We start from the raw sequence: 144,179 nt of genomic DNA, 5'->3' as shown, positions 1-144,179 counted from the left end.
GCACACCAAAGCCTTACTCTATTTCTGCGGAAGGACCCGTTTGCAAGCAGTAAGGAAGTCCTTTAGGGCCAAGTGCAGCATTTTGTACGGTCTGGTGAGAGTTGCAAAATCCTTTCTGCCACCCTCCCTCCTTCCAGGAAGGGGCTCTCAATCTCTGCTTGGGCCTCCTGATGGCATTAGAGAGCCAGGGGTACGGGGCCAGAGGTCACACTGCTGCTGCCCTCAGCAAAGGTGTCCCCCTCTTAGTCCAAAAGTAGAAAAATACAGGTAGACACCGGGTAGTGATCACCGAGATGGTGCTAAAACCTCTGAATGCTTTCAGATCTCATAAGTCCCCCATATTTGCCTCTGAACAAAGGCAAATTTGATCAGTGTTCAAAGCACCCGGTCCAAATATGCAACAGCTCCAATAAAATATAAGCACGCACCACCGTGTCCTTAGCGTACGTATCTAGCTGCATATCCATATCTACACGTACTACATAGAATACTTAATCTTCAAGTAAATTTATCAATGTAGACTCACATTCTGTGTAATATCACCGAGCAATTCTCTAGACGCTGAGAGCCAAAAAACTCAGGGAGACAGGAGTTGTTTAACTTGTACAGAAAAAGGCGTGAATGAGCCCACCTTCGCTAGTTCCAGTGGAGATGCTCTAATTTAGTAGCTGAAGCTCTGGCCTAACACAGGAAACGTCGCCATGAAGTCCAAGTTCACCTTACTGAACGTTACCTTACTAGTAACTTTCTTCATCGTCAAATGTCTTGATTTGTGTGCAGCACATATAAACTAAACACACCGCCGAGGTATTTGGAGCACGGGATACGACATCACCGAGGACAGTACCTAGCTCATGGTACGCTTCAATCGCTTCTGTGCTATGAGCTAACGCTTAGTAATAACAATACTAACAACAAAATAACTTCAGGGCAAAATCCTCTGTGCGGAAGTGAAAAGGAGGACTACTGCTGTGGGGGTGAAATCTTGGCCTCAGTCAAGGATTCCACTAGCCTACCAGAGAAACAAGGTGAGAATTCTAATAAGCATTAAACTCCTCTTCGATATTTCACTCTTCACACTAGATAAATTAATGTGGTTCAATAAATTCCGTTTAGAAACTGGTGAACACCCCACAGAACACACATATACTGTAAACACAACAGAAAATATTTTTTGGTCCCCACATATAACTTACCTTCACTGTTCTGCATCTGAGGTTCTTCCCTAAGCAGCACAACCACCACTCAAACGATACCTGGTCCAGCAGCGTCTCTGCTGTAGCTGTCATCATCGCATCTCCTCCATATTATCTTAAGCTCGCCTTATATTAGAATATAATAATCTATATTAAAAGCCTCAATACTATTAGCACTTACCATGGCTCATATGCACGATACTGCTACTATTCCACGTTACAAAGCAGTACTGAAGGAATTCAAAATCTCAGTATAGTTAGTATTAGTAGATGACTTTTCCATAGCAGCTACTTCAAGTTACGTCTCCATGAATTGCAAGGGAGCTATCAATAATTTCCAGCTAAACAAACACATTTTGCCTCAGAAGTAGAGTTCTTCCATGTGTTAGAATGAGAAAATGCAAAGCAGATAGTCTGTTTTGGTATCTTACGGGCTACTCCGTTATTCTAATTAATAAACGGAGCAGACAGCCTACATCTCCTTATAGTTTAGTTTACATTTCTTTTAATTTATCAATGCAAAATAATGTAGCAGAGAGTCATTAATCGAATTTCTTCTGAGAGAGAAGCATTATTAGATATGTTAAATCTCAACAACATCGCTTCAAAACAGCTGTAGCCATGGATTTTTTAAGCTTTAATTGAACATCTGTGCACTTTAATTAATTTGAACAAAATGCAAAAGAAAAAATAAAAGCAACAGTAGGTACCATGAATTTAAGAAACCAATTTGAGTTTTCCAAACCCCCTCAAATAATGACTGTTCTGCATACAAATCAGGTGGCAAACAGCAGCATTAAGTAGCACAAGTTCACTATACATTTCCAAATATGATGCAATTTGATTTCCTAAGATAGGTGCGATGTATGAAAACCAATATTTGCACGTGTATTCTACAGCGTTCTGTTCGCCTCCTCAGCCAAGGCCAGCTTTACCAGATGTTATTTATCATATGGCTACGCTGCACTGGGGGAAGCTGATGTACCTCGGTCACACTTGCAGCGGTCAGGTAAGCCGCCTAAAGCATCCGAGAAAAGCGATGAAGAAAGTATTGCCTTAACTCCTGTGCCCATCGGGAGATGAAGCACCCAGTTCACGGCTGCAGGAAGGCCTCCAGCCTGGACCAGAAGTTTTTCAGAACCCAATTCCTAGCCCCAGTATCCCAGTCAGCCTCTTGAAAGCTGAACGTGATTTTCTCCTTTAAAGTTTAAGAGAAGAAAGTGATGTTTCTTTTTCCCCAAAAGCTTGAGTGCCAAGAACACTCCTGTCATGGTTTCGGCTGGGATGGGGTTGACTTTCTTATTAGCAGCTGGTATAGTGCCATTTTGGTGTTTGGGTTGGGAATACTGTTGATAGCGTACTAATGCTTTTGGGTTTTGCTAAGCAGTCAAGGCCTTTTCTACTCCTCACACCACCCCACCAGCGGGTAGGCTGGGAGTGAACAAAAAATTGGGAGGAGACACAACCGGGACAGCTGACCCCAACTGACCAAAGGAATACTCCACACCGTATGACGTCATGCTCAGTATATAAAAAGCTGGGGGAAGGAGGAAGAGGAGGGATATCCAGAGTTATGGCATTTGTCTTCCCAAGTAATGGTTACGTGTGATGGAGCCCTGCTTTCCTGGAGATGGCTGGACACCTGCCTGCCGATGGGGAGCAGCGAATGAATCCCTTGTTTTGCTTTGCTTGCACATGCAGCTTTTGCTTTACTTATTAAGCTGCCTTTATCTCTTTATCTCCACCCACAAGTTTTCTCACTTTTACTCTTCTGATTCTCTTCCCCATCCCATGGTATGGGGTGAATGAGTGAGCAGCTGCATGATCCTAGTTGCTGGTTGGGGTTAAACCATGACATCTCCACAAAGATGTTCTCCTCAGTAGGAAGGCATTCACTCTAACCTTGAGCACCCTTGAACCAGCTTTTACAGCAGGGTAGAGAAACACCCTGCGCATCCTGCCTGGAGGAATGCTTTGAGCATGGGACCAGTACACAGAAAGTGCGCAACACAGCCCCTCCACAGGCACTTTTAGACTGAGCCCTGTTGATGTAGATCCCGTATACTAGAAGAGGACCTCAGGCACAGGCTACCAAACAAGCAGGTATATATCGCAGCTACGCAATATATGTACATGAATCTAGCATTTTTGTTCTGTCTTTCAGACATTACTGTACTCAACCCTTTCTGTTAACCACTTGATGACCGCCCTTGTTCTAGATGCAGTTTCTAAGAATCAATGACTTTACCAGCTCTGAGTCATGGCTTTGGAAGCCTCTCTTATTTGTAGAGCTACTAACTGCTGTTCTCCGAACCATGACCGTGTGAAAAAAGGTCTAACTGACCAGAATTTTATTCACTGACATTTCTACATTCAAGGTGGCTATTACCTTAGAGCTAATGATCCACCAAAATACACACAGACAACTACCACAATGGAGCTTGTACTCTGTAAACCACAAAAACTAGACCTCAAGTCTATACTGTCAGAAGTACTGCAGCTATAAGCCACAAGTGATATGGTGCAAGACATACTTGCCCTGATATAACTACCATCCACTAGTGGGATCATACCATTTAAATCTATCCCGAGAAAAAAAACAGGATCGTTTTCTGACCGAATGATATGAACTGGGTGACGATGAGGCTTCTGACTCTTTACAGATTTCTTGTAACAGCTCCTTGTCCAAGGGATGACACTCACTACACAGCTTTAAAACTGAAGCTGTGAAGAACCTTGTGTCCCATACCTAGAGCAAATGTGTAAGTAACATGTAGGAAGCAAATAACATTTCATAGTATTCTTATTTACATTTTTTCCCCCACAAAGGTATGTCACCGTTCATACTTCACTAAAGCATTATTGTTTGTTTCTCTGTAAAACCTTCCAGCTACTACTCCAAATTAAAGAAAAAAAGCTGCCAAGAAAAAACACATTTTAAGATGGATTCAAGGATGGAATACCATAATTCAAAAGGTCTCTTGTTGAATCAGACAATTATAACTAATAGAGACTATTTTGAAATACTTTTTACAGTCTTAGGGCTATTAATGTCATGTTCAAATCACTCTGAGGCCGTTTCGGTTTTTTGTTGTTGTTGTTGTACCGTTCATGGGGATACAATGACTCATTGGCACATTTCCAGCGCAAGATGCATTTGAATAATACATGGCATGCCCTTTAGCTAGCATCATAATGCCAGATTTAAAACAAGGTAAGAAGTTTCTCCATATACGCTCCCAGTGTTCAGCTGCTCATAATCTATAGCGTCAACAATTTATCATCAAACCCAGAGACTTGCTGCCAACTTATCAAAGTGGCCACTGGATGCATATGATCTAGTCTGAGCATCTGGCTCTTCACTGTTCCTGACATTAGCACAGACAACAGAATCAGTGGACTATTGAATGCAATTACAGTAAGCGAGACAGACAATAAAGATTGATAGCGCCTTCTCTTTTTATCACATACAAAACTAGTGGGGGTTAAAGCTTTGCCTTGAGCTGCCTTCATTTAACAATGATTGAAAATATGCAATTGTGATGGTAAAACACTGCAGCCTGTACCACTTCATTTACTGGACACATTATCAAATTAAATGAAAAGTGAACTGCCAAAAGCAACAGTTATTATATATTAATGATGAATATTTACTTAGCATTGTTCACAAATCATACAGAGAACAGAATCCTTCTTGTTACCTTTTTTGCAGGCTACAGATGAGTAGTTTAACATTTCTATGTTTACGTTGAATCTTCTGTCTACAAATCTCTAAACACAGACATGTGCGATTGGTTTTGTGACTATCCGTGTGGTTACAAATGCGTAATTAATAAAATGCTCCAGTAGTAAGTGAATCCTAATTGCTGCAGGGATTCGTTACCTCAAATCACAGTTGGTATTCTTGAAAGTCCTTAACTAACCAAAGAAACTAAAGAAAATTAGTATTTTCTTTCCAGCAGGCTTTACATCATGGGTCACATGGTGCGCAACAACTTCTAACAAATGGAACCCGCAGAAGCAGCCGACACAGTGGATTTCTCGCACTACATCTGTTGTACAGAATTTCAGACCCGTTACTGGTCTTTGGTTACTGCATACTGGATGAGCTATAAGTACGTGGCACTATGCAAGTAATTGATTGTTTTGCTTAAAACTTTAACTCCTCCTTTTACAGAAGCCATGCTGACAACAACATTTTTCCTCAAATTACAGCCAAATCATCCTCCAACGTATGGTGACAATCTAACTACTGAATGACAGAGCTGATAACTTTTTGGTGGTTGTGGCCTAGTTTGTACTGATTATTTTAATAGATAAAACAAGGAATTTCTTTATCTGCGTGTCATGTAAGAACTGATACCACAGAAAAATTAAATTAAGAAAAAACTGTCTTTTCCACGGGCTCAAAATTAAACAACACAATAACTACACTGTGAATTTCAGATCAACTGCCATAAAGTAGTAGTTGGACAACACGTGGTCCTGGTACTGCCTGGTTTGGGGTTACATATACAACAAATGCAACCACATGGTCCTTGTCATGCAATGACATCCACGCAGGCACATTTTGGCCTGCGTGAAGAGCTCCGCTCGCTTCACAAAAGCTCTTGATGCAGGTACTAGTCTGCGTGCAAGTGGCATGCTGAGGTACCTGAGACCAAATGACTAAACTGAGAAGTTTAAACAAAAACCGGCATTTGCTTTTTTCCCCTCTGCACAACCTTGGGTAGTAAAATAAAGTCATTCACAGGACACTCACTAGTCCACATGAAGTGTACCCTCCAAACTTTTCTTCTTTTTTTAAGCAAACTGCTTATAATCCAGGAATTTGATTTCTACAAATTGTTGGTGTAAAGGCACTGTGGACTAAACTATACAAAAGAAGAAAATCGAGGGGAAAAGTTTGGCTTTCTGGCTATAGGCTAGCATATAAACCATACAAGTGACAACCACACAAATATGCCACAATGGAAAACTATGTGCTGATCCCACGCAATAAATTGCAAAAGCAACACGCTGTATGGTACTGTTTAACAATAGTGCAAAAATAACTGTAGGAAACTCTGGCTAAGATGGCCCGCGGACGGTTTTGGAAGGGATGATGCATCCATAGAAAAACTACAAGTAGAACAAATGAATTATCTTAAGCCTACTGAAAACAGGAAACCAAGAACACTTCTATTTTCAAGTGACATTTATTATCACTCTCCCCCCTTTTTAAGCAGACAACATAGCTAAATTTAACCAAATATTTTTCAAGAAACTCATCCATTTTATTATATTCACATTTACTTGCTGGAAATACCAAGAGAAACACTAAGTAGATTTTTTTTTTCCATCTAAGCCACTTTTTCCACTTGAATTTCCATAGAAAGAAACATCAATCTGTTCCACAAAGCAACAGAACTATTGAAGCTTGGTTTTCTATGATAACTTTTTGTCCTCCCATGCCACCTCATTACCTTTATGGTGTAAAGGACAGCAACGAGTGCTGTGCTTTGTCCTGAGCTTTGCACACATTGACTGGGCAGCAGGTTGCTGCCAACAGAGAAAAGGTACCAAACGAGTCCCGTCCAACTTTTCTCAGTGAGGTACCTGTGGGGTATCTGTCCCCGTATCCAGACACCAGTAATTATGCAACTCATAAAAAATATTTACTTTGAAACCTCGATCTCCTTTGCAAACAGGTTTACAAGTTCTGAAGTCACTGCAGGGAGAAGATGTGCAGACCAACAGGGTGAACCTCACGTCCTTAGAAAACCAGCCTAGGTGTGAAGTGCAATCAGGAAAGGAGTAAACTGAATGCCTTCACATGAGGCTAGAACATTCCCCTTGAATTTTATTTCAGAAATGAGGAAAAAATTACAGTGAACTGACAGTCACAGGAAAAAAACACCACCAAACAAAAGAAAAGAAAAAGTTAAAAATCCCATCCTTGATATGACTCAAGTCTGAGATGAGTCAACAGCTCTGCTCATCTGTTAGGGAAAGGCAGAGTACCAGCCCCGCACCATGAATGTATAGCACAGAGAATCATTTTTGGAAATGAGCAATTGCATCGCAGTTACAGGAACCAAGAAATGTAGATATAGATAGATAAGGTGAATATAGATTCTGACTTTCAAACACTTTAGTTTGCAGTGTATTTCAGTGAAGGTGTTGTCCAGCTGCATCGTATTTCAAGAGGAGAGGAAGAATCGAGTCAGACATATATCAGAGTGACTGGAGGGGAGAGATTCTGTTGTTTAAGATCTTCTCCGAACAGGAGAGTAATCAAGCTTATTTTTTTCTCTCTCATTTTGCCGTTTCTATTGTGTCAAACAAAAATAAAAAGACAGCCACCAAACCCAAGAATAAAGTCTCACTCGGCTTCCTCAAAGACTGCCAAGAGAAGTGCCAATTCCCAAGCCACCCTTCTGCACACAAGTGTTCCCAGGAACTTAGTGTGTGCTCTTTTCTCCAGAAAAGGGAGGCACCTTACAGCCAAAATCTAAGAGCGTGGAGTGACACACTGCCACCACACGCTTCCCCACATTAGAGCTTGGGAACATCAGCAAGTATATGTGAACGTTAGTACCTCTATCACTAAGCAAATTTGCTAATTAATTTTAAAATATTGCCATACGACACATGGAATAAGTCACGCAGCCAAAATACTAACTGAAAAATGGAACAAGAAAATATTCGAGTATATATTCCAGACCACTCCAGATCTACTGATCTAAGCCCCAAAAGGCAGAACTCAATGCTCGTGAATCCCCTTCTGAACTCTGACATAGACCTTTGCTGTGGCATCAGACAAGAAACCAAGCACCTCGTCTGCACCTGCAAGCCTGCCTAAACAATGCTGTAATTTATTCATCCTTTAAAATAAATCACAGATAATAATCCTTTATCCACAAATATCTCAAGTTTGGGGAAAAGAGCTTGTTTCAGCCAGTTTGTCAGAGGCATGAAATAGGCAATATCATGCAAGATGAGAAATCTGAAAATAATATTTAGTGCAGAATGGAAAAACTGCTGTTATATAACATAAAAAGCCCAATGTAGTCATGCCTTAATATTTGCCAAAAAGCTAAATCATGTTATTCTGAGAATACCTTTAGCATCATACCCTCTTGATCAAAGACTGATTTAGTTTCTTGTGATGTCACAGTAAGAAAAATCGCCCTGATACGGAATATGCAAAATACAAACTTCTTAAATTCTGAAACAGATTTTTCTCATCACCTACTTCATTTAAAACCAGTTTATTTAAAAGCAGTTAACTAAGCCTTTTACACACACTTTTATAAAATGAAGCCTCAACCATGCTATCACTTTTAGTGCCATTACATGTTACGTATTAGTTCTTTTTATTTCAGAGGCATAATCCGTACACATAAAGCTAAACACGTGTCCAGCTATTTTGCAGGGTTACAGCCCACGTTAAACAAGTCCTAGAGAAAAGGACACAGATAAGGTTTGGGGTGTCCTGACAGTACACCTCCGAGACCAAAAGGGAGAATTGTTCATAGTGGTAAGAACTTGATGGCTATATAGAGGGTGACTTGATCACAACAAAATCCAGTGGAGGACATCTGTTCACTTAACCTCACACCTCATCAAGGGACTTTTTTATTTGCTTGTTTCTGCTATGACTGTCAGGTGCCCATTGATCTAAGTTATGGTCACACGTGTTATTTTGCAAGCGTGCTGAAGTATCTTCAAAAGTTAATTACAGCTGCCCTGGGCTTCTTCAGCAGAGGCAAAAATGTAAACGTTCTGTTTCAGGGTGGTAGCGAATCGCATCACGCCCGTAGTGCGGGTCCAGAGCGGAGGCATGCAAAATTCTCTCTTAAGGTACTTTGAGAGGAGCGTGGTTTTGTAGACCTCCTCCAAATCCCTTTGGGAAAGACTGAAAACGCCCAGAGATCAGAGTTTTCCTCTCTTTACTGACTGCAGAGGAGGGCCAGCACAACTTATCTCCTACCTTAGGCGCCTTGAACAAGGACCTAAAGGCAAGAAGATGCGTCAAGACCCTACAAGAGAACCTAGCAAACAGGAACAGGTCTTTGGCAGCCTTCCCACACGAGCTGGAATAAAGTACTTGGGCTGCCTGTGTTTCAGTTTCATGTGTGTGAAAAAAGGATAGCATTACTGCCCCAACCCACAAGGGCACAATAAACACATTAATGATTATTATGCCCCCTGAAAATATGGTAATGAAGGTTGTAAGTATAAGCGCCATCATTAGAAATGTTTCTATGCATTTATTTTCTCTTAACAGCTTTCTCTGTTTTGCAGAGCTTTCCGACGCAGTGATCTTGCAGCAGAACTTGGAGGGACCCTCAACCCATGCCCACCAGAAGCTTTAGAGCATTTGTGAGAAAGGGCTCAGCTGATGCACCTCCACAGTAACACAGATGTGATTCTGCTTGGCTGGAGCAATCCCCACTTGGTTGATGTCCGCAGAGGATGACGACAGATGCTTCTGGTTTTATTTCTTTAATTATGTTTCACATGCACCGTTATTTCTTAGAGTCTCCTCAACTGCTACATTCCATTATCACCTCCATTCCCTGACAGCTCCCCTTGGCACAACAAATACAACTTTAAGAGAAGACACAAGAGACACCAACCCCAGTGTGCAAAAGCCTTCTGTAACGACCCTGTAGCGTTCCCCGCTCAGCTTCAGCAGACGAGTGTGCCAAGCAGGAAGGCAGAGTCTGCCCTCCAGCCCCAGAAAACAATTCCGTAAAAGCCTTACAACCGTGCCATTTTCCACCTCACTTTTCCTGCACCATTTCACATGAGGGAGAATGCTGTACCACAGTGACATGGCTTTTTCTCATTAGGCATTTAAAAGCAAAAAGATTACAAGTAACATCCTCTAAAAAGGATATATTTTTAGTTAACTCTGAGATAGAGCAGGGAGCTAAAAATGCACACACCCCCCCCCCCCCCGAGAACTCCTCCTCTGACTTCACCTTAGAGCTGAAAATCGCAGTGTTTGACACAGGGTGCATAAAGAGCTTCAAGTTGTAGAAGACATTGACGAGGAAGTGGGAAAGGCAAGGAAAATGGCAAATATTGGACTAGTCAGGACTACAAGATCAGGCATATAAAACCCGTGAAAAATAATTGGTTTACAGCTAAAGGCGCAAACAGAGGAAACCTTGACTGGGGGCAAAACAATAACGCGAACATTACCTTAGAAATTCACAGCGTAGTCATTCATTCGAACGATCTCTTCAAAGCAGCTGGTTCAGACTCTGGAAATCAAAATAATAATAAAAATAGAATTAGGACAAATACACTTATTATGATGATAATTCTGGAACATCTTATAATAAGAGTCAGTAAAAAGATAATCTTCCACTTCCTGTAGCCCCATGACTGCCCATGAAAACACGACAGAGCTGCAGTAAGGACACATGGGCATTTGGGGAACCCTAACTTGTTTAGCAAATACATTAGCAGAGGTGCACGGTTACTTTACCAGGAGATAATTGCTTCCCTCCCCCCCCATTCCCTAAATATGATAAAAAATAAATTATTTAAAAATTAAAGGCATTTAGAGTAACAGACCTCTAAATGCAGAGTATTTATTTATTCTTTTATCATCCATAGTTTATGGCATTGTTTGGGTTTTGGCGTGCCTTTTTTTTTTTTCTCCTGCAGTTTACATAGTATTAGGCTTACACTGATCTTATCAATAAGAAATGAATTTTGGTAACTTTCAAAACCAATATATTATTTTTCCTTTTATTTGTAGTGAGTTTTTCTTCTCTCAGTGGTATTACTGCAATAAGTCAGTCATTATTTCTTTATGTTTTCCCTCCTTTCTTTAGTATTTCATTTCCCTTTACAGCACATCTCGTGATCACAAAGAAAACAGAGACACTTATTTCTTTTAACAGTTGAAATTGCTGCAAGTGATTTAACTGTCATTTAATCTGATTCCTCTCTTCTGTCTGTGGAGAAATATGTTTAATGTACTGGAAATTATGTTAATAAGAAAAAGCATTATCTCATTTAATGAAATAAATATACAAATATTTCAAAATAAAATAAAGAGGCAATCTTCACTGAGGAAAAAATGTCTCTTATGGTTTGCATAAAATAAACAAATGAGAAAAATTAATGAATACATTGAAATATACTGACAAAAATTATGCCTAAACTCAAAAGGGAAAAAATAAAAGAGAAGGTGACTGAATTGCATCTCACCTAATCAAATGCTTTTTGAGAAAACACAGAAGCAAGCTTAAAGGATCAGAGCACAAATTATTTTTTTAATTATTTTATTACCCTAGGCTAAACCTTTTTCCCCTCCTTTAAAAAGCCGTCAGTTTTCCTGCATTTTGGGGGGTTTGTTTTCTTCAATCGGCGTTGAAATAATATTTATTGTTTAATGACTGCAATTGCTTCATCCTTTAATTATCTTTGATCCTTTGCCACAAAACATATTTAATTTATGGCAAAGAACTTTGAACCCCTCTGATTTAGTTAATCGTAACAGTCAATAACTCTATTTCTAAGCGTTTACATTATGAAGTACATAACTAGCATGCACTAAGGTTAAACAAATATTGTTAGTGGTGAGAGAAAAACTTGTAGCAATTATGTAATAAAAGCATGACCACTGCAACAGAAACACATAATTAGCGATTTAATTACAGACATCAAAACAAACTAAAGATGTCAATAAAAAAAAATCTTCTGTGACAAACTGATTTCATTTCCCTGTTCTGCAATTCTAGATCTGAATGTATTTCTTTATGTTTTCTTGCTTTCCAGAAATAAACAGTGCAAAACAAAAACAAAACCAAAAAGATACTCAGTGTCATCTGTTCGGGTGCGACCGTGGCAGAAATTTGATTAAATCCCGGGTTTACTTTCTCACTGGAAGGAATTAGTGCCTTGAATCTGTCCAACAGTGGATTTTTTTAAACTCCCCTTCAAAAAGAGCCAGCAGCGATGAGTATGCTGTGTTGCAAATTCATTTGGGGGGGTTCAGTCGTTTGTGTCATACCTTCTCAAGGCATTTTCCAAGTGCACTCGTTTCTCTTTGATTCCCCTCTCCTTACAAAGTGCTATGGATCATAACAACTCCAGCTCAGTCGCTTCTGCTCCCAAGGAAAACTACCAAGAGCAAGATGTGTAAAGAGCTCAAGTTCCTTTCTTACTTGAAATACATAGTTTTACTTTCCTACAGTTCTTTCAGTTTAGAGACTTGCGAATCCGAATTTGAGCAGAACAGAAGCTATGCCGTGAATGTTTTGGGTTAGTATTAAATCAGACGCCTTTTTATTTTAAAAAGCGTCTAAAAATCCTTACAGTGAAATTTAAATCCACTGAAGTCAGTAATAGAACTCCCACCAGCTTCAACGGGGACTTCAACCTGTGTTTCCAGAGGCTCTCTTATTCCCAGTCAACTTCTGGTAGAGTTTTAAGACATGCTTTTCCTCCTGATATATGCGTGGGGCAAAACACAAACCTAGGTACACCACTCCTTACAGACACCTTCCATCTTGAGGTCCTACACCCGATTCACCTTGCTTGGATGCTTAAGCCGCTTGTAATCATTACGTTATACACAAAGCAAATCATACAGAAGGCGGTTGCTCTGAAGTGTACATTATAACTCGCATAAAACGTAACCCATTTAAACAAATATAGAATCAGTATTTTTTTTAATATATATACAAATCCAGAGACTGTACAAATACCTGGATTTGGTTTTAATGATGTACTTTCTTTTTTCTGTTAAATTTCAATTCTTCAGAAAATATTCCCTACAGCTCTTGGGATCAGGGTTTACAGAAATATTCAGGAGAGGACAACCCTATATATTCACCGCTTTATTTTTCTAATTCAAGGTTTACAGGGCATTTAAAAACAAAACCCTAAACCCCATTGTATTTCTTTTATAACTAGAGTGAAGAACTATCGGCAGTAGAAACGAATTAGGAAATTACTCTCCTGCCGTGAAAAAGCATTACACTGTTAACATGCAGATATGCACTCAAAAAACCCCCACTAATTCAATAAGATGAGAAAGAAGGAGGTTTAGTATAAAACCCTCTCCACTTCAGTCATGTGAAAGTCAATAACTGACAGCAACAACTCGCCTCACGAAGACGCAATGCACCTTGAGAACCCAAACACAAGATGCAGAGATGATCTTGGATTTGCAGTGTGTCTCCCCATGCCCTGATTTAATAGCGCTCAATCACCCCACTTCACTGACACAAGGGTTGGAAGTATCCGCGAACCTGTTCTAGAGGGGCTTCCCGAGTTCAACCTTCAAAACGAGACGGAGTCCCCACCCTGAAAGTGCCCATTCACAGAGTTTGCCCCGTGTTGGAAAGAGCAGGTCAGTACATGGCGCTTTGCAGGCGGGGGGCAGCCCAGCGAGGGAGTGTTTCAGACGGCCTCCAGGTCCCGCCCGCACCATGCCAAAAGGGCCTCCACTCTCCAAAGCGCTCTGGATGACACCGACAAACTTGTCTAGTTAAAAAGATATAACAACCCCGTATATTCCTGCTGTAACAATACCTAAGGGAGCTGGATCAAGACTGGAAGTACTGACATTTTTTATTCCAACGTCATTTGAGTGATCAAAAGACTATTGACACGAGCAAACTGTCTTGTCAAGTTACAAAGAAAGAAACCCCAAAATCTCTTTTAAAAAAGGCATCTGTTTTTGAGCAGAACGATTTAAACTTGCATCTAAAAATATCTGTAAGCTCTGCCTGACATAAACCTGAATTTTTTCCCATTCAAGACTTTGAAAGACATCCTTTTTACAAAAGGACACTTCTAATGCAAAAGCATCATTTTTAAAGCAAAATCAAGTAAATCAAAGTTCCTAAAATCAACACCTCTTTTCTGTTTTTTTTTTTGTCTTTTTTTTTTATTATTATTATTTACAGCTTTGTCTCTTTTCCAATTTCTGCTTCTATTCTTAATAGGAAAAAAAAAAAAACCAAAAAAGTGGTGGAAAGAAACAGCCAACCTGCTTAAGGTGGTATTCAGCAATAAACTGGAGTACAAGGAAATTTTTTCACTGAACACACTTAATATACTGAATTTCAGCCATCTTGCACGTTAAGCTTTTCTCAGTTTAAGGCTAAATACGGATGAAATCAAGCCCAGGACTTATCCCTTACATCTGCAGAGGAAATCTACAAATATAGCCCTTCTCAGCCCGTGCTGTGAATGAAAATAACATCTCTCCTTGATGGGTACAGCTTCCACTGGCTTTTAGGTTCCATAAACTTGTCAAGAAAAAGGGTGGCACAGACAGGTCTTCACGACCACATCTCCAACTCCACTCATCTTTCAGCCCATCACGCTCCCCTTGCAGTCTAGAAGACGGCGATGCCACGAAAGCAGATGTCTATACGCGGTCTGAAAGCCTTCCTACGCAAAGAAAAGAGCTCCTACCCCTCTGCGGACAGCCCAGCTGGAGTCACCAGGGAGCATCTGCCACTACACCACTTCTGCAGCAAGTCACTAATCACACCCGCGATGTAGGGATATTTCCTTTAACACCGGTGGCAATACGGACCACGAGCATGCAGATTTAATGCTCTGTGCCTGTTGCCAGACCTGAAGATGAACCCGCCGGTTTGTCTTGCAGTGTGTGTAAGCACAGTTAGTTGCTTCAGTTACTCTTTCAGACCTTTTGGCTCCTGTAGATTGAACACACCACTGCAACACAGTCTGCGACATCAATACAGAGACTGAAAGCTAAAAGTAAAAAGCTAATAGTATCTTATGCACTTCTGAAGTTTCTCCTGCCTCTTTCATGTAATTCCTTTAGCCTTTTATCAGTCTTTTAAAACATATTTGAATTTATTTGATTTTCACATTTTCTCCCTCTGTTCCTCTAATGAAAAGAATTAATTTATATACCTTTGAAGAGAGAGCTCTCTGCTTTCCCACAATGCAATAGGCCATTTTTTCCTCAAAATGGGAGTCATAATTTTCAAGCCTGAACCTCGGTAACGTGCACAAATACTGAATCTGGAAAATCAAGTAGGTGCTTGAAACCAGAAAATGGAAATGCATCTGTTTGAGCAGAAATGCAGAATTTGAATAGCAAACTGTGAACGCTGTACTTCCTCACCCAATGTTGTTATTATTTTTATTTTTATTTTTTTTTTAGTATTCGTATTTCTTGAAGTACACATTTTTGCAAACCACATTGTATTGCTTCCTTCTACTCTACAGAAATACATCGTTAACCCAGCAGTACTGAAATTTCGCTAGAACAAGAGAACAGAGAATTTCGGAGCAGGAGGAAGAGTAAACATCCATGGCGCCTAAGCTTTGCAGACCTCTTTCAGTTATGTTATGCAGACTGCAAATATTGCTTCATTTGATTCACATCAAAGACAGCATTTTTAATCAACTCAAGAGAACACACAGTTAAGGTGTGCCAAGTACATTTTTTTTAAATCCCTCTCCTTGTTTGTCAAAAGTGACGATTGATAGCAGATGTCTCAAAGCCTCCAGCATCCTCGGTACCTATTTCAAAGAGATATCGATAGCTGAAGATCAAACTTCTACAAACACCCTCTTTCCACAAAGCATTCTCAAAGATGCTTGAGAGTGAAAGTAAATGCAAGACACAGCCTTCGTCTAGTTGAGACCATTTAAAAAGCACAGTATGTCCTCTCTGAGAGAGATCTTTTTTCTTTCCTCTAGAATTCCACACCAATTGATTAAATTGTAACAAACAACTTTGGGTCAAAACACAAGTTACAATATACCTCTGTAAGTAAATAAGTAATATTGTTTTTTCCTATAGAGCCAGGCTTTTTGCTTTCTTGTTCTTCACAGAAGGCCCTTGCGGTCACATTGGCCAGGATGGAAATTAACTGGGAACTTGACACTTCAGCCTTCAAGACTTCTCTTCTCTGTTTCTCTTGCAGCAATTGCAAGGGCGGCAAGCGTGTATGTATTATTCAGCACTGACAATTCAAGCTGTAGACACCTCATCATCCCACAAGAGCGTCCCCCATAACTGAAACCAGAAGAAACTATCGGACTAGTCGGTGCTCAAACACAGAGTAGATGAGCAAAAGCAAGACAGATGCTCTTAAAATGAGTAATGACAGAGTTCCTCTTCTGCCAAATGAGCTTTTGTCCTTCCTTATCATTTTAACAAGTCAACCTGGGAAACCATCTGCAAAACTGCGAACGAGTAGCAATTTTTTTTGTGAAATATGTTAAAAATCACTTCCTTGCAACTTTGGTTGTAACTAGACATATTTATCCCAGTGTTTCCCAGGTAGCCCTTTCTAAGAATCTACATTGTACAGAAGACTTTTCACGTTATGAAAACAGCCATACCATCTAAATTTAGGTAAGTTGTCAGACGTGTAAGTCTGGAGGCTTGTGAGCGTCCCTTATTTCCAGTTTTTCATGAAACTCGAAGCATCCCCTGCTTCTCATCTACGCTGAAACTCCCATCAGATGTGCTATCTCTATGCTATCTATGCACATCTATACCTGAGCCTTCCTTGCTCGAATCCAGTGAAAAGGTGCTTACAAATACACTTAAATGTTTTCAGACTTCAAACACTGACCAGCATTAGTCCCAGTGAAGTACTAGAGAAAGGTTAAGGCAGATTTTCCCCTTAGCGTTTTTTTTTTTTCTTCTTCAGTTGACTTCCGTATGGGTAGCAACAGTCCCTTGTTGGGCGATAAAATTAGAACATGGGAGATAGCCTAACTAGAATGTAATTTATCACTGTAGTATTCCACTACATAGAATTTCTATTCCTTAAATGAACATATTTCTTTAAAGTGTCAACATAACCAAGAAATCTGATCTTCTAGACAATATTCCAGGCTTGATGCATTTTTATTGCTCTCCAGTAATGAAGTTTTAACTCTTGATATATTCCCCCTATTTAACTGCCATTTCGACAAAACTAAAATGATCAATTCCCAAAGTTGGTTCAGGCAGAGCCGTGACATTCTGCAAAAGAATGCGCCCAGGTGTTCGCTCTGAAAGCGCCCACCATTATGCTTCAACAACAGGGGAGAGGAGGTGGAAGAATAAACAACATATTTAAATGCATAACAGAATTGAGGCTATAAATTCGATTCGCACTAGTTGCACATGTAAATAAGGCGTACCGAGAAACTTTTTTTTCCTACATTTGCAGTTTGCAAAGTGCTAGTGTTACGTAACGCTCCCAACGCGGTGTAAATGGCAGTGCTCTATTAACTTGAGTGAGTCGCCCTTATATACACTCTAGATTTAATGATGATAACGTCTATTCAAAGTTATGACTACAGAAAGAGATTTGAATGAACAACTTCTACCACATTTATACTTGTCATTTGGGATTAGCTAATCCCAGATCAACTCTGTACATAATATATAATTGCGTATCAACAATATCAGCCTGAAAATGTGTCTCACTTCTTCTAGCAGTTTCCCAAGTTAAGCATTTTTGTCCTGCTAATGAACCTTTTGTTACAGTGAGTATGATTCTGCCAGGAATTTAATGCGTGTAAACGTAATGACATAAGACCATTACATAACCACTCTCCTACAGGAGTTTATACAGCACAGAATATAACGAAGCCAGACTATAAATGATGCATATACCTGCAAGGGAAAAGTAGCATTTTTTTAATTTAGTGAATCCCTATAAATAAAAATGCGGCAAGAAATGGTTTCAAGTGCTTCAAAAGTGTTTAGAGAAGAGATCAATAGAAATGCTGCCGAATCATTAAATATAAAGGAAAAAGACAACTAAAAGATGAGAAGGTACTTCCTACTTTCTAAGAAATTTTAAGATAAAAGCTGTAATAAAAATCTAGAGAACCCTCCAAACACACCCACCCCATCCTGCATTAGAGAATGTGCTCACTGATTTTATTTTCCTCAAATTTTGGAATCAAAGGCACCCGCAACAGGAATCTGAACATTCAGGACCAGATTCTGAAGCTGACTGTTCACATCAGAACACGTTTCATTTTACATCAGCGGGCTCAGTGGACTTACACCTACCAAATATTAACTTCCACAGTGAAGGAAACAAGCGACTGCTGCAACTTTACCAATGCTGTGTTTAGCCTCCGTGTACCTGCTCAAAACATAAGAAACTCGGTAATATTTATACAATAATATCGGCATTAAAATCGTCCATATTTGTCCTCTTCCCTCCCTTCCTTTCGACCGTTCGGACACCTTTAAAAGAGCAAGAAAAGGTAATACATATACCTGACGTTTGGCTGCAGTAACAGCTTGGGAAATACAACTATGACCCTAAAACAAATAGCCTATTTGTTTACATTTAGAAAACTGAAAAGAATGACTGATCATCTTGCATAATTCCTGAATTTACCTAAAACACCACTGTAATTTCAACTATACTTCCTAAAACATTTTCTGCTATGGTTGTTTACGTTATCCTGAGTAAGAAGTATTCCTCTTGTCGTATGTATAAATAAATCAGCGTATGAGCAGACGTTAAAGTGTCTCTATTTTGCATACAACCACCTCCCTATTTCCCACCCCCCCATCGACTTTGTGTTTGACAGAATGAATTTCACTTCTGCCCACACATTCTCATTCTGGTACCAGTGAACTCAAGGCAAAGAACTCGCTACTTCTTCCTGAAATGAAATTATACTATAGAAATTCTTTCTGAATTTTGAAGATCTCATAATTTATTGCAGAAAAATGAAAATCAGATATTTCTGAGTATCATCAAAATCCAATATTAAAGACAGTTAACTTTTTTATTATTATTATGTAGCCAAACTTAAAGACCATCATTTTAAAGCAAATTTTTAATACAATAAGACAAAACTCTGGAAATAAGGTCTGTTGAAATAATCCAGCTGTATCACAAATTAAGCCACACTAAAGTAACATCAAGTTATAATTTAAGATGCTCAAAATGAGACAGCTCAGAGCAAAGGCTCAGTACTTTTGCCGTGTGAAAAAGCTACTATCCTATAATTAATTTTTTTTTCCCTCCGAAAACATTTAAATAAAGAAGCAAATAACTTCATAGAAGTTCTGTTTGGAATACAGAAGCAGATAGCATAAAATAATTTATCATATGAACTGATAATGTTTGCACAGCATTTAAAAAGGAAGCAAAGAGTACAAGTTGCCAAACCCTTGGGATCCATGTATAAACGGGACTTTTTATCACGCATATTTGATTGCCATGTAATTCTTCATTACCAGTTCATACATTACAATATGCTGCTAAAAAGTGCAGTATAGATTTTCAGATCCACGGTACTATACGTGTCAATCTGAGAAGCATTTTTATGCAGGTACCCACTTGCACATTTTAGAAGCTGATGACAGGTCCCTACATCTGCACATTTCGGGCACCAGGAATGATCCCTTCAAGTCCATTCACACAACAGATCAACAAGCTTCTTCCAGAGTAACTTTTTTCAGATTATGCACGAGTAAGATAGCATTTCATTAGCCCCAAGGGCAGATCTGCCCTTGGACTGCAGGCATTTACAGCTTGTAGAGGTAATGAATACCGTATCAAAACCAGTTCACACCATGTTGTAAGGTTGTATAGTTCTGATTCCAATAAAATATATACCATCTGGTATAAATAATTATTTTGGTGATTTTATAGCCTTATCCCATTTTGCCTCTATATCCAGTGTTAAAAGCTAATAAATTATTCAGTAGCTATCAAGGGTCTTTCCTGGTCTTTTCTGTGGTGTTTCTGTCTTTCACATCCTGTCAAAGCATTAAGATGTCATATAACTTTGCAACAATTTACTGCACAAACCAATGTGCACTTCACTAATATTCTATGGATGACTAACTATGCTGCCATCACTTTATTAAAATACACGTTTTAACAGTCTACCCAAAGTGTGGGCTAAAACAACTGCAACTACAGTAGGAAGAAAAGAAAGGAAGCATATTGCTTTTGAAAAATGATTGCTCAGTCCAGCCTCTCCAGTCGTATGCAAAAATCAGCTTCTCCTGCCATCCCAAAACTGACGTGCAGGAGACAGGGTGCTTGCCTCCATGCACAGCGATCCGGTTTCCACTTGGTAGTGCAGCACAACCAGACCAGACAAAGCTACAGGTTCTCCCTAAATGCATGCACCATAAATGTTGCAAAACACCAGCATCAGTTAACAAAAAGATGATTCCCAGCTATTTACTATTTGCGAGAGACCTCTTCTGTATTTGCATAGAGCATACAAGGGTGCAAAATTGCCAGTTTTATTATTTTGAGAGTAAGAAACAGTCAGTAAACTGTCACAGTAAAAATACAGATTTTTAAACTGCCATGTGTACCGTCTAGCCAAATGAACTGTTTAAAAAAAATAAAAATCACTTTTTACAGATGGTTTTGGACACCCTTCTAACCAGGTAACACGAGGGAGACAAACCGCGGCGCAACAGCACAGGTTGGGGGGGACCGTGATTGGCAATCCTTGATGCTTCTCCAATAAAAATAGCAAATAATAACACCACAATGATAGGCTTCCCTTTAAGAAAATGACAAGAATATTTTCTATCCTACAGAATGTTTGCATCAATCACGTTCCTGTGGCTCTCACAGTGAGCCGGACTATTACAAGATTGATGATAAGCTCAAACACAATACTTGACCTAAATACATTATGTAGCAGTGGATGCCTGTTAAGTAGGTCAGCATGGGCTCTTAAAAGTTATGCAAAACTTATTGCTGCCAGACAGCCGGCATGTCACTAGTCGAGAAGTATGAGAATCAATTTTATAGGCTGGAGGAAATCTCTTCTCATCATATGAAAATCTGTTTCGCCATACTTAAAATGTTTTAAATACTGGAATATGCTGCTTGTCATATGTCTTCAGGCCTCCAAATGAAATAAAAGTGAGGTGGGCAGCCGATGAAAAGCCTAAAAATCCTGAGGATGATCCTGAGGTTCACATACGTGGAAGATTTCTCTTTGAAAATAATTGTTCAAATAAGTATTTTCCATTCTTGCAGTCAAACAAATTGAGATTTATGGGATGCATCAGACAAGCCTGCCAAGCTAAGGAAGTCTGTATTTAGTTGGGATTAATCAGGGATAGCTACATTACCCCACCTTGATCTTGGAAGCTCTTAAGCAGCATGGTGTAGAGAGGGCAACTGTACAGAGATTTATCTGTTGCAGTACCCGCGTGTGAGGCCGCATAGCCACACGGCGTGACAGAGAGAATATTGTACTTGCCAAAACAGTCTGGTAACCGCTTACCCATCCCTTTCTAAACTTGCCTGTGCACTAGAGAGCAAAGACTGGACGTGCCTTGCAGAATGAGAGTCTGCTGACAGAAGAAGGAAACATCGTGGTGGGAGGTTGTAATCTTACATTACAAACAAAAGTATCCTTTTAGCATCTTTTGGCTTAAAAGCCGGTAAGGTCCCCTCTGCACTAAGCAATCAGCCAGCTGTATGGTCATGCACGACTGAGCCTCTAGAGGAGGCCAAGTCCAGCCAGATTCTAGGGGCTCGTGCTATCTAACTCCAAACTTTTATAATCTGCAGACCGAGTTGAATGTATAGCTTTCATCCGCGGGGTATCCTCCCTATATCAGTCCATGATGGCAAAACAGCGAGCTAGCCATTAATGCCTCAAAAGAGACTATACTGGGCCTGCCCTTCAAACATTGCGTAATAAGAGCCCAGGACACCAGGATTTCAAACCCTGCCTCTGTCTTTCATCAGTTTCAAAGACTTGCCACCGTTCTCACCACGTCGCACTTTCATATGCGCCTATCCCGAGCAGGCAAATAGGCAGGGCCATGAAGTTTTGGTCACATTGCTGAGCACTACGTATAATCTTCTTCCTATGAAGAAGCCTCTTCTAGACAAGTACGCGTTAGTAGGTGAGTACTTACACACTCGCTCTTTGCGTTTCCTCTAACTACACTGAGCAACTTACTGACAGGTGTCAATTAAAAAATAAAATAGGCTGTTTACTAGTAACAAGGATGTTCTGAGAAAACATAAAAATCCGTGAGACAACCAACTTGTTTTTCGGGAGCGAGAGTAAATAGGCTGCAGAAGTCTGTCTTGAAAACGCAAGTTTCATGAAGGCTTTCCACCAGCCTCTAAGCAATGTGGTTCCTGTATGCAAGTTGCGTATTTTAGTTAGCGTTTAACTCGGAAGCTTTTCCTTTGAGACAAGTGATTATTTTCTTTTTCTGTCCGACCTAGTGAATACTGCAATGCTCCACTATACTGTATTTGTGCCCTGCAGGCAGTGATGTCCCACCAACTTTCCACCGAATGCTCGTAACACAAGGCAAAACGACAAAAAAAATAAGGAGTATTATTTTGCATGTTGAAAACAAAACCATGCTATTGTGTTTCTCCTTTTATTGTTTTGTTATTTCATCATTATTCACCACAGTTCTTCCCTTCATTTGCAGAGTTTGGGATTTAATGTAATGGCCATTCAATAAAAATGTTGCTTTTAAGGGTTTGCATATCATCCCATTTTCTCTTCAACCCTTCAGCAACCATATGGCAAGCAATCAGGTCTGCAATCACTAGGTCCATATTATGTAGAGCATGATTTCAGCATTATGCTATTACCCATCTGTTTCTGTAGAAAAAGACATGAACCCTTGTATAAGAGGTCAGTGGTTTCATTGCACACCGTATTCCAGAAATCTATCTCTGTTCACTTGAGATCACTTTCGTGATTTACTGTAGTCTTTTAGGCCAGGCTTTTTTTCCTTTCTTGCTTTCTTATTCTTTTTTAAATACAGACAATCAGCACAATTTGTCTGTCTGTTGTATAAAGTTATTTGTAACTGTCATTCTGCGCACTTATGGTCTCTCAGTTAAAGATGTTCTCCTGAGATCATGCCATTTTCTTAAGTAAGAGACAAAGAGAGGAAGGCTCGCCTATTTTCATTTGTTTAACAGATCTGTCCAGGAATAATGAGGTTTGCTATTCAGCACCAATTCATTTATGAACTAGTAAAAATTGTCTCCTTTGCTTTGTTTCTTTGGTTGCAGTAATCCAAAATATGCAAATAGGTATTTGGCTTTCTGTAGAATAGGAATGCACTATAAAAGTACAGACATAATGGTAATGTCAGTTTTTAATTTGACCTAGTGCTTGAATTCTGCCCACAACAAAGACAAGTCAATGAACTTCAACTGCAGCCTATCAAGCTTATAAAGGGGGGGGGGGGGGGGGGAAGAAAGGGAAAAGGAGCCTAATACCAAGGAACTTAACTGTAGGCCACTCTGTTAACCATAGCACGTAACTGGACACTTTAGTTCCCTACTGCCCTACACCATAAAGTCTCTGCCATGATAAAGAAATAGAAAAACACGTCCAAATTAAAATTCAACATCCCTTAAGCATTACACTATTCAGTGCCCATACAACATATTTAACTGGATAGCTATGCTTCACTAGAGAAACACAATGGAATTCTCTTTAACAAGCTCTTTTAAGCAAACCACAAGCTTGAGCTAAAAAAAAAAAATTAGAAAATAAAGAAATATTTCAACATACAAGCCGTTCAACAACACAAAACTAGCCTTTTTACCCAGAATATTTTGTAACAGCAGATTTGTCGGGCATTTCCCAGTCTCAGAGGGCTCATAGCAAAAAAAAAAAAAAAAGTTAAAATTGAAAAATTGAAACATTTTGAAAACATACACAGATTAAAGACACAGAGAGGTATGATGGAGAAATATGAAATCATATGAGAAAACATTGAGGTAGCCTGATACAGAGACATAGCATCATCACATCATGACTTGTCTCGACAGAAACTGCAAGCGCTGCAGTAAAGAACAGTTATACCACATCAGATGCATGACTATATGGTGAGATGAAGATGAATAGGAAGAAGAGGAAAAGAAATGGAGCAAATCCATGCTATCTTACAGGAATTTTAATAGAAATTCTAGAAAACAAGGGTGGAAACCTTTGCTAGATCCTAAGGAAACAAGGGAGTCTGGAGGAATAGGGATGAAGCAGCCAGGTCCTAGAAAACGCTGCCACTACTGGTTTCTAGAGAGGACAGTAACAGGGGCTAGGTATGAGAAGAGCTCAAAGTCAAAGATCAGGCACACTGTTACAGGCATGTTAAATACCTGGAAAAGCTCAAAAAAGAGGAGGGTAAGAACGGATGTAATTTGCGAGATGTTCTTGTTAGCTATGTATTTCTCAGAAGTCAATTATTTTGTTGAAGGAAGCTGAAACAAAGAGAAGTTAATTCGGTAAAGTTGGATATAAAATGGATAGAGAAAAGCCATAGAAGCTTCTAAAACGTCTGCAGTTCATTATGGATGGCAGAAGAGGCCGAAAAGTTTAATTTCTAAGTTTCTTTTGCAGAAGCAAGGCCTTAAAGATAAAATTCAAGATAAACAGTGAAAGGAAATCTTGCACCTTCACCAGCCAGAGGCTCTAGTCAATGCCAGAGTACAATGAGTGACCCAGATATGCACGATGGCTTCCACTTACTAATACAGATTAAAAAAAAAATAAAATAATAATCTCCACTACAGGACTCGGACAACATTCAACAAGGCTTGTTTAACTCATGAAGCAGTCTGAATGCAGGAGAAGTATGGAAGTTTGGTCCGCTAATGGGAGAATTCAGCTTTTGTAATGCATGCTTAAGTATCAAATGCTAAGTGTCGTTTCAATAATGAAATCATTAAAGAAATGATACATGGATATATTAGGCCGATTAGGTAGACACAGACAGACAGATTAGATGGGATGACCATAGAGAATAAAGTAAATATGAAATGGAGAAAAGTAAAGGGCAGCAAATTGAATCTAAAAGAATATTACAGATATATGAACTTGGCAAATAACTGAAGTGATTCCACTGAAGAAAGAAATATTAATCTGGTCAAATAAAAATTGGTAATCCATTTTTCTATTTTTCTTTGATCTTTGACTATATATGGTGCAAACAGTACAAAAATTAGGGAAAACTTGAAGTGTTCAGGACGTAACTATGGAAATTACAGGCTGACAACCATCAATTACAGAATAAATGCTATTCAAAAGCGGATGTAATAATAGCTGGCAAGAAACATTAATACAGTTTGACCTACAGTTTTATTTACTTCTTTCAGGCAACCTGAATGTCATGGTGCTTACATAAACAACGCTTAATGCTTTGAACTTCAGTAAAACACAAGAAGAGTTAATTAAAATGATATAATCAAGGCATATCTCTTTCAATATAATAGAACAATAGAGTCTAAGTGTTTATTAAAGATTCTAATAATTATTCACAAAAAGTATACAGTGAAAGACTAATCTTCAATTTTAAAGATAACTTGTTGAGCTGAAAAATCTCCTTGCTTTGATGTTTGCTAGCTGCTGAAATTCACGCATTTGGGAGCAGAGACTTCGGCAAACAAACCCTTAATACACACGGATAAAAAGCTATTTTCAATAACATTAATGTTTAAACGCAAACTGCTAAAAGCAAGAAAATTCAAAGTTAAGGCTGACAATTCTATCTTTAGCTTAGAGAATAGAGTTAAAAAAACCACAGCATCTTATGCCAGAAATGTTGTCAATTGCATTCTGAATATCCTAGCTTTTGTTTCTTTTTCCATTCTCTGATTCTTTCCATTAATGTGTAGACTTGGAGTTCTTTGGTCTGTTTTAGTTTGTTGTTGTTACGATGGGATCGCCTTTGTTCCTTTAATCAGCAAATAGCCATCAACATTGAGTAACAGAAGGTCGTGTTACGAAACCTCGTGTTGTAACAGTCAGCCATCTACCTTTCCCTGTGGCCGTTGCATCAGGCTCTCCCTTTAGCTAGGTAGTAAAACAAAACCCACTCCAGAGATACTAAAACTCACAGAAAGCCTCTCGTCTCCTTAACTTTCCTACAAGCATTTGTGCCTCTCTCTTTCCATCTCACAAAGATTATGTAGTCCCAAGGAAAACCAAACTTCAGTTCAGCACCTCAAATTACCACCAGTCCAGAGATCGTGCAAGCTTTGCACGCAGCAAATGTTCAAATTTTGGTACCTACTGAAAACACAGAGAGAGTTTCTTCCAGGTTTGCACCTCCCTCCCAGCAGGCCAGGGAGGGTTTAGGAGGCAAGCAGCACTGCAGGGAGGTGGTGTGCAGGTGCTAATGATGCACAGGATTTTCTCATTAGGATAATTGGAAGAGGTAAGATAGAAGAGGGAGGCAGATATAGTTCTGGCCCACATAAGGTTTTAGTCCATAGAGTCAGGAAACTCAAGTACCTTCAGATAATCCTGCCTGTTGTGAGAAGGGAAATGAAATGGAGGATCTCTAGGAGATAGCCTCTTGGAAGAAGGCGGGTTTATGCCCAGCTATAAGGTTTACTGCTGAATGAAAGCTAAATCCCACATTTGCTTGTCAACAAAGGTGGCCAAGCAAGGGCAATGACCTTCCAAATAAATAAGTTGCTTTTCGGAAAGTTTGAACTTTTTCATATGCACAGGAATATGGGTTTGGTTAGTTGGTTGTTGGTTTTTTTATTCCTTGGGAGGGGTAGATATTATCTTTCCATGAATTCACGTGAAAAAAAGAAAGCTGCCTTCATCAACTAAGATATATTGGATCTACCACTTCCTGTCCCGCAATTGCCCTTTTTCTTCACTGTCACACTTGTCTAACATGGGGGGGGGGGGAAGACAGACAGATAAGAAAATAATAAAACCAAACAGTAATTTTAATTTCGTTTTTTAAAAGATATTAAATTATTTAGAATCTAGAATACTTATTAAAACTAAGTTTCTAAAAATACCGAAGAACTGTTTATAATGCAAAAATACTAACTGAAGAAGCCTGGTTGCCAGTGAGCTGGTTACTCTACCTTCAATGTTTTCTCACAAACTTCTTTCCACGTTGCAAATCTTACAATTATCAGTCTCACAATATCTGGATAGCTATTAATACCCAGTTTTTTCAAAATCTTTGTTTAAAAATAAAAAAATCTACATTTTCATGTAAGAATTGAGTTTTTAGCCTTCACAGTTCCAGACAAAGATTGGGAAATGTGATCTCTACACAATCTTCTGGTTTGGCCAACAGAAAACAAATAAGAACCCTCAATATAATTTATCTAATGTTCGTGACAGGTTTAGTCCATGAGATTCACAGGAGTTTCCTATGAGTTTTAGTTCATGAGATTTGGAGTCCGCTTCTCTAAAAAAACACATATCCTAAAAGTTGTCACATAAAGCAGCCTTGGTGAGCAAATCAGAAAACCATTAATATAAATTTACCGTTTGATATTTTTAATTTCATGAAGGCAGACATACGTCAGTCCACACACTCAGCTACCTAAAGCAACTCAAAACGTAGTATTGCGTTTGCACATGTATTTCTTGCCAGTTGGCTCTGAACTTCGGACAGACCTTTTTCAAGAAACACTAGTGGCTTGTCTTGGATGTCATCTGAACGGCACCTGAGCCTCAATTCACGAAAGGAACATTGAGCCTATACCTCAAAGCAATTCAACCCAAAGTGAACGAGGAAACACAGGTCCCTAGCCAGCAAATACTTGCTGGGCGCTTTGCAGAGGTTAGGTGAAACCTCACACTGCAGCAAATCAGTTGAGAATAATTTTTGCTTTTTTGCTGGTTGTCTTGGGATGTGTTTTGTGTGGCTGTGATTCTGCACAGCCATATATGATGTTCTGCCCAGTTTCATGATTTATGTATGGTTCTGCCCAGCTCATACCGAAAGCAGCAAGTTCTGAAGGATCATGTGCCATGTGTTCGTATATACTTATATAGATAAAATTTAATTTAACTTTACCAAACTAGACTAAACTTGCCAATAGAGTTCTACAAGTAGCGGGAAACACTCCTTAAGGAGACAAAACCATTGCTGGTGGGCTGCTTGCTCTCATTGATTTCAGAAATCAGCAGAAGGTTCTCCCTTGTATATCTTCTAAAACGCTGTGGCTCCCAGCTCTGTTACATGTAAATCAAAATCCACCCGCTTCCATCTTTAGCAGCAAGCTCCAGATCACCAGTTTCTGCTGTAATACTCTTACCCCTTTTAAGGCGGAAGTAACAACGTTAATAACACATTTGTATCAATTGCATGTACCCTAAAATAACACTGGAGCACTACAGCTAATATATCTTTTTGTTGTTGTTATTGTTTTGTTTGTTTGGAGGTTTTATTGTTTCGTTTTTAAAGGGGGCAATATGGCATAGTCCAGCTCTAAATTTCACCCCCTTAAATTTCATTCTGTTGAAGATGGACCAAATGCCTACAAGTCCTAGTTGCACAAACCAGCACAGTTGCTGTTAGCATGGACACAAAGTAAAGCCCGATGTTTATGTATGGCACATAGAACACCAGTTTAGCTGATTCTTTTGATGTATATTCACAAACGCAGCAAAATGGCAGGGGGGTTGATATGCAAAGACATGATTGGGTGTTATTCCCTACTAAAACAATTATCTGCTGGCTAATTGGGATCACTACACTTGTGTTAGCACTGGAAATAATTTTAATCGACTGTGATAATATGGTACCAACTCATGGAGAATTTAAAGAAAAAAATGAAATTCCAGGAGGTGAAACATTACCGAATTACAGAGCAATCTTTAGTGTTTTAATTGAGCAGTTTTCTTGGAATATGGGGGGAATGATTCATGCAGTTCCCCACCTCCACAGGCAATTTTTGCCAACCCATCTGCCACCCCAAATGTTTCGTCCAAAGCAACCCCATCGGTGGACTTCTGCTCCCTCTGCTGGATCTGCAAAAATAGGTATTAATAGACCCAAACCTGTTTCCTCAGGAGGCAAAAACACAACTTCATCTGGTTTCACCAGGAGAAAGACTGTGCCCTAGCACTGGCTCCAAAATGGTGTTGACATCACTGCTGAGATTGACTTGCGGATAAGTAGCAAATAAACAGCTGTAATACTTCTAAACAAACCAACAACCCCCCCCTAAAAACACTGGGGAACGTCAGTTAAAAACAAAAGTGACAGAAGTAAAAGATTACCATTTTTTTAAAATATTCTCTGAAAAGAGGTGGAATCATAGGAAATGACAACACCCACTTATGCTTTCAGTGTCTCCTTCCAGCTTTACCAGTTTCTTCTTCCTAACACGTGAACATGCTGCAACACGACATGATGGCTCATTGCCACATGTGATGGGAGAGAAAAATATTGTCCTTACAATGGACAATAAACTCTTGCTTCTGCATTCCAAGTCAGAAACAAATAAATACTGAATTCCAATAAAACCTCTGTTCATGTAAGCTTTCCTGTAGTCTTCCCTATAGATGCTTTTAGTGTCTGACTACTTAGAAATCACAAGAGTGTTGAACTGTTTAGTGACTCTGACCCTCCCATCAGTAAACTGATCCGGTGATAAAATGTAAAGGCCTTGTGCTATTTGCATTTTTACTCAGTTTAGTCACAGATCACAAAATAAATTAGTAAATTGAGCTACACGGCTTCCAATTTGCAGCAACCAAAGCTTCTAAATAATCATCTATGCTTAAATACACAAATCCCTTAAAATGTAATAATTTCTTCGTCAACTAAAACAGATACAAAAATTCCATCCCCCAAATGCTTCCACATAATGATCGCTTTAAAGAAATCATAGAAATAGAAGTGCACAATTTCTCCTTAATATATTCCAGAGCACTAAAAATATCCAACGAACTGAAATGCTAAATTCACCCATGGTATTCCTTCAGAGCCATCAAATGCTGTTCCTCCAGTTTCATAAAAGAGAATCGAGAGCTGTTTTCTTGTTTAAAAGATCAGAAATCCTGACACAGTACAGGTGTCTGTATCACAAAACCGACCGCCACAAATGCCAGCAATTAGCATCATTACTGGCAGCCTCTGAAAAGCAGCCAAATTCACGGAGACTGAACAAATCTCCCACTGCTCAGGTCGCTCCTTCCAGGTCAGGGCTAAAGCACATTCGTGGACTTTCCAGGGGAATCTGTAGCGCCCCCGTGACCCCATTTATCATGCTTCTGTGGCTAGCCACTTACACAAATGGCTCTGAAAAATTATAACTCCATGAAAATATGGGGACTTGGCACGTTAAATATCAGGTCTCTGATTAACATAAACTATTTTGTTAGATACGTCCAGGATAACAACTTAAGCACAACACAACTATGGTTGTGTCAGAATTAGGTCACTCAGATGCTTAAGTTCTTATTGATGTGGCCCTGAATTGCCTCTTTCACGGTAACTTTAGTATATACAGTCAAACCTTTTTTTGGTAAACACAGATGTAAATCAACAGACATTTCAGGCATGTTCCTGTGATGTCTTAGTTGGAATTCGCAACGTGTTAGGACAAATGTTACACTTTCCCTTGACCTATATTAAAAATATTTAAGTGCTTAAAATATTATTCCTTTCATTCGCATGCTAATGACTATAAACAGTGCTCCAGTCAACACATTACAAAAGCCTTTATATCTTCTTAGTAAATTAGGTATAACAGTTAGTAAATGGATGTACTGAGGGCACTGTAAAGTTGCCACTCAGCTATACAATAATAAAGGGACTACACAGTTCTAAAAAAAAAAAATAATAAAAAAAAATAAAAGACAAATGTGCCATGGGAGTTTAAAAAAAAATTAAAAAATAAAAAATCACAGGAACTACGTATTCCAGTGAGTATAGAAATACTTTAGCGGTGCTATATATTCTTCACGTATCACAGAAATATTAAAGATGAAAAAGTGTGTGGTTTCAGTTTGCAATGCTTTGTTTCTGAACGTGTGATTTGTTCATTGTCGCTGCTAAAGGGGTGCAGGCACACACTTGATTCATCACTACACATTCCTTCCTGATGCTAATCTCATCTCTCCACTCTGATATTTCCCAACAACAGTGGTCATCTGAATACTGTTAATCCTTTTAGCAAGCACTAATAATTATGCATTAGCACAAATAACATTAAAGCTTTTTTCAAATAATTACATATATAATGGATGTGTCTTTAAAAAGTTGTTTACAGCTAATTAACCAATGAATAATTGTTTTCTCTTCCTGAAACAGGAGAAAGCTTATCTCGGAGTCACAGTTAAAAATGCTTTCTCTCTCCCTTTTTTTAAAAGGGTTTTGCAGATGTTGTTTGCAATTAAAACTGTTAAAACACTATGAAACCAAAATTTCTTTATGAAAGGGATTACTCAAGCCAGTTGAATTGTTTTTTAAAGTATTGGATCATTTCGATTAATTTCCAATTTGGATGATCAGTGAATGGTCTGAGCATACCAAGACCCTATTCTAAACAGTTCAGATCTTTTACTACCACAACACGGGCTGCTTGTTGCTATATGACTAGTTTAATTGTGGGCTGTAATAAAGGTCATAATTAATATCCCAACACAGACACTAACAAACAATTTTAAATTGCCAGCATAATCAAATGATGCAAACATCTATGAGCTACAAAAGTTCATTGCCGCAACTGACAATTTCTTAATTGTATTCAGTCATTCATGGAAATTTTATTAACATCGAACTGATGTATCCTGCCCTTACTCTGTCACAACACCAGGGATCTAATTTCATTATTTTCCACAAGATTTGCTTGACTACTGCCATGATTCTAATATTGCTTTAGTCCAGATGTTTATGCTATTTAAATTAGGAAGAAAAGGCTTTTGGGTAAACACAATTAAAGAAGGGGGTTTTTTCATGTTTTTTTTTTTTTTCCTGTTTTTTTTTTTCTTTCCAAATTTAGTTTAACAAACTTCTTTTAATTAATGAATATAGCTGCAAAGTGGATGGGTTTTCCCCCCTCATTTTTAATGCTCATTCCCCACTGTGCGCAACATACATCGAGTGTATGGCTCCAGCTATTTCTAAATATAACAACCTTTAATTTTTCACTTACGTTTAAGTACTCATTAAAGTGAAAGATAGCAGTGCATGACAACTGCACTTTTCCTCCTTTTACTCTTAAATCAACCCCCAGTGTATTTTGAGCATAACGGGAACAGTTTAAACCTTCCTCCCTCCTCCCATGGTGTTACACCCCTGAAGTGGATCTGTGACTGAAGGATAACCCATATTCCTAATGTCTTAAGTCTTCAAAATTAATCTATAGCATCAACTCTCTGTGACTGCAAGGAAATCTCTACAGCTGGAACACTGGCACCTGAAGGAGAATTTTGCTTCTGCTTTCTGATATCACTTGAATACATTCATTTTCTTCTCCTGTTGGGCAACAGCATTTCATTCACATCCAATCTCTTTCCGAGGAAACAATGCTGTGATGTCTAAAGTAGGAGTCCCCTCCTTTTATCTGCCTTAGAGAAAGCTGTTTTCATGTAAAAATATGAGATTTTGCATGAAAGAGCTAATAAACATAAGCACACATTTTTGTACCACGCAGTACTATTTTAGTAAGGTCAAAACGTGACCGAACAGTGAGCGCACACTTCTACACCGGAGCACATATACTTGAATGTCATTCCTAACTAAGTGCAAAATTTGCTAACTTCGGTATGCACAACACAGCCTTTCAAAAAGAAACTGTCTCGAGACAGGATTTTTAAAGGATCCGAACTAGGTTTTCAAACCAGCATTTTGTCAACATTTGTAAAAAGACTGAATAATTTGTGTGATTTCAGCCGACTGAAGATTCACACCACACTGTGCCAGACAGTCATCAGATGCACCGAAAACTTACTGCTGTAATTAGTTAGCAACTGCTTTTATAATTAACAAGCACAATGATATTTATAAATAACCTCAGTATTTGCTGTTCTTACAAAATGGTGTCTTTAGTCTGTGTGCGGAAGAGGTCATTAGCACCTTTTCACTCTGCAAATTCCTTTCCTCCCCAAAACCCTGGTCAAAGGATGAAACAACTTGATTGATTTACACTATTATTCTTTTTGTATGTCTTACAGTTCTCCGAAGAATGCGACTCTCATTCCGTCACCCACAAAATTTTAATGTGGGGGAGCACTCAGGGAGCCAAAAGTTAGACTGGGTTGCTGTTGACGCTGTTTTGTTTTGCTAAATTGCAGGAAGACAGTTCTCGGAGCTCTCCGAGCCCTCTGGGAGCCATACAGCGACGCAGCGTGTGTAACAGTACGGCTAGCTTCCCATGCTAATGCTGTTCAACACTAACGCTGTGCTTCTGGTTTCCACTGTTATTCTTTTGTATGCCACCATGAAGGAAATCTAGACACCGACTTGTACTTCCACATGCAGAGGACGTGATGCAAAACTTTCTTTTTTAAAAGTACGTCTTCGCATTAAAGACACTAACGCACCTACTAAAACTTATCAAAACATTTCACGTGCGCAATTCGTACGCATTTTCCGTAAAATACTTCAAAACCCCGGTACTACACCTCTAAGTGTTGCTCTAGTTCCATCATGTGCTAATATGGAGATCTGTGTTTGGCAATCTTTCCAAGTATACCATGTCAATTTTACAAAAACTAAAAATATTGTTGAAAAAATATTATCCCAAGAACATACGTAAAATTATAAATATTCAGCACATCAAGCTTTTGATATACTTTAGTGCACATGAACTGAGTAGCTGTCAAAATTACAACAGGCAACTCAAGTAATTATGCAGATTTATGCAAAACATTAACAAGAAGAATTAAATGCACAAATGAGGTGGCTACACTTGAATTGTTAAGATTATGAATAATTACCATGAATCTTTTTGCTCTTAATATAACTTGTTTTTGATAAACAAAGCCTTAATTATCAGAATACTTTTGAGAATTTTGGTGACCTTCATTAATCTTACAAAACAAGTCTCTTGTGTTCTGCATTGTAAAAGGCACATGCTTAGAATAAGTACACAAACCATGGGAAAAGCATATGTTAATGGCTACTACAAACCAGTGAATGATACCTCAGGTTTGAAGTAGACCGCATTCTGCACACGTAGGTGAAATAATATTGAGTATTTGGAAGTACTCTAGGCTGAATAATATCTGACAAAGGGTAGGAGAAGGCTGCTATATGAGAAATTATTTCATTTTGCAAAATAACAGGTTATTTTAAGAGCAGAAGTGAAATATCAGCCTACTAATTTCTCATCTCTAAGATACAGGAGGTGCAATAAATCATGTATAAAAGCCACGGAGAACCCAAAACATCCCCGCCCCCACCCTGCCACTCGTATTAGTCGTCTCCTCCAAGGCTCGGCTTTCGCTAGGTGAACGCGGATGCCAGACGACCGCATTTTACGCGCTCGCATCCAGCTGCCAGGCGGAACTCGGAGAGCAATTTTTACTCTGCTTCACTGGTAATTTCGACGCTGCCCTCTTCCTTTCAGAGGAACAGTGGGACCTCTGCATGTCCCCTCAGTTAATTTCAGAATTAATTTGCAACGCTGTCATCGACAGTGTAACAATCCACTGATCAACAGTTGCAATTCTTCATAACACTGTCAAACTCCCAGCTGCCACCGTGGCAGCCGGCTTCGCCCAGGCCCAGACACTCTGCCTTGGGACTGGTAGTGAAGAAGAACTTTGGAAGCATTAAGTCTTTAATGCCAGCCACACTATTTCTTCCCCAGAGAGCAAGCTGTCAGATCAATGGTGGTTTTGTCATAAAATCTCTCCTAGGGACTTGAATTTGTTTTGACAAATGTCAAATAGCTTTGATGCATAAAAATTAACTTAAGGAGGTCATAATTAGACAAAATACCAACTTGCATTTCGCTGGTACTCGCATCGCTATACTGTTGCATAACAAGAGCAACCCAAATGCCGTCCAGACAACTGAAGCCCTGTACAGTGTGAGCCTCCGCTTAGAATTAATACAGCTACAAAATTCCTGTTCTCCAGGAGAAAGTGCAGGAGCTGGGTCACACTTCCAGAAAGGCTTTGCCCGGCAAGTCTCTACGTAGCACAGCCAAGCCCGGCGTCACCACCACCAGCCCATTCCCGACTCTGAACTCCAGTAAGGAAGACATCCCTTCTCTGGGAGACTGACCGCTCCTGCTCCCCGTGCCATGTGGCCGTGCCGGCCCCCAGAGAACAGGCTACAAGGCTACACGTGCCCTGCACAGCCCTAGGCAGGAGGGAAGCACGGGCTCGTCTCCCCGCCATGCCAATACCCGCTATTTGGGCAGGCAGCACTAAGCACGAAGGAGATGAATTATGGCCTTTGCTTCCCATGAGCTTAAACCTCTCCTTGAGCAGGCGCCCAGGCACGTGCCCGCGGTTCGGTGCTTTGCTCCCGAGCGCTGCTCCCTCCCAGCGCGAGGCAGCGCTGCAGATCCCTCCTCAGCCCCTGTGAAAAATTCAGTCAGGAAATATTTGGAACAGGACTGTTTTACTATAAAAGCATTCACCTACTTGGCTAGTAGTTGGAAGGAGAGCTTTTCAGCTACAGAAAGCAAGAGGCTCAGAAAGTGACCCATCACAAATTCAGGTTTCGTAAAGATATCGAGCTAACAGGCACACTGATGGTGCCGCGCTTGCTGCCTGTCCACAGAGCGTCAGTGTGTCTTCCCGCCCCCATTCCTCTCCTCTCAATGCTCCTCTTCCTTGGAGGGGTCACTTTTATAGCCGCAAGGGTAGATCAGTTTTCAGATCCGTTCAATCCTTGGTTCTTTTTACAAAAACATTAATTAGAATATCAATGACAAGGCCTTTTTTCACCCAACAAAACTGACATTCAACAAGTGAGTATTGCACGCCGAGGCCTCCACGTTATTTCACACCAGCCAGGGAGGAGCCAACAAACAGCAAACACTTTCCTTGCACAAACAGCACTTGTGCATATACAGCAAGATGACGGGCACGTGTTTTGCTGATCTCCCTGCGTTGCAACTCCGGACTCCCAAGAGGTCTTTGTCAGTTTCAAAGGATATAGCTACCATTTCACTACTGTTACCAAATAGGGTAAATATTTTAATCAGCATAGTAAGAAACACTGTAACTAATTCCAGCTGACCTGCATAAATAAATAATCCAGGAGACTTTTGCTGTGTATTTCGTTTGCTTTATGAGTTGCTTGTGAGCTTGAAAACTTTAGTTATTCAAAATCATATCAAACACTACCCTTCATTAGCAGAGTGAAATCCTGACGTCCGGTGATGACAACAGTCAACTCCAGTTGATGTCAGCATTTTTACCAACCTGCCTATGCCACTGCCTTGCACATATACACTAACAGAATCCCAGCTTGTGAGAGGAAGATGAGGACAGGCAGAGATCAAACAGAGATGAAAATTATAAAATGGGTAGATTTAGTGTACCATAAGCACCTTCTGTTTCATAAAAGAAAAACCAGGTAGCTCAAGACTCCTGCCTTAACATGATCGTGGGAATCAAAGAACATCTACTTTTGTGGTATCGAGTTATTTTTCAAGACCCGTTCAAAGCAAGCACGCTGCCAGCCTCAGACCTTACATGCAAGTTTCCTATACAGTCCCAGTTTTTATAGTCATGTAAAAATAAAAACGATCGGAAAAGAGGAGCCTTCCCATGACAATTCTGACAGAACCTTAATGGTAGCAGCACTACTGGGAGCTGCTATAATAATAATATTCTTACTGCTACTTGTGCCTATTTTCTTCAGATACTCTAGTAGCAGCAGTCATTTCCTAGATAATGAGCCTGTTTTGGAGAAGGGCTAATTTAGAAAATCAGAACAGGGTTACCACCAGCAGACATTGTTTTCTTAATAAATGATCATTTTATTTTGAATAAATGTGCAGTTATACCCTGTCAAGATGTTCTTGCTTTACATGAAATTTCCCAGTATTCAAAAGGTTACAGTGTAACGTTTCTCTTTAAACAGGCAGTGTTGACACAATTTTTACTAGTTCCTTATGTAAAAGCATGAGAAGTAATCAAGTTTACTAAGGAGACAACATTTATTTAGAGACGCAAGAAATTGCTAAGTAGTTACTGCACCTTTTTTTCCCACTGGAGTTTGTGTATGGTGACCACAAAATACCAAGGAGCATTTTCAGGGAACAAAAAAAAAAATCACATAGATCATGACCAGACAAGAACGTTGCTAATCTGAAGTTGACTCGTTGAGTTTTTTTAATCTACAGCAGAATAGAATCTGCAGCCCGATTCATACTGGATTAATTGGGTTGGACTAGAGCAAGCTTGTATTAGTGACTATACGTGACACAAAACCTGAGTCAAGCTGTTGGGCCAGATATTGATGGAGGTGGCTTGTATTACCTAAGTCAAAATTCCCAGCACTGCATGCACTGGAATAGTCCATTCTCTACTATGGAAGATTCCTGAAATAATGCAAGTGTAAGGCGAGGAACAGGCACCACCAGGAGAAGAATGGAAGTTATTTCCTAAGATTTGTTGGGATAGCTTCCTCAGAGACATCAGCAATATGATCTGCACGCTGTGCTGATTTCAAACCAGCAAGTTTGGCATAAGCTAGAGTGATCCAGAACTGCAGTAACAGCTGCGATGCTGATCAAGCTCCAGAACAAGCTACGCAAATCATTTGTTGTTGGCACCTGGCTCTATCATTAAGAACAAAACCCACAGCAAACAAGAAAAAAGAAATAATGACAGTCTCACTAAAAAAAAAAAAAAAAAAAAAAAACCCAAAAAAAAAACCACACACCCAAACAAAAAAAACCCAAACAACCAACCATTTGACTCATTCTGATCTCTTATATTTTCTAGAGAACTTAATCTTCCTCAAAGTCAACCTTTTCTTGAACAATTAGCTTTTATCCCAGAAAGCTAGTACATGTCTTCTTTAGATAGACCAGGTCTACTTTAGACCTGGTGGGTGAGTGAATTCAAAACCTGAGATGCCACCACACTTTTGATCGATGTTGTCTTGAGCTTGGCCATTTTGCCGTGCAATAAATCACACCAGGAACAGCGTTTGCTCGCAAAGAATTTTTGTCTCAGACAGGGTAGGCATACCATAATCCAGACAGGTGTTCGAAGCACAAATCCAACACATTTAGCCTTATCTAGAAGCTAGTCAGAGACTAATCCCAGGCCAGTGCACAGAAACCTGGTCAGACCCTCACACCACGAGATTCAACCTGACAACTGGCCGCCTTCTTTACCTCAGGTTACTGAGTGACTTTTGAGAGTAGCTACAGGTACCTGACCCGAGATCAAGCTGAAAAAACTGAGCCAGCAATCATAAGTTCAATACAAAGGTCAGGAGGAACTGAAAGGAGGAGGGGGCACTTGTGCTACTGTCTTCCAATGCAGCCAGGAGGCCCCTGTTACCAGACTCGCTTCTAATCGCAGCACAGAAACACAAGTGACAGAAAGGGGACAGGTACCCTGGGAACAGCTGTGACATTCCCACAAGCCTTCAGAATTGCACGTCTTTCCTTTCTTTTCGCTTATCACCCGCAACAGCGGTGTCAGCCCTCTGACTAGTTTACACCAGTCGGCAACAGGAACGCGTAGGAAGCCTGCTTCTCCAGCATGACTGCACAGACCCAGTTCCGCCCGCAGAGACCCAGGTGTAGGAGATGCAAGATGTTTCCAAGCACGCTGATGGAAGGCAAAATATACAACATAGACGATCAACTGTTTTCTGAAGCTTCTATCATCTTCAGAGGCTTTGTCTGGTGAAACGATCTCTAATTTACTACTCCAAACAACCATACTTGCATTCTGCAGCTGTCAGTTGCACATTAAAGGTTCTTCAAAACACCCTAAGAAGCCTGCCAGATATTGGAAGATGGAAAAAAGTGTCTCCCGTCGTCAAGCCTTTCCAAAAATACAGATATATTAAGTTCCGAGAAAACCAAAATGTCAAGAGCAACTTAGCTTTCAAGTTCCCTTTAAAGCCCTTCATCAAATCCTAAAGCCGCTAACAAGTGGACTAAATGCTCTCCCTTCCTTTGGCAGACGTGTAATTGAGGTTTGCTCTTAAAATAAGGTAAAAATAAACAAACATTATTAGACGGAATTCATTCCTGGAGAGCTTTTACAGCTGAACATTTATCAGTGTATGGAAGATGTTACATAAAGTGCTTTTTAATCAAAATCCTCTTGATCACCAGCCACAATTTTCCAACCCTCTGAGCACTTCTCTCCGGATCTCTGTGGTTACACTTTCAACTTCAGCCTTTTTGAGCATTAGTCTTTTGGTCTTGGTACAAGTTAGAAGAACAGTGATAGGGACTTCATATAGATTCATGCCAGGCTCTGCTCCCACTCCAGATATAAAAATACATGAGATGAACTGAAAACCTGATGCACTCTGGGTCAAAATAGAACAAATTCACTGCTGTAAAGACATTTACAGAAAAAATACTCCACACAGCTCTAGTCTGAAAACATTAACAGTTCTGGTACACACTTATTTTTCCTTGACTGTTAATGGGTGAAAATATACAGCGTGCACATCACAGACCTTCCTGCTGTTACTGACAATAATACATAAACTAATTGCTGTTTGCTAATGCCTTCTACTTCTTTAATCTGGTCATACATTTTGTTTTAGGGTAATACAAAAATCCCACTTCTGACATTAAAGAGATTAAAATATAAAGTGTCGGTTATCCAAACCAGTGACAACAATGACTTAAATATCTAATCCCATTAATTACTAACAACGACCACAGTTTAGTACTGCTATTGCACTGAAGTGTCAAACAAACAAATACGAGGGTTGTCGATCCTATGCATATGCATTCACACAATGTACGCTTCTGTTTCTAGATGAAGGGGAATGCTGCAAAAAGGTCTGAAAATGTTCTTTAAACAATTTAATGCTTGTTTTGGTCCTGGATGCATCTCGCTATACCAAAAGCTGTGCACGTACATTAACGGCGCATTGTTGCACGTTCAAAAATCTTTAAGAGCAGAAGCAGCATCAGCTTCTGTTTATGATATCTGTATGCCATGAGCCACAAAACCTCACTCTTTTGCAACTAAAGCCTCTATTTGAGGCAGAGCAAGTCATTTTAGACAGCTATTTCTTCTTAATTCATTCCAGTGAAGGAAAATAATTCAATCCCTGCTAAATGGTTTTAGGAATTCTCTTTAAAACTTGCTATTTATTTCTGGCTGGAGTTTATCTAGTTTCAGCTTCCGTTCCTTTGACTCTCATTACACCTTTGTCTTCTATGTGTCATCTGTCATGGCAGTACAGATTCACCATGTTAATTAAAGCACTATAATTCAATATAATGAATCTGTATCAGAATGCCATCAGAGCTGTATCAAAATGTTATCACATGCAGATAATGCTGCGACACAGTGAGGTTTCTTGGGCACACCAAGAGTTTTCAAGAAAGAAAGAAAAAAAAAAAATAACAAGTTCCGCAAGGGGAACAAGTTTGATCAGAAACAAAGTTTTCCATACCCTGGGACTCACCCCTATTTTAGTGTGTCCTGTACAGAATGAATATCCAGTACAGATATTTATATTTTTTTAAATGTAAGGTAAAACAAAAAGAGCTGCTCTAAAACTTGCAGCCTGTATTCTGTACATTGTTGTGTCCCATTTGGTTTGCAGAGCTACTCAATATGTAGGGAAATAAGCAATTAAGAGCTTTAAAAAAATTATTTGTTAGAAAACATGTCTATTAAATCCATTGTGCTAAGCAGAAGGCTTTTTTTCATAAGCATTTGATGAAAGAGGAGAGAGAGACAGAGAGGCAGAACTTTATCCTCCTTTGGTAAAACTGGCACATACAGGTCACTCTTTCCAGTCTAAAATACAGTAGGCGGGTTCAATATTTTCAGGATGTCCTTCATGCAGAAGGAATTAGTGAATGCCCTAGATTGGGGAGCACGCTTTAATCTTTCTTTAAGAAGCAATTTGAGGACTCAAAACTCTACAGAGACTTTTGTAGCATCAGTCTCTATTGGAAGTTGACACCTCTTTGACAGGCAGAAAGGGGAGTGTGAAATGGAGTCTAATTCAGAAAAATCACACTGTACTAGTGGGTTGTTAGCCACACTGTGGAAAAGATGTGGAAAAGTGCTTGTATTTATTCATCTACAAAGATCCAACGGCTTCTGCTTAAGAGAGAACATTTTTTTTTTTTTTTCCCCCCACAGTGGCGCTCTCCCACACTTCTGGATCTATGGATCCACACCATTTAAGGATATAATTCCCAGTCCCATGAATACTCCATATGAAGAAACTGATGGAAGTTTGAATATCTGAAAGTCCTAAGTGCCTGAGAGAGAACGCATACTAGCAAACATAGAAATAGGACAGAACCTTGAAATGCATCATTTTACTTAATAGAATTTTTCAAAGCACAGAATAGCACATGTAAACGTAAAGAAATCAGTGACACTGAAATAGGTGTTCAATTCCTCAGTCTTTTTGTTTTCAAATTTAACAGTTAATTTTTTACATCAGTCATTTGAGCAGATGATAAGTGGGAAGGGATTTTAGTCATAAAAACTATCATTTGTAAAGGCCTCATTTAAATATGCCTTAATTAGCATTTTCATAACTGAGTTATCAGGTTTCCATTAAACTCTGAAATTCTCACTTCTGTTCCCACTGGACAGATGTCCACATTGCAAAAATAAAAACTGTACAAAAATCTTACAACACTATAGTTGGCAGTAGTCGGAGAAGAGAAAACGAACGGAAAGAGCCAATCTTTTACCACCGTTTTCTGCATTGAATCCAACCATTAAGATGGTGTGAGAAAGTTTGTAGTATTGGTAAATACATTTTCTTGAGCTAGTAGAAGACAGAACTCCTGTCCTTTTCTCAAGTCAATGTGACATCTTCGACTTGTACTATGTTAAAGAAAGGAAATAAACAGGAACTCTAAGAAGTTCCAGAATTTCCTGAACTTTTTTTTTTCATTCAGTTTATATCACATTTAAGAAATGAAGATGACATTCCTGGGCAGTATTGGAATGATACAGATCTGGCACGCCTTATGGAACTTCTCTTTCCCAAGACAGAAAAGTACCGAACTTGCTTCCTTCACTGGAAGCAAAATGTTTAGAAAAAATTCCAAAAACATAAAATCCAAACCCTTTCTAGTCCAAAATTCAAAAAGAATAATTTACAGTCAACCTAAAATCAAAAGTCTAAATACATATAACAATACTTAACAAGTACATAAACAACCTTTTTCTTCTTTTGAGCTACAGTATAGAGAATAATCAGCTATAATCATTGCTTTTGAAAACGCAAGATTCATACTGCACAAAATCTTAAAAAAAAAATAAATACGAGAAGCCCTCAAAATACATTTTCTCCACTCAACAAAGAAAAAACATCAAGCTAAGTCAGGACATTGCAGTATTATTTGCAGCAATCATGATAAGTCAATTTTGGCTTAAACCGTGATTGTTATAAACACTCACAAACATATTATTTACCAGATGGCAATCTTACTCAAGCAAATACATCAAACTTATGTTTCATTATTATCAAATAAGGATGAACTTGCCACTGGGATAACCTCCAGTAGTTAAACAAACACTCCTCTGTAAAATGAAAGCTATGGTTTCCGTTCTTTGAGAAGCACGCAGTGTAATGCACTTCACTGATACCTGGCACTCCCGTGCCAAAACTTTTTTTTTTTTTTTTTTTTTTAACATAAAGACCTTAGTTTCCTCATAAAGTTGAATACTTCACAAATGGAGGCAAGAGCTGCAGAAAATGGCAGATGTTGTTTTGTAAGTGGACTTCGGATCAAATTCGACTCTCAGCTATAATGTTGTGACCTGACGGAAGCCAGCAGCTGGGCTGCAGAGGTTTTAATGAAAATGCAATGTTGCCTTCAGCCATGACACAGTACCGAAGACGTAAGCGCTGAGACACCATGGACTGAATTAATTATGTACATTGAGGCATATACAGACATATTTATGGGTTGGCTAAGCATAGTAAACTGTGCCTGACTGTGAGAAGATTTGGCTGCTAATGCTGACTCTGCCATTGATTTGCTCTGTGACCTGAGGCAATTCACTAAAGCCAAAATCTTCGACCTTAGGCATCTTATTCATATTTAAGCCCTTAAAGTGACCTGATTTCCAAGGTGTTGAACGTACACCACCCCCACTGTAGTTACAGGTAACTACGTATTAATACAGAAATCTAAAATTAGGTTTCTTTTTGAAAAGTTCAGCCATGACCACTCTTGTCTGAACCAAGAACGTTCACCGGTGAATCCAATTTACTAGTGCTTCAGAAGAGAAAAGCTCATGTCAAGAAATGCAGAGAGATAACAGAAAAGGTAAAGGGTCTGCATTTCTTTTTACTGAATATACATGTGCACACAAACATAGCTATATAAACACACAGATATACTCACACGTCTGTATCTAAATACGAAGACAGGCTTAAGGAACCTTTTTTCTTTAAAAAAAATAGATTCTTTATTGGTTAAAAAATAATTAAGAAAAAGGTAACAAAATAAAGTAGACTTAAATGCTCGCTGTACTATAGAACACATTAAATGCCATGAGCAAAGCATATTCCTGCAGTGCAACATTTTACATGCTGTGCTGATAACTACAACATTTCATGCCTGACCATTGTCAGTATTGATATAGTGTGCTGCAAAGCTTTATCATTAGGTGTAGGAAAACCTGAGAAAACTGAAGAAGTCACACATGCATTAGTGTAGTGCAGTGAGCTACTTAGCTTGGAATCAGGCCTGTACTGAAATCCAAGCACGGGACTACATTCGACTCAAAAAAGTCAATACCAGAACTCCCACTGACTTCGCTGGTAACAAAACAAATAAATAAATAAATAAATTGTGCTGGTGTTTCTGCCAAGCCACGAGTAAGAGCGATTCTACAGAGCCAAAGTATGAAATAGGGTTTTTTCTGGTTTTCATGTACAGAGGAAAATGTCCACTCTCTTGGTTTTCAGAAAGCACCTACCATTTACTATACTGCAGTAAGTTACTGCCAGCCTGCAGTTAGTTTCTGCAAAAAATACCTATTTTGAAGAAATTATGAGAAGTAGGAGTAACATTCAACATAACACGTAGGACAGAGAAAAGTGCAGTGAAAATCCTACTGGGAGTCACAAGAAGGGTACAGCAATGCTGTAGCTTCCCTTCATTTTCCCTTGCATTTCTTCCAAGGCTCTCTTGGTATCTGACTAATAACAGGGATGAAGACAAAACCAGGAGGTAGTGACTTAACTCTCTTCTCAGCTGGATGAAATTCTTTCAGCAAATTATTACCTCTGGGCTCCACGTTGCCCCTTTTTGCAGCATGACATGGAAATAAGGAATGTCTTCTCAGGAAGCTATAGCTCACTTGCTGGGAAGCAGAGTGTAGAAGACGTCTTAACAAGGAGGTGGACATGAGTTTCCCTACAAGTTGTAGGGATAAGACGGCTTAAGGGAACATGCTATGCCTCCTCCACAGCTCGTCAAACCTCTCGCTTTCCTTTGGGCCCGTCTTTCTCTTATGAGCATTACCATGTACGCATAAACCAGGCTGTAGATAAAATGTGTATTTTAAGATCAATTAATTCTTATCATCTACCGTGTGTTTTAAAAAAGCGTTTTACCACAGTCCCATACTTAATACAGAAATATCATCAAGTAATGAAGACTCCAGTTCAGGGATTCCATGCTTTTAATAACATTTGTCAAGCAACTATCCAGACACTTTGGCTTCCATTTTAAGATGTGCCAGTGCCTCTTGAGAGATCAGGCAATCACGGAGTTATAAAGACACCCTAAGGACATTGTCTAAAATAGTCATTACATATAATTTTTAATCCAAGTATTCACAGTTATAAGTTTAATAGGCATTAAAGAAAAAATAAAAGTGAAATATTTTTACTCCTACAGAGAATTAAAATGTGAACTCCTCGTTTCCTCTTATTTCCATTTCCCCCCTCCTCTTCAGACTCAGTCCTGAGCCTGAAGTACTACAGTCCTAGTAGGTACGAAAATTAACTCCGCATCAGTGTTTCTAGCAGACCTTTGGGAACATACCACCAGTTTCCATCCACTTTCCACAGTGTTTCCAAATAACAGAAGTACTTATGGCCAAAAAAAAAAAATTGAATCTTTAAAAGGAAGGACAACGCGATAGTCTCATGTCTGCTCTGCCATATGGTTGGCAGTCTCCTGAAGTAAGTGGGACTGTGCAGCTGGACTCCGTATACACTAAGCAGTGGCACTATGTAAATACTAAGCAAGCGGGACAATGTATATTTATTTCTGGTTGAAAGGAAAAATAGCAAGGCCACCATCTTAGTTCAGTCTCTCTAACGTTATCCCGTTACCTTTAAGGTCTTTCCATGGCCTAGATGTACTTCTGAATGAACTGTATCTTTAAAATCTAAATATCCGTTTGAGCACCGAAACTGTCATCACATCACTATTCAAACTCCATTGTGAAACGAACTCACAACTTTGATTTCGCTATGTTATGCTCATCTTTGATTAAGAGTTGCTCATGCTGAAGATATGCTCAGCAAGAAAAATTAACTAAAGTGACTTGCATTATTTATTAGCACTAATTCAGATGTACATTAATCATATGCCATCAGTGGCACCACTACAGAGAAAACAAAATTAAAAATAAGACTTTCCTTCTTAGAAGAAAAAAGTTTACTTGGTGTTGTCACCTGTGTATGATATTTACCTTCTGCAGTTAATCGGCTTGTATTACATTCTATCACACAATAAGACTGATTTCTACAGAGCTATAGCTCCTTTGTATGTGTGTGTATGTCAAACGAGTACCACATCTTAAGTTTGGGGTCAGCTTCCACTATATTCAATGACACAGAAACCAGATTTAACATTAATAACTTTGTGGCCCTTGTCAAATTTCAAAGGGCTTTATTTACCTTTAATTTGAGGTATTACCATAGAGATATATATTCACATCATCTACCTTAGCAGGAGTAGGTCTTCTATGCACTCAATAAAAATAAGTAGGGTCCCAGCTGGGCACTCTAAAGACTCCTGTGGATGTTATATTGGCTTTTATAAACAGCTCAGATGCCGACTTTATAGACTCAAGTTCATTGCCTACAATGAGACAGCGTGAACAAGCCATATTGTGCAGGAATCTTCTCCAGTAATTTCCAAACTCTCCAAAAATGCATATTTCTTTTAGGATTTAAGAAAGCAACTTTGTTATCACAACATAATAAATAATTAATGGTAATGGAAAGTCTCTCAGTAGCAGCATTCACTTATTTCACACAAGATGCAACACCAACAATAGAAATATCACATAGTAATTCACAATGGCCCTTTGCCATTTTGTAGCTGGAGTTTAGTGAGAAACAGTGCAAAAACCAACCCATTAAAATAAAAAGACAAGACTGACAAGTTCGAGTCAAAACAACCTTATTCTGACAAATATAGGAGTACGTGATTTTTTTTATTTCTTATTTTTAACTTTTGAACTGATGTGATAGTCAAGGTCATATGGAGCAATGTGGGAAAAATCTCAGATGTTCCTACAAGCTAACAACATGTAAACAGCAAAAATTTAGAGAAGATTAAAGACTACTAGGAAAAAAAAAAAAAAAACGAACAAAACCACAAACAAAAAGCCCTCCAAACCAAACCTATTTTTACCTTTGAGAAGATTTTACACAGTGGGACAGTAACATTAACTACTCAAAATTCAGTAGCATGAAAAACAAAAATACGTATATTCTAGTGCCAGAATGCAGGTGGCAGCTTAATCAACCATATGCGTATTAACAGATTTCACTGTCAAGATTATGAACATTTAAAGGCACTCGCAACCCCTAACATCCACTGCTTCACGCAACATTTCAAGATAAAGAGTTGGATTCCTGTCACCATGGAGTACAGACTGGCCGGTCTCACAGTAGAATGGAGCCTGCCTTTAAGTATTCTGTCCTAGAATAAACAATTCCTTCAGTGCCATGGCTGATGCTTAAAAAGTCTTGCTTCTCCACTGAAGCAGGGATCATCTTTTGGAGTGGTTATAAACCCTTTTTCTTGAAATGAATTCTCTCCTTTTTTAGCTGCCATTTTCTTGCATGACCCAGGGATTTGGCTAGCGGATTTTTCTATGGCTGAAAACACGCAAGCTCAAGAGACAATGATTGCTCGCCGTGTATGCACATCAAAAACTGCAATGTCCCCACAACCACAGTGGACAGTTTGGATACTCTTCTTGATCTGCACGTGAAATATCAATCACCTATCTCATCATATATTTTCACCATATGTCATCATACTTTGTCATCATGTATCCCCACATATGATACATAATCATATATTTCACAAATATGACATATAAAAATGACATAGTCTTTTTCACCAGGTTCAACTACAGTCATTTCAGGAAAATAAAAAATAACGCTTGTCTGTAGCAGAGATAAGTCACATATAAAGAATAAACTCTACCAGAACTTGTTTGATGCAGCAGAAGTTGGGTTTTGTCCAGATTTTTACATATGCTTACTGGTATCTACCTAGGTGCTTTATATTTTAGGTCGTGTCAGTTTGGAGAGAAACCAATAGCCTCGGCGATTTGCATTTAGAAGAGGCAAAAAGTGTTCTAGACACTAAAACTGCACGCTAGAAGAAAAGAACGATCTTATTTCTCAGCACCAGTACAAGTTTCTGATTTGAGCAGGTGTTCAGTATTAGTGTGTCCCCTAAAACAAGGGGCAAGGCAGATGAATCCTGTGAATTAAAAAGTAAAACTATGCGGCATCTTTTATAGCAGACGGGAAACTCTTAAGGGGAAAGAAATATTATCAGGTAGCACTGCTCAGGAGAAATGTAGTGACCTCTCTGCATAAATACATTTCAGGTCATGCCAGCTTCTTGCTTCTGTCATATTCTCTATCTTTCCACACCTTCTGTTGGATAGCAAGTAGTGTCTTCACTCTAAACTTCCCGAGGTCTCTTTTTCTGTCAGAAAAATAGTGCCAAGTTCTACCTTGAGCACAGTGCTGAAACAACGCGTGGCAGCTGGAGCTGCAGCCAAGAAGCTGGCACATGGCTTTAAATCCTACTCGCTCCAGTCCCGCTATATAATCTCCGAATACAATGAACCTGTTCACAAACTTCACTGCAATAAAAGATGCTCCTTCCTCTCCAATGTGCCTTGCATAGGCTAAGATTAGAGTGCAGACGTGAAAAAGAAAGGTGCTGTGCATTTTCTACTGCACAGCTCTCCTCCTAGGGTAAAGGAAAAAAAAGTAGTGGAATTAGGCTACCTGTGGGTGCTGCTAATTGCCAGTTACTCTCCCCGCCACAGCCAGCTCGCTGCCTTTTCTACATGTGTTCTGGAAAATCATAGTAATTGTCTTCTGAATCGTCGCTGTATCTTTGAAACAGCTTAGCCTGTAAGGCCACCGCAATCTGTCACAAATTCAAGATAAAACATTCTAACAACAAAATTCTTTGTCTCCAGCTTTTGCCAACATGAACAAATGGCATTACTTAATTTATCAGGTATTCTTATAAATGGCCTCCTGTTATGGATTCGTGCAGAAGCTCGTGTGGTTTTGAGCTTAAGTGATAAATTGGAGTGAAAGTATGTCTTTATTAAAATAAACTTAATAATCCTAAAATGATTAGCGGTTTCTTCATGCTTATGATGGAGAATATTCTTCTCACCAAAAAATGGGAAAGCGTTGATGAATATTTCCAAAGACAGCAGCTGTTTTGTTGCATGATTTTGGTTTAGTTTATATCAGCAAACAATTACTATTTAGCAAAATAAACAACTGAAGACAAAAGTGAAATATTTCACATTACATTAATGGTAGAAAAGGGGCATTTCTGCAAGGTTTCTAGATTGTTGGAAAGAAGAAAGTAAAAAAGAATATTCTCACCAACATTCTGAAAAGGCTGACACTATCTTACACATAGACAATTAAGTATTTATAATTTTTTGCAGTATTAAGTATTTATATTTTTTCTTCCACCACCCAAACACCACTACTACACCATTCAGAAAAACACTGGCACTAAAAATAGAACCACCACTTTGGCTTCCTGAATTTTTTTGTTAATATTTGTTGGTGTAGATATATAGTATTAAGCTAGCTCAGCAAATGAAGACTTACAGTCTAGAAGTCTGAGGTGTCAGAATTTCTACAAAAATGTGCAAGGACAATGTTTTTAATATATGAGAAAGTTAAATAAAATATATCATCATTCTCTATCGCTATCTCAACCACGATTGCACTGAAATTCTTATCACCTCAATAACAAACAGGATCTTATCATGCAAATGGTTCTACATGACAATTAAGATCTCTGTTTGCCTTCAGGTAAATTTAAAGAGTTGCCTTTAATAAAACAGAATAACGCTAAGAGATGTCAAGTATCATCTCTTAACTACCAAGCACCCCCATGCTTACACAAAATTATACAGGATTAGCTTGCCTGGCAGTTTTAGAGCTACAATCTGGACTTTGTCAACTTTTTGGCACTAAAATTAAATGAAAACCAAGAAGATTACAGCTGGCAGTGTCATTTTAATAGCAAGTTTGCTGAATAGCATTCCAGAGAGTTCAGCTTCACCTGATATAAACCCCTGGATCGGAAAGTCTGCTAACTGTGCCTGAGGACTGCCAAGGACCAGGAGGCCACCTACTGCAACGAACGACAGCATTTCAACACCCTGCTTGGCTCCTGAAAACAAGTGCCAACTGCAGCAGGCATCGGAATAACGGGCAAGCTCTCTCCTGGTGCCGGAGCTCACTTGGGAAGGGGGTGGGATGGAAAGCCTGTGACCTGACTCTGCTGCTCAGAGACCTCTGCCTTACCTACTGCCTTGTTACTGCTGTGAGAAGTGCCTGAAGCAGCTTTTCTTCTTGAGCAAATTCCAACAGATTCACCTCAGCACGCTGTAAGCATAGGGAAACCCATTTTTCTGCTCAGGGCGGAAAGCACCACAAATTAGACGGGTAGACATATCAAGGAGGCAAAGGTAGAGGACAGAAGGGACGACTGCTGCATCTTCCGGTGGCACACAGTGCAGACCATTCTCCTAAATTGCATCAGAAAGCTCTGGCAAAACTTCTACTCCCTTGAATTCTGCCTCTATTTTGGACTTGTGCTTTAAAAGTAAAATTCAGCACTGACAGCACATTGCTGGCTGATTTATAGAACAGTTGGTATCACTTACCAAACAGGGTTACAGTGCTTTAGATTTAGGGCCAAATTTTGTTCTTATAAAACTATTCATCATATCCCCAAACACTCTCAGAAAGGAACTCCAGCAGTGTCCAAAAGTGGAACGATGGCAGCAGCTTCCAGGCTTGCCTAGCAGTAGGCTTTACAAAGTAGAAGGGTGGGGAAGAAACATAACTTTATATACATTCCCCTACCCACAGCTCTGAATTGAAACTCTCTGCCCAAATCACGGCTTTCTAGAATATCTCCCCGATCCTTAACACATACAGGCAGCAGGGCAAGAAATAACAAACAATATACATAGTGATAGAAGAATTTAAAAAAGAACACAGTGTAACTGGGACGGAAGGAAATAGTCCTCCCAGCCTACTGCTTGGCCTTAGAACAAGTATAAAGATGGACTTCTTATAAGAATCTATGTTGGATGAAGAGAATTAAACAATTTTTTAAAAGGCAAGTCTACACAAGCTTATAAAATGCTTTCTTAGAATGAGTTACAGGAGCAATAGATCTAAGAAATCTGAATTTCCACATCTCAATAACTATACATTTTCATCACTATCCCCAAGAAGTGCAAGAGAAACAGTTTCCAAAGGGGAAAAAAAAAAAAAAAAGCAGCAAAGGATAATGCATAATTCAGAGTCAGAAGTATTAGCCCTCGCCAACTGGACAGCTACAGGAATCTCTCCAGTGACTTATTCAGAATTTCCTCAAGTGAAAGAAGACGGTTTGTTAAAAATGACACCTTAGGGATGCATACATAATCCCTCTCTGACTTCCATGTCATGTTTCCTCAGTTTACTTCAAGTCAAAATACATTTTTTCCCTTGCTCCTAACCCTGCAGGGTCAACCCTGCTAATGAAAATCAAGCTGTCTTTTTTTCTGCTATCAACAATAGTCAGATAACAAAATACAGGTTCTGAACTTGGCATGTTTATTGTTGGTGATGATGTATAAGCCGATAGCAGACAGCTTCGTTTTCTTTAAGCTGGCCTGACCCTACAGAGAGAGAACTGGAAAAAAAACTTTTAGTTTTGACTAGTAGTAAAACATTTGAGCAAACATGACATGACATGGATGTCAGAGTGCATAATATAACTGCATGAACTACAGTAATATCAGGAGAATATACAGAAATGTTAAAATTTATGTAACTAACCTTTGGAATACAGTTTCTGATCTTTCATGTTTTAATTACAGATAGTAATATGCTGATTGGAGACAAATAAAACCTGAAAGACAACTAGAAAAGATGCCTACACCAAATCCAATGTTTGTTTGGGTTTTTTCTCATTTATGTAACTTCCAAAGTATGCTTTTAAAGCTTTATAGCACATGGCGCAAACTACATGACAATCAGAATAAAATAACATGCAACTGCTGTAATTTGCATGGACCAGGATATGTAGAATAGCATCAGGGTTATTGTAGGTGACCCATAAAACGGCAGCACATCCGTAACATTTTTAGAACCTCACTGAAACAACTGTGCAATTACAGAACTTTCAACAGCAAGCAGGGTTTAAAGTTATCATGTAGCAGCATGAAATTACACAGAAATTACAGTTTAGCGTTGTTGCTAGTTTGCAACCGATCAGGAGGCCTGTACCATGCCCTCCGGTGGGAAAAACTGGTGCTATGGCTAATTATAAAAGAAGAAATTGGCAGTGCCCTGAGGTAGCGCTCCACTGCCGCTTTCCTTCCCAACTCAGAGCAGCCAGGAACAGCAACACACCACCTTTGCATATATACGGAGAGCCACAGAGAGACCTCAGCCACCACCAAGTAGACAGCAGGTCTGAGCTTATTTGGGCTGCAGTAACTTTGCTCTTTTGGGCTAAAAGGGCAAACTCCAAACTTCCTACCCGTGTTCAAAGAAGTCTGAGAGCGTGGGAAAGGGACTGAAGGAAAACAACAAGAAACATCTTCCCGCCCATATTCATGTGACTGCAAAAAATAAAGATCAAAGTAGAAATATAAATGTCCAGTTCCAACAAGTCAACCTAGGAAAGGATCATGCGTTACAGACTTATATCTATGTTAATTTGAAAGTACTGCCTCTAACAAATACTACCACTCTACATTACTGCCTTTCATTGATACTTCCTCTGCTAAGAACTGGACAATAAGGTGCCATAATCTTTAGGAAGAATTTACTTTGACTACATACATATGCGCTAGGATCAACAGTTTCACAAAAAAGAAGCTACTCCACAAAGACATCTCAAGAAAATACGCAATTAGAGCTTAGAAAGTATATTAAACTGCTGTGTGTGTACATTGGAATAAGGAGAGGAGCTTATTAGAAGAGATGGACGTACATTGGTGTGAACCTATGCATACGTAAGTCTTCTAGGAAGATAAGGTTTGTAGGGTGAGGTAATACCTTTTTTTAGACATACAAAATTGATTTTACATGGATAAGAATATGATTTTTTTATTTGAACAATTCAATTTCCTTTCTCTTAAATTTTAGAATTCCTCATACAAAACAAAAAACTCCTCCAAAAAGCCTGAAACATTATGGTTCTTTGGAGTATATCCCTTCATAAACATCCACTAAAATCAATAGAAATTTGTGTTACTGAGGCACTCCAGCACAAGATTTTAAACAGATGCTGCCTTGTACACACTGACTACACAGAAGGTGCACCAGTATGGGGAAAAGAAATACTTATCTGTGAAGTACTGTTACAATTCAGCTACTTAGCTCTTCTAAATATAGAGTTCCAAAGAACTGGTGGGGTTATTTATTGATGCTACCCATTTAATTTTAAAATAACTGATATTTATTTTTATTATTTTTATGATAGTCTTGGACTTCCTCCAAGTGTGACATGGCTTTTTTTTTTTTTTTAAGTAGAAAGATTTGCAGGGAATTGTAAGACACTCTTAAATAAGGGGCAAAGAGAGGCCCTGTACTTATAATAAATGGGGGGGGACCTCTTAAAACCAGTTTGTTTGTGAGCGATTTGTATATATGATGAATTAAGACAGGAATAACAAAAGAAACGTGGATTGTACGCTACAGTTGTCAAATTATGATGAACTGTCTCTTGCTTTCTATGACTGCCAAAAATAATTTATTTTTGATTTTGTTCACAGACAGAACTGAGAGCCCATGACTCACCCATATAAGGTGGCAACCTTTTAAACTTTATTGGTGATGTTTTCTCAAACAACAAAATCATTCTGGGGGCTCAGACTCTCCACTTTAAGCATATGCTGGCTTCTTGTTTTCTTCTACCCATTAAGGAAAAAAAAATGAAAACTCTGCCTTCTCTTGCTCAGAAGGTCCTTGTTCTTCAGGTCTCCTCTCTCCTGACCCAAGCCACCCCTGCTGTGGAAGCTCTCAGAGGGTGTGCTGATGCCATCTGACAAGCTTTATGCGTATCAACAAGATGCGGCGACCTTGACTAGCGAGGCCAGAGCTTCAGTGCCTTTCCCACAAAGTGTCCCCATATGCCTCAGGAAAGAGTCTCTTCCCTTCTGCCCCTTCCCTGGCACTGCACGAGGACTCCCTTTAGAGTACTGACATGGCTTGATCTGAGCCCAGACAGACGTTCACTTGGTCAAGACTGGTTGAGTCAACCCTTGGGTTGTTAAATTTGAAGCAAACTGATATCCGTACATGTTGGAATATGCATTAGAGAGACTGGGATTTCAGTACTAGGTCAGAGTAAGTCATTATCAGCCCCGAAAGGCTCATTAGCAACTGTTCTGAAGACAGATTTTTCCTGGATTATTCCTGTTCATTTTTCCACCTTTAACACAAGATTCTCTACTAAGAGAAGCGAGCAGAGCTTTTTGACTCTTTAAATTAGCTTGACTTAGGGGAAACCTCTTGTAAACTTACCTCAAACTTAAAGCAAAGACATACTAATTGTATTACCTGTTGGTTTTTTTTTTTTCTCTCCCCAAACTGAGCACCAGAAATACTCAGCAACAGCGCTCAATGGAAACAACATCCCTACTATGCTTTGAATACCAAATTCAACTATTTTTCATGTTGTGCTATTTAAAAAATATAAAGCAAAATTTTCTTCACCCTCTTTAATTCTCTTCCCCCCCCAAAAAAAAAGTTTCTACACTGCTTGCTTTTCTATTACAGTTTGGCTAAGCATGCAATACAGGAATTCTGCCTCTAGGAAAAAAGTTGTAACAAGTTCTGCATGAGAAAACTGGAGTTATAATGTAAACACTTTGTAAAACAAAACTGTAAACTTCATAAACATGCGATATAAACATTACACATGTGATGATATATGTAACACACTTGCCAAAAAAAACCCCCACACCTTTGCAGTTCTGGAGGCAGATTGACTATGATCTATCTTACTTCTACAAAGCCACATTTTCTTGTATAAAATGACTTTTCTTATAAAAACAAGCCCTCTTCAAAAGTCTTTTGTGGGATAGGAGTAGTGTATGTAGAAGGACCTGACACACACAAACATGTTCCACCCCCAGATAATCAAATATAATTATCAACCAGCCAGCCTCTTCAGTTCTTGCAGTCCACCATATCAGTTTAAAATGCCTCAACGGGCAGAGTTGCAAGTAAGCGTGAAGCAACACACATGAAGAAACAAACGAAAAACTGGCAACAAACACTTCACTGGAACACCTGCAATGAAGTACAAATGACACAGCTAATTCAGTCACCATAAAACAACCACTAGCTACGTTATAATGAGAATGGCAAATATGTAAATAAAGAAGAGAAGAAACAAGGAGAAACTCAGGAAAACTCGTCAGGCTGCAGCTATAAGAGGACTGCTGTAACCTCTTTATACTTCGGTGAGGATTTTATTGTCACTTCATTCAGACTCGGTGAACACTCAGGATACACATTACAGCACTATCTATCTGCTGAAGTGTTAGCATTGCTTTAAAAGCACAAATGGCAGGGATTTGCTGTTTTTCAGCAAGTATCACCATGGTGAAACTCTGTCTAGGAATGACACTAACGCAGGCAGGGCTGGCATAACGTTTTACCTTGTGTTATCACCGGGATCCTGTAGTTAGGTCAGGATCACACAGAATTGCCGTGAGGAGGTCAAAGTGGTGCGTCTTGCAATACTAAGCCTACGCCAACGTGTACAAAACGGGGATGGAGCTCGGCAGCCATACAACAGGCTGGTACTCCTCAGTGGCTGGGAGAAAAACAACAGAATTCGCGCGGGTGCGAATACTGAAGCAGGGGAATATATTTCTACCCTTATGAAATGAGTCAGTCTTCCCTCCAGTTGAGTTGCAAGGAGTCCAAGTCAGAAAGCTGAACTTCATAAGTTGCCCTTCACTGATCTAATCTCCTCAATCTAAATTTGGCAGATGAACTGACCTGGTCAATACCCTGACACGCACACAGTACTTGATATCTATTTCTAGTAAACATACATCTTTGCAGAGTCTATTTAGAAGGGAAAGAACCCATCCATTTCTGTCATACAGAGAAAGTGTTAAAAAATAAAAAGGAGCAACAGACATTCCTTCATCCTGCTTTGCAACTGTGCTGCTTCACCTTACTGTTTTGATTGTGTAATGATTTCATGTTTCTAAGATTTATAAATGTGCCGCAAATGGAGTAAATTACATTGCTACAAACACAGAGGCATGCAGCACACTTATAAAACTGGATCAGACTACCACTTCGCTCAATTCCACCCCCAGTCTTCATCGCTGGCCAAATGCTTATCAAATGCTTCAGAAGAAAAATCACACAGTGGGCGATTATGGCTCTCAGGGAGAGCTTCTTTTCAACTTTTAGAAGTCATAGATTTTAACTAAGCGCTAATTCTCCAAGTGTGCTGCCAATACTGCTACACATACCTCTTTTCCCCTCGCTCCATATCCTTTTTTCCAAGCTCATTTGGAAAGGCGTCTTTTAAGTCTCCAAAACGTACCACCTTTTCTTAGCTGTTTTTCACCCTCATTACATGTGCATACCTCCACTGAAGTCAGTGGGCTTCTTGTGTATAAAGGAGTTTGTTGCACTTTAAGAGAATCAAAGTGAAGAGTCAAAAATTTTAAATCTTGCACTTTTGCAGATACTGTTTTAAAACATTACATGTCCTTATTATGATTCAGTGAGCTTTAAATTGTTGTTCTTTACAAAAAAAAAAAAAAAAAAGATAGCTGCCTATCTCAAGTCAATATACGATTCTTTTAAATAGGAGAGGAAAAATACACTTTCAGACAACACAACAAAACACATCTTTTAAACATCCACTAATTCAAACTGCATGTTACATCATACTGCACGTTACATCTAATGTGGCAGTTGTTATGGAAACTACGCGTTTTGATTGAGTAGCAGAATAAATACCCACCTAAAACCAGCATGATGGGCCAGTGCATAAATTAAGCACTCCGGACTAAAATTACCTGTATTTTTACAGTATTAACTTTTTTTACTCTAACATTGCATGATGAAATATGATTTTCCAGCTAAAAATTTCCTCAATGTTTTCTCTCCATCCTAGTTTTTTTAGTTACGCTACAAGATTTAAAAGATACATCCTGCTCCAAAAATCTAAGTCAATTTTTATCAGTGTGGTGCTTCTAATTGATATTAAGGGACTGAAGTTACCACTAAAAAACACAACGAAAGTAAACGCAGAATTTAATCTCACCTGCATTTTACTATTCCAGCTTTATATCTGGAATGGAGAGTAAAATAAAAATTGCCACCGCCCTCCCTTCCCAAAAGCCCTGCACAACTGCTAGATTATTTCCCTTCACACGCACCACAGCTTTGTATGAAAATGAGGCTTCGGGGTTTTTTCTATCTTTTATCATCTGGGTTTAATAAGCATGAAAGTTCAGAAGGCAGGAAGAAAGAGATCCTTAATTGTTTTCATCACAGAAAATATTCTGGTGTAAGGCAGTTGCTGATTCCTGCAGATAATACCATAACTGTACATCTTAATATAAACATTTCGATCCTTCCCCACTTTCCAACATAATTAAGAGGCAGGTTGCATAATTTTTGAAATAAAACATATTGACTTCTCTTTTCCCCGTACACATTTCTACACGGAACGATATGCCAAACCAGAAAGTACAAGCGCAACAGGCACACATATCACAAACTTCACCATAATGGGCACGCATTCACCCATTGGATCAACATCTTTCAATTTATTAGCATGACAAAGGACACAATTATTTTGGATATGCCTGAATGCAATTTTCATTAACTTTGCAATGATTTATTAACAAAAGTGTCAGGAATGTAATAAAAGCAGCAGGACTCCTCAAAATGCCAAAATAAAAAAAAAAAAATTAAATAATAATAATAAAAAAAGAAGAAGAATACAGCAGAATTTCCAAACATGCCTTGCAGCATCAGGTCAATAAGGTTGCTTGATTCTATCAAAAGCATCACCATGGAGAGTGAACTCTGCAATTAACAAAGAGTAAGCACAAAAAATGCTAATATCTCATTTGAATGTAATTATGCACAGATTACTGTTCACTGGAACAAGAAAAGGGATTTTAATTGTCACCCGAAGTTACGTGTAAACCCAGGATTCTAGTTAACTTTTTTTTTTGGTCAGGAGAGTTTATACAACACTAAAAATGAAGAGTTCACAAATCCTTGTATTCGGTGACTTTGTAAAATGAGTGTACTGACTTTCTATCAAGTCTGCAACTTCCTAGAGTCCTTTCTGTAACATCCCTCCATGTATGTTGGCAAGGTTAGTTTGTAATAAGTTTCACCATCGTTTGCATTTTAATACTATTTGATCTCATTTACATGTTTAAATTTGTTCCTGTAATAAAATTCATTAGTATGTTTATCATAACCACATAATGAATATAGCCCTTATGTAAAATAAAAAATTGAAAGTACATTAGAGACATTACAAGCTGTTTGAAATTACTGTGCTTTGCATATTATACCTTATTAATTAAATTATAAATTATTTATTTATGTATTTCTTTAATCAGGGGCAAGCACTAGAACAATATTATATTAGTATAAGAAACACAATACAACTCAAAGCTAATTCACACACGGACCAGTTTTACATACACAGGAGTACAGATTCATTTTGCCACGGGATGGCGGGATGGCAAATGCCATTCCCCCTGCTGTGCATCAGGGGATATGAAATAGCTATTTAAAGGGCAGTGAGGGGAAAATGTTTCTTGTGCAAGTTAAAACTTAACTTGTTAAGATAATATCTCCTTTGCTTTCTCTTCTTAGGAGAATAATTAAATCAGATATGCAGATGGAACCAAAGAATAAATCATTATTCAGGCTAATGCCACATTCTCATTATTAGAGTCCACTGATTTAAAAAAATAAATGAAAAAAAAAAAAAGAATTAGAATTTTTCTTTCAGTGTTTTGCAGTGATTTCTGAAGTTCAGCAGACAAAATTTAGCATTTTATAATCATGGAGAACGTTAGGGAAATATCACAAGAGCAAGACGGTTATTTGAGTTCATATTCTTTTTAACTAAGCTGTTATAAAGAAAAATTAATCCACTGATGTGCAACATTATTACTTTAAGAAAAATAGAGTTTATCAAAAAGAATTAATAGTTGGAAGAAAACTATTAGGTATGAAAAACAAAACACAAGATTACAGAAAAATGAGTTTGGTATATTTAAAAGGTGGGTAGAATCTGTAGAAAATATTAGGGTATGAAGAAAGTGAAAGAAATTAAAAAAGAAACCAAGAATAAGATTACCAAATGCATAATTGAGATGGAAGATGGGTACACAACTTGTTCCGATTCTGATATGAAGAACTGTGGTTCGGTTCTAATTTCAGACCTACCAACAACTCTGAGCATCTCATGTTGTGTAACATACCAGTGAAACAGTCTGAATGGGCCACTAACAGATGTGCATCTTTGTCATGGGTTTTGCTTGTTTGTTTATTTCAGTCTGAATCTTGAAGCGCATCTGGTACCAAGAGTAAAAAAGCCTTAAAAATGTGTATGTGCGTGCACACACCCACATTGACACAGTAGAACGGAACAGTTGCAAAAGCTGAAATTTTCAAGAAATGGTGCAAATTCTGGAAGAAAATTGGAACATTCTGTAGCTGCAAGCAGTGGTGCTTAATAAAAAGAAAGGAGACATTCAGGGAAAAAAACATCTTTTTAAAACAAATTCTGAAGCACAATTTTTTTTTAATCTTTTTCAGTGAGATAGGAAAGGCCAAGGCTATGAAACGGTACTACCAAACCTGAAGACATATTGCACTCCCAGCAGAAAAAAAAAAAAAAAAAAAAAAAAAAAAAAAAAAAAAGGAAATCAAACAGAAAAAAAGGGCATGTGTCAAAATGTGAGAGGGGTGGGGTGTAACTCAAAATCAAGCAAGAGGAGCACAAAGCTCAGCCTGTGGTCTGATATATACAACTGAGACAAAGACTAAACTTTAGAGGCAATGGATTAGTTCAGTAGACAACAGTTTAAAACAACCCATTGAGTGAACAAAACATAGGCTTAGGACACTAAGTCTATACCACTAGCTCAGATGAGGCTATGAATAATGAATACTGCTGGAGCGTAATTTATACCCCTGGGGAAGTTCCTCTTCTCCAACAGAAGCTGCAAATTGCTCTGGGATCAGAAAGATGAGAAGGACCAACAGCAGAGCTGCACTTATTTTTACCCCATCATGACCAAACAGAACTCTTCATTTCTGCTGCACCAGAGGAAATTCAAATATTTATTAGCATATGTGTGTGTACATGAGTAAAAAAGAAAGTTACTTTCATCCACCAACAAGAGGAGGAATACTGCTGATGTGGCGAATGCCATCTGTGTCTACACTAAAAAACTGCCCCAACAAGTTTCTAAGAAGTGGCCTCAGGAAAAGCACAGATCCATGTCTGTACGTTCAGTATTCTCTCAGGAGATGCTTTTCTTCACAGACCACTATCTTAAGTCACATTCTATATCTACATTTCATCAGGAAATACGCTTTTAATGAAGAATAGAAATTACGGTCTACCTGAAAGATGTTTTTATTTTGAGTCACACAGTAGAAGACAAGGGACCCTAGGAAGCTTTAGAAAGTGAAAGTTTTGCTGGTCTAAAAGTAATCAGACACAAATATAAATTCCACTTAAAGAAAGGGTCTCACCAAAAAAAAACCCTCCAAACAACCACGCCCCCCAACACCAACCAACCAACCAACCAAAAGAAAAAAAACAAACCAAAAACCAGACAACCAACCACAGAGAAGTTGCCTGTAGTGAGGCTGTGGTCATATCACCATTCCAAGAAGCATGCTGAGATTCTTGGTAAACCCAAACTAGGTTGGGAAATTAATTTCTGTTTGAGGGGTCTGGAAGCATTATTTGCGCAAAGAATATTGTCACAGATTTGGACTTCCACAAGATATCCTTGGACAGCACCAGGACTTGGCTGATCAGCTGGTGCATCAGTTCCAAACTCTCAGCCCTTCCACCATGTCTAAGATTTATAGTCTATCCCAGAGGACACAGGGAGAAAAGAGCCAAAGTAGTGGGCTGCTGGCTGAGGGTGCTGCTCCCTTCCTCTCATGGCATTGCCTTGCCACCATGCCCGTCCCCGCTCTCCTTTCTTCCCCATGTAGGCTCCTATAGCCTGTCACAGACGGCTAGTAAAGAATTTTCTATACACCCACAAGTCCACAAGTTGGGGGGGGGGGGGGGGGAGATATTCAAGAACCTGTCTTGGGTCACTGTAACAGAAGTGTAAAATTTACAGTACATCTACTTCTGTGGCTGGACTGCAGTGAAGAGCTCTAACAAATGAATAAGAACTATCTAATCAGAGCAGCGTGGAGCTGGGCATAGGCTTTTCTACCGTGCTTTGAAAAGATGTTAACTCAGGTAGACAAATACTGAGGAACAATAGATGAAATCTTCCACTTCTAAATGTGAAGGACAGAAGGGACATCTCACCTGCCCTTTTGCCCAAGAGGCTTCATTATATACCAGTCTCAATGGATTAAGACAGTGCTGAATCCAAGGGTTTGGAGTTATCAGAATAAATGAATTTATCACCTATTCTCAGTATTACTGAGAATTCAGAGTTCAACAGCAAATCTAGGCAAAAAGGCAGGGTACTTCAAACGCTGGCTGAAAGTTGCTGGCAAACTTTATAGGTTGATTCAAATGTTTATTTGTTTTGGATTGGTTGGGGTTTTGTGTTTTGTTTTGTTTGTTTGTTTTATTTGATGGGGAAAAAGAGGTGGGGGAAACATATCTTAAAGACAATATCCTTAAAGACCAGGCAACTGGTGCAGGATTTTGGAAAAGCTGTCCTTTTAAGTGAAAACCTGAACAAAAACCATAGAGACGTCAGAATTTGACATAGGTCACATGGTCTGAGGAAAGTAATGGAAATCAGTTTGACCCACTTCATTTCGGCTCTAAGTTAAAAGACCCATTTCTCTTCAGCAATAACCTACCGAACAATCCAAAGACATACAGACATTCCTCTCAAATTTAGCCAAACAGAACAATGTACATTTAAATAATACTTTTATTAGCATTTCATCATAACCACATGCAAAACTATAGTATGATATACCATACTATGCAGAAGTGGTTTGAAAAAGGAAAAGTCCCAGGCATAGAATTAAAGCCAAAAACCATCGTAACATATCTAAGAATTTGGGGATTTGACTAACATTTCCAGGAATTTCCCAATAACCCAGATAACATGAACTCAGGATGGACAGAACACTAGCAGGCCTTTCACAAGCAACAGGCAGGGTGCAAGCGCCCAATGCGAGCTTGACACTGCAATTTAACTCTAACTTTTGCAAAGACATTCAACAAGGGATTTTATTTTCCTACCACTGAAAGCATTTGGCCTTGTCTCACAAAGTTATAACAGCATTCTCAAGGCCAAATTTTGTATCGGATACATATTTCCCCTAAACAAGCCAGTTCGATTCATTGGCCTGCTTTCCTTCTCCTTCTTCTGATCCATCATACTTTATAAAATTCATTTTAAAATATGATTCCTCTAGACATTAGATAAGAGCTTATTAGTACCTTAAGCCACATAAGGATTAAAAAGACAAAAGATAGATAAGCATTGATAAAATTACTCTATTTCAGTCAGGAAAAACATGCTTCACATAAGAAAATCTACTCATTAATTATCCTGAAGATGATGGAGTAGGGAGGATACATCTGGAAAAGATATTATTTGCATAGTTAAAACAGTATACAGATATAGAATGGCCCAAAGTTGAGACTTTTCCCTAAAAATTATTGTACAAAACTAGTGAAATGTTTTAAAGTATTAAAAATAGAGGGGAAAAAACCCAAAGATATTTGTTCCTAATTAACTTCCTCTACTTTAGCCAGGATACAACTATTTAAATAGGCTACTTCAGACTATCCTGACCTAAGTATTCTATCAAGAGAAAGAACAATACAATTTTCTAGCACTGCATATGGAAAAAAATACATAATTATTTTCTTCAAAGTCTATGGCCAAAGTCATAAAGTGGTTTTCTTTCCCAAAGTACAAACAATTTAAATTCATTAACTATTTCCTGAAAAATTATATCATGGAAAAATATGGAAAGAGACACCCAAAATGAACATTATTCCAAATTTTGCATCTTTTCTAACATGAAAGATATTCTTCATCCAAAAAAGACTGTGATGCTACAGACACATCCTTTGAAATCATGATACAATATTCACGTTCGTTTCCTATGATTGGAAACTTGTCTAGTTCTAAAAGCATTTTCATTTTAAGAAACTCGAGGCACTGTTTTCACAAGGTCCTAGCAGCCTTACTAGTATAACCTATAAACATTAATTCCCCTAAGTATTTCAGAAGGTTTTTTAGCGAGCCTCTGTTAAGGCAAAACGTCAGAAGACGAAACGGCATCCTGTCTTTTGCACCAACCTAAACTCTCAAGAGGAGTCACAGTCTGCATCTCACACACATATCTGAACCCTGTGTTTCCCTGCATGGCACCAGTGATACTTGCAAACATGCAGCAAGTATACAATACATCCACATCAGCAGAAAGAAGAAAAAAAAAAAAAAAAAAGACACACCACACACACCACCTAGGTGTGTTTACCTTAGGGTAAAACCCTAAGCCAGACACTGCCTTTCCGTTCTGCAGTCCCCAGGATGGCAACGTTGTGCTTGTGTGCCAGCAAGTCTGTGCTGCCAATGGACTCACCTCTGTTTACTTCAAACTCAGAACAATGAGAAAATGGAAAAACCTAAAGTTCTTTTCTACTTTCCAGCGATTCAGGTTTGGCATTTGTGCCTACACCTGCTTGCATGCATGCATTTCTGCGCAAACAGAACCCGTTGACTTCTCAAAGGGGGTGCTCATACTGACAAATTCAGAATACAGGATATTTGAAAATTTTGTCCGGTCTGAACATTAAGGGAACCATTACTCAATTTCATCAGACTAAGTTCCCAACAGTAAACAGTAAAACTGCATCATAAGCTTCTTTAAACTGAATAACTATTCCCTCTTGTTATAATTGGCAGGGAGCGTTGAGTTCAAGGAGTATTGGTTTTGTGGGGTTTGGTTTTTTTTAAGAGCTTAGAAAATTTCAACTCAAGAGGTGAAGTTATGAGTATGATAGCAAACAGGAGTTAGGACAAAAAATATCCCTACTTCTATCACAGGAGGTAGCCGTGTCCGCTATAATAAATCCTTTACTGTACTAAGTACTAAAAATCTATTCAACTGTCCTTAAAGTATTAATTTTAGTGCCATGATTACAAGACTGTTATTACCTTAATAAAATTCATTCCGTTTACAAGCTAAAAGGTCTATGGTTTGAATATTGGAATAATCCAATTTAATTAGGATAACAATGTGAAAAACGCTCACATAACAATTGTGAACAATTTTCTAATGGACTTAAATTATGTGCTTGTAAAGGACATTGACAGATGATATATTTACTTTTCCTGGGAGCATACTGGAGATCTTTAAAGGAGAAATGCCTAAACCAGAGCAAATTTAGATATCTCAACTTGTCTTTAAATTGTGGGTACAAACCAAGGGCATTATCCAGCTCCCCTCTACCTTTCTTTGGTGACTCAATAAAAACAAAGACCGCCCAACTTTCTCCATCTCCCTTGAAAATAAAGAACAACAATTATGTCTCAGACAACAACAGTAATTACTGTCTCTATATCCATTTACATCTGAAAAGTGGTATCCAGGTAATTAAAGATAACAATCAGCTGGATACCACCGTAGGGTTGGTTAGTTGGATAACCCCCCTTTTAAAAAGTTTGAACAAACAGTTACAGATATTAATGAGCTCAGTGTTAGTTAAGAAGCATCCTTTCAATGACAGCAGAGAGGGTCTGAATTTCAGCAAACCCAGCTTACAATAGTCTTCACATATTGCTCTCAAGGGCCACGAGACTCTACACTAAATTGTGGCCAGAGTGCTATTTAGGATCAGAAATAATATTACTTTCTGATCTTAGAGGCCTTGTGCTTGGCTCGGTCTGGAGCAACACATGTTCTGAACATACTGAGCACACTGTCAACGCTTCAAAAATTAGTAATAATTGTTGAAATCTTTGCAGGACTTTTTCCTGTGCCATAGAAGAGAGTTACTGCAATCTGCTCCATTTTAAATTCCTTAAAGAATAGTTCTTGTGCTCCTGGCAGGCTACCAACTGGACCCTGATTTTGGCAAAGCATTGGGTCTAAGTGTTACACATAGCACACAGCTTGAAAGGATGCGTTTCCCGATGAAGTTCCTCTTCTCTCAAATGTCTGAGAGCAACAGCTAACCTTGGCTTAGCTCCACTGATTTCAAGGAAATTGAACTGAAGGGATGAATTTGGAGCAAAGTCAGAGCTGAGTGCCATCGTATCACAGGGCAATTTATAATGAGCCATCTCTCCTTACATTCTTGGTACCTTGCACAACAAGCAAAGGCTAAGTACTGACAATTCTTGGACTTATTAGCGAAATCAAGATGAACAGGAAATGAACTTGATTCAAATCATGATATTCAAATAAAAAGCCAAAAAGTCTTTACCTATCAGAAGTTTTATTGCAAAACTAAATAATCACCCTTCTTTTACATGCCAGTAAAACAATCTATGGCTGGTTTTGTTTTCAAAAGTTTTAAAAAACCAAAGGTGAATTTAAAATAATTACACAGGCAGGTGCTTACTTTAAAAGGTGGCACACCAATGCAATGTAATAATGTAACAACTGATTCAATAATTGTCTGCATTTAGATAAAATGTTTTTCTGTATTTCATCGTTAGATATTTCAGAGCCTCGTGACAAGAGAGAGATAAAAAGCCTCAAGAGTCTCCACAACCATAACTAGAAATGAAATTCTCAAGAAAACAAATACAATAAAATCTTTAGTGAAATGAAAATATAGGTCTTTCAGAATAAATATCTATGTGTGTTTTTAGAATCAATATACATATAAATATGTGGGGGTTTGTGTGTGTGTACATACATATAGATTGTTTCCATAAATGTTTAACGCATGTTTGCATGCCGTGTGTATTTAATACATGCACATTTATTAATTTCCACACAGCTGTATGAATTCCCAACATTTTTTGCCATTGTAAGTTAAGAGTTAACGATGTGATCCGACTGAAAAGAGCAAGTTTTAAATTGAACAGAGAAGTTAGTGGCTACTATTAGACTTGGTTTGTTTTCATCTTCATCGCGCAATGGTTTTGTGAAGCTAACAAACTACTGTAATATTTTCTCTTGCAAAGTCTGTTTGCTAATCAGTAGTGGATCTAATCAAGGGCCTAATAAGTGCATAATGGTACATTTGCTTCCCAGGAGAAACCACTGTTTCTCATCATACCAGAAAATACCCCCTTGCAAGGTGCAACCAGGATCCACTGACTCACTGCAACAGTCTAATAATTTAATTGCAAGCCCTTAGGCAGGGATAACTTAAATTACAATTAGAGAGCTCTAGCATGGCTGCTAACATCTGTGTGATGAACACCGCACTGATTAAAGATTTTTTAAAGAGAACTCAGCACTTCACACTCCAGAACAAGTCACTACACTAACTTTGAAGTCTTCGATCTTACTATTTTAATACTTGTGATGCACTCTGCCTAGTCTTTTCTGTGGGGATTCAAAGGATCCAAGCTCAGTGTGGTGTCTGCCCTTTGAAAGGCCTACAGGGGCGTCCTTACATTAGAAATACCTTTTTGGCAGGTGGAATACACACAACACAAAGCCATTCTACAGCAGTAGAAGCAAAGCACCATGCACAAACTCTGCCTTGCCGCCACCTCCAAAAATGCGATAAGCATCGGAAGGATGCAGAGATCTTACAGCAGCAGAAATACAAGGCCTGTCCCGGTCCTATGCAGAGCTGCACAGATCCCAGTTCTGCAGTGGGATTCTTCAGCGTGTGCCCCAGGTACAGTGCCTGAGCCTGAGCCGTACCTGCTGGAGCGGTCTGTGAGCCCTCTAGTGGAGTTCACCCCAGTTTTACACTCACAACCATGCAATGGCTCTACATAAAGGCAAGTTTTTTGCACAAACCAGTGTTTTTTCTGTTGGCCTACAGAATTGCAGCATGTAATATCATAAATCACACAAATAATAGCATACATGGAGCATGTAAGTATGTTCAAGACTAACGGGAACAGAAGCGTTCCTGAATGTTGCGAGTGTGTAATCACCAATAGCGGTACTCGGTACTCCTTTCACAGCAGAGGAAAGAGCTCAGCAAGCAACCACAGTGGCGCTACGCAAAAACCCTCTCGCAGGTTGCTACTTTGTGCTATCTGGTGAAGGCTGGGACAACCTGCTATGGAAAAACACGCACGCTTTTTTTACAGCCACATCCATAACAAGAACCTTGTAGCAGTGAGAGCAAACCTATGGTACCAACAAGGTCAGCAACACAAAGCAGTGGCAAACAACTTCACTCTATTTTATTGCAGTCAACCTCACCATAACGCAGCAGAAAAATGATAACCCAAAGAAATATAATAAAGCACAGAACCTCTTCAAGATACTGCTAGGCTTCTGGATTGTCCAAAGGGACACAATTCATTTGGTGCCATATGTAAACATATTTAAATAGTTTGTACTTTATACGTGCTTTTCTGCTAAAAAGCTTGCCCTTGGCGATGACCTACCAATATTAGACCTCCTAATGAGTGGAGCTCTATTATGGGGGAAGGCCTGTAACACCCCAAAAAGAGAAAACACAGGTATTCAAACTATTCCCATACAAACATCCCCCATACAACCCACACACTTCAATGACATGATCAGGAAACACCAGAAATCAGAATCAGCCTTACCAAAGCAGACTGTAGATACATTTTTCTTTATTTTTTCCACATTGACTGATTTAACTCAAGTTGTATAAGATAAGCCACTAGATTCCTTTGAAACGCTGAACCAATGCTTTATAGGTTAATTTACTGTTTCTTTGAAGCAATATAAAGTAGGTAAGAACTTCATCAGGAAGGGGCCAGCAGGTTTTATAACCCTTCTTTAGCTCCAGTAAGAATCCAGAGGCCGTTCTTTAAACTGTTGGGATAGAAAGGTGTTGGGTTCAAAACTGTTCTGCTCTGTGGGAAAATAAAAACAGTCAAGGGTGCATATTGCACACAGACAATAGATTTTATGATTCAAGCAAGTTATTCCCCTTCCAGATAAGCCCTTTTAGGCTAGGCAGGGAAAGCGCAGTCGCACTAAAACTTTTTGAGGCAACAGCAAAACCCACCCCCTCAGAACACGACACAGCAGATTGTTTCCTTATAGACAGCACCTCCGCCAGTGTGTTGCTCTATGTTTATCTTTCTCCAATGCTAACTTAAATATATAGTCATTCCTCCAAGAAAAATTTGTAACTGCCCCAACAGCAATACTGCTTACCCGCATACACAATGGAGTTTGCATTCAAGATCTCTAATAAAGTCTACCTTTACTAAGCTTTTGAAACATTATTCCCCATTCTTACTTTAATGTTCTTGAAGCCCATCATAAAACACTTTCCAGTGGGTAAACTAAGAGAGACCCACCTTGCTGGGGCACAAAGGACTGCAGCAGTCAAGGTCTGTTATTTTAGAGCAGGAAAACCCCCAAGACCCAATTTCTGCCCTATTATGCAGGTACAGAGCTCAGAAAGCAAAGAAGGTCGAAGTACCAAGTGGGCCATGAATTTATTCCAATCCTGCCCACAAAGACACGATGCCCCAATCTGGAGTCTTCCATCCTGAAAGCAGTAACCCGTCAGTCGATGGCAGTATCATGAGCTAGTCATTCTTCATAGCCTACTTTTGAAGAAGCCCAGCTTTCCCAGCCTGCTTGCAGAGCAGAGAAACTCCTGTTTGACCCACAATGTCAGCTCAGGAAGCAGTCACCTCTGCTGGAGAGGGCAGCAGTCTTAGAGAGATGCAAATATTACATCCACGAAGCAATAGAATTGTGGTACATAACTTTGATTTTGTGAAACACTATGCAAAACTCAGCAATGCATAAGGGTGACAGCTACACAGAGCCTGAAGTATGTGAATAAAAACTGTTTCCTTTTTCTGACAGGAAATTCCACTGTTTAAGACAACAAAACAGAAAGAGCAGCAGCCCTTAAGATACAGCCCGCACAAAATAAACCTTTTTTTTTAAAAAAAAAAAAAAAAAAAAAAAAAAAGAAGAAGAATCTTGGCATATGGTAACAAAAACTATATAATTCTCTTGATCTTTAATCTCTATGCCAATGTCTGTTTTACAGATTATGGCCTCAGCTACTGACAAATCTGCTTAGTGAGTTTTTGGCTGACAAATCTGGCAACACAAATGCTGTCTGAAATACATTCAAAAGGCTAAACATTTTCATAATAGCTACTTTACACAGCTTAGTAGGTTTCCCTTTAGGACACCAATTTGATTTTTTTAAAGTGACAGTGTTAATTTTTATGATTACACACAGAACTGAGATTTTTATTTAATACAGTGGGTCTTCTAAAGCTTTTCAAGGGGATCAACCACTTTGCCAACAGACGGGTGTTACAGCAGGGGTGATTATAGTAATTTTTCATGTAATTGGGAGTCACCATTTGGTTGCTATCTTTCACATGCTTGTTGCCTCATCATATAATCCTTCATAATGGGGGTTTGTTGTGTGTCACAAGAATGTGCCAAACAGCCGGGAAATAATAAACAGAGGAACCCCCTGGCTCGTGGGTAGCACAAGTGTTTTAACATCTGCCCAGCTTCTTTCAACTGCAATAAATTTCAGCTGATAACAGTGACCTAATAGGAAGGCATTTTGGTTTTGCTGTTTTTAGGAAAAATCTTTAGGAAACATCACACTTCATTATCTCAGATACAGTGGCACAATCTGTAAGGACACAACTTACTGACAAATGACACTGCCTGATGTAAAAAATCGTGATTCATCAGAAATTGGTAGAGACATCAAGTTCTTGCCCCAAGACATCTGGGCTGTCTGTGAACAGCAAGAGTTGTCCTTTACAATTATTGGCTGCAGTTTGCTTGCACTAAATTATAAATAATTTCACAGGAAATTCTGAAGCCATGCCACCTCTGGTTGCGATCTCATCAAATCTCCTCCAGCAAAGAAAGAATAAACAGGGTCAGTATGCTACAACAGGAGTTCTCACAGGGTTACCGAGCTCAGCCTGACACAACAAAACACATGAGCACCTGCTTAACACTAAACCCAAGAACTGTTCCATTAAAGTTAATAGGACCACTCATTGGCTTAAAGTCCAGGAAGTACTAATGCACTCTGCTGATTCCAAGCCTTTGGGAGACTGCGGGAAGAGAAAAAAAATTCCCTTTGGGCCATTTCCTTTATATGGCTTCATCAGGTGGTCACAGCAACATGTCAGTACTACCTGAAATAGGACATCATTGTTTTACGGCATAAATGGATGGCACATGCACCAAAAATGGTCCCGATATCATGCTGCAGCCTTTCTTCTATGCCAAAAAGAGATAACAAGACTCAGGAATGAATAACCAGCAAAATAAAATTCGCAGACTGCAAAACTTTTCATTTAATAGTGTTAGGACTCAATAGGAAATGAACGGCCTAGAAAACACAGATCACTATCATACTGTGTAGTACTATCAAGACCTTGTTTTACTGGGTCATGCAGATACCACAGGCACACTGTGCTACAATGCCAGTGGTTAGCCCTGGGCCTGGACAAATCCAGACCAGGGAGCGGTGATCTGCAAAGTGTACTGCAGATCCAACGATGGGTGTTACAGAGACACCATTGCTTCATTTACTCATGAAGCACACATAAGACTCAAATATCAGTGTTTGGAATATTTAGCTCCCATTAACTTCAGTCTGGTGTTCTCAGTGACCTCACTGGAGTTCAAGTATATTCAGTATATCCCAAGATAATCCCAAGGGATTCTATAAGTTTGGACCTTTATTTTTGATGAAAGAAGCAATACCAAAAACTTAAATTCTTGTTTTTTCTAAGTTAAAAAAAAAAAAAAACACAACACACCAACAACAAACAAAACCCAACACTTATTTCAGATCACCATTAAAATAAACCCACCTCTAATATGTTACTAACTAGGAGAATGCCATTTACCACACTGAATTCTTCCTCTGACTTTTAGATTTATGTTTTCATATGTTGTCTCTTCAACTCTCATAGACAGAATGAGATGGACAATACACAGGCTGATATACATAAGCCCTCCGTAGCCACCTACCCTAAAAGCAGCAAATAGCCTATCAGTGCATTTTACCTTGCCTGTAGTCAGTTGCTGGAATTTCACTTCCTAGATCATTATAATGAGAGTGCAATTTTTCACAGCTATGCTTCAGTGAAATCTTCTCATATTATGTCTACCTCTTGTTGACTAAGAAAATGCATACTGATTCACATTCCAATTCTTGCAAAGCTTTTTAAAATACGCACAAGCAAACAGTACTTTAAACTGTAGAACAAAGTCCTTTTCTGAGGAATAGTTTTAAAGAACACATTTGACTGCCCTACTGCCATTTCTGTCTTTCCCATCCAGCTCAAGAGGACAGCAGCATGTTTTGGCAAGTCTAAGAAGCCTATTTCTTTATTACTTGTAAATTAATTCCATAACAAAATGCAGTCCATGCACACATGGTTGGCCTCTTTCATCCCTCATACAGACACACTGATGTCAATAACAGTAATACAACATCAATGTACGTATGGCATTAATTACATCAAATAGATAATGAAGCAAGAATCTGAAATACAAAAAAACCTGTTTACTACATTAAGAAAGACATAAAACCGGCTAATGTTCAAGCAGTAGAAATAAACTAGTATATCTAGGGAGAGGAAAAAATGACCACAACGCATCCCAAGTATTTTGCAGTTGTTGTAGAAGAAATTAACTGATCTAGGGCTGGACATTATTCAGTTTCGCATTAGAAACAGAGAAGAGTGCCTTAGGATCTGAAATAATACTGACTTGCACTGATGCTCTCACCTAACCTTAACAAAGCTCCTTTTAGTTTTTACTGTTGTAATACTTTCAAATTTGGGATTTTAAAAATAATGCTTCTACTAATATAACAGTGTAGATACACACTACCAGAGACATGCCAACATGAAGATGTCTTGTATCAGGCAAGGGAACAAGCTGTCCAGGATGTGCTGGGACACGGGCATTCAAACTAGCGAAATTATATTCATAGTAAGAGTGGTGATAACATCCGTGAAGGCACTGAAAAAGTGATGTAATGCACGTGAACAGATAAAGACAATGGTGAATTCAGGCTTTAGATCCAATTAAATTAGGGAGCTTGTCATGAAATGTAATGGAACGGATCCCAGAAAAAAAAAATCAGCACAGAACAAAAAGGAGGGTCAGAAGAGAAATCAAGAGACTGTCATGCAGGGGTGAGCGTAAACAGACCTGCCTACTATTCAGGTGGATCCCAAGGAGATGTGCAGGGAGGATGACGTCAGGGAGCATATAATGCCTGGAACAGAACGGAGAATTGTAAAACCTTCCTCAAGTAAAGGCAAATGCAACATACATGTCACACAGAGTGCTTGCATTGCACGGGAGGAAAAACAGAAATTCCCAGGCCGGGGCAATGCGCTCTGTCTACAATGTCTTTGAAATGGACAGTTCCTTGAGACAAAGTACCTTCAACTCCAGGATGATCCTACTAAAATTAAGAAATCTAAGTTTTATTGAACTTGGTAAGTTCAAACGTTAACATCCTAAACCTGACAACATTTATCTTGGAACCAAATTGATTTTTATTTCTACTAGTCCCACAGTTTCAATATTCAGTATGCCAGAAAGTTCTTGCATTGATTTTTGACCAGTTCTATAACAGACATTGTAGATCCCAGCAGCAAATAGCGTTTGGGCTTTCTGTACCAAAGAGAGCTTGGGAAGGTAGTTTGGGACAGCAGGACAAACATATTATCTTGATGTTCCTGCTAACTGATGGGTTGTTATTAACTGTTGAACTGCTTAATTAGGTTTTATAGTTAACAGCCTGTTATGATTAGAGGGGACAATGCACGTGCATTGTTGCGCTATTGTTTCAAAGCATTTGCAAATTCAGAAGAAGCATCACTCAATTCACGCTCGGGAGGCTCTCTCAGCAAGCTGTAAGGAAAGAAGCTTTCTCTTCTACTAAAGAAAACTCTCTTTTGGCATGAAGTGGGTGGATTCCCCAAACCAACTACATCCCCCCAAAGGACAGCAAAGCACCCTGTTTTGGCACACGGGTCCCTGACAGCTCTCCTCCTGCCCTGCAGCATCATTCACGTCCCCAGGTCTGACCTTCACTGCACGGCAGAGATCACTGTCCAGCTGACAGTATGGTTTGAGTAGAGTAATTTCACTGGACTCTGACATCTCAACTTTGTTTCCATTTTCTGGAAGTTAATGCTCACTTAGTTCACCTGCTTTTCAAATGGCATTTTTCCTATGCATTGCGATGGCACAGCACAGTCCTTTCCTGCTATTTTAGGCTCTTCCATCTCTTTTTAGAATTCCTATACAGAAGCTCCTTTCTACACTTTCTCCTACTTACCTTTTCTAGTCACCAGCTGCTACTTTTCATCTCTTTCTGGAAACCACTTGGTCTCCCAATTTAGTCACATGTTCACTTCATTCCTCCTGGCCAGCTGCCATACCTTCCAAGCTTACTTTGTCGTTCTCTTAAAAGCCATGAAACCCTTCACACAATCTGTGCTAGATTGTCTAGCAAACCTATTCCCCTCTGGAAAGAGTGCAACTGATAAAAATTTCCAAAGGTACCATCAACTGTCTGTTGAACCCATCACTGCTTGTTGTCACCCTTTCTTCTTACTTCTTGTATTCATCGTTTATCCTTATTTTTATCCAGCCACACAACTGAGAGACCACAGCTGCACTCTTGATTTTATAGTTATACAAACAGCGCGTAACTACACATTGTGAAAATTCTCAAAGAAATCCTGTTAAGTGAAGATAACATCATAGGTTGCTTGGGGGGGGGGGGGGCAGGGAGATCAGGTCAAGTAACGTTCTGTATAACCTTCTCAATCCTCTTTAACACAAAGATAATACTGGGCTAAAGAATATTTCAAGCAGTCCAATTCTTCCCCTCCAACTAGTCAGATCTGTTACACGAACTTTTGCCCCATTTTTATATAAGCATAGGTCAGCAGAATCACCATCTGTACGATGAGCTGAAATATTGCTCCATGCTCCCTCCGCATCCTGTTCTAAAACCCTGTAAGGGCATACCCTCTCCTTTGTGAGAAAATGGACTTTTATGTAAAACGCATACTGCTAAGGAGCAAATTTCACAGACTAGCCAGTAAAAGAAGAGTTCGGTTTCTTTCCACGTTGAGTCTTGACCTTTCTTCAGGTGGAAATTACGTACAACATGAGGTAGACATACACCTACTGAAAGACAGAATGACTCTCGCAAATTATTTCAGTCAGCCTAGAGAAAACAGGTAGTAATGATTTTCATTAAATACAGCTCTATGCTAGAGTTGATCCCACAACTCAGAGGTTAGAAGATCTCAATGCAAATTCTCAGCTGCTGCTATTGTTCCATTGACTTCAGTATTGATTGATTTCAATTGTACCTCACATCCACGGATTCTGCCTCTAAATCCTGTTGTCTGAAGTATCGAAAGTGTTGAAATTGATGTAATGCTAAGCAAATTCCTCAGTTTTCTCTCTAGTCACCAAATAGTTCCAGAACTACTTTAATGAATATCGTCATATAATTACTTGATGACATAAATTCCTGGCTATGTTCAGAACAGAAACTCTGCATGTTTCAGCTCCACGGGAATGGCACAGAATGGATTCCAGACAAATAAGGTTTGCCAGCTTGTTCAGGACACAAGGCCGGTATTCCTCTCTATTTCACTTGTTGCTGTCAGTCAGCTGTCAAAGCCACAGACTTTTCAGCAAAAAATAAACTCAGACATTAAATTATTAAGAGTTGTTTTGGCATGTTCAAAGCCTGTTTTGGCAATCCATAAAATGATACAAAGGCAGCAGGATCCATTAGGTCCCCAGCCTGGGAAATATTATTCAAGACAACACAAGTCTTACACCTCATTTCTCTAATAATTCATCTTCAACAACTTGGCCCTTGTTTTTTTGCCTAGCCAAGTCCTCCTAAATCTTTTAAGCAATGTTTTCACACTAGTGATTTAAATTAAAGCAAAATCCAGCATATAAGTCTAATGAATAAATTTTGCCAATTGCAAGCTCCCTGCTGCAGGTTTTCCTGAAAGTTCTAGAAAAAGAATTTGTTGCTAATTATATGTTATTTATGAAGATGGAAGACAACTGAAATGTTTCAGTTGTCAACCAGTACATGGGACTTTGCTTCCAAATTGAGGCAGTTTTGAAGCATGCCCTTCGAGAAGGCAGGAGTTCAGTCAAGTTGTCGGGCGCCAATTGGTAGTGACCACACACAAATTGAAGCCTTTTTCCACACATGCAGGCCAGACAGTCATTTTTCTGAGCAATAAATTAGTGCTCTGGGCTCTTGGCAAACATGATTTTTTTTAAAGGTGCTAATTTTCTTGAGAAACCTATTTTGTACTGTGCTTGCTTTAAACAAAGACTCCAGAAAGGGTTTTAAGAGAGCCTCTGAAGAAATCATTCTGCAATAAACTGGATTTACATGGTAAGCCACGATCGCACATGTGGATCTGCTGCAGTCCAGAGACTGCCAAAATTCACAGAGTAGTGCTGCTCTCTTGCTTTCCGGGCAAACACACAAAATCTTTGAAACAGTTACATGTGAAACAGTATGTCTGAAGCACAAGGAAGATGTTACCATCTATGTATGATATTACTACCTGCAACTAAGTACACGCATCTAAGAAAGTGACTGCACACCAAGAACTTATTTAAGCACTTAGTGCCTTGAGATACCTGCTTTGGGACACAAGCAGCTTGACGAGTGACGGCAGCTCCATTCAACCCAACTGGAGGTCTATAGGAAACCCAAAACCATGTCAAAAATTGGCCACGTGGTGCAAAGCCTAACCCAGCTGCACAGCACAAGGGAATTCTGTGCTGAACAACAGCGTGAAAGCTAAAGTTAATCTCTTATCCAAAGGACAGAGAAAGACGGGGGGGTTATGATATTACATATACCTTGGTAGTCCTAAGAGCCGGGGAATTTGGAATAAAGTCTCATGAGTACACAGGAGAAAAGAGTAAAATTACAGCCAACTGCTACTTCATAAGGAAGAAAACACTTGATTCTGACTATGCAACATCCATTCTGTTTCTTCCACTGCATTCCAGTTTATTACTATGAATACAAACACTGTCACTGTTTTCTCGGGCTCCATTGCTTCTGCTTTCTTCAGAGCCAGTCTTGGTAGAAATCATCTTTCTGCTGCTGCTATAAAGGCTGCATCTGCCAGACACAGAGAGTGCTGACAGCTACAATCAGGTCAAGAGCGTGATTCAGTTCCTATAAAAGGAGTAGGAGTCTTGATGCTGATGTTAACGGCGGCTGGATGCAGATCCAGAAGTTCTAATTTTCCTGCTGGAAGCCTTCCAAAACCTCCCATGTCTAAGCTCAGGCTAAAAGAAAGAAGACAGCCTCACTAACCAATAAAACACCAAGTACACATGCAAACCCCTACGAAAGGAAAAAAAAAAAAAAAAAAAGCCTTTTTGCCTTTAGTGTCCTCAATCATCCTTTCTCCTACTCTTACCTGACTGTCAGGTCCCTTACACAGGCATGGCATAGCACTTTGCACAGAAATATTCATAAATGATTAGCAGGTGTTAAAAAACTACTGTTATATTTTGGTGTAGCACCCGCTGTGTACTTATTTGCACAGGTGTGAATGACACTACGAAAGGAAAGGCAATGGTGAATCAGAGAATCATTCGGCACTCATGCTGGTGGTGTTGCTGTGCTCCGTGCTCCAGTAACGGTCTGTCACCAGCTCTACCCCAGCTACATATTGTGTATATACTGAACAGCAGCTGCCAAAGCCACAGCATTTTCTTTCAACCCTCTCGCCAAGTGCACCTGCTGCCCAGAGCCCTCACTCCGCTCCTGCCAGAGCTGCTTGTTGCTTTTATTCTGTTATTTCCTCTCATGCCTGAAGTGCATAATACATTCCTTTGGTAGTGGCGGAATGAATATTTAATCGTTTTAATTAGCAGAGGATGGACGTTGTTGGTCAGCGGCTCACAGGGCTTGTGCCACATTTTGTTTTGTTTGCCTGGCTCTAGCATCCCTGAGACCAGATTCTGGTCCTGCAGGCGTCCAAGGTGGCTGTGGGGATGAAGTGGTCCACCTGGACCTTGTTGCAGCACTGTGACCTCTTCTGTGGTAGGCATCTACAGATTGCTGCTATTTTACATCCTTGCTGTTACTGCTACCTTTATGGATCATTTTACACTTCCTGCTTCTATCACAAGCTTTCCAAATCTGGATTTTCTCACAAAAGCAAACACTCCTTTCAATTTGAAAATACAACCCCTACAGCCACCCCTAATTGCTGCAAAGTTCAAAACCATCCATCCTCATCATGTAAAAGGAAAATGACACAAAAAAAAGTAAAACCCACACTTAACCAATGCTAATGGCCAACACCACAAAAACAAGCTGAACTTATGAACCACGAGCCTCGTTTGTCCTTCACTGTGAGTGATCTCGTCTTCTGTTGACAGGGATCCGTCGTGTTCTCAGCATTACTTGAACTCAGGGGTGTCTGTCTATGAGTACATAATACAAAGCCTGGCAAACAGTCTTGAAAGTACAAGTAGTCGCACTCACTGAGATCCAGTGAACCTGCCGGGAGCAAGCTGCTTCACTCTGAGGAGCAGAAGTCTTTCATGACAGCCGTCAGCTTTTTCCTTTCTTAAAATAAAATTAAAAAATTAAAAAAAAAAAAAAAAAAATCAGTGGCACAACTGCACCATCGCTGGTGCTAAAAGGATCAGGCCCCTCTGGTGATTTCAGATGTCGCTCATTTACTCAGAAATTAATCCTCCTTCCCCTCATATTCAGAGCCACTTAACACCAACCAACAATTATGCCATCTGATCACTAAAAATAAAATAACTTTTCTTCTTTGTCTCTGAATGTATTCCTTCAGGACCCATTTTTTTCTGCTGTTCAGTGAGCCAGAGAGAAAAATATTATGAGTTCTGGGTGTTTAACAAACAACGTGACAAGCCACACTCTTGAAGAATACAAGTGCAGGTCTTCAGCTTTCACAACAATGGATCTCATTTGGGGGTAAAAATAAAAGGCATGATTTTAATTTCTTCTATCTTTTGGTTAAGTACAAATGTAGTCATAGTTACCCTAAGAGCACTGAAATAAGAGTCATGCTCTGTCCAGAGAACAAACACTGTTATGTTTTATGAGCAGTGTTGCAAAGATAAACTGCATTTAAAAAAAAAAAAAAAAAAAACACACACACAAAAGACCAGAATAAACGTTATGTTACTCTTGGTACATATGTAACAATTAGGGGCTAGGTCTTACAACCGTTATTCCCAACAATATCAATAGGATTAGTGAGTAATCCTCAGAGGGTTTCAGGATCAGACAATAGTGTTCTGCTCAGTTTTCATATAACAACGTATCTCAACACATCTTTCAACATCTTTAGCCAGAAAGTAAATTGGTCCTGTAGCAATTCTCCACTAAGGTAAAACAGAAAGGCTGTCGTACCTCTCTGCACAGAAAGGCACCTTAATACTTAACGTGATTAATTGAGGGTAGATTAATGACTGAGTCAACAATAATTCCCATACGGAGTGTTTGCATAGGAGTGTGTGGGTATGCTTGCAGTAGTATACTTGCGTGCAAAAATCAAACACAAAACCTGATCACATGTTCACAGCTGGAAACAGTGTTAGGCTTTATTCAGTAAGGTATAAGGCACTATCATTTAGCTCTCCCACAGCAGGAGGAAAAATGGTGCCACAGAAGAGAACTATCACATCAGACACACTCCAGGGGTCTCTTTTACCTACATTGTTCCTCTCCCAAATGTAGCTCTTTAAATTTTAAATAGAAAAAGAACACACAGAAACATTGTGCAGTTCCAAAATGTCACGGTGAAAAAAAATGTGGAAAACATTTCTCATTAAGCAAGGTAAATACCCTAAAGTTCACACATAGCTTTGATGGTGCAGTGTGTGCCTTTAAGACTTAAAGAAACACCCACATCAAAGTGTTGTCTTAAGATAGTGGGGCTTTAGTTCAAACATAGCCAAGTTGTACAATAGATGAAAATTGTCTACACTATTTTTATACTGAATAAAATATGGCAAAAACACAGGCTGGACAGCACATTTTAAATTTGTTTCAATTTTTAAAATTTAGAGAGGATAAGAATTGTATATTCATATTTTTATAGCAAGCTGTGCCCAAAACATCAGCTCAGCCTTACACTTCTTACTTGTATTTGAAATACTGCCTGAAATGTTCAGAAGGCTAAATACACAGAAACCTAGCAGAAACACTGGCAAAACATAAGAATCTCACAAGTGTAAATACATACAGAATATATTTTTTTATTCTCTGTGCATTTTTCAAGGTAGAAAATGCATTCTGAGAATTCAGATCTGTATCACTAAGGAAGAGATTTCCTCTAGAAGATACAGAGTATATTTTGCTCTCATCTTGCCTATTCATGTACATCCATTTACCAATACAGCTTCACTGTGCTTTTTTTTTTTTTTTTTTTTTTTTTTTTTAATTCCAGTGCGCACAGACAACAAACGTACTTCTCTTCATCTCACACCTGAGCCTGTGCCTGGCTCCTGGCGAGCGAGGGAGCCCCACTGCATCTCGCTGCCAGGAACGAGGAGCCCCTGTGGTTCCCCTGTCTCCTGCCCCATTCCTGCACCAACCATGGGGAAAAAGCTATGCAGAGCCAATGAAGGTGCTTTGGAAAGCAAGCAGGACATCACCCAACCAAAGAGTAAATGCTTACCGCATATAATCCAGAAGAAGTTGGTAGCGCTTAAAGAACTTTGAATGTACTTTAACCTACAAACAGCAAGTGTTAACCATTATCAGAGCTTTCCAGCATTGGCTTCATTTCAGTGAGAGGAGGCTTTGGGAAACAGTGACTGCTTTTGGAAATCCCACCTATAGAATATTTCACTATTAGCATTAGGCACTCCTTTTATAGGAGATGCCTAGGATTTTAACAATAGTGCTCTGAGCAACTCTTGTTTATTTTTATATTTATCACATTTAGTGCAAATTGAAATACAGCTGAAGAAAAATAAACTGTTGTTCACATTGCCGAATACATTTGTTAAATATCAATACAAGCCACTTGAAATGATAGACTCTGTAATTAAAAAAAAGATGAAAAACTGTAAAATTACTGTTTATCTAAGAGATCTTAAAAAGTTCACAAGAGAAATATTGTCAGAGTGCAAACACGAACTCTCAGACCTACCTTCTTTGGTATCAAGTTCTGAATAAAAATACATCCATTAAACAAAGGTTTAAAGATAAATTATTTAAAAATACATCAATAAAACATTAAGCAATGCTGGTTGCTAAAGAAATATCCTACAAGGCCAGGCAATCATAGTGTGATATACCTTCCTTAGCCATGATGAAATCATAGAAGAAGAAAAAAAAAAAATATATATATAAACCACTTCATGTAGCTCAGTGATGTATTATTTGATAGGGAACACTTTACTGCGAGTGTCCATTAACTGATGCTTACACTGTAACTCACAGTATATGACATCCATATGAATCTCAAATGAATTCACTACTATCAATGCTGTTTAAATGAATACTATGTGGATTGGGGCTCTTTTTTGAACAGATGCAATCTGTTCATATATGATGAGCTATATCTGAATTGAAGGGGTTGCAGCATACTGGGTACAAGGAAGATACAGAAACTAGTACAAGAGGTTTAATCTGGCCATGCAGGGAGATGAGGAAGTGTATGTTCTATGAATGGTAGGGAAAAAGCCACTGCAGCAGATGACAAAAATCAGATCTTAGCAATGATATCAAAAGCAACAGGAATGCATACACCAAGAGTAAGAACTGTTACTGTGTATTGACAGAAGAGAGAGCAACAATGCACCAGAGGGTGAGAGAAAGATGTTGTTGGGGAAAAAAATTTGGAACAGAAGGGAAGCGAACAGCCTTATGGGGTGTAAAGATTAGGTAGCGATTGAGGACATATTGGAAAAACAACCTGTGAGGTAGCCTAATTGTGCCCAAAGATAAAGATAATAAAAGGCCTGAAAAAACAGCAGAAACAGATACAGACTCTTGCTTCAAAGAGAACAGCATTAGGCCAGTCGAGCATCCCAGGACAGGGATTTCTCTAGGAATGGCCCACAACCAGATGAGAATAGAAAGCAATCAAACAGATCTGCCACACAGGAAGAACAACCTGTTTTGTTTTGTTTTGTTTTTTTTTTCATAATTAGCCAAGTAGGGAGGAGAAATAGTAAAGGAACAGCCAAAGAGTTAGGGCTTAGTCCCACAGAAAACCATTACTTTTTATTCAGACAGCCTGCCAATTGAGCTAAACCTGTAACCAGCCACGCTGGCAGTCACGATCCGACTCTATAAAGTATCATTGGAACTGCTGCTGCTGCCGCTTGTAGCTCATCCTGCTCATTCTTCACTTCATAGTATTTCTAAAACATTACTTTGGGCTTTGTAGAATTTACTCAACAGGGAGATGAGCAAAGAAGGAAAAGATGTTAAGTTCCGCTACTGCTAGAGTTCAGAAATAGGACTGGTTTACTTAAGTTGTCTGCTAGAATTGACACTGCATTTTTTAATGAACATATTTTAGGGATTTATTCCCGTAAGTGCTAGTTGGCATAGAAATAGAGTAGGTAGCCCAAACAGGCTGAACCGCTCCTTCTCCATAAACGCAAACGCGTGCACACACACAAAAGACTGAACTGCAACATGAAAATGGCACTCGTCAGGAGTCTATACTGTTTTGTCCTGTCTAGGCCATGAGTGATTTCAGTTTTACATCAATCTGCAATCATCAAAATAAACATATTTACAGCAAAGGACAAAAGAAACAATCTACAGAGGAGAGTGCCATTCCCTCTTACATTATTTTGGGGGAAAAAAAAAAAAAAAGGGAACCAGAAATACTTTATCTTTCCTGCATGTCTCCATAAAAGCACAATAGTTATACTTCTTTTGTGCCAGCATTTTTAAAAATTGCTTTCTGCCTTTCTTTTTTGATGTTTTCCAACCTTTCTGCTAAGGTAGCTACTTTCTCAGAGACACATGCCAATCTTCCCTCAAGACAAATACCGTTGCCAGAACAATAAGCAGAAGTTTTAAAATTGCCGTAAAATAAAGCTTGTTCTAAAATAAATAGTGTTTGATACAGAGGTCAACAATCAAAGACCTGGAGCAGTTTGCCCGGACATCACTGGTTCACAGCCTGAACACAGCTCTGACATACTTTGTCTCTCTAGTTTTGAAGATGGCAACACCGGATCATTGTCACTTATGTTCTCTGCTCTATGGACTGCTCAGATAAAGCACCCACCGAAGTTATCAGAAGAGCTTTACATAAGGTATTCAAGACTGGGACACGGCAGCCACATCTACATTAGCAGATAGGCAGTCCACAAAAAGCAGCTCTCCAGGGGGCAACAGCTGATGCTGAGGACCCCATACACATTTTGGGGCATTTACTTGAAAACTGTTTGGTCTCAAAACTGAATGCCCATTAGTGGTACATGCATATGCAGAGTGTATCTTTGCGTTTAGTTTCACGCAGTTCATGGCCAGTCCAAACTGCTCAGCACTGTGAACCAAAGCATGGCACATGGGGCCAACTGGTGATGCACTTCTACAGCATGCTCCTGATCCCCACTAAAACTCTGGAGTAGAGACACCTGGTTCCGGCTGTCAGGCTTTTGCTACAATTTAGCTGAAACCGTTTCACACCATATTTAAAAAAATACATGAAATCATTGAAAGAATGAAATCTAGAAGGGGGGGATACCCTAACTGTTCCATAGTTAATGTTACATTCAACAGTAATTCCTTAACACATACAAAGCTCAATTGCATAACCTACAATTCTCCCACTTTGTGTAGGCTCCTTTGCTTCTACTTTAAATAAAAGAAATTCTTTTCATTTTGTCAAGAAAACTTTTCTCTACCTCACTACTGCATGACAAGGGAACAGATGGCAATTTAAGGGGAGAATTTATGAGAGCCACAATCTTAATGTTGCATAAAGAAAAGAAAAAGACTCGCATCAAAACCACTGACAAATGTACTTGCTAATATTAATGCACTCCCCATTCATCCAATATGCTTCCTAATTGCTTTTCTGTACATAATAATGTGGCACCTGCTGCTCAACATTGCAAGCGCATCAGGATTTCTCCAAAGTCAAACAGCTCTGCAACTGGCCCTCTCCCAGTGATAAATGTAGAGCACTGTATCACGCACAGTTCCTGTCAGTGGCATAATTAAAATTTTATACTTACAGAAAAAGATAGTAAACAATCAGTTCTTAAATGGATTCACAAGAGGAACTCTTGTAACAGCCAACTTTATAATTAGTATGCATCATGTAATGCTAATATATCCATGACAAGAAAATAGGAAAAAAATGTAGAAACTCAGTTGTTCTCTTTAATGCAATGTTAAACTACACAAAAAAATGAAAGCAATCAGCCTATTGTTATTTCAGTCTTCTATTTCTGCTCTTCATTTTCCATTGAAAATAGCTCGGCACATTTTGCACTGGAATGATGGTTGCTCCCTAGTGCCACATCTCTGGAATTTTCAAACAGCCACTAGGATAGGTTTCAGCTTTATGATGTTTATTCATTTTAATTTTACATTAGACAAAAAAAACGTAATTTATTTTTAACAGAGTTAGGGCCAAAACACACAGTCTTTATTAGCTGACAAAACTCCCACTGACAAAGATATCCAAAACATTTAAATGTATTTTTCTACCGATGGTTATGCATTATCCAAACTGTGACATGCTATAAGCAAAAAAAAAATAAGCATTCACATCAAGTGTCCCAAATTAACTCCTGAGCCTGGCAATATTAAGCAGAACAGAGATGCCATATGCCTTCTGTTTCATAGTGGTCACACTTCTATCTACCTGATATAGAATACACATATATATTTGCATAATGTATGTAAACCATGTACATTTCAGATTATAATCTGAATACTTATGATAAAATTTCAGTCTGCATATATGCACTTTACATATATTTTTGCTTACAAATATGTTGTTTACACCCATGCATGCTCATTCAAACATATGCACAGGCATACACTTTTGCTTAGTTTTCTAATTGCTTTAAAAAAAAAATAGAGTAATTTTGGAAATATTGGAAATATAGCTATGTAAGAGCCTGCTCTGCCCCAAAAAGCCATATGCTGTACACGTGTGTTCTGGTTTGAGGTCTATAATCATTTAGTGCTCCGAAGTTTGAAGTAATATGCATCCCAAGACATGTATTTTTAACTAAATCAGTGGTTTGCATTTTTAAATGCAAGCTAGGTACTATATTTAAGAAACTTTTTTTTATTCATGGCTTCTATTACTTTGATTAATATTTTAATTCTCTTCTGAGAAACAGGGCCAGAAAATTATCCTAGAGCCTACTCAAAAAAACATTTTAAAATGCTATTATTTATTATATTACCAGCCAAATCACAAGCATGGATTTGCAAAACAATGCTTCCATCCCTTTTTAATGGAAACAATGTGCAAAAATAATTTAGAGGAGAAATATTTTCTAGAACAAAATATAAAAAAATATTTACTTTTTACAAATGTCAGTGAAATATAATACATGCTTGGAATATGTGTTGGCAGGGAGACAATTCAAAATGCACCGATTCACAAAGACATACTGGTAGCCTGCTTAGAATATAATAGCCAAGATCTAAATCTTCTTTATCTTCACTTGGTGTGATGATGTGCATGCCAAAAATTAAAATACCCTTCCAAATCACTGCTGCTGTGTTACAGAGAGGTAAAGGTTTCTGAGCTGTGAGGCAATCCAAAGGTCTGAGACATACTTGCATTTACACAGTGTTCTTTTCTCTGTGCTTTTCAAACAAGAATTGTGGAAGATTATCTCCATTTATAGCTTCAACGTTTTTATTGAGAGTGCTATTTCTTCAAAGGAATATTGCAGAACATCTTTTAAAAATGTTCAAGAATCTGAAAACATGAATAGCAATGAATCCCTTTATATATAAACATACTCAGCGTCCGCCTAACTAGACCTATCAAAAGCTTCATTCTTCCAAGCAAGTGAAAAATTCTGAAGTCAGGCTCCTATCACTTAGTTACAGAAATGGCCCTATTTCAAGGGTCAGAATTGCATCGTCAAAACAAGAAAAAGCAAATATTTTTTTTATTCTTTTTTAATGTAAATTCCCACGAACAAGATCGTCACAGGGTATAAAGGAAATCTGGAGGTGACCTCCAGTATTTTTTCTTGAAGATGGATAAAACAACTGCTGGGTTACAGGTATCTGGAGAAATTTATCATTTCAGCCTTTAGTAATCTGGGAGAGTAGGGCTATGTAAAAAAAAAAAACCAAAAACAAAAAAACACACACACAAAAAAAACAAACCAAAAACAAACAACCACACAAAAAACATAGAACCCTAAGAATTCAAACAAGGGAGCAACGTAATCTGTGACTGGGAATACCTTTTATTGCTAAAGGATGAAACTGGCTCACAGCACACATCAACGCAATCTCCTCTCTACTCCTAAAGTTTTTTATATGGATTATGACACAGAAGTGCAGGCGTTAGTACAGGCAATGGGGAGGAGACACAAAATAAAAATAACTTTAAAAAAATTTAAAAATCCTGCTTTGCCAGTTTGTTTTCTGTGATGGGAAGAACCATTCATGCAATTGGTCATCCTAAGACAAAGCCAGGAACACCAACAAACTTTGACACTTAGTTGTCCAAAAGTCCATTCAAACAGATCAGCGAACCCAGAAGAATTGCAATTGCATGCGCAGAGTTGTAGCCTTTGAGAACAGGAGGCGAATCCCGCACACTGATCGTGTGGGTTTATCCATAGCGTGACAGTCAGAGCTGTAGAGATCTGAATGTTTCCAGGTGGAATGAGAGTGCACATTTGCACAACAGGTTGGAACGGGGCAAATTCATGCCTGGTGTAACCTCACAGGCACCCACGGAACTCCATCCGGAATAATTTTAGCCAGTAAATATGAAGAGATCATCCCTTTTCACTGTCCGGCTAATCCTGCCCTCACTGCTGCTAAAACCCACACTCCCACTGTCTTCAGCGATGCAGAACCTGGCCTTCTCTAAAGATTTCCTAACCACCCCCGCCCCATCCCCCGCCATATTCTAAAAGCACTGTATTCATGGACAGAAGTAAGAACACCCGTTACTCTCCATTACTGACAAAGGCTTTTTCAAGTGAACTAGAACAGGCAGGGAATGGCATTCCTATGTAATTAACAGGGAGTGGCACTAAAGTATTGGGTATTTCCCCCCCTGATTTACAGGTTCCCTCTCAGCAGGAAACATTATACTTTAATGCAGATTTCCTGAATTTCCAGCAAAATCCCTTGTCGATTCCCCATAGACTGTATGAAGGAGTCAGACAGCGCTTGCAATTCTATTAAGCACCATTTTAGATTAACCCAACTTCCATAACCTACATATTATAACACATAAATATTAATACATTATAGTTATTTCATCTAATTAGCTTTTCATTGTTTTAACCTAAGTGCAATTTCACATCATGTTCTTCAGTTCTCTAATACTAGATGTACTCGGCACAATATGATAAATGAAAACATGTACTAAGCTAATTAAAACATAGTTAAAAATCTGTCTTAGCAGAAGCCAAACTGAACCCCTCAGTCTCTGGCAAGGACCATTTTTTAATTCTGATGATATGACTTCATGTCACTGAAAACTTCTTCATATGGAAAAAGCTCCAGCTTTTATTGAACGTGGCAGCCTGCCTGCTTAGAGGACAAGCTGGTACGAATGTAGCGTCCCAGATCTCCTCTGAAGAACGATTCAAATTCGGTGTCCTAGCCTTGATCTTCAAGGCCTACCACGATGTGTCAGGCTGAGACTGCAGCAAGGAATACTTGCCCTTTCCAAACAGGTTCTCTCCTAACAAACACATCGGTGTAAACGATTGTGAATAAACGGTGAGCTTCACAGTATCTGCAGTTTTCCCTGGGGTATGACTGTCTGTCTCGTGGCAGACTGACCAGTTCATTTGCTTGGGCTCAGTGCTTCACCAGGCACAGTCATACAAGCACCTGGCTCAGACATGACTTGCACATGGTTAGCTTGAGCATGGGCAGGACCCAGCTGGTGTCCCTCTGCAAAACAGCACATTGACCTATATTCTCTTGTCGGAACCCGTTTATTATCAAGACTTTATAATCTTCCTTTAAAAATTAAACAAAAAAGTGGAAAATTTACAGCCCTCCTGGTTACACAGAAAAAACTGTAATTGTGTCCCAAGTATGTATTTCAGAAGGTTAAAATAAAAAAGGCAAAAAGCTCAACACCAACAATGTATTCATTAAAAAAAAAAAAAAAAAAAAAAATCAAGTGATTTGCAGCCCTACCTCATGATTTTTTAATGTTTGGGTTTCCAACAATGCAAATGCTATCATGAGTATTAATAAAATTTTAAAGCAACAACAGTAATGCCTGCAAAGAATAGGAAACCCAGATTTTCTGGCAGAAGGGCCACGAGTGTGGAACACACTGTCACAACTTATTAGAAAAATCACAAATCTTGCCACGTTCAGGGCAATATAAGACCCCTCACTTCACAGTAGTTCAAATACCTCCAGGCTATGGGTAAAGAAGAGATAAGAAGAAGTTAAAAAAAGAAAAACAGAGAAACAAACAAACAAAAAGATAGTTCAACTGAGTGACTAATCATTCAAAAGAAATATAGATAAACAATCTCTTGCAACTTCTCACAGAGAGAAGAGATATTGCAAAAACATGAAACATTTGTTTTCCTTTTTTTTTTTTTTTTTTAAATAGGGCTTCCTTACAAATATCTTCCCACCTTGCAGAGCATTTCAAGGGTATAAATTTAACTTATCTTATGCATATACATACACCGAAGACACTATCTGAATGTTAAGCATATACCTAAAGCATTGCTAAACATGGACATCCCTCCCAAATAAACATATTGTTGGGCATTCTTAAATACTTTCCAGCACCATGCCCTTAGCTCCTCCACTGTTACTGTTTGCTAGTACATGCAACTGACAACTGATGGGACTTTCAAGAGGACTTCTACATGGAGTGTTTTCAAAAAAATCTATTCTGCCTTTCTCAAAGCAAATACACTCATACAAGTATTTTCACTTGATAAAATTCTTCTTTGGTGATTCTGTCCTGCTGATTTTCTAAATTGGATTATTTTTTTTTTTATTTAATCCTTCCCCCCCAAAAAAATTTAAAAAAAATAATCACAGCACGTAGTGTAAATATGAGCTCAAATTTACAAGATACATAGCAATAACATGTACGCATTTAGAAGTTTAATCTGCAAAGGCTTTTTCATATACATTTGAGGGGGACTTCCTATAAGGATAAAGATCTGAGGGAAGAGGCCTTTTTGTCTGATGCTTTTCAGAAGCAGGTAGAGCAGAGAAAAGACTCTTCTTAGCTAATCTCTCGGTCAGACCTGTTATCTTATTACCCCATCACAGTGTAAGTGAAGGTTGTGATATACTTTCGCAGTCCACTAAAAATATGTCTTTAGCCAATCATATTTTAGTACGCCAAGAAAAAAAAAAAAAAAAGGCAAACAAAACCCCCACTTTGACAGATTTTTTCCCCACATTAGTGAAAGCCTTGAAAAAGTCTGTAAGAACTGCTACTTTCAAACTGCTTCAAGATGTGTTGTAAAATTATTATAACACATACAGGGTGCAGTTATTTAAGGTAGAGCCTTTCAGGTCAAACAGTGCTCCTTGCCACAGCAAGTGAGTCCTCCTTTAGGTATCATACTGATAAAATAACTATATGAGATTTTACAATTTAATATGGACAATGATTCAGAAAAAGTGTTTTTCATGTTATTATTATTAAATCCATGTTAAATGTATCATGTGCTGTATTGTCATTTTCTACCGGCTCTGCTATTAACTCCATAACAGCTGGTGCTAACTGTACTAAATTGTAATATAATGAGCTCATATATTGCTAGCAATTACAGAGTTAAGTTGAATAAATCCTCTGAGTACAAAAATAAGTCTGCTTTCTATCTAGCAATAAATTAAAGATAACACCTGCCTTAATTTAAAATTGCCAAGGCTTTATAAATATAACACGTAGAAAATACATACATACACACACAACAGCAACAAAGAATTGGAACAACTTTTCCACTATACTAATCTCACATTTGTCACATGCATCACCACAACAAAGGATTTAAACACTGGTTGCACATTTCTGGCTTCTGTCATATGAAAACTATAGTGTTGAAAGTTAAAAATCCTAAAAGTAAAGACCATGCATGGCTATTTGTTTGCTACACGGTTTTGCTATACAGTTCCTAGATCTTGCAATTTTAACATCATTTTAAGATGTGATGCTACTGCTGGATGCAACTCAGGAAACTCTTTAATGGGCACTGATCCTCCTCACACTTGGTTCTTTCAGCTGCTTTTATGAAGAAGAATAAGGATAAGAGTACAGCGTATATAAAACAGCCAGATCAGGAAGTGACGAGTGCTTCTGGACACCACAGGTCCAACCCAGCACACCGGCTGGAGACAAAAGGAGATGCCCCCAGCACATCTGGGGGAGCCTGACATGGCTCCCATCAGTCCTGCCATCAATCCTCCTGGGTGTACAGGCTCAGCAGAGGCAACAGCTCCCAGACACTGTCACTTTGTTAGACCCACAGAAACAGGAGGCTAGACTAGACGGTAACCCTTTCACCTGCTGCTTATGACAATAACATCCACAAACAGCACAGCGTGCATTTGTCCTAAAACAAGTCCTAACGTCTTAAAAGAGACATCATTCAGCAGGAACCATGTAATATCTATCTTCTCAATCTTCCAGTCCACATCTTGGGATTCATCATTCTTGGGCTACATGGAGGGACTGTAGACAAAAAGAACGTCTCACAGCTTAGGAGGCTGCTTGAGGCCCTCATAGCCACAATAAGGCTACCCCGCTTGGTAACTACTATATATGCTACAGTACCAGAGCTGCTGCGCCCACACAGCATACATCTCTCTCCCATCTCATAGAGGGACAGGGCTTATCACAAAGCATTTCATCTCACACACTGCATGAGATACCAACACCTTTCAAGAAAAAAAGAAAGAAAAAAAAAAAAAAAGATGCATTAGTCAAAATAGCCTTGTGCTCAGGCTATTTCACCAGCTCTAAGAGGGTTGCCTACCGCCCGTAGCACACTGTGCACAGCTACAGGAAAAGAACCTAGGTCTAGGAAAGAGCTAGCGTTTGTGACCAGATGCCTTCCAGACAAGGGCATCATGACAAGATACCATCAACCAAATTCAACAGTGAAATAGCATAATATGATGCTATCACTTTTTTGTCATAAGCTAAAAACAAAGACAGGAAACGGCCCTTTCTTAACATCAAAGATGTCACACCTGATCTTTGGGAATACAAATAAAGCTCAGAAATCTATGGTACCATACTAGACTCTCTAGTGAGAGCCATTAAAAGCTTTGGTCATCATGACACAAAAGTCTTTCACTGAGAGGAAGGGTCCATGCCAGACCACGCCATGAATGGGCTCACCAGAGATGCTGCGCACTCTGTTGAGATTAAATGTCCTGTTGTCCACCACAGGCAACCCCTGCACCTGGGATGGAGAAGGATTCCTTCACATTGCTACATGCTTTACGTTACACGCTTTGTCTTGCTTGGATACTTCACCAACTAAAAATTCAGGTTGTGTGCTAGTAAATGGATTTACCCCATGGCTGTTTACATCAAAAGTGATAAAGTGATCCTCAAAAACAACAGTTCTCCCAGTTCCACACCATCACCCACTGGACTGTCTTCCCCCTAATGATGAGCTAAACCAAGGTCCCATGTCAGAAGGGAGACAACCAGCTTGTTGGAATTAACCAGCTTGTGCTAAAGAAAAATGGACGCGATGAGACACTGTGTCTGCATGATAGTGAAGCAAATATACCTCTACTGTTATTAGAATATTACTAATTATTTTTAAAGAGTGAGCAATGGGCTTATACTACAAATATTTGGGCTGCAGACACAGTTTCTCTATCAAAAATGTTGGGCCATTCATTTCAAAATGGACTACACACAAAGTAACGTTGTATGTTTCCAGAACAAGAACAGCAGGATCTGGCCCCATAGGGCCCCATGTATTTAGGGAAACGGCTGCTGCTACAGAGAGAGCGTGACTGCTGGTTGAAAGAAGTCCCTGTGAGAAGAGTTTATGAGAGTAAGCAAAGTTATAGAGCATTTAGGGCAGAAAATAAATTTTTGATGACTCTAAAATGATACATCTGTGCATACATATATGCACACACTGGAGTGTTAGTCTGCAAGATAAATAACAGTATTTCCTTCTGGATTGAAACCTAAGTTTCAGCAGTCCTCAGTCTTACTTAACACATGAAGTACTGAGTTAAAACTTTTTAAAGTGGCTACTGATTTTGCATACCTCAAATTTTAGGGGCACAATCAAAAATGCTATTACTGCTCCCGATTTTCGAGGAGGGGTCCGTACTTTCAGGAAAATGGCACCTTTTGAGAGGGCCCAAATTGGGTATCCCAAATCTGAAGTCATTGAACACGTTTGCCATTTCTGCAGTTCCACAGGGCTCAGGCTATTGCGATGGTTTCCAGCATCTCTGGCCAGTCTTACCCAGTCCCAGTGTACTTACAAACTCCTGAAACAAATCTCAACCACGGCATTCGAGATCATGTTTCTTATCCATCATTATGAACTCATTAAGAATTTCTCTGAATCACTCCAGCAGCTTCCCTGGCATCGTCACCAGAAATTAAAGCATTTTGCCCTTTCTTTGATGGAACTTCACAACTCTGCCTCTTCCCCATCCATCTACTCACATTTTAATGCATCACTGGCAGCTTATGTAGCTTTGATAGAGCTATGACAACTCCCAGACTGCAAGGCCACAGTCTCCTCTCTCAAATCCCTCCTTTAGATCCCTCTCTGCCACAATGTTTATAAGGAATCAGCTGATTATTTACAGCCAGCTGGGTGGAATCTGGCCTCTACTGCATCCACACATATTAAAATATTTCTTTAAAATGCAGTGTGCATACAAATATAAGGGAAGGAAGGTTCATAAGGAGAAAGACTATGTTTTGTTTGACAAGTTGATAGTTTGAAAGAGTGGACATGTTCATTTATTGGCTATATCAACTCATTTGATAAAGGAAATTACCTAATCCTTCCATCTCTCACAACCATAGGGCATCTACAGCAACAGTCCTACTGTAAAAACGTTCACATTTTCCTGAAACCCTCCTCTTAAACCAGTTAGCTCTCGGTTATGCTCCTGCCACATAAAGAATCCAAAGCAGGAACCAGTTCTTCACATATGTAGTGCACATAAGACAATTAAGCTCCACTTTGGTGTAAAAATCTAGGTGTTGCTGAAGTAATACAGGAAAGAAATATTACAATAATCAATGCTGTATAATCCTTCAATAAATAGAGGGATACAAACATATGAGCGCATATTAAAAATATACACCTGCAAATTATCCATGTACATGTATACATGCTCAGATCATTACATAAAATGACATGTGGGAATATCACAATAACAATGATGATGAAAGAAGGCATATTATGCTGTGGGTAGAGGGCTATATGCATGTTTTATTTGCTTGAGTTACAGCGAGTTGTGACTGGCTATGACATACTGCAGTCTCCAATAAACATAAAACAAAGTCTATACTGCCCCTTTAAAGACATGTTTTTCATTCATTCCATAGGACTGAAATGTGTTCTAATGCTTCTGAAGGGTTTTAATAAATATGAGTATGTATAAAATGCTGCTGCTGATTCAATTACTAAATCACTAGTAACAGCTGTGGCGCTGTGATCTCTTTTGAAATAAATTATGTCATGGTGATTACCTAAAAAGAAAGGTGCATTTCTCATATGATGTTGTATGATGCATTATAGATTAAATAGGGTGCGTACTGTATATTTATTCTACAGCTTGCATTTAGTGGAAGTGGGTAGAATATATAGTTGAGATATACGTGTATCATTTCTATTATACCATATGTACATCTGTGGGAAGGACACACATATACTTTTTTGATTCCTACGCTAAATTTGCTCATTTCATCAGTCAACATTTCCTTTTCTTAGGTCTGATCATGGCTTTAAGAAAAAACAGGGGTTTAGTCTCTCCGTTTCATCCAGTGCATTATCATCGTAACATTAATCTTTCTGGAATGGATTTCATTTTATCTGGTTACATTTCACGGCAATGTAAAAGTATAAAAAATGCACTTTGATTTTCTAAGGGAACATTAGCACCTAACATTAGCAAGGGGAAAAGTAAAGCTCTTGTTCTAAATAAATTTAACAGACGTGCTGGCATCAGAGGGAGGGCCATAACACAAGTATGCCTTTATTTTTGCATTAACCGATTACTTTTTTCCAAAAAGAGGTTCTACACCAATAGGCTAAAGGAATGCTGCTTCAAGAAAGGACACTTCCCACTTAAAGAAAGTACAATATATTTTCATTATTAAAAGTAGCAATGAGTAATTTCCCTCAAAACAGTACGCCATAATTTATACACAGTTTAATGGCAGTATTTTAGAGATGTAAGAAAGTAATAGGGCACTGACACAGTCCAATTGAATATAATACAGAAGTCATTAAAACACACAACAGAACTCTTCCTAAAAGTTAAAAAATGAAAATTTACAGGAAATCATTACAGGAGAGTAGAAGAAAAAATCCTCCATTAAATGTGTTACTGTAGGGGTTTATTTGACTGCGTTAAGGTCAAACGCTAAGGACTATGAACAACATAAAACAATCTTTCTAATATTATAAACATACTTTCAAACACTCTGTTAAACTTTCCAACTACTGGCAAAAAACTTTTATCAACTTTATGTCTTAAAAATGAGACTTTTTGTGGCAGGCCTCTACAGATCAGTATAAATTCAATCCAATTTAAAGCACAGTAACGATGTGGGCAGTCTCAGACTATTACTTTCAATGGGATAGAGTCCCTAAGGATGACATAGACTTAGTCCCATTGAAAGTAATGGGGTAAGCAATCACATGCCATTACTTTCAAGGAGACTCAGTCTATACTATCCATAATAACATGGTAATATAAATCTGTACTGACTCATCAGCATGAAGAATGAAAATGTAAAAGAATGGCAAAGCGGCAAACGTGCACCCTGAGACAAAAAACAGCCCCTTGGTTTCTCTGCATCCATAACTCATCAATGTTGAAAGTTTATTACAGGAGAGCTAAAAAGGCATATGAATGCAAGGTGAGACATTAAAACCAAGATGAAGCTTCAGCATTTTATCGTATTGTTAGTCTTCACGGCTCCCCACCTTTTTTTTTTTTCCAGTACTAAAGTACTATACAAATAGTTCTGGTCCTTAAAGTCCTCAATTTAATTTTTTTGTTTCCTAAATCCAACAATATGAGAAATATTTGTTCATGGAGAATGCCTCTGTATAAAGCCATTTATTTTTCAGGGTTTTTTTCCCCTCAGTGTAGAACACAGACAGCTACAAATAGCCTCTGCAATCTTCCACTCTGCAAATCAAGGACATTAATAATATATTAAAAGGATAGATAATTCTGAGCAGGTGGACAGGGCAGTGATTGATCCATTACTGTGCAAATACCTTGGTAATGGCTTGTAAAAACTTAAGATCCACAAAACAAAGAGATAACAAAGCTCCACCATTAAGACAGACACCCAGTTATGGCTAGTAAATTTTATACAGATTAATAGGAAAGACTAACTCAAATCCTCCTCTTGATCTAACAATAATGCTCAAGTTAACAGGGCTCAAGAGTAAAAGCTATTGGTAAAAAGTAAAGCAGATCGCCCTGCCTTGTGCCTGTGGGGTAGATATGATGATTTATTTTGATGTGGAAGCTGCCACAGTTTTCAGTAGACCAGCCAAAAGCATTTTTGCAATATTCACACAGTATCTCAAGTTCCTCTGCTGACCTGCCAATATCTTTACAAAAAATACCCCTAATAAGAGAAGTTTGCATATAAGCCAACTTTTTATTTTCCATTTCCTGCCACCTTCCTGGGGAGATAAAAAATATGAATATAAATGTTTATATATATACACATACCTATTAGAACATTTCTTCCCCGATGGAGTGACAGAAAAGAAGTCTTCTGGCTATTGAGCAGTAATTGAGATTATTGAATCTTTGCATTCCATAAATTATGTAAAGGATAAAAGCTAGAGCAAATCACAAATACCCTAAAACTTTGGATAATAATCACAGCTAGAGTTACGCATTTCAATCACGTAACTGTTTTCAAGAAAATTACATTGCTGTGATGCAGTGAATCAGAGTTTAGCTGTTGTCAAGTAATAATTGTCAAGGAAAACTCTAATCTTTCTGAATCCAGCATGGATTTTTATGTATAGGGCAGGGGGATAAACCATGTTTTGAAACTCAACTCTTGCTCTGAATCACACACACACACACACAAAATATAATAAAAAATTTAAAATAATTTAACATAAAAATAGCATAATATAAAACCATAAGTACATAAATGCTAAACATATAAGTATTATCTGAAAGGTAGTCTACAGTGCTGATTTCTATTTCGCATAAGAAGTGGATATGAGCTAAATTTGGTTCAACTTCAGGTATATAAAGTCTCTATAGTTATCATAGGAGGTTTGCTGCAAGAATTGCACCCTGGATTTTTTACCCTATAATAAATTTTTCACTGTAAGGCTGATTCATCTGTGAACTCACTGCATCTTTTAATTCAGCCTCTGCAAATGCCATTTTCTCTGAAATTCTCAAATCCCTGTAGTTAAACAGGATCTCTTACTGAAATAACTGTTGATTTGGTTGTTGACACTTCACCAATTTTAGCTTGCTCTTATAAGTGAGGAACAAAGCCAGTTCTCAAAAGGGCATATTTTAAGATACATAATCACAGCAATTTCACAAGCATAATATTGTTTTACTGTAAACATTTTAGTACACTAACAGTTTTATCTGCTCTTTCCAATAGTATAGAAGATGCTGCCTTATGCATTTCATAATCCTGAAGCTTTAATCAATTGCTGCCTTTCCTTCTTATGACTATAGCCAGATCTCAACATCACAACACTAGCTAAAAAAGATAATGAAGAAAGAACTGATGGATTAAAACAATCTTGATATGACATTTCCCTTCTTGGTATATATACACACTGCAGCCTCTCCTTTCTCTGCTGTTTTTTTTTTTTTGTTTGTTTTTCCAAAGTAGCAGTTTCCTTTTCTTAAAAAAAAAAAAAAAAAAAAAAAAAAAAAATCTTTAAAGGAAAAAACAGCAGAAAAAAGCTCATTTCAAGGAAAGGAAAAAGAAAATGGACTATGATTCTTAATATTTTTCTCTCAATAGAAGCGTTTAAATAATTTTTATCTCATTATATGAAGTATTGAAATTAGACTACAAACAACTGTAACTTTGAACAGGATCCATTTACTCAAATCTCTAACAGTGCATATGTAAAACACAGGTCTTAGTACAGTAATATGATTGGTTTTCTAAGAAAACTATTTTTCTGTCTGTTTGTGCACCTGCATCTTTGTAAACAATTTTTAAGCTATAAAAACCAGCTTTGACATGCAGGATCACATTTATAGAAACAGTTTGTACTGAATAGAAATGTATTTGGTACATAGTGAAGAACAGAAAAGAGTATGTATTGTATTAAAAACGTGATTGCACTCTTAAGTGATTTAATGTTATGTATAATTTCATAAACAATAATTAATAATGACAAAGGTAATATAATGAAAGCCACCGACTTCTGTCTAGAAAATAAGCTATAACATATATAGTACTGCACAGCTATATTATTCAGTTGTGTATTGCATGACGCCATAAAATTAGATTAAAACATTATAAGAAGAGATTAAGAGCATTACAAAGTTACAAAAATAATTGCACAAACACAAAAAATGAAACCACTCAAAACTAGTTTTCCTGAAAGGTTATCCTTTCTCCCTGCCACCCTTTAAAAACAAAACAAAACAAAAAAAAACACCAGAAAACAGGAGGTGCACAAAAGCTCCTAGGAGAATGCGTACACCTTTCCGATACTGTTTTGATAATTTATATTTTCAAAATGTGCTTCCACATTCAAAGGATGGCTATGATTTTAGAATTGAGTATTTCTTTGTTTTTAATCCTAAGGTGGTATTTGATCCTGCACTCAGATCTATCGGCATAAGTACCAGCAGGCACTGAACATCTTGTACTACAAGTATCGAGATCATACAGAGTAACTGATTTTACAACACCCACCAAGCAGTATGCCCAAGTATCTAAGGCAGGAAGGAGCCTTTAAACCTCCTTTGCACCTGCTGACAACACTCACTGCACTCACCCCTTCCTACACGGTTACAATAGTTTGCATTGAAATGATACATGTTGCAGCGCATTTTTTTTTTATTGTTGTTTTCAAACAGAAATCCAAGTTTTGGGTTGGTTTTTTTTTTTTGTTTGTTAGATATAGAGTATGGTAATAATAAAGATAGGGGTTTTTTGTGGTTTGCATATTTTAAGTTCACAAAAAAAATATGCAGTAAATAAATCATTCATACATTAAGAATGATTACCAGCGTGTAAAGTGGAATGTTGAATTACCTTAGATATATTACCCACAATGCTTTTCAAGGCAGCAGCTAATTAGCAGGAGAAAGGTCATGCAAAAAATAATGTGATTAGAAGAGGTTGAAAGAAAAAAAATAGCCACGTATTTGGACATAGACCAAATTTCCTTTTTGCCACTGTAACTGAAAACCATTGCTTCAATATTTAATGAAATGCTTATGTTGCAGCACCTGGTCACATTGTCAGCATTGCCTAACCACTGCCTCCCCTGTGGGTCATTACTGCAGCCATCTGAAAGGGGGCAAACTGTTCATCGACTACAATAATGCCAGTCTTTAAGAATCTACAGCTACAAAACAGCAGGAGACAGAGTTACTTTGGCTCTGATCTTGGGAAAAATGGCTGGGGGCAAAATGCTGTTTCCTACCATCAGAGACTATACAGTTAGCAATAATTCTGTAAGTCAAAGCCCATGCACAAGACCCAGCTTGGCTGCCCTGTTCTGCTTTTTCTCCCTTTGCAGAAAGCTAGCAGCTCCTGGTGAGAGATCCTTGTCAACAGGAAAACAGTAGTTCACACTACCCTGCTAATGATCCAATGCATCAATAGCTCAAACAATCACAACAAGCAGATGTCCTAAGTTAATATAGACTTTCCTGGGATTATACTTGTGAAACATGGCTTTAAAAGGCATTAGTCTTTTGTCCTCACTAGAGATCTGCTAAATCCTGGCACCAATTCCTTGGGTATGTGAACCCCAGCCTAATGGAATTTAATTACTTCAGTGGTATTAATCATCTGTACAGTAGAGCAAAGAGTATTTTATTACCACTTTTAAGGGTTATCGGCACATTTATTTCAAATGAACTGTCAAACTGCATTACGTGTAAAGCATGCCAGGTTTGAATACTGCACCACAGGTTGAAAAGACATTTGCTGCTTAAAACTCTTTGACACAACGAGGATGCCTCCGCTTAGCCCAGGAAACATGGATGCAGTTTATTTAAGACTAAAACCAAACTACCATTGATTTTAATGATTTCTTTTTGCTCTTGTTGTTTTTTTGTCAACTTCTAATTTCTCGCAGTTTTACTCTGAGCTGGAAAGCCTGCTCTTTCCCGAGGAGAACAGAAACACCAATTGGCACCAAATAACCTGTGACACTGTTACAGGATTAGTTACAGAAGAGCAATACCAGTCTTGTCCATTATCTTGCAACAAGCACTGGTTCAGTAACACAACATTTCACTAATTCACTCACATACATAAAATCCTTTGCATTCACGCACATGGAAAAACACATTTTCATTCAGCTTAGCTCTTACAGTTTCTTTGGATGAAACAATGTATTCCTAAAAGATGCTTCTCAGGTCATCAGCATCTTACATGAAAAGATGCACATTGTTATGTGCCCCACCAACCGCAAACAAAACAGGCAAGACCTTGGTTGGTGCTCCTTTCTGTTTGCTGGGTACGTTGCAGCATATTTTGCATGCTGCAAAGTTGCAATTGAACTTAAAATCTAGCAAAAATTAGTACCTGTCGAAAAAAAATTTTGATCCCTTTGGTGTGAAGTTTCTCATTTTGTTTGGCTCCCGGACTCTCCATAGGTTTTAGACTTCTCCTACACCTGGTTAAAGCATACTGTTTTGCACTCATCGTCTCAGACATTTTGCACCAAGTAGCAAATGAGAGCAATTTGTGACACAAGATACTACGACATGTGGGAAAGACACATAATTAGCGTCAGAATGAATGCATTTGCTTTTTAAAGCCTATTTGTCCTAGGATTTCAAATGAATCAAGCTGCTATGTCTCTCTCAACAGCTCCATACTGCTGTATAATGAATTAAAAGCTAGTGTTGCTAAAATGTGCAAGCTTCAGAATAAAATAACTACTGTATGCATCTCAAAACCAGGGATGAGAGGATCTTAAAAGGCTCTAAACTCTAGCGTAGCCTATTTTAAAGCTTTCCAAAAAACTATCCCATTTTGCTAAACAGAGAATTCTCAAATGAAATTACCCCATTCTGTGACAGATTACTATGAATTTACAAAGCTGCTTTGAATCTTGTCTTTCTCAAAGGAAAATCTCACGCTGACATCCTCTTGCCCTATATGTATCATTCAGGTTTCAATCCCTAGCACTCCACATGCAGCACACAGTGGCGTATCTCAGCACCCCATATATATACATTGTTTATCTGGCAAGAGGGAAGAAAGATTCAAGAGTGGCCAGAGAACTTTCTCATCCATCACTGCTTCCTTCCCCTTTGGTCCAGATATTCAGAACCATTACCTGCCAGAGAAGAGGCACAGCTAGGCATCAGTGACACCGTTGTGCCAGTGTCCCACACCCAGGGACAGCTGGGACCATCCCTGAAAAGGAAAGGGAACTTTGGACTTTTTGCCCATTCTCTGTGTTTACGTGTGGAGAGTCTCAGCCAACAAGACTGTTATCCACAAGACGGAAGTCTACACCGTTGACCACAGGCCACCCCTATTAATATCTTATTAGAAAAAGGAAATAATCTTTTGACAAATCAGAAAATAACTGACTCGGAGAACGAGTAAGGCTCTCCTTGTGATTACTTGCCCTTTTCAGTTCCCAAACCCTGATCATGTTCTTCAATGGCATATGGTCTATATACTATACCTCTTCTTCTAAAATATTGATACTTTGCTTTTCTCTGTTTTAAAGATCTTCAGTGGATTAAAAAGACAGAAATGTAATGCTCACCAGAGTCTCCCCCCCATGACCCTAAAAACAAGTTGGGAAGTGGACCTGAGACAGGTTTTTTCATTCAAGTGCTTGTAATCTTGATTCTTTCTTCTTCTATTAACCGAGGTCGGTTGTAGCAGAAAAATGACTCTAACGTGACACGATTTTTTCCTAGAATTAGCATTCTGAATAAGTCCAAATAACTAGGCTTTGATCAAGGGAATAATACATTAATGAGAGGAGAAGAGGGGGAGTAAGCAGAGCATCTCTGCAGCTATCTTGATGATGATGATGCCCAACATATACTGGGACAACAGAACTGATGCCCAGCAGGTCACAGGCTCATTTGACAATTCTGTGGACAGAGCACATTTGTTCAACTATTTGCCACAGAAAGCCCCTTCAGAAATAGGCAGCATGTCCTGCATCCCAGACCCACCAAACGTCCTCACAATTTTCTGCTGCAGCTGAGTCTTCCCCAGCTGCAAAGGTGCCATGTATTTTTCAGCCTCAGCCAGCTGCATATACAGCTAGATGACCTCATCAACTAATAGGAAAGCACAATTTTTAAATGCCACTTTATGATTAGGTAACAAAACCACACGCATGTTACTGCGAGATAAATGTCTCGAATGCAGTCTGAGATACAAGGCACAGCCAGATGCCTTCGGTGACCCTGAAAGAATGTTATCTTAATGTAATGCACACCTTTGACTTTCTTGTTGTGTTTAATGCATAAAGTAGCCTCAGACACAGGTTCAGAAATAGTTGTGATATATCCCACATGGTAAGTACAGCACTGGACTAGTAAGCACTTCATTTCAATATTTAGAGATATTGCTAGACCATGTACCAGGTAGCAAGTCAGTTTTATCACTTTATCTGAAGCATCCTGTGTATCACAGCTCAAGCCCTCCTGCAGTGCTCACACAAGCAAATCTCCAAGTAGTCTCAAAAGGCATTTTGCTTAGGGAGAAAGCACAGAATCAGACTTAAGATAGGAAAATGAATACATACTGTACTTTAAAGTGAAGATTACATTTTAGAAATAAGGAAAAAGATTTACAATATAGTGTCATGAAACCGCAAAAACCACAGAGTAAGCCCAATCTTGTCCTGATTAAAGCCAAAAGGAGTTCAGTAAAAGGTGGCAGAATAGGGCCCAACTCTTATATGATTTGGGACCAGTTGTCTCTTATAGCATTTACTGGAAATAAGAAAGCTCACTTTTTCCAGGAAGAAAGGGCACGTTTCTTGCCTTGCTCTCAGCATTTTATCTTCACTCCAGTAAGTCTTTGGCCATCATTGTTAGCATCCATGGGGTTGCACAAGCTAAACACAGGGAATTATAACCGTGAAGTTCAAAGTACAGCTCTATTAGCTTTCAAAGGAACTGTTAAAAGTAAGCATTTGATGTGCCTGGAGTGTCAAGACTTGCATATAAGCTGAATTTTACAAAAATGAGCACTCATGGAAGTCAACGGGATTACTCACACTGCATAAAGTTAAACATGTGCATAAATTTCAGGAAGCCTCATGCAATTTACAAACACTCCTTAATATTGTGCATTGCTGACCTTCCTTGTAGCATTTCCAAGCTGGCAGAGGTGTCCTGTCACTAAAACCTGAGAGCGCAGCCAAAGTCTGATGTTGTATAGCTTAGCCAAACCTATGGATGCTTTTAAAAGGGAACCCACATCAGCCCAAAGCTGCTTGGAAACGGCTGATGCAAGCACTTTGCTGGGAGTTACTTGTGTTTGCCTTTTTCCAAACCAGTCTTTCCCTTCCAGTTCAGGTTTTAGCAGGTGTTTGGGTTTTGTTTTTTTGGCTTTACGTACATATTTAGTGGTTCTTACAGGCTTCTCTTCTCAATAAGAAGATAAAACCAGTATTTGCTACTTCAGAGGATTCTCTGACTTGCAAGCTTACCTGAACATTGTTATTATCATCATCTTATTGCTATTTGCCTGACACCACAGAGGTGTGCTTCTACATTGCTAGGTTACGTTCCATACAGTGATCTCGGTTCTCCACAAATAATTTACTCCAAAATTAAACACATAAGTTATTCATTGTAGTTAAGACAGGGTAGTGTTACACTTTTTCAACATTACTTTTTTGTTCTTTCATGAATACATTCACAGAGTTGGTGTCAACAAATTCAAACGCATGGCTCTGGAAGCAGAAGGGAAGACTTACAGAGAAGAGCACATCACAGGCACCAATCTGCATATCTGGGGACCCTGGAAGAGGACCAGGTCTGGGCTCCATGGCAGCACACTGTGCGCTGCAGCAAGCATCTACCTACTAGCAGTAGGTCCCCAAGCTCACATACGCACCTAGCTAATGCTTCAGCATTCGATACTAATAGCATAGCATTTGCATCAAGCCTGAAGTCCCCCTTCAGAGAATGTTCCCTGCAGCCACAAAGTGGGCAGCCAGTGGGAACAGGGTCCAGCAAACACAACTGTGCCTTGAGTTCATGAGCAGTTTAGGTGTCTGTGCACAGGTAACAGGTCCCTGAGGATGTACCAAGGTATAAACAGCTTTGGGAAAGCTACTTGAAGCTGAAATCTTGACCCATTCCCCAGACATTCCCCAGACATTCTGGTTCCTCAGAAAGAGTGACAGAGGCTCAGACAAGCAATGATGGAAATAAATGCAGATAAGTTATTTTTGTGAGTAAAAGGCAGTATGAAAAAAACCAAACCAACCAACCAAAAAAACCCCAAAACAACAGTATTAGAAATTTGGTTCCCCAAGATTAACTAGATACATTGATTCCATGTCTACACCTTCATAGAGCTGCACAGATTTGAGCATCCACACTGGGAATTCATGAGCACAATACAGTTATGTACCTTTAACCAACCTTAATGAGACAATTCCTCTCACATGTAAATGACTTCATGCTCAAGCAGGAAGAAGGCATGTCTTTATTCATCACTGAAAATACAACTGCTGCCAATAGCGGGTGAGAATACACCTAGCACTTCCAACAAGGTCTCATCCAATTCAAAACAGATATCAAAGTATTTCAACTTAGTTTATCACAATGAGGAACCTAAAAGCATCTGTTCTTACTGATCTCACAGACAGAAACTGACAAGCTGTAGATTTCTGACTAGGGCTCCTGTCCAGAGTAGACTACGTTAGGCCCAGTGCATCTTTGTCACACCTCACTCGCTTCAAACCAGAACACTACAACTTTGGGACTCTCATTCCATACACCACCCTACAGAGGATTTCCCTTCATGCTTTTATGCAACCCTGTAGGCATCCAATGCACTTAATTGTACAATTAAGTGTGATTTTCTTCCCGAAACCAAGCTCGATGCATGAAAATACAAATAACTTTGAAAACTGCATTTCTGTGCAACAGATGTTATTCTTACTGTGTTCAAATACTTGGTTAAAATATAGTCTAATTTTCTCTCAAAAAAAAAAAGAAAACATAACTTCTAACAAAAACAAACTGTGATAATGAAAGCACCGTAGTATGGGTCACTAAGATTCCATTTTGGAACTGTGTAATGCACAGTAGTTTTGTCTCAGGATTACCAAAGAATGAGTGTCACCCGTTGTTTTTATTATTATTATATTAAGACTCTAGTCACATACACATTCAAATCCATGACTGAAAACCTACAGATGGAATATGACCACCCTTATTCTTACTATTTTAATGATCTTAATAAGAGTTGCATTTCTTCCAAGTAATGCAGAATATATGTAAAGATCAACTTCTCCATCAGGCACTATTTCTTTTGGAACATTAAAAAAAAAAAAAAAAACAAAAAAACAAAAAACATTGTTCACCTAGGAAGATTCCCAGTTTTAATTTTTCAACTAAGCAATCAAACCATGTAAAAAAAATGAGTAGCAGACAATCATGAAACACAGTCCTCTATTTCAAATAAAAAAAGAATAAATTCAAAAGCCAGAGAATCACAAAGTTGGTTTTCATTAAAGAAGGTAGGAAAAATGACTGTTGCAAGACAAGGTTAGGACGCTAAGTCAGAAAAGACCAACTATCAATAACACTTATTAGAGGAAAAAAGTAATTTACCAATAGTAGAAGTTTTTAGTATTACATAAAATTTTCCAAGCATATCAGGCATGAACAAGTTGCAAACACCAAGGATTTAAAACAGGTAGTATCACAGCACATGACACCTTTGTGGGACTCTCAACTGTAAATGTTGTACCAGCTACTGGCCCTTTTCTCCCTGCCCATATAGGGAAGCTGTGTGTTGGTAAAGACACCAGATGAACTAGGTGTTGTGCTAGCAGACACTCTCGTCACACCTGATCTCTGCCAAAGGGACACAAGGAGGGAAAAAAAAGAAAGAAAAGAAAAAAGACTCCTTTCGCCACATCTTCTTCTTTCAATGTTTGCATGTCAGTGTAGGGCTGGGAAAAGTCTGGCCAAAGTTACTTGATGCAGATGAACACTCAAGACTTCAGATGTGAAAGTTAATTTGAAAAGACAGAAGTTGACAGTCTATACAATCAGTTATTTAGAGATCTAATTGAAATTGCTGATATGAGCAGTCTGTCACATTCTATCAACAAACTTCACTATTAACAAAAATCAATATTAAATCAATAAGATTAAAGTTGAATATGTACTCTAGTAACAGTAACAATACATCAGGAATTTACAAGCAACACACAATGCTTTTGCCAGCTTTCATCTCTGCATTTTGTATCATATACAGAGTTCTTAAAATAACTGTGCTTGAAAGAAAAAAAGTGTGTGTGTATATACATACACACACAAATAAAAAGAGAACTGTGCTGCTAGTTGTATAGTTAGCACTGTCTACAGATAATTAGCAACCTGGTTGTCTCCACAGTACATGTGTTGACTATCTTTTTTCAGATACAAGCAATATCTGGGCTTTTGTGTTATTTAAATGACATAAGTGCTGAAATTGTCTCTCACGCTTACATTATGCTAAAGAAGAGTGTCTCCTTTGTAAAGGCAGCTCACATCTAAAGACCGGCAGACTCTGTTTAGGTGTGTGACACAACCATAAAAGACAACAACAAAAGTAAATAAAAATGCATGAGCCACCATATAAGATACTGAAATGTTTATATGTGCAAATAAAATACTGATGTTATGCTACTTCTGAAATTTCTCATATCTGTAACATTTCTACTGTCACAAAAGCTACAGTTTATAGTTGCTGTTTCCCTTCATCCTCACATTGTTCTACATTCCACAAATTTTGTTTCTTTTGGAACACTGGAAAACACTGCAGGACAGTGAAATGCTACATTAAAAAAAAAAAAAAAAAGTCAAATCAATCTGGTTCAAACATCAACACGAATGCATTGGTTTGCTGGAAATTGAGATACTTGGATACTCTCTTGTCATTCCCAACCTGAATAAGTTGAGGCATCAGAAACCTGCACAGAAAGTTATTCTCTCAAAATTCCTATTTTGAAGCCTAAGATGATTCCTAAAGTTTCCAAAGACCAGAAAAAGCATCCATTAACATGCAGGGATGGAACCTAAGTGGCTGGCTCCTTTTAAGCTTGCATCATCATGGATACAAGCACAAAAATTGTTTTCTCAATTTATAAAATCTTACACACTTTGCACCAGTCTACAAAGTGTAAGGATATGAAGAGCATAGCTGAGTGATACAGAAAAGAAACCAAGATGTATGGTCACACCATGTGAATTATGACTATTGTTTTATATGCCTTGTAAGCAATTTAATATGAATTAGCATTAGAATCCCAGTGTTTGGGATATTTTTTCAAGTTAGTGCTACTTCTCTTCAGTTTCTACGTTCCAGAGCATATGACAAACCCATGCTTGAAGGAGGGAAAGCTCAGTTTCATTTCATTATTGATCTATCAGACAAGAACTGAATCAATCTTCTTTATAAGCTATTAAAGCAGAGCAAGAGAAATGAACTCACCTGATACTTTCAGCATTGATTGCTTCTTTCTAAGAACTGAATGTCAGCCTTATCTGCTACTACAGCTGTGATTCAATTTTTCAGAAACACGTTTTTTCCCCTCATTAACTCCCCAGAAATAGTGCAATTAAAAATGTATTTTAGACAAAATACAGAATATAATCAAAATTAAATGGACAATACTTTCTTTTAAATTGCATTAGTTGAATGTGCTCCTGAGAGCACTGAGACCATAAGATCAAGTCCAGTTAAGAAAAATCTTCTAATAAAACATCAGCTAGACCACATTGCAATCACCCCATCACAAATTTCAGTGGAAATTCTGCATGCCAAGTAACAATGGAATCCAACAACAGGAATTTCCACTTTACTGTATCTACCTTAAAATAAAAAAATACAAATAAAAAAAAGAAGGCAAGCATACTCACTGAAAAATTGAACGTATTCAAGGGATTTTGAATGTTCAAACTATCATTTTAGGTCAGTTTAGCAACAACTGAAACATTCTGATTTCTGTACCAAAATAATTCTGAACAGTACCAAAATAATTTTTTTAACAATTCAACCTTATGTTACATACATCTATGTCCAGTAGTAGCATGCCTCCTGGGAGCTGTAGCTAAAGACCTTGCTTTGAAACCTCCCACAGACCTCAACAACTGAATCACCCTTTCTTCAATTCCTTACCCAATCTTCCCTTCAAGGGAGTTTAAGGTCTGTAGGACAGTAGGTGAATCATGGGAAGTGTAGTTTACAATTACAATGCCTAATTCAGAAGGGGGAAAAACCTGGTGCAAATTACAGCTGAATTACAGATCTTATCACCTGTGTTATTACCCGTTCTGTGGTGTAGCACCACAAAAGAGAGGAAGCTGAATACAGAACTGATTGCAGAAAAACAAACAAAACATTTTTATTTCATAAAACAAACTCTGGGCTCTTTTAGCAATAGAAGATTTTGATATAACTGAGTTCATTTGTAGGTCTTCACTTTACTAAACATTGTGATAGTTGGCAGCTTTTGTGTGATTTGAGATGGAAGCAGTGATCAAAATCAGAATTTCCATTGGATAGAAATCTTGAGTTTTTTCCTTGCTTTGCAGGAGTTGATGCATACATAAATTAGGATTGTAAACTTATGACAGCTGAGAAATATCTGAATAAAGTTACCAATGCAACTTTACATTCATTATCCCCTACTGTTATATTAGACAACTTGTTATGGCTTCTGGTTTTGCTACCAGAGCACTTTTGTGTGTGTGTGTGTGTCCTTTTTGTCTTTTTTCTCTACCTATGGCATTGAAACAACAATATTTACACCCTTTTTAAAAGTTCTTGAGATGCAAAAACTATCCACTTGTGACTATCCACTTCTGTAATTAAATGCTACACTTTTATTACTGGCCAAGAAAAAAGAGAGAGACCTCCGAGCTTAGTATTAAGTTCTTTGTTGGATGCAATTTTGTAGGTTTTTCACACCTGGACCACCATTTCTGTTCTAGCAGAATGGAGAGCTGGTGGAAAGCACTATCATGACTGTACAGTGACAGCACGATTTGGTGAATGTGGGCATTACTCCCCTACACACAAGAAATAAGTCTCATCACCACTGCAAATCTTATGACATCCAGATAACAAAGTGGACTTTCTTTTGCTAAACTGTAGAGAAGTGCCCTCATTTACTACAAACAATCTTTACAATGCAAGAACTGGGACTGGAAGGAGGCACAACTGCCATGTGTCAACAAATCTTCCTGGAATCTCAGATGGAACAGAATGGAAAGCATTTTGTCTTGCGAAACAATAAAATAAAAAAGTTGCTTTTGAGTTCCTTTATTTTTTTCCTTTTACTAGAAGGAAAAAAACCAGCCTTTGCTATTAAGCGTGTCTATTTTCATGGGAAATCCTTCCATTTGCAATATCTGCATACCAGTTTAAACATCTCCCCCAGGAAGATATACCACTTAATAATGCTTCTGTTTATTTATTGCAAAAATCAAGAATAGCTGGAAGTCCATTATGAGAATCTTTTAGAAAATTTAATTAATTTGTAATTAATTTTATTGGTATTTATGAGAGAAATCTTTAATCAGCATAATGTAGACTGAAAATTACAATATTAACTAATATTAATTAAACAACAACGTAATAATTTCAATAGTTTTAATTATTTTTAGATTAAATTACCTGCTAGTCAATTCTAGACTGCTTTTGAAATTAATTAGCCAACTTAAGCATGCTCTGTACCCTCTAATCTACCAAGGATAGGACACAATGTCTAAACAAGCCAAGAAAAACTACTTCCAAATGTCAGCTGGGTTGTCATCGTTTAAAAAATTGCTTTCTAATCCTAATTTTAAATAAACCATGTTCTATTTAAACTTGGGGGCATGCTTTCAGATAATGCAGGGACTTGGGTTTTGGAGTTGACATTCCTTTTAGTCTCTTTCCACCTCATGACTGCATCATCTCTTCTCAATAGAGCAGAGTTAGTGTAATCTTATTATTTGTATGGGACACTGCAGAGGAAACAGACAATATCTCATCTATCTCACTTCTTTGCAGTACCTCTGTTCTTTTGCCAGGGCTAAATATTAAAAAATCAGGGTTTAAATTGCTACAGCTTCACCTCTGCACTGGGGCCCCATTAACAAAATATGGTAACTAAATATTGGGTTCTCTTATTTGCCTCCTGATCTGGGACCCTTAATGGTTTACACTACCGACGCTTTCTCCACCATCACAGGAGTATTTTTAGTGAGGGAAGGGTATTTAATTGAAGAGCCTGAGATTTCCACAATCATAAGTAAATTTAGGTTTCTTTTTACACATGCTTGAAGTGAAAAGGGGCAAAAGAGAGGCATGTTACCTTCAAAGTACTAAATACTGCAGAGGACAGACAAATATCTATCACGTCCCCCACACAGAAAAATAAAGAGTTTCTGCTTCCTACTGAATTCTTGCAGCTGGAGAAGCCCTCCTCTTTTTCACACAAAGTTTGCTGTCATGAGACAGACTCAAGAAAGCAACGGTTCTGTTGCTCAGAATGCTTGGTGCTGAATGTGGTTAACGGGTAAAATGTTATATATCATACAGCCATGAATTGCCCCAGTTCAACTACTTATGGTACAGCTGTAAAGTTGTAAGTAAGTAAAGTATAAGCTACATTTTAGTTTGCATGGCTTTCCACCTTTGAACTCTTCTTGGAATTTTCCATGAAGTGAAAAAAAGGTGAAACCACAATGTTTCTTCTGGTTCTTAATATTCTGAGTTTCACCGGGACAGTATCATGCCTCTCAAATACTGTCTACAACCAGTAAAAAAGAACAGATCTTGTCACATTCACCGCTTCCTTTCCTAACCAACAACATTCTTTCTATTTGTGAGGAATAGGATAGTATTTGCAGGGTATGGATCTATATGTGCGCTGGCATATAGCATATACATGTTGGTTTAGAACCTTGGCCTCCTATGACATCAATATGCTTTCACTGATCTCTGGGTCACCTAGATGAGGACCAGAGTAAATATTTCAGTCTTACAACAACTTCCATTCATCTGTTTATACTTCAGGCATGGAAATTTGCTGACTGAAAATGCTTTAAATGTTAGCCACAGTTTTCAAAAGCAAGTAGTCATTTTCAGAATCTGAGTTATGTTCCGGACTTGGAGCTCCTTGAAGGTATATGAATTTCAAAAGGCAACCTTGCAAATTCCAAAGCAAATCAGCTTGGAGATTGAGTGATTAGTCAAATTTGTAAAGGATGGTGGTTATTTTTGCTTTCTATGCTTACTTCATTTTGTTTTTTCTGTTATCAGGCCAGATATTAAACAGATTTGATTATGGCAAAGTTGTTACAGATCTAGAAAGCAGGATATAGAAACCAACAGTGCTCAAAAGGTAAAGCGTATACCCAAAGCAATACGTTATCTGGCAGGCTAACTGTCATCCTTATTTGCTTCAAAATTTCGCAATAAAACACCTCCATGACCTTAAAGAAATTATTCAGAATTACTCCAATGAATAAAGACTAGGTTTTCAAATGTATTTTAGCAACTACAGTTTCTTAGGTGCATTGGGAACTCTTACTGCGTGTTTATTTAGACCTTTAAATTTCTAAGAATCTGAGAAAATCTCTTTCTGAGTGTTGCAGGATTGGCATTATTCTTCTGAATGCCACAGCAGAAACTTACAAGAATACAGTATGCTTTATGGGGGAAAAAATTAAAACAAAAAGCTGACCTTTAAATAGAAACTGTCCATGGTGCAGAGGGTCAGGTTGGCACCCAGAGAGTTAAACTGGCTAAGCCTACAACAAAGGAAAAAATATTAGCATTGCTATCTGTGTAAATGACATTAGTAGCAAGACTGAATTATCTTCTGAATTATTTTATTCCAATTATATTTTGATATAATTCAAGGTCTAGTGATTTTTTTAATGTTTGCAGTCCCCCAGTTTAATACCAGAAAAGCAATCAGTCATTTGCTTCTCAGACACCAAGTGGATGGAATAGTTTTTCCATCCATTTGAAAAATATACAATCTGTATTTGCCTTTAAGTATACATTAGATGACTATTGTAAGTGATTTGTAATCGTTTTTAAATTGTTGAACTTACTTTAATATATATTTGCAGTTATATAGTTGTTTAAATGTTTGCGTTATAAGCAGGTTTTTGGTTTAACAAATTGTTCATTCATCTTTTGGTTTTTAAAAAGGGCAAATAGGAAAAAGAATCAAATGTGCTTTATTAAAGCACATTTTATTATTTTGCTTATTGAAAATCTCCTCTGTAACAACTGGTAATACAAAAAGCTGAAAAGAGACCTAGAAAAATATTCAAAATAATCCATTTGGAAGACCAACACCATTTCTGTGTTGAAAGGCAATGCAGGGGCCAGTTCAAGACCTACGTTTTCAAGTAGCTCAATTTTCTGAGTTTTCAAAAGTTCCTCTAAATACAAAGGCCCATTTGTTTACCTAAAGCTATAATTTTAAGCTAACATAATTCAGTACCAAAGCAGGCACAGGTGTTTTGCTTAAGCTAGATTTGCTTTGGTTTAGCTTCATGAGAAAGCCTGTCTGCACAAAGAAAACATGCATTGACCTAGCTGAATTGGTACAAATTTATATATGGATGCATGTTATATTAATTGACATCCTCATCAGCACCACTGACCATCAGGAATGCAGACGACGGTCCCATTCCACAGAAGGGTTATAGCTGTGCAATGGTATCTCTGTTAAAAAAGTATGTGCTATCATATCCTATTCTAAGTGCAGTGTGCCTAGTCTTAGCACTCTTTAATAACACCCATTTTGCTGCTGGGTTTAAAATAAAGTATGCAGCAAGTCAGATACTCTTTCAGCACCAAAAGTCACTCAAATGCCCTCCTTCAAATATGAGACATTGAGTATATATATAGACATGCATTTACATATGTTCAGAAAGGTTAATGATGTCATATGAGACAATGGGGAAGTAAGAAAAGCATGGGCAATATCAGGTACGTGGACACGTCGTCTAATAAACATGATCAATATTCTGCTTTTAAAGTCATTCAGTGTTAGATAGGATTTCTGGCATACACATGTGCCTGTAGATGTAATATCTCACATTTTGTTTGCAGCATAATTCTCACAGGGGTGGGGGGGTCTAGCATGGGACATAGTGCCTTACCTTTGTGCTTTTAAAAACTATGTTCTATTTTCTCTCTTTCTACTATTTTGTACGTGTTTCCTTGTATTTAAATACCAAAACAAGTAAAAAGTCATGTAATCACATGGCCCTGTGTGGTAACACACTTGAACACTTCTGTATGTCTTATATGAACCCCCCCAAAATTTCAAACAGCTGTAATATACTTCCACAACGCCTAGGAACCCTGATTGAGAGGGGAACTTCACTGCATAAGGTACCTGACACGTATAGCAAAAGGCAATCAATCCATCATGAGTTTAAGATCAAAATAAGAGATGTTACACAGGGGAGTGAGGACACAGGGAGGTGGTGGGACTTCACTGTCACCCACAAAGGCTGGAAGAGAGCTAGCACAGCCTAGACAAGCCCCATGTCTGGACTCAGTCACCCAAACTCAGTGTATTCCTGCTCCTGAGAGATTTTAGCAAAAGTGAAACTGGTAGTAAGAGAAATCCTGAACACAAATACTAAACTTCAACAAACAAGCATTTCCAGTTCCTCAGGTGTGCATAACTATACCATCCAAGAGCAAGCATTCCATTGCTGAAACAATTTTTGATCCAAACTGAAATTAAAAAGCAATTCATGCTTTTACTATGCAATAAAATTGTGAATTATTCCATTTCAGAATTGCTCTAAGTGTGTCCAAGCAGCAAGCGATCCAGGATAAGAGACAGCCTGTCTGCGCTCCAATAGAGCCAGGTGCCCAGTGGTGCAACCTAGTCACCTGCATGCCCCTGCTCACATCTATGGTCCCCATGGGAACCCTGGCACCCACGAATCACCAACTGCCCAGGGAGGTGACCCTCAGAGCCTTCCTGACAGGCAGCAGCTCATACAAGCCAGCTGTGCCCTGATTTGCCCCATCAGCTGCTGGGCTATGGATTCATAGTCTTTAGCACTAGATCTGTGCAGTGCTGGAACACACAATACCATTATGTACATCATAAAAGTGAGTTTTAACCTTTTCTGAAAGTGTCTGACACTCAGATTTTGTGTGTACACACCTCTGCACAACAGCTTCCAACTAGAAGCGTGCCCATACTTTTCTAATTACCTAAAATGTCAGAAAGGTTACCTCAAAATTTCTGTATCTGTCAAGACAATTGAGTAAAAAATGTATTAGCAAACCATGTATGTTAATACATTTTCCAACTATGCACATCAGCTCTTTTCCCAAGAGATAGGTACACACTATTTTACTGAAGTACACTTGGGTCTATCTGAGAAGTAATGACCATTCACTCCAGCCACCCTGTGGGCCAAACTCTCTCTGCTTACAGCCTCACATGAGACTACTTCTGTTAAGCGTTAAATTGCGGACACACTGTTAACCAATAAGAGTGATCTGAGCATCCTGTTTGGTACAGTAGGTTTCAGGTTATAAGCATGAGCTCTTTGCATTCCTATGCATTCTATGTGCAGCTTTTGCAAACTGTATCTTATATGCACAGATGAAATTCCTAACAAGTCTTGTATAACCAAGAAAATTAAGCAGAAATCATGTGTCAATGGGTTTGGGCAAATTCTCGCTTTTGTCTCTGAAAAAACTAGTACATGACACATTCACAGGTGAAACCCAATCTGCATGCTAAAGTGCTTAGCTGTGAACTACATGAAGCTCAAAGGAGTCCACTTTGAAAAGCTAGCCCTAAGAGCCTTAGCATGCCCTCTTGAGGGAGGCATGCTCCAGTTTTTCATCACCTGCACCAGCATCTGACTGGCTTAAGACAGATATTCTGGATTTATGAAGTCCAGGTACCTGAGAGACTAGATGTCTTCTCATGCAGTAGGTATCAGAAAAGACAACTGAACTAGCCGTCTAACAGAGACAGTATGGCATTTTTCGTGAAGGCTAAACATTTTCTTCTTTATTGACATAACGAAGCCCAAGCTTATTGACTTTCAGAAGCCTTCCCCAGTCTTATTTATTATCCTTGGCATTTGAAAATGGAAGTGGTTTTGCGGGATCAAACATAGGTCATTACTGTCTAATGGCCATTTGTTAGTCTATACAAACTGAATTTGGTAGTTCCAGGTCTGATTCCTAATGTATGTTTGCCATTATTATTTATCATCATCAACACACCTGACAACACTTTTAATGGCTTTCTTGGGAGAGAAGCGGAGGGCTGAACAGACCAAAGGAGTGAGCGCTTTCTTAATCTCTGAGTGCTGGTTGCTCCAGCAAGGGCTGGAGGCACCTCAGCCAGGCAATGGGGGGAAGCTGGCCTCTGGTCTGCCGAAAGTTCTTTAAAAATAACTTATATGGAGAAAGCGGGTAAGGCTGCACACATGCCTGCAGTGGGTAAGTCTGTACATTTATACATAGCATGCTGATCATGACACACACCGCTCAAGCTTCATTTTCATAGTTACCTTGACACATATCTATAGACTCAGAGAATCGTAGAATAGTTTTGGTTGGAAAAGACCTTTAAGATCAGCAAGTCCAACCTTAACCTAGCACTGCCAAATTACCACTAAACCATGTGTCTCAGCACCACATCAACATATTTTTTAAATTCCTCCAGGGATGGTGACTCAGCCCTTCCCTGGGCAGCCTGTTCCAATGCTTGACAACCCTTTCAGTGAGGAAATTTTTCCTAATGTCCACCTAAACCTCCTGTGGAGCAACTTGAGGCCATTTCCTCTTGTCCTATCACATTTTACTTGGGAGAAGACACCAACACCCACCTCGCTACAACCTCCTTTCAGGTAGCTGTAGAGAGCAAGAAGGTCTCCTCTGAGCCTCCTTTTCTCCAGGCTAAACAACCCCAGTTCCCTCAGCCGCTCCTCATAAGACTTGTGCTCCAGACCCCTCACCAGCTTTGTTGCCCTTCCCTGAATATCCTCCAGTACTTCAACGTCTTTCTTGTAGTGAGGGGCCCAAAACTGAACACAGTACTTGAGGTGCAGCCTCCCCAGTACTGAGTACAGGGGGACAGTCACTTCCCTAGTCCTGCTGGCTGCGCTATTTCTAATACACAACAGGAAGCTATTGGCCTTCTTGGCCACCTGGGCACATTCAGCCAGCTGTCAACCAATACCCCCAGGTCCTTTTCCACCAGGCAGCTTTCCAGCCACTCTTCCCCAAGCCTGTAGTGCTACATGGGGTTGTTGTGACCCAAGTGCAGCGCCTGGCACGTGGCCTCATTGAACCTCATACCATTGGCCTCAGCCCATTGGTCCAGCCTTCCTACCCTCAAGCAGATCAATCAACACTCCCACCCAACTTGGGGTCATCTGCAAACTGACTGAGGGTGCACTCAATCCCCTCGTCCAGATCATTGATAAAGATATTAAAGAGAACAGGCCCCTATACTGAGCCCAGGGGAACACCACTTGTGACCAGCTGCCAGCTGTATTTAACTCCATTCACCACAACTCTTTGGGCACGGCCATCTAGCCATACATATAGCTCTGCAGCTATTATTTTTGCAATATCTCATGCCTTCCTTCATCTTCAGGAACTATTTACATCTATTTCTTAACACATTGAGCTTCTCACATGTATATACCTGATCATTACACCTATTTCAGACATAATCTTTTGCAGTATTCTAGTGTATATGTGGAGACAATGAAGTTACCCCAAAGGGCTTTCACATAAGCAGTAAGCACCTCAGAACTGATCACAATCAGTTACACTATCAATTCAAGGTAATAATTATCCTTCTTCTTTTGTTCCTTTTTCCTTATGTACTTAAGTGGCAGAGTTGGAAGAGAAGCCGTCCCCTTGTGGTTAATAATTGATTTTCTACCAATCAGAGCTCAGGATGAGATTGACCAGACCTATGATATTTTAAAAATTAATTATATTTTAGACAGGTCAAGGTGTTGCCTCCAAGTCAGTTGATAGACTGTGTAAAACCCAGACAAAGAGATGAACTACACAACAAGCTGCAATGTTCATTACTCTCACTGTTCCCATTATTGACTAATTTTGAGTAAAATCTATGGCTGATTGTCTTTTAACATTTAGTAAGCATGCATTTATCTAACTCTTACAAGATCAGATGACACTGGATATGATGATCTGAAGCATAACCTTATATTAAGCTCATTTTTGAAGCTAACATGCTTTTTGTAAAGAAACAGTTTGGGATAGAGGGCCAGATTATCATAGCCCTCTCACAAATGTTTGCATAGGTGTGGGGGCAGAAAGAGCCCCTGCCTATATAATCCTTCAGAGCTGCAAACACAGTCCTGCTTCCTTCTCTTCCAGGCTGGAGAGCAGGCAGGCATCTCCTTGGAACAGTTGGCTGCTCCCAGGAACACATGCTCTTCCTTGCTTCCCAACACGGTGTGAGTATGGAGCAAGCTACTGGCTGAATACACAGAAATAATCCTGACCCTGTCCAAAAGTCTGCTGCCTGGAAGTGGAACTGCGTGAATAGCCACATTTTTATTTTCTTGGTCTCTGCTTATTTAGGTAAAATTGGTATTTTTCTGAACTTAGACAGTGATGGAGCTGCTAGGAAAACAGAAAAAAAAAACAAAAACCAACAGAAAACAGCTACAGCAAAACATTAATATGGGGATAATAATTTTTCATGATACTCTCAAAATTAAGAATAAAATTTGAGAAAACGTTATTGTAAATGTTCTTTTTAAATGTTTAATGTGGAAATTTCATTTAAACATTTATATTAAAAAATCCATCCTTAAATCTGTTGGGATTTTAAATTTTGGCTGGCCTAAATTCTCTCAGATGGAACTCCCTTCAATTGCACTGTGGATAGGATATACATATTAGAAGAATTCGGCAACCAACTCATTTTTTTGTTTTTTTTTCTTTAAGGAGCAGTACAGTATACCTCTCCATAATAAGCAGGTTAATTTGCTGGTGCACCCTCAAAAGCAATGCTTTCAAAACCCACTGGGCTTTCTCCCCACATGATTACAGAAGATGTTGCAATATTCCCCAGATATTTGTACTATAGCTTGTTTTGAATGTGTAAACTGCTTTGATCAAAATTGGTTGAGAGTCCATAAGCAATCTGGGAGATACAATTTCCTTATAGGAAGTACAATATGACTACAGGTCAGCATGGCAGGTGAGTTGGTGACGTATATATGCATATAAGGATACATCTACAAAAATATGCAAGGAGTAAGAGTATAAGTATTCAGGGCACACATATTTCTGGCAGGATTAACAGAACACTAAAAAGGAGAAAAGGCTCTTTTCATTGTTATGATTCTCTAGCCAACAGTCCTACAGTACTGGCATGTGGATTAGATTTAATTAGATTTAAACCTGTGTATTGTCCTAGTATACAAACAGGAAAAATTTTAGAAATATGTTGTTATCACAGCAAGTGAGATGCTTGGTTAAGAAATGAAGTATTTAGTCAAAAAAAGGTTATTAGGGGTCTGCCATTTATCAGGTTAAAAGTCTAGGCAATGCATGCATTCCATTTACACACAAATACATTATTCATTTCTAGCAGTTCCTTCATTTGCATAAAAGAACTGTATCTAAATATGATCTTCAGTTTTAAGCCATAAGTACTATAAGCATGATAGACTAGCTGGTATTTAAAAATGTATGCCTTACATAAGGCAAAATGGAAAAATATTGAAGTTCTGCATTGCAGAAAACAGAAGATTTTTAACTGCATAGGAATATGTGGTTTCTTGGTTAGATTTTACCTGTTCTCAATACCCTATAACTACACACTTGAAATCTATCTCCTTTCAACAGCATTGTAGGTTTTGTATCATAATATCAATTCAGACATTTGTTTGGAGGCACACAGCAACTATTTTAACAGCAAAGCCATTCAAATCCCATGGAGTCCCAGATTTTTGCATCCAATACCTATGACAAGGCCTACAAGTTTCCATAGTACAGAACAAAATAATGCTGTTCTACAGACACATGTACATAAAACTTTAAGAAAATGTTCTAATGTAAACAAATGAGGTTAAAGAGAATAGCGGTAGAGACACCCTCAAGATTTAATTATTCAAAACAATAGTTTATCATCTGTTCCTACTTCTGAGCTACATATTTGTGTACTCCAGAGCTAACAGTGGGGACAGCAAAACACAGTTGCTGCAGTTTGCTTTTGGCTTACAGGACACTTTTGAAGTTTCTATCCTGAAGAGAGTACATACGTAATGAACAGAGAAGCAGCCAGGCCTGGATCTTCGGCACCCATTGCTGAGGTCTCCTGACTAGCTTATTTCACCTTGTCCCTTTCATTCCTGTCTTTTATTAACCTGAAGATTCCCAAGCTTCATGTTCTGAAACTTCTTTTCTCTTCTTTTTCTATCAGTAGAGTTAGTTGTTTCAGCCAGTTCAAGGGGAACAGTACAAAAAAATTGGAGCACTCACTGGCTAAAGCAGTAGAATTATGTTTACAATGCACATATGTGAAATTCCTGGCCTCTATTTGGCAGCCAAAATCACACGTTAATTTTCTACAAACCAGGTCAAGGCTACATAGCTAAATAGGGTTTATGGATATACGCATAATCCCAGAAGGAAAAAGATGTCATCTTCTACTTACACCATGTACTTACTTACTTACATTGTGCTCAGTGAACATGATGTAATCGTTCTCTTTTTCATATTGCTGTATATATAACTTTTCAAAATATTCTACAAATACACTACAAGACAACAAAATGATGGGTGACACAGTCAGCCTGCCTCTGGAGTACACTAACATGGACCCTTGCGACAAGGTCTAGATCAGAGAAAGACAGCAGGTCTCTGTCGCTGGGCAAAATAAATAATGCTGGCAACAGCAATGGGCAGGAACTCATTTTAAATTGGAATGAAGAAAGTTGAAACAAAGAGGGGATTAAATAAATGAAAAATGCAAAGTCAGTGAGAAATTGCAGGGTGTGCAGCCTTTCTGAAATTAAGCTACTTTTGCAGACATGTGAAAAGTCTTAGAAAAAAACGTCCACCAGAACTTGGAACAGCTATCTTTCAGTAGCCCAACTATGCCAACAGCAGCTCATTCAAAACAGCTGAAAAAGTCAACTCCACTGGCAAAACTCAAGCAGATGTTTACCTGCAATGAAAGGCAAGGCTGTCGTTTTGATATATGAAAGCAAGCAGCTTACAAGAACAGTTTGTATTATAGCTGGGATAAAACCTTAACTAACTCCCTCTCACACACATCCCTGTATCTGCTAAGCTTGAGCAACTGGAGAGACTTGAGTTGAATAAGAATATACAAATCTGAGTGGCACCTTGATATTAGTAAAAAATGACAGACTGTCTTACTTTACCCTCATAGGAAGAGAGAGAAATACTTATTATACAGAGAGAAAGAAGCTGACCCACTGAAGGACCTTCCTATCCATCCCTGCAAGCTTTCTCAAGCAAATCAACAAAACCTTTATGGATACTTTACCAGTATTGATCGAGAGATCAGCTACCATAGATAATAATGCTGTCTCCGAACTGTATCCATGCCTAAAACCAGAGACGTACAGGTAAGAATGACTAGGGAGAAAAAGACACAAAAGTTTATTGATGTAGAACTACTGTAAAGCTTGGACATGAAGGAAAATAATAAAACTCTGAATTCATCCCTAACTCTCATTTTAACCTGCTATATGTCTGACTTCTGTAAATACATAGTCAAAGGGTTCTGTGCCCATTCAAAGCCACAAAACAGTCATTAATTTCAAACATACCATCCTGTTCATTTTCATTTAAGTCTTTTCTACTGGTGTGCCTGATACTCTCAAATATTTAAACACTGGGATTTTTAAACAAATCCATTGAATTTCACTGGAATTTGGGCACAGATACTCTTTAATCTCCTTTCAAGATTCCAGTCATAGCTCCTTAATGTTTAAACATTTTCTGTAATTTATTAACTCCAGAGAGACTCAGGAAAAAAAAAAAAAAAAACCAACAAAAACAACAAAACAACCAACTTTTAAATGAACACACAGGACAGTGTATAATAGCAAGCATACAAGTTCATATTTAGGACTAGATCATATTACAGCCATTTACAGGTCTCAGTTTCTTGTTGTATTTGGTATAACACACTACGTTTACGCGTACCATTGCCACCTACAGGATGGAATTTGGGATTTATGTAAGTGTTGCGATTATTTTACTTGCTAGTAGCAAGCTCACAAAGCAGTACATATTTAATTTCAAAGGTGGAAGTCTGTAATTTTGTCACAGAAGTTTCTAGATTCCATATCTGATAACATCTTCTGTGACATAAAAGAGGCAACCAAGTATACAATGTATAATTCCTTCAAAGAACAAATATGACTGTAAATACAAATGCAGAAAGCACACAGCATCTTTACCCCCCAGTAATGTCTGTCTTTATATAATCAGCAGTTTGTATAGGACATGTCCAATAAGCACTTTTGAATACCTAGACTATTGTGAAAATATGTCACATTTTCAAACTGTGAAATGTGAAAAGCATTTAAAACATAGAAGAAGAAACCTGCAAATACTGATCTGGCATTCTGAGCATATAGTTCTATCACATTATTTCACCATTATTTGCATTCACAAACCTGCAACAGCAATTCTGAATAAGACAGCTAACTTTTACATGACATTACTTACACAATATACCCACATTTTCACTTAAAATCTAGCCGCTGGGCTCACTTAGAATGCTGGAAAAGGGTCACGGTATAAACAAAACCTGAGGTGTGTTTGTAAGTCCAAACTGACCCTGAATGAGATCTCAGTATAGCAAATGAGAAATTTTGGCATCAGTTAAAAAAAAAGGCAAAGTTCTCATGGAATTCTGATCTCTGCTTTATCTGAAATTTCAGGCTTCACAAAGTATTTATCTCTGAACTTCAAAGCGTGCAAAAATGAGGTTTAGCAGAAACACTGAGATCATCTCAACTTCTAGCATTATCTAGACCATTACGCCTCCAGTTTCATATACCTTTCAGTTTTCAGACTAAATCAAATGATTTTTATAAAGACAGACCAAGAGACCACTGCTTTAGATTACTTGTTAGTTAAGAAGGTTCCATTCATTTAGAGATTAAACTTCACTGTGTCAACCTCATACATATGAAAATTGACCAGATACACGTAGGCCTTCTAAAATTGAACGAGATATCCCTATCAGGACTTCTGCATGTGTCAGTGGTATATGGATCTCTTTTTTTATTATTCCCTTTGCTTTTTGTTAATTATAGAAAAGGAGAAATATTCTTTATGGAAAGAAAAAGTCTTAAAAAATACATTTCAGAAAAGCATTGAACAAGACATTAATAACAAACAGAAAGGATAAGCAGAATGGAAGTCTGAAAAATTCTGTATTTGTATTATACAGGCATTGTTTTCATTCTTGGCACCTTATTTTTCATGTACATAAAGAGAACACAAGCTACAGCAGGGTGAGACAAAGATCAATGCTGAATGTATTACTTGGCATTGGTCAGACTCGGTTTAATAAGAAAAGAATTGATCCATTAAACTAAACCTAATTCTTGGCCGAAAATGGTTGAAATCTCTTCTTTATACTGCTAGCTTCATAAAGACCTATAATATTTGGAAGAAACAACTCAGAGCTGAGTTTAATAAGATTAAATGTATTGCAAATATACTTAACAAGAATCTATCAAGTTGTTAATGATTACTATTAATATCAAACAATTTTTGTATAGAATTTTTTATTAGAGTAGTTGTAAAATATAGCCATGTGAAATGCAATATAAAAAGGGGTTTAGGTAATTTGTAACAGCTACAATTGCAGAACCAAAACCTTAACCTATAAGATATAGTAATTTATTTTATCAATCCAGTTTCTCATACAAGTGCAATTCAATTTGTAAAGTATTTAAGTGCCAGTCATTAACACTGTATAGCAAAGTGCAGAAGGACAGAATCTACTATATGTGATTGTGTTATTATATGTGAAGAGACTGCAAAATAAATTACTTTTCTGTCAGCAAGGCTGGAGACCTATTGTTAAAATACAACTTCAGATTTCTATGAACTACTCTATAAAGCACTGTTTCATAGCCAAGATAGCTAAAAGCAGTTATTGGTACTGTAAGGATGCCCTACACTGTCAAAGGGACATATTGACATTCATTTGCCTCTGTCACTGCTTCCTCACAGAGTATGTCCCCCTTGAAGACCAGAGGTGCTCTGCATCGCCAGAGAGCCACCATCCCAAAGCCTCTGCAGCTACCACCCTGCAGCACAGCGTCGCCCGGGCAAGCCAGGGAGGAAAATCCTCACTCCACCTGAGCAACACCAGGGTTCTGTGCTGAAACACGTTGGCTGTGTTGCCTTGGGTAGCCTGCATCTATGCTTCTGTGTTGTGCCCCCTCCTTCGACAAATATGGGACCCCAGGTTGAAATTTTGCCCATCAAACAGCTTTTACAACTGCTTTAGACATGTTTTATAGATGGGATTGTCTCTTTAAACAATATATAAAAGAATGAGAGCAGGAATTATTGCTTCACCTAGGATTTGAACAGAAGAGGACATAATTAGAATCAATTCAGCAGTGGTTACAATTTAGTTACAGTTTTAATTAAGATGACAATGCGACAAAAATACATCCACACAAAAAATCAAAACTCAGAATTCAGCGAAGACAATTACTGAAACAGTGGGTGAGACTGAATGGAAAACAGCACTGGAGAAAACGGACAGAGAAGAAACTGGGAAGTACTGAAAGACAATTATTACATGCCCGAAGGTTATATGCGCTGTCTAGCATCTGAACATTGCGTATTAAAAACATATATATTGTGGATGAAGAGGAAATGCAAGAAAATTAATTTAAGAAAAATGCATATTTAAGGTGTAAAAATATAGATAGGAAAGGCAACTGAAAAGATTATAGTATGAAGTTAAAAGACTGTAATGTACTAATAAGGAAAGCAAAGAGGGAAAATGAAAGGAAAAGTTCACATAAGGTGGGGAAATTGTAAATAAAGATTTTTTTCTTTTCAAGCACGTAAAGAGCACAAGGTCACTGAGAGAAACAGAAGCACACCTATGAAGTGGCAAATGGCAGTTTACTAACAGGAAGGAGAGACTGCTTAAAAATGAAGTCTCTATTTTATTGTCCATAAAACAAAGTTGGGACTGATGACAGGATCAGATATAAATTTCCTGGGGGAGGAAGAATAAACACCAAAGAAAATCAGTAACACGCCAGAACAGCTCATCAAGAAATTAGAAAGTCTGAAGGTTGACATAACTCCAGGAATAAACAGAATTAATTCAGAGCTCAGAAGGATATGTCAGAAGAGATAGAGGAATCATTAGCAGATATATTTAAAACCTGTTTGGAAATATGAGCTGGACTGAAGAGAGTTCAGCGAGAATGACTGTCTGAAAAAATACAAAACCCTGACTTCTCATCTATGTCATACTCTTGAAACATTATTATTTCAGGAAACAATATGATTGAGAGTTTGTATAGCTGCAAGAGAGATTGCTAGCATGGCTCACCAAAGGAATATCGTGCCTAAAAATGCCCTCAGCATTTTTAAATAAGAATTACAAATTATTGATCATAACGGACAGTACAAGCATATATTCCACAATCTTTAGAAGAGCTTCTGATAGATTAACACACAGAAGACTAATCTACAAGGTCAGGAAGTGTGGGAACAATCAGTAAGAGGACAGGATATGTTTGAAAGAGAAAAACTGGTAGGCTAGTCAATGAAAAGAAACAGGATAAAATTCAGAATGACTGACGTATACTCAGACTGCAAACCTGTCAAAGTAGAAGTGAAGACAAATTAATTCAGTGTAGACAAATTTATGCTAGTAAAACTAGCAGCAAATAACAAGCAAAAGGGCTCTACCCTTGAAAGGCATAAAGTTCAAGTATCTCACACTAATGTACTCCATTAATTTCAAATTTCTGGTTTTCACAAGAGAAAGAGGTGAGAAGCAAGCCCTCTGAACATTAGAAGAATTAAGAAAGGGAAACTCAACTTTACTTAACTTTGGCAGATGCTTCTAAAATTCCTCTCAAGACTTTAAAAATCTTGATTACCCTAGATAGCAGCACATCATCTGCAAATTCTGTTCAAAGTTCACCTGGTTTTAAAACACAACAAACCAGAATAACACCAGTACTAACCCAGCACAACTGATGACACCATTGATACAAGTGCCAACTTTATCACTTTAGCCACAATTCTTGGATATACTTGAATATTCCAGTAGATTAGACAATGGATTAGATTTTTCTTTTAAATAATACATGTTGATTTATACAAATCACAAACTAATTGCAAAAAGAATACTCTTTAAACTAGGTACATTTTTTAATTTACAATTTTCCAGCATAGTAGCTGGTTTTAAAAGGAAGGTATATTACCTGATTATCAACATAATAGTTACAAGCAGTGGAACGGTGTAGTGATTGCTACGGAAATGGGAAACTGACAGTTAAAATGGAAACATATCATAAACAAAAAGAAAAGGGAAAGTGATTTCTTAACTTCACCAGCCATAGAAGACAGTCTCTTTTTGGCATGTAACGTCTTCAGAAAAAAATGGGGTGAGTGAAAAAACACTGATATGTTTACTTGAGACATAGTTACTGCCTATCTAGAAAATATTCTCTTAAAATAAAAATCAGATTTCCTAGCTCCAAGCCTTGACATATAAATTTTCTTATACCGGTGAGATCACATGTTTTCTCCTTTACCTCCATTTTGGTTTTCCGACTCTCTACTTTATACATTCCTTCCAAATCAGACTCAGCTGCCATTGGCTTCAAGGCAGGATGCCATTCAATGCTATTAGAATTATTACTTTGAAGTAGAAGAATGGAGTTCATACCTGTTTGGTTGTTAATGCTTTGATAAAGAGGTTTGCCATAAATTGCTTTAGTAAAGCAAAAATTATATATGCACAATTAAAAAATACTAAAATCCTATGAAGTGCATGATGTTTAAAAGTACTCAGTTGGCCTAATTCTGTTGTTAATAGTACAAATCCCATTGACTTCATCAGATACAGAGTTAGGCCAGCACTGAGCACATCTGAAAAATCACTCCATGCGGAATGAACTCTGATCAATGAAGGTTTACATTTTAATGACTTAACAGCTTGTGAAAGGAGCACATTGACAGCTCTCTCTTTCTACACGCAGCACATCTCATCATGACCCAGTGCAGCACAAGCTTATTTATGAAATTAAGGTATCTCATACCTATCCTTTAGCAGTGAGGAGACTTTTCTCCATGGCTATCCAAGATGAGACAGCTACCAAAATTATTATGAAAAATGGTGAGTTTTATAATTAACACCTTTCAAGCAGACTGATCACATAAGACATGGCATGGCCAGCCAACAGAAGCTTTTAATCAGCACCTAGATGGAATAAAATGAAACTGTATCACTAGTTTCTGGAAAAGCTTTTGCATCCAGTGCCTAATTCTCAGTGAGATAGTTTCTTAAAAGCTTAGGGGGAAAAAAAAAAAAACAACTGAGACCTCTGATTGTAGCATCTGTGATTTCTGTCATACCAATGATACTTCACTGCAGTTTTAAGGGACTGATTTAGTCCTGGCAGGTGAAAAACAGAGAGCCTGAAAACCAGCATTTATCATGCTACCTGGTTCACAGAAGTCTCTTTGTGTTTTCAAATGAAGTTGTTAAACCATCCTAGAGAAAGTTACTGGAAAGTATCATTGTGGCAGAACATGTGTGTGCAGTGTATGCGAGGCGTAGGTGGTGGACAGGGGAAATTGTTAGTTAAAAGAACCAAATGGCTGAAAGAGGAAAAAGAGAAATTATGGTACAGCTAATAATATGCCTGTTATACAGTGAATGCTCTTGCAGTTACTCTATTTGAAATCTGTTAGATGTTATTGTCTATTTTGCTTTTTAATTTTCAGCATGGTCTCCTTCACTGGTATTCATGTTGAACTCAGGAGTTCCTTGTTTCAAATTGTAGTGGAAACCTCATTTTGAACAATTTAGTCAGGCAATGAAGGAAAGCTGGAGGTAGTCAGGCAGCAGAAGTTTCTGCTATACCTTAGCATGCTGTCCTGATTATAGCGCTATTATAGTTTGCTGTTCATAGAAATCAAAGAATTTATGAATCATTAAAAGGTGCGGGTGATAGAGAAGTTATTATAATAGCATTCAAAAATATTACAGGAGCTATCACAAAAGCTACAGTGTTAACACCATTGACTAAATATAAATGCAGTGGTGAAATTATGTGATAGCTGAGGATGTAGATATGCCAAATTTTCAACCAGACTCAAACCAGTTACTAGTCATTTGCATGGTTTTGATATGCAACTACTTCTGTAAAAACTGTTTTGGGTGTATAGAAAATGTACCAACACTCATTAAAAGCACATTGCGATTGTTTAAAGACCCTGGGCTGAAGCTTATGAAAACATGGGCTTGTGAATGTTAATAGGTCTTATATTAAGTTAGTCATTTTCTTATCTTTTGCTCAGAATCCCCCAATGTATTAAAAATATATTAGGGACCAAGCCCACTAGCCGTCAATTATATTAGTGACCAATGTACTGTTCATCGCCGAGAACAAGACTTCATATTTTATTTTTCAGTCATTTAACAAGGCTTCCGTAGAACAACTGCTGAAGCATTTTGCTTTGTGTGTGTAAACATCAAATATTCAAAAGATAGCATATCAAAATTTGAGGAAATAATTATTTTGGTGGTCTGAATACCTGATTTCTAAAAGTCTGAACTTCTGAATTTCAAATATGTCTCCTGAACAACACGAAAAACTAGTACTTAACATGCACTGCTACCACCACCGAAGGCATCTACTTTTTGTTATTGATATTATTATTTTAGGTGCATAACCATAAAACTATCAAGACCAAAACCAGACCTATTTAAGCACTATGCTTTTCAGCTGTATTTAAAAAATACACATCCTTTGAACAAAAGCAGTAGAGATTGAACAGAATTAAAGAGAAAAGAAGACATTACATGTAAATAGAATTTGTTGTATCCGAAAATTTGCTGACTTATTGTTTTCTAGTCTTTCTTACACATACCATTTTAACTGACTGCTTACATTTCTGTGGGACTCAACAGGACAGAACCCCAGCTATTCCGCTCAGCTGCTACGGAAAGTGCTTAGCTATGGTCATTTTCCCTTATATGACATTCTTCCTGCTCCTCATATTAGCCCTCACATTAGTCCTCTGCTTTATAATTTTCCAACATCTTTTAAAACAAAGAGTCAAGACTCCATGCAACAGAAAAACAGATGAACCCGTTAACTACAGCCCAATTCCCCTTTATACTCTTTGAACTAGAGAGGACTGACAGTTCACTGAAGGGGTGCAGCGGGTCAGGTTTGAAGTCCATTAACACAGCTGTGAGGGCTTGCTTGCACAGCACCTTTCCACACTGTCTCTCACTCTAGTTAGAACTACAGTAAAACTTCCTTTGCTTTGATGCACACTGAAACTCATCAAATTAATCTCTCAGAATACATTTAAGACAGAAGGAACACAGCTATCTTCACCAACCTGCACCATTTTTTCTTGACTAATGCACGGGACAAAATAGGCAAAATTCCTCAGTGCTGTGCTAGCTATATAAACTTCCTCCCAGGGGCACCCTGGGAAAGTCCTCCAGTTTCTCTGTGTCCCAGTTTGTCCATCTATAATATAGGCCTTCTTGACCAACTGTGCTGCAGAATATGACTCCCTTTCCAGAGATCCCAACATTTCAATATTATATTCACAGATTCTTACATTTAACACAGAGTATAAAGGACTGAGAAAAAAAAAGCATTTAAAAGATGGTCATTCCTTTCTTGCGGTGTTCCTCAGCTGTATGTGGGATCACCAAATGCAAAACTTTGGCCTATATGGAAAAGATATACTGCTTGCATAAAGATCTTAAAAAAAACGCAAACAAACTATAGAAAAGATGGTATGAGGAAGGAAGTGTTCCCAACCTGTGAGGAGTCTTTTAGTTGCTGACAAATCCCTGGTAATAGTAAGCTGTACTTTTACTCTTCAACCTAATAGCCGAGATAGAGGAATTTATACATATAAGTTTTCACAATGTTTTGTCTCAGAAATATTTATCATTATAAGACACCACAGATGACATTCCACAATGCTACCTCTTATTGTAGTTAACACTGCAGGGAAGAAATCTGTCTCTGTCCTCAAGTTCCATTATAATAAAAAAAGCAATAAAAGAAAACTAACAAGTACTTATAAAGTAAATAACTATTTCTGACTAATACATATTTGCCATCATAGCTGCCAAGTGATGTAATCACTTGCTTTTCTATCATAAATGAGGACCACCACAAACCAGTAGTAGCAATAGTTTATTTGTGTATAGCACAGGATATTTCAATCTGAAAGGTCTCTGCAGAATATGGGCAAGATGGTAAGGGACCACAGCCAAAACCTGTCCTATATCTATAACAACCTACAAAAGATAGTTGGGAACCCAGTGCAAAAAACTGCCAAGGTTTGAGGTTTCAGTCTGTCTGGGTAACCTGTTCCAGCATTTGACTAGCTTCCCAGTGATAAATTCTTCCTAATACCTAATCAGAATTTCCCCAGTTGCACTTCGTGTCCATTGCCTTTTCCCCCTTCACTGTGCACCTCTGAGAAAAGTCTGGCTCTGTCTTCTCAAAAAGGCACATACTTTCCCGTTGCATACATGAAGACAGCAATAAAGTTTCACTTTAGCCTCAAAACTAATTTTTTAAGAACATTCCAAAATACCATGCGAGATAAATTACTCTGTCCTAATTTTATTTACCTCTGAAGGAGAAAGTGGTGTGTCAATCCAACTGGGATTTTAACTTTTCCTAGAAACACTGCTGATAGAATTAGTCATTGACAATTGATGAATTTAAATGACTTTTCACAATTAACAAAATTGGAAGTGCAAAGTACTGCTTATTGGCAAATATAATGTGCTGGAATCTGCCTGCTGCCTTCATGCAATATTCCTTGTGCTGGCTCCCCAGTGGGATTGTTCAGAATAAAATAAGCTGGTTTGGGCCCAAAGAGCACGTGATAATAAAGCTTTCCCTTTATATAGCTTATATTGTGCAATACATCTTGTCTATTTGTGCAAATTTTTGTCCTGCACTTCCGGATGTATTCAACCTCAGGTCAGAATTATTTGAGAACGACCACAGTTACATGAACACAAAATCTTTACTTAGCAATAATACGTAACAGAACTTCTGGCAGGTAACATGCCTGCCTGTCAGCCAAGTATGGATGTGATACAAATCAAAAAGGGTGGGAGAAGTGAAGACTCTCAACATTCACCTGGTAAAAAGCTGAAGATCCACAAAACCTTCAAAGAATCTGAATAACTTGCATGATTAGGATGCACATTTAAAAGATGACAACTCCTATATGTTAACTCAAGTGGAAAGCTTAGAAGTGTTACAAAAACTGCAAATGTTTATGTGTATATTTTTTAATGGAAAACAGAATAGAAAAATGACACAGAAATAGACCTTGACAGTTTCGCAGTGATAGCACTTACATGAACAGGATCAGTTATTCTCATTGTACCGAGTGCCACAGGGCTGTCCAACAAGAGAGATGTCTTCTATTTTTTAATTCTCAAATGAAAGGATTTGTTGTGGAGAATGAAAAACTGAAGATGCTTTTAAATTTAAACCATTTAAATATGGTTCCTACATAACCTAAAGTTATTGCTCTCACATTTGGTTCTCTAATTCCTTACATCCCTTGTTTTCATTTGCTGGTTTCAAAGACTAACCGGTCAGGTAATGCCATTTATCTATTTTACACAGGTAAAAAGTACCATGCAAGAGATAAGGATTAGGCTCCTGCTATGTAATCATTTCTTCTACTAGCTTTGTGCTTTTAACAAAGGATTGATATTGACTTTCCCTTTGGCCTTTGAAGCTCCAGGTCACTTAACCAAATATCCAGATGCGTGCACTGGTGTCAGTAACAAGATCTGGGAAGATCTATAACAAAAAAAATAGCAGAAGTATATCTTGTTGAGGTTTTTCTTTCCCTGTGCAAATCAATTTCTGCATATTGCACTTCATAAAATAGCTTCTTTATTTCTGAATAGATAGTTCTTTACCAAATTTGGTGCTATACTGTTCATTGCCAAGGAAAGACAAAACCTTCAGCTCTTCACCTGACATTTTCAGTCAAAATATGTGACCAGCCTATGTAGCGCAGCTGAGCACCTTGACCTCAAACCATTGTTAAAACATACTTACATGCTTCATTACATTTAAGGCGTGTCTCCCAACAGTTCAAATTCTCTTAACCCAAATGTTTTAATGAAACTAACAGAGAGGATCAAAGGTTTCTCTCATACTTTTTTTCATTACTAAATGCATAAGGTCCGGCTAAGCTAAACATCAGATTCTGATTTGCTTGATTTAGCCTTGCTATTTAGTAGTAATTATGGACAGAAGTCTCATTTAGGTGTATTGATCCACTCTTTAACACGAGGAATAAATTCAGCAGCTGAGCTATGGAAAACACTGGATGAATTCTCAATCCATGAATCTCTACGAAGAACAAAGAAGCAGCAACACATCTGCTGTAGCACCAATTCTTACACACAGATGTCTGTAGTTAAACATGCTAAAAAAGCTTTTCCTCAGGGCCAAGCCACATCTCAAACAACAAAAAACCTGTGGCCCACCAATAAGCCATGTATAGAATCATAGAATCATAGAATTGCTGAGGTTGGAAGGGACCTTTAAGATCATCAAGTCCAACCATTAACCTATCCTGACATGTGGAAGGTTCCAATTCTGCCTTGATGGAAGACAGTATCCCAATTCAGGAAAGCATTTAATCATATGTTTCGGTCCATCAGAATTCATGAGAGTCCTTAAGTATGTGCTTATTTTTAAAAGATGCTTAAGTGCCATTGATTTCAAGTACATGCTTAAGTGCTGTCCTCAATATAAATGATTTCTGAAACCAGGGTTTATGGGAGTTTTATCATTGATTTTAATAAGAGCAGAACAGGAACTAAAGAATTTGAAGAAACCCAAATGCTTATCCAAACTGAACATCTACATGACAATACGGAAAGTATAATCATATAATGCTGCATATTTATAGTTCAGCTACCTAAAGAAGTTCTGAAATTAATGAAAAATCCCAAGCGCCTCATGCTAACAAAAGACATTTGTCACTGAAGGGATGAGACCTTCTCTATCTCTACATCATCCTAAATTTTTACCTTTAGGCAAATTTTCTTATCTTAGAGGTTTGTGGGTTTTTTTAAGACTAACAATACCATTTTCTGGTTAAATATGCTTATTTTTTAAGTTATAAAAAAATCCATAATATAATTCTATGAGAGTTACCATAATAGACTGTAACAGCTGCTATGGTCTATTGTGTAAATAAGTAATTACAGAATTTACAGACTATCATGTAAATATGTAATTATGGACTTTTTAAAATGTGCATTATTTCCTCGATAGTCTATCGTTTAAATATGTAATTATGGACTTTAAAACATGTATTATTTACTCAGACTGCAACAGCTCCTTGGGACAGAGCTGTTCTGGCCTATTGGGTAAACATGTAATTATAGAAATTTTAAAAATATGTATTATTTATTTGCTAGTGCTGTTGTCAATACATCATGACAGCCATTTTTAAATGGATACCATAGAGTCAATATTCTGTCAAGTTTTCATAGGTCACTTAAAATACCTCTCTGCATGGTTGCAGTGCCACATAGCGAAGCCTTTCCCTTGCTAGGTATCATACCACAGGGTCATCAAATGAAAATCAAGCAGAGGACTCAACAAATAGTTTCATTAATTGGCCTTTTCCACAAAAAAAAAAAAAAAATCATAAATGCAGTCAAAAAGAAAAGTCTTCTGTCATTACTTTCACAATTTTAATAAAGTAGAGTATACTTGTGGTTTGGGCTGGGCTGGCCACTAATACTTCACTGTGGTTAGGGGCTGGTATCTGATAGAATATTCCTTGGAGATTTTTCAATAAAGCAGTGAACTTAGTGTAATGCAATCAGTGGGGGGTTTATTTCCTCATGGCCTCTCAGCTCTGAAACCAAGGACCATGTCTACATTAGCAGATACAGCAGGGAAACAAGATAATCTGTAAAGCAAAATGGTGCTAAGGACCCAAGGTCCACGTTACATACTTTTCAGGTGGTTTATTACAGCCTAGTTCTGGACTGGTCTCATGGAAGGAATACTCCCAAGTAGCTGGAGCACACTACATGTGTTCCTAGACAACACCTTCTGATGTAGTTTAATCCAAGAAGAATCCAGTTTTGGTTCTGGGAGACCACCCCATAACGAGAGCCAAAGTGCTGGAAGTGGGCACGATCCCTTCCAAACATCATTCTTGACCTGAACTAAAACACTAAGCTAGAAACATCCACAGAACACACTCAGTCGTGCCACTTGCATTCTGCTTTCCGTTCATCTTAAGCAGGAGACAGGTTGGAGCAGACAGTTCTGTAATTTATGTAGGGTGGCATTTTTGCAATGTATGAATTCCAGAAATGCTTCCGATGACAACAGAATATTCTTCAAAGTTGTGGAAAAAATTTATTAAGGGGGTTTCACTCACCCAAGATAGAACTTCAAAGACGTTATTATTCTGAAAAAAGGGTAATTACCATTACCGTTAAATATTTATGTTTTTAAACTACCCATAGGCCCCAATCAGAGACAAATGCTAGGTGCTCTGCAAACATTTATGAATATCCCAACCTCAAAGACTTCACATTTTAAGAAATATTATCAAATATATTATACTTTATAGAATGCTTTTTGGAAGCAAAATGAATGTGTTCTTAGCCAAAATGTATGCACTGAGTGTAGGATCTGCTGTGTCTGCATTTATATATGTCAATAATTCTAACATTTAGGTGTGATTTTCCTAATAGACCATAGCAATAGCAAACAGAAAACCAGAATAACTTATTCTTGTAAATATGTAGGACAGTTAGATTGTATGGGACTGTGTTACACTTCAAACAATCCTATCATTACACTGGAAATAGGAGTGGTATTGTTATTTACCTAAAATTACCTCCTCAACTGGAAAAGGAGGGACAGGAAAGATAAAACTCATAAAAAAATATTTTACAAATAAGGTACGTTGCCATATTAAGATACTCATTATTCATTTTTACTAATGCTACTTCCTCCATAGTCTACTAGCCTCATGCAATAATAAAGCCCTAAGAACTGAGCCTAAATAGAAAATGCTACACCGGGATGTTTAAACAAGAGTACTGACAAAACCAAAATAATTTCCATCCTAATGAGAGATGGTAAGGCATCAGGTGGAGTGAGTCTGAGTCCAGCTGTCAGCTCAACCCTTCGGGATGGGTCTGGACTAACTGGAAGGAGTCTGACCTCTGAGGAACAGCGGGTGAAACTGGGATTGCTCAGTCCCAAGAGGAGATGACTGGCAGGGACACAGCAATGTTCTCTGGAAACATGAAAAGACAGGAGTGAATAGACTCCTCTTATGTCCAATTTAGATAGGACAAGTGGTAATGGAACTCAACCTGGCAAGGGAGACTTACATCAATGGCTTGTCCAGGAAGACTGTAAAATCTTTGTTGCAGAAGGCTTTTAAGAACGGAGTGAACAAACTTTCACCAATAATGGCACAGCTATCCTGCCTTTGAGAAAAGAAGGCGGCCTTTTGAAATCCCTTCCTGTCTTGTTTCTACAGGGCTTTATGCTCCAGGACTAGCCACAAGTCCGCAACTGTAAACTCAGTTTTATGCCTAAAAAGCCAATGAAATCCACCAAAATTTTAAACAACAAAGAACTGAAAAATATGATGAATAATATGCATCTTTGATACAGTCTAAATAAGGATAACATGCATATTTCAAGATCATATTTCATTTTAGTTCCCCTGAACAAGAACGTACAACAATACTATCTACGCAAATATAACCTTACAGAAAACTTCACACTGATGAGTCATTAGCTGTGCATAAATAATGCTTTTATTATATGCAACACTAGTATGGCAGATTATTTGTCAGGGCTCTGACTGCACCAACAGGCTCTGCTACCACCTCTGCCCTCTACCCAGGGGGGTTGGCTGCCCATAACCAAGGCCAGCTGTGACAAGGGGCCAGATTGCACCAAATAGTTCTAAACTGAGACGTGTAAAAAGACACTTTCTTACCTCCCTATATATATCAGTAACATATATGTTATTTTCAACTTTAAATATCACACTTCATTTTTGAAAGGCAGAAAAAAATGTTTCATCCAAACCTATCGAGCATTCAGTAAGAGAAAAAAGCTGGTAAGAAAATGTATCGGACATAGGAACTACAGCCTAAACAAGTGACAAATGTAGGCCCTGTTAAAATGAGAAACAACACTCCACATCTGGAACCCAGGAGCTTTGAAATCTCCAGCCATGAAGAGGATTTTCAGCTCTCTGTGATGAGTTCCACAGATGATTATGGATTTTCTGTTATAATAACCCTGCCTTCCTAAAAGTAGTTGTAAATTTTTGTTCTCTGGGTACTTCATCACGTGTATAAAGCAGCTAATTTTTTGGAACTTAAAGGAAGGGTTGTATGCTACTCACTGCAAGCTTGGAACCGAACGATGGGATTTCCTTCCAGAACCCAAGAATCTGCTACACTCCTTGCTCTTTTGAGGTGCTCATTCTGGAGCTCAGCCTGCATTTGCAAGGTCATGCCGGATACTACTCGTCACACTATGTTGCTTATGCGTGAAATCCTCATTTTGTGCAAAGCTCACAAATATATATTCATGTCATAGTATCTTAATGTCCAGGGATAGTATGAGCGTGCCAAAGTGAGGATGACTGCCACACATGCTCTGCATTATTGTGGCAAAATAAGGCAAAGCTGAAAATTGTCAGTTTCAGACTAGAAATCTTATGGGAAGGTTAACATAGCTGCACTTCTGGAACTAGGTGGCTGGTAAAATAAGATCTTGCCTTCTGTGTCTGCAATTAGTTATGTGTGAAGTAGACATGCCAAATTGGAAGCGGTGTCCATTTTGTAATAGTAATTATTATTGTGAAGCCATTTTCAAGGTGGGATTATGGGCACTAAACCGCTGGGACTGACTGTGCTGCCCATGCGTTAAATCCTCATTTTGTGCAGACTTAATGAAAAAGATAGTTTCTTGTAATTCTTTCTGTTTTGTGGGTTGCTCCTACACAGCAGTATAGGGATGCTTTCTTTGTGCTTAATACATGCAGTGATAATTTTTCCACATGCTTTTTCTGTAAATGCTCCACCACAAAACATTCTGTTAAACTGGAATTAAGGTTGTAAATATGCATTAATAAGTTAGAGTAAATTCTGTACTAATTGGCTGCCCATACAACCTCACTGATATTGATGGAGAAGAAGCTAGTGAAGAACATTATGAGCCAGATTCTTATCCCAGAAATGCTACTCTACCTCCACATACATGGCTATGACAGAGAATCAAATGCTGTGCTGAACTTTATAAGAAACACATGCTGGAGTATCAGGAATGCAAGATTCAACTCACACTTTACAAACATAAAGGACGGGGTTGCAAAAGCACTCATCAGTGGCCTAAATCTGCTCCTATTGGTGTAAATGACATTTTTACCACTGACATTAGTGACAGTAGAACTAAGCCGGTAATCAGCACTTTTGGAAATCCTATCCTTTGTGATTAGAGTTAAACAATTTAGGTTTCCTTTGTTCCCTCAGCTAACACCTTTGTAAAGTCTTATCAGCCTTTCACCTATAGTTACACCATAGGATGAACCACACATCACAGTGATCCCAAATTTACTTTATGTTCCAGCCACATAAAATACATCCTGCTGTCAAAATCTCTGGTAATTCCTTGAGGAGTCAAAGTCAGTATTACTTTTCCTCTTAGCCTTGACAGAACTGTCCATTCTTGTGGCTGAAATTAAAATATTTCTTGCCTTTCAGTTTCATAAGATAATATTTTATTGTTAACATATTAGGAGTGAGAACTGTATCAGAAAGTAAGCAAATCAGACAATAGCTGAAAATTAAATAACAGTAATCAATAAAGATACCTTCCAACTAGTCTCTGAATAATAATACAAAAATTCACAATAGTGTTGTGAAGCTTGGTTTACTCCCACCTGTAATTTATTTTGAGGTCTTAGCATAAAAGGTGCTTAGAATTGAAAAATATCATTATTAGCATAAAAATGAGGTATGTTCTATTTATTTTGTGTATTAATTTAGCTGAATATATTATTACACAACTTTATACTGTACACACAAGGTCATACAGGATATGACTTGTCACACTGTGTTGCCTATGCATGAAATCCTCATTTTGTGCAGAGCTCCAAAATATATATTCATGTCAGAATATCTTACTGTCCAGCGACAGCCTGAGAGTTTCATTCTATTACATGCTGGGGAAACAGATTCAGCGTCATTTGAGAGGTCTCTTCTTCTCTCAATACCCGAATGAACTCTCATTAATCAAAAAACTACAAACACTCACCAAAAGGGAACCAGCCCCATTAATGCTCTCTTCAGTCTGAGACAAATTACATCCATTCTGCCAGTATTTTTTATCATTTCTGTGCAACTATCCCAGTCAAACAGCCAAAATAAGGCATTGATATTTTATAACCAGTCACCAGAAAACAGAACCTAACTTTACTAAATACAGTAAATGAAGAAATTGTTTCTAGGAGTGGAATTTCACTGACACTGACGGTGTTGCATTAACTGCACAGATCTCAAGACAACCCTGGAGATAACACGACCTTCTCCAAACTTCCAATCAGCCCGGCAAGCATACATTAAAAGTTCAAACTTTCCTTACACTGAACATACCAATGTTTGTAGTTTGATAAGCACGAATTCCTGCCTAACTTTGTTAACCGCCTACCCATCAACTCCTCATTGGTTTGCCCAGCTTCAAATGTTTTTCTCCTCTAAACACATCCACATTGAGGCATAGGAAAACAAAATTATTTGAATATTAAGTCTTAGGAAAGCCTTTTTTTTACCAGACATAAAATTAAGATTATTGTATAAGCAGTTTCAAGTGGGACGGCTTGCCTAAGAAAATCCTTAAATCTAAGGAAATGTCAGTTTGCATTAAGAAAAGAAATATTACCTTGGTCTTCAATAAAACAGCAGAAAGCAGTAGCAGTTTAGAGATCAGAGCAGATAACCAGTGTAGCCTCCAGACCAGAACAGCAGGTTTGACATGATATTCAGGTAAATAGCCAGAACAGAGCAGCAATTAACAGTTAACAGGCCACTTAAATTAAGAGCTTTCCTTGAGAAAACAGCCTCAGACCTTCAGAGACTGATAGTTCAAGCAGGAAGTAAAGTGGCAAAAAATCGAAGTGTATGGGGAATTTCCTCAACAGGCCTTTTATCCACAGAATTTACAAACCCAGAAATGCCTGGCCTAAATGTAGATGTAGGGGAATGTAGCTGCAGAGAGGAGGGAATAAAGAGGGAAAAAGAAACAAAAGATTTTGAACAATGACCTTCTGAGCAATGAAAATACAGTTTTCTTCGCTGATGTCTTCAGAGCCAAAATTTTGCATGGTTTAACACCTAGTGCTAACCTATGCTTTGTAACTTTGTCATGCAACTTGCCGCCACAACACCTGGCAATGCAAGACAGCCACGGAGGGTTTGTGCAACAGCTATCACTTGCAGGGCACTCTGAAGCTCCCTTAGTGCACTGTGTGCTCCCACAGAGCCAACAAAGAGACACTGACTCTGGAGAATCAAACCCACAGTCCTTCCACAAGCACACCCTGCTAGCAGTGGCACCAATATGCATCTCCACATTTCTCTTTTCCTTATTGTTTCAGTGCACCACCACCACCATGTTGATATGAACACGGGCTTCTCAACATCACAACAATCAACAATTGTAAAACCCACTGCCTTGGGAAGGGACATGGATGAGCATGAAAAGTGGATGTCTCAAACTCCCAAAGTCCCAACCTCCTTTTTCATTTACAGTGCCTCATAACTATGCTGTATCAAGCATTTTTCTTTCATACATGAGTTTGACCTCCACAAACTTTTTAAGTCAAGCAGTTCGAAGAGAAATAAAGAACAATGTGTCTTTTCTACCTGTCTCAATCTCACATAGCTCAATTCTTGCTGAATTTGGGACATGTGGGAACACAGCCCCAAAAATATACGTGGGTTCAGCACTGTGTCAGAAAAAGCCTGGAACCAGCCAACTTTCTTCCCCAGCCCCTATGTCCTACTAACAGCAGTCATTTTGTTGGTTCTTCTGCTCCCAGCCTCTACCTTGACAAAATAGCCTGCAAAACCCTGGGAGCAATACATGCATGCTGCCACCTCCCCAACACTGATAAGGGGACAAGTGCAGTGCAGCAGGACACACAGCCCATGTGTTCATACCAGAAAACCAAGGGGAGGTCACTGCCTGTTAGCCAGATCCAGGAGGGCAGAGATGCCGAATTGGTTTTACAGCTTTCTAGCACTGAGATGCATCTGGGGCCAGTGGACTTTTTGATGGATGCAAGGGAGCAACACTTGCAGTCTGCTTGAAAGGGTCACTTCCACATTTCACAGCAGTGCCCTGTGGGGGGCCCAGAGTCAGATCAGCAGTCTGGGGGCTGCTTGTTGGCAGGGGGAGGGACCCAGGCACCCTTCTGGCTCTTTTATAGGGCCCACTGGGGGATAGGGGAGGTTCTGAGGAACACCAAGGGCTGCAAAACGCCTTGGTTGGGGGAAGTTGGGGGCAAGAGGCTTTTAGAGGAAAAGTGTTTAGCAGTGAGGGTGTTTTGCTGCAAGGAAGATCGGGGCTGATGCTGTTTGGGGGTGAAGCTGTTTGGAAGCAAAGGGATTTGGGAGTGAGGGAGACTGGAACAAAAGCTTTGGGGGCAAGGATGTTTGGGAGCAAGGGCTTTTGGAGACAAGGACCCTTGAAGGTGAAGTTTGAGGCTGAGGGCGCTTGGGGACAAAAGCATTTAGGGGTAAAAGCATTTGCAGGGTAAAAGCATTTGCAGGGCAAAAGCATTTGGGGGAGAGGGCGTTTGGAGTCAAGGGCATTTGGCGGCTTGAGCATTTGGGTGTGAGGGTGTTTTGGGGAGAGGGTTTCAGTGCTGCTGCCAGCTCCCGACCGCCTCCGCTGGTCCCCAGCTTGCTCTGCGAAGCGGCTCTCGGACACTGGGAGCAGGAGCCGCATCTAGCCCCCCGCCCCCCCCCGGGGGCCTTCGCCCCCGACGCCCGTTTCGGGGACACTCGTTCCCCAGAAGCGGAGCATCGCGAACGGGTCGGGGAAGCGGCAGAGCCCCCCCTTCGCCGGTCCGGGCAGCTGCCTGCGCCCAGTGGGGCACCGCGGCAGCGGGCGGGCGGGGGGCGCGGCGGGGCCGGCCGCGGGGGCGGAGCCGCCTGTCAGCGCCGGGCGCCGTGACCCCGGGGCGGAGAGGCGGCACCGCGGCCGCGGGGACGGGGACAGGTTGCCCCTGCCCGGCGCAGCGACGGGGGCGAGGCGAACCCGGGGGCAGCGCGGCGGCGTGTACTGCCCGTGTCCCGTCCCGTCCCGTCCCCCCCCCCCCGCGACACACACACACACAGACACAGACGGCACGGCACAGCACCGGGCGGGGGGAGCCGGCTCGGCCCCCGCCCCACCGCCCGCCCGGGGAGGGCTGGGGCGCGGGTCCGGCCGCCGCAAGCTCCGCACTTACCCGGGCCGCGGCGAGATGTCGGCGGGCGGGCTCCGGCAAGCCGCTACTGCGGGGGGTCGGGGGGGGCCGGCTGGGTTTGGGGGGGGTTCCGTAATCCAACAGTCTTTGGGCTGCCAAATGTAAACACTCCGCCATGATTTCTTTGTTTAGATAATTGAACCTGCCTCCCTCTCCCTCGCCGACTCCCGCTCGCTTTTATTTATTTATTTCCCCCCCCTCCCGTCATCATCATCATCATCATCATTATGGCTTGTGTGGGGTGCTTTTTTTTTTTTTTTAAAGGGTTATTTAGTAGCTGCATTTAACAACTGCTAGTTTTACAAATATTTATGTATATATATTTATGTATAAATACATACATACGGGGAGGGGTGATGGGAGGCATTAAGGTGAGGAAGTTTTTACCGCTGGTTTGGGGGTTGCGGTTTTTTGCTCCTTGCTGCAGCCGAGGCTCCCGCTGCCGGGGACCGGCGGGGCCGGGGCTGTCGGTGTCGGCGGAGGCGGCGGCCGGGGCAGCGGCTGGCCGGGGTCGGCCGGGGCGCCGCGCCGCGCCTCGCCTCGCCTCGCCTCGCCCCGCCGCGGCACCGCGCTCCCCCGGCGCTGTCCGGGAAAAGGCAGGGTTCTGCAACACGCATCGCCCGCTCCAGCAGGAAGGTAGCAGCGTGCTGTGGGGGAGACACATGGAAACTTCCAGATTTAAGTTTCCTCACTGCATTTCCTGAAAACTCAAGCTGGACATGAAAGCGAGCTTGTTACTATTGTGTATTATTAGGATGTGGGATTTCCCCGCCAGGAAATACAGTTATCATTTTGTTATAGGAAATTTACAGGAAGAGTTAGCATGACAAAAAAATGCTTCATTTTGCATTCCTACCTTGAAAGCAAGTTTCTCCATTTGGAAATATTAGAGTACTTCCCATGTCAGTACAACCTGAAAAAGACTTCAGTGCACTTCATCAATGTCCATAAATCCCTTTTCATAGACCTGATCCCACCAGATCGCAACTTCCCAGGACTCTGGTGGAAGTGGCCTGGGAGGATGCAGGAGGCTGAGTTGTGGTGCTGAGCATATCAGCCATCCAGGAAGGACCTGGTGCCCCACGTCTTCCACAGGGCATTCCAGGAGTTTTAGACACCGCATCACTCGGGAATTGTGTCAAAGACTAGAAATTCTCCCTGGCTTGTATTTTGTTACTTTTTGTATGAAGGAAGAGCACTGTCTCCCTCTCCCTCCTAACTACTTGCTTAACTGTTATTAATTTCTAGGAGGTCTTCAAATGCTACAGCATTTCAAGAGTTATCTTTGCTGCTGATGTGTAGAAAGAGCAATACCACAAAGACAATTTAAAAAATCATTATATAGAAAAATAAGGTGATTTACTTACACTGTTTCACAGTGAAGATAAAACACTTAGTGACAGCATGCCAATCATCAAACAGGTTCCCAATACATTTTCCCCTGAGACTGCTAGTACGATAATGATTGCCATTCCTATAGCCAACAGCCTCTGCTTTGAAAATAAACCAATGACTTGTGCATTATTGTACCTTAACTATTGTGTCTGCCTTTGGCAGAGGTCCTCATTCTGCAAAGGGATCACCAGTTTGGACCCCCAAACCTCCACTAAGTCCCACTAATCCCTTGTAAAGCTATTGTTAGTTCTTGGGATAAGGATCTCTTTATGTACAGTGAGCACAGAGAAAAATAACAAGAAAGGAGTATACATGTATATTACACTGGCACGGACTTGTTCAGTCAATAAGAATACAGGGTTGTGCTACAAGTTAGCATTTCAGAACTGCACAGTTATTTGTAAACTATTTTACAATAAAATACTGGGAAGTTGGTTGGGTCACAGCCATTACTCGACCAGAGCAGACAAATTGCCGTGCAGGCCTTGGAGTTGCTCTGAATAGCTTGGCAACTCTCAGGCCATCCCTTACAGCATGACCTCACTCCTGTATTTTATACACAAAACCAAACACCATCGTTTAGTTTTTCAGTGACCCCAACCCTGCTGTCCTACTTTTTTCTTGTTCTTTTAAACAGAAGTTTGAGAATATTTCCTAGTTTCTGCTTTCTCCTCTTCCCTTTTAAAGGTTATGCTATTTGCTTATGGTTCTATTTTTATTTCTCTGCCAGGATTTCATTGCAATCTCCCCTTCGTGGAATTTATACTTGTGGCCATTTAAATTCATCTCAGGCTAGAACTTGGCATAAAAGTTCGCAGCTTCTCAGCCAGATTTGAATTACTATATTTAATCTATACTCCGCTCTTAGGCTTTTTTTTTTTTTTTTTTCAAATGAGAGTGAAGATAGAAATAATTTTGTTGTGGTTCCAAATGGTGGCATCATGCTGTCCTGATTTCAGATCTTGTCTTCATTCCACTAGCTTTTCAAAGGGACATGCCAGAGCATTTGAGACATGACTTTAGAAAGGTGTTGCTTTACAAACCTTTAAGAATGAATTATTTCAGCATAAAGCTTTGTGAAAATTAGGCATTGTGGATGCACAAGGGTATTTTTATTGCATTCTTAGATATGACTCACTGAACAGTGAAACCAATTTTCATGTGATCTTAAAGAGGGCAAAAGTCTGTTATGCTTTGAAAAAAAAAGTTTTGCACAAATTTGTTTATTTTCTGTTAATTTTTGTGAGTATTCAGGCAGTGCTGTGTTGGCCTCCACAGCTACAAAGAAGAGAGAATGACAAGCACATTTTTATTAAACTAGATTATGTTGGAAAGCTTAAATTTCCTTCCTCTATTCATCAATTTAAAAAACAAATGCAGTATTTCATCTAACATGAATTCCATTGTTTAAGTCCAGCTGAGTAATTGCTCGAGAAATGTTTCTATCAAGTAAAAACTTGTTTGCTTCAGAATTTTTATTATTCAACTTTTTTATTACACTGCCCAGCACAGTAGAACATGGCAGAGCTACTGGTAATATTAAATAAATGTAACTAAAGTAATATTTTTTATTGCAGCATATGTGATAAAGTGGATCCTATGATAGATCCTTTCAGTAACTGCTGGTTAGAGGCAGTGTGTCACCAGTCAGCTTGGCCGTTATTTTCCAGCCTCTTGCTTCTCAGACAGTAATTCACAGCTGTGGAAAGTTATGGAAAATCATACCAGACCAGCGTGATAGTATTTCCTCTTGCTTTACAGAGCTGTTAATGATTTATTTTATAATTAGCTATTGTCTCACACTACCATGTAATGAGCACAAGCGTAGAGGACCCTGTAGTACTGTTGAAAAATGGAATAAATGGCAGCCCCTGTCTTGAGAGCAAGGAGTCCAAAATGCAGCAGATTCATGACTGAGTAAATACTGACTGCACCTCTTACTGTGTAGTCAGCAGTATGCTTATCGCATGCTTTAATGAAGGTTGTTAGATCTTAAAGAGGGGACTACTTACTGGCCTGAATGGGGCCAGTAGAAGGATGGGTTGTGACACAAGGATCATAGGAGAAAGTGTGCAAAGACCTGTAATAATAGGATCATACTTAAATATCTTTATGGTCTAGTGTGTGTGGTATCTCTCTCTGGAAATGGGCACTGTGAAAGGCTACTTTGCAGACAAAGTTTGAAAGAACGTTGCAGATTTTTAAAACTACAGAAAGAAGCTCAAATAAAGGGAACATGCACATTTTCCTCCATTCTTCTCATTTGAGGGTTAAGTATTTATGCTAAAGTAACTAGTTCCTTTGCAGAGCTGTTTTCTATATTAGTTAACCTTCTCTGAGATTGCATTTGAAATGTGTGTGTAGAAAAGCACAGTGATGTGCAGACTGGGAGTATTTTAATCAATGCAATATGACAATGTATCCCCTAGTCATAAAATGGTTGCAATGTGAGAGCTATGTAATAAGCTACACCGTTGTACAAGGGAGTAGAAAAAAGATTTTAAAAACCAGCAGTAAAAGTCTGTTGCCTAAAAAGATAACATCTAGATCCTACAATAAGGTTGAGATTAAATCTATCAGTCTAAGAGCATGCATCTACTGGACCAAAAAGAAAAAGACTCAGGTGCTGAGTTTCTTTTTTTGTGAGCAGATCTTTCCACTATAAATGTGGGTAAAAGCAATTATGGAAGAAAATATGAAAAATAAAGTTTTCTTTGAGTGCTTTGCATCGAGTTAACAAATTGCTATTGCACAATAGTAACACTGCATTAATTATGTCACTATTTTTCCTTCATGATAGATTATTGTTAGTAATTCATCACTGTAACATATTAATAGTGGTATTAGTTTTTAAACAGAACAATCATATTAGTAGCATACTTGTCATATTAGTGAAAATTAACAAAATGATGAAAAATTGCTATCAAGGCTTTGGGGCTCTAACACTGCAAGGAAATCACTTTTTCCCAATCCAGCAGTTTTTCAATGAGCATATATTTTCTTGTAAAGATAAAGAGACTGTTTTACAATGTTCTCTGTCCAAAACCCAGGAGCCATTTCGAAATATTTATGCCAACCTTTTAATGCCAAATGTGTGTATTC

This window comes from Vanellus vanellus (assembly GCF_965231255.1).
Source record: "Vanellus vanellus genome assembly, chromosome: 3".
Taxonomy (NCBI): Eukaryota; Metazoa; Chordata; class Aves; order Charadriiformes; family Charadriidae; genus Vanellus; species Vanellus vanellus.
This window is presented reverse-complemented; position numbering follows the sequence as displayed.